At 51.3% G+C, this 103,405-nt stretch overlaps 1 protein-coding gene and 1 pseudogene across 2 annotated transcripts; one reads left to right on the top strand and one right to left on the bottom strand.

The window, feature by feature from the left end:
• Window positions 1-28,165: 28,165 nt before the first annotated feature.
• FBLN1 (fibulin 1) lies at window positions 28,166-101,714 on the top strand. Of its 2 annotated transcripts, XM_053582562.1 has the most exons (17): window positions 28,166-28,361; window positions 40,754-40,859; window positions 46,934-47,069; window positions 49,409-49,580; window positions 51,432-51,494; window positions 51,625-51,726; window positions 52,286-52,423; window positions 53,603-53,740; window positions 58,606-58,749; window positions 59,573-59,701; window positions 60,426-60,551; window positions 62,440-62,559; window positions 63,349-63,480; window positions 65,252-65,375; window positions 78,560-78,702; window positions 80,552-80,683; window positions 100,901-101,714. In XM_053582562.1, the coding sequence occupies exons 1-17, from the start codon at window positions 28,283-28,285 to the stop codon at window positions 101,038-101,040; spliced, it is 2,124 nt and encodes a 707-aa protein (XP_053438537.1). In that variant the 5' UTR covers window positions 28,166-28,282; the 3' UTR covers window positions 101,041-101,714. The 2 variants fall into 2 exon arrangements, with proteins under 2 accessions (XP_053438537.1, XP_053438538.1); XM_053582563.1 differs by lacking the exons at window positions 78,560-78,702; window positions 80,552-80,683; window positions 100,901-101,714 and adding an exon at window positions 70,648-71,093.
• LOC128582960 (uncharacterized) lies at window positions 42,440-42,534 on the bottom strand (annotated as a pseudogene).
• Window positions 101,715-103,405: the final 1,691 nt, after the last annotated feature.

The following is a 103,405-nucleotide window of genomic DNA, read 5'->3' as shown; positions in this document are numbered from 1 at the left end:
GCCCAGTTACCCAAAATGACCATGGATGACCGTGGATGGTAAGACAGTAGAGGAGGCAGTGCAAACCTCAAGCTGCTTCTGGCTTGGGCATCTGGCTGGATTGGGGGATCTTTCATAGAAGCAGGAAACATGGAGATAAGCCAAGTTTGGGGAGAAAGCATGTGTTTTAGTGTCTTTTTTTTTTTTTTTTGTAGAGACAGAGTCTCACTTTATGGCCCTGGGTAGAGTGCCATGGCCTCACACAGCTCACAGCAACCTCCAACTCCTGGGCTTAAGCGATTCTCTTGCCTCAGCCTCCCGAGTAGCTGGGACTACAAGCGCCCGCCACAACGCCCGGCTATTTTTTGGTTGCAATTTGGCCGGGGCCGGGTTTGAACCCACCACCCTCGGTATATGGGGCCGGCGCCCTACCGACTGAGCCACAGGCGCCGCCCATGTTTTAGTGTCTTAAGGCTGCCACAGGCTGGATGGTGGGGCAGAGATTTACTTCCTCACAGTTCTGGAGGCTGGAAGTCCAAGTCCAAGATCAGGGTGCCGGCTAGCCTAGTTTCTTCTGAGCTCTCCCTCTGTAGCTTGTAGATACCTGTCTGCCCCCCGTGTCCTCACATGGTCATCCTTCTGTGTGTGTGTCTGTGCCCTAATCTCACCTTCTTATAAGAACACCAGTAATACTAGAATAGGCCCCTTCCTAATAACGTCATTTTACCTTAATGACCCCTTTAAAGACCCGTCTCCAAGTCCTGGTGATTAGGACTTCAATAAATGGACTTTGTAGGGACATGATTCATGCAGTTTTGAACAGCCCGAGTTCTGAGAACCCCTGAGATGTTCAAGAGGAGATGTTGGATGCATGCGTCTGGGTTCAGAGGGAGGGTGTGGTGGACTGTGAATTGGGTGTAACAGCCAGAGGTGGTGACGCACGAACAAAAGACAGCGGAAGAAGAGCTGAGCCAGGATCTGGACTGCAGGGACAGGAGGCACCAGAACCACGCGTGCCAGAACCCAACATGGAAAGGCTGGGCAGAAGCAGTGGACGGTGGGCAGGGGTAGACCCAGGGGAGGTGGCATCACAGCAAGGACCCGAGGAAGGCCTCCATGGGGGGTGGGCCTCTTTCTGTCCCGCACTCATTCCATTTCATGTCTTCCAAAGAGAGCAAGCAGTCTGGGGCAGGAGCTTGGTTTTATCCAAGTCCCCAGCACTCATGCCAGGGGCTTGGTTCAGGAATGGAATAAAAATTGAAATGTGAAAATATTCATTTCCAGTGTTACTTAAACAAATGTGAATTTCTGGTTTTGTGAGATCAGTCTACTTTGCGGGAGTTACAGATGGGTAAATGTATCCCTTGACCACAAGATGCTCATGCCCTACCCAGCAAATGATTCTGAGCTGAAGTGAAACTGAGACAGGCTGTTCTACTTGGAAAGTGAAAGAGAAAAAGAGAGGGAGGAAAAGAGGGAGAGAGGGAGGGAGGGAGGAGGGAGAAAGCAAGCAAGCACAACCCAGAGTCTGCTTACTGTGGCTTTGTTTGGCCTTCAAACATTGATTGTTTGAAGTCAATGATGTTTTCCAGATGCTTCCATCTCCTTTAGCCTAGAGTCCGGCTGGATCCCAACCCCCTCGAACCTCTCTGCATCTAGCCTCCTGCACAGCCAGACGGCCCCCCCCCTCCCCCGCCTCATCCAGCTGTGTGGCTGTCGCCTCCCTTCCTGCCGTAAAGGAGGGCCCTGCAGATGGCCCCCAGACACTTGTGACTCTAATACACCACAGCTGTGTGCCTCCTGGGCTCAGGAGGGCCTCAGAATCAAAGTCAGGCATTTGAGGACCCCCAGGGGGTTAGCAGTCACGATGCCTTTTATTTGAAAAGTGCTTCATAATCCTCAGAGACTCCTGTGCACATATCTGCCCCCAGTTGCCCACCTCCTGAGCACTGCTGGTGCCATTTGTGGTCCCACCACCTTGATGAATCCACTCCTGATGGTGGGGGGCCCCTACTCTTCCCCTGACCTGCTATCCTGGAACTGCCCCCCACCCCGACATTCATCACGCACTGATTTGAATCGATGGGTAGCTTTCTTCCCTTAGAATAAATATTCTGATACGTGAACGAATTTGTGAGTCACTAATATTAGAATTTCTTTTTAACTTTTTATTTTAAAATAATTATACATTCATAGGCAGTTTCAAAAAATAACACAGTGAGACTTCTGTTTCTAGGAACGTAGACTATTCCCTAGTCCTCCCTCTAAGTACAACTAAAAACCCTGGACAATTATAAAACAAATCGAAAAAGACTCTGAAAGCAAGTCAACTAGGGACCTCAGGACCCAGGGAACAACACATGATAGGTGGCCTGGGTTTTCCTTTTGCTTCCTGTATGATTGACTTGGAGCTGGAGAAGAATCTGGGAACACCAACAGGCACAGACAAAAAAAGTTCCCACAAAATTCTGCTCTCTCTAAGCAAAGGACTAGGACGTGGGCAGCCTACTGAGACAGAAAACTTTTAGACAATAACTGCTCTAGCTAACCACCACAGAAAAAAAAAGTGGTCCCACCCACACCTGCGTCAGGCTGTAATGAGGTGCCACCACATCCTCAGTGGACTGGTATTAAAGAAGGTCAAGTAGGGAGCCAGGACTTTCACCCCACCAGCTGATAACCAGGTCCCTCTCCCAGGATGTCAGTGGAGGCACATGAGGAATCTGGACTTCAACCTTCACTTGGCTGTAATAAGGCACCTCTCGTCCTCCCCACTGGGGTGGTACCAAAGGAGTCCTAGTAGAGAGTAAGGACTTGCACTGCAGCCCACTGGGAACAAGGCCACCTCTCCCCTTCATCTTGTGGCTCCAGATGGGGAGAAATAACAAGGCATTTCTATCCCTTCCAACGGGTGGAGGCTGAGTGGAGAGATGGAACTACCACCCCTACCCGGCAGTAATAAGGAGCACCCCCTGCCTCTGCAGTCCTGGGACTCCCCACCCCCTTATTGGCACTCTGACTTCATTGATAGCTTTCTTCTCTTCAAGGCTCAGTGGGAAACTCGGACTTACCTCCACCTGGCAGTAACAAGCAGTGTCTCCCACTTTCCCTGTCTGAGTGGCGCCAGAGGACGCCAGCTAAAACAGGAGGTTTAAATAACATCCAGAATCTCATATGTAATATGAGAATATCCAAGTTCCAAATGAAAATTGCTCATTATGCCAAGAACCAGAAAGATCTCAAACTGAATTTAAAAAAACAATAGCTATCAATTGCAAAATGACAGAAATATCAGATCATCCAGCAAAGACTTCAAAGCAGCTATGATCAAAATATGTCAACAGCAATTATGAATCTCCTCAAAAACAAAAGAAAAAAGAAAGTCTCAACAAAGAAATAGAAGTTATAAAAAAGGAAACAGCCTGTAGCAGGAAGATAGAACAACAGAAATTATCTAATATGGACAATAGGGAGATACCCTTTAAAAAAGGTGAGGACAGCCTCACAGATCTGTGAGACTGTAATTAAGGATCTAATATTTGTCGGAATTCAAGGAGAGGAGAAAGATGGAGAGCCGAAATAGCTGAAAGCTTCCCAAATTTGGCAAGAGACACATTAAAAATCTTGACAGCTGTGAAAGAAATGACACCTTACCTATAGAAGAAACAATTTGATTCACAGAACATTTTTTTTTTTTTTTTTTGTGGTTTTTGACCGGGGCTGGGTTTGAACCTGCCACCTCCGGCATATGGGACCGGCGCCCCACTCCTTGAGCCACAGGTGCCACCGAACATTTTTTATCAAAATATGGAACTCAGAAAAAAGTGTCACAACATTTACAGAATGGAAAGAAAAAATGTCAGGATCCTATACCCAGAGAAAACGTTCCTTAGAAATAAAGGAAAACCAGCCTGAGCAACAGTAAGACCCCTATCTCTACCAAAAATAGAAAAATCAGCCAGGCATTGTGGTGGGCACCTAAAGTTCCAGCTACTCAGGAGGCTGAGGCAGGAAGATCACTTGAGCCCAGGAATTTGAGATTGCTGTGAGCTATGATGATGCCACTACATTCTACCCAGGGTAACAGAGCAAGACTCTGTCCCTGTCCCCCAAAAAACTTAGTGTCATGGGTTGAATCATTTCCCCTGATTGGCTCTATCAAATGGTTGTATTAATTTCTAGAGGCTGACTCTCAGTTCCTCTACTTGCTGGATGTGGTGGCAGGCATCGCTAGTCTCAGGGACTCAGGAGGCTAAGGCAGGAAGATTGCAGCTTGAACCCAGGAGTCTGAGGTTGCTGTGAGCTAGGCTGAGGCCATGGCACTCTAGCCTGGGCAACACAGTGAGACTTTCTCCAAAGGAAGGAAGGAAGGACCAATACATGATCAGATGAATGAAAACCAATACAAGGATCAGATGAATGAAAACCAAAATAACTTATTGCCAATAGACCTATCCTAAAAGAATTGGCTAAAACACTGTCTGATGTGGCTATAAATATTACAAGAAAATATTTAAGACATTTATATTATAAGTGGGAAAAGGTAAAAGAACATAAAGGGAGATAAGGTTTCTGTACTTCACTCTAACTGGTAAATGACAACACTAACAGACAGTGATAAAATGTGTGTATATAGGGCGGCGCCTGTGGCTCAGTGAGTAGGGTGCCGGCCCCATACGCTGAGGGTGGTGGGTTCAAACCCAGCCCTGGCCAAACTGCAAAAAAAAAAATAGCCAGGCGTTGTGGCGGGCCCCTGTAGTCCCAGCTGCTCGGGAGGCTGAGGCAAGAGAATCGCTTAAGCCCAGGAGCTGGAGGTTTCTGTGAGCCGTGTGACGCCACGGCACTCTACCGAGGGCAGTAAGTGAGACTCTGTCTCTACAAAAAAAAAAAATGTGTGTATATAATGAAAGTAACTGCTAAAATTGCTACACAAGGTAATGCATTTGAAAACACTATAGATAAAAAAAAAGAAAACACTATATATGAATGAAAATTAAATTCTAAAAAATGTAATCCACAAGATGACAGGAAAAAGAAAACAAAAAAAAATAGAACATACAAAACAAAAACAAAAATGGCAAACTTAAGCTATAGTGCCGATAATTACATTAACTATAAATGGCCTAAATATGCCAATTAAAAGACATAGATTGGCAGAGTGGATTTCAAAAACATGACCAAAATATGCTATTTATAAGAAACTCACAATGATATAGGCATGTTAAAGTCAGAAAAATGTAGATCATGCAAATATTAATAAACAAAATCTGATGTCTATGTTACATGTAATACCAGATAAAGTGAAATTCAGAGCAAAGAAAATTACCAGAGAGGACATTATGTAATGATAAAAGAGCCAATCTACCAAGAAGACATTGGAGGCCCAGTGCAGTAGCTCACACCTATAATCCTAGCACTCTGGAAGACTGAGGTGGGAGGATCCCTTCAGCTCAGGAGTTTGAGACTAGCCTGAGCAAGAGCAAGACTTCATCCCTACTAAAAATAGAAAAATTAGCAGGGCATTGTGGTGGGCACCTGTAGTCCCCGCTACTTAGGAGGATGAGGCAGGAGGATTGCTTGAGCCCAGAAGTTTGAAGTTGCAGCAAGCTACAATGACACCAGTGCACTCTAGCCAGGGTGACAGAGTAAGATTCTGTCTCAAAAAAGAAAAAAAATCTGGAAAAAAGAAAAAAAATAAATCCCAAACTAGCAGAAGGATGGAAAAGCAAAAGTAAGGAAATAATGAAGAGCAAAAATCAATGCAATTGAAAATCCATGAAACAAAGAGCTGGTCTTTTTATCTTTCTTACTTTTTTTTTTTCCAGACAGAATCTGGGCACCTATAGTCCCAGCTACTTGGGAGGCTGAGGCAAGAGCATCACTTAGCCCAAGCGTCTGAGGTTGGTGTGAACTACATCATGCCATGGCACTCTACTGAGGGTGGTAAAGTAAGACTCTGTCTCAGGAAGAAAAAAAGGGGATAAAAAGACAAACTACAGAGGAAAAGAAAATATTTGTAAACTGCTGTCCACCACAGAACTAGTACCTAGACTGTAAAAAGAACTCTCAAAACTCAGCAGGAAGAAAAAAACAAAAAAAAACAAAAAAAACACAACAATCCAATTAGGGAGTGGACTAAAGACATGAAGAGACATTTCACCAAAAAGAATATACAGAAGACAAATAATCACACACAAGGATTTTGGCCATTAAGGAAATTCAGATTATAACCACAGTGGGTCGGTTCACTGCACATCTATCAGAATGGCTAAAATAAAAAATAGTGTCAATGCTAAATGCTGATAAAGATGTGGAGAAACTGCATTGCTGTTGGGAATATGAAATGGCACAGCCACTCTAGAAAATGAAGTGGCAGTTTCTTTTAAAAACGAAATGTTCAGCTACAACATGCCCCAGCCATTGTCCTCCTTGGCATTATCCCAGAGAAATGAAGACTTGGGTTCACACAAAAGCCTGCATGCCAGCCATGCCAGTGTTCAGTGGCATGACTTACTCTTTCTTAATGGCCCCAAACTGGAAGGAGCCCAGCTGTTCAATGAGCCTGTTCACTGTCAGATTATGTGGATGACATTTGGCAGGTTCGAAAATTTTTTTTTTTTCATTCTTAGTTTGCTGAGACTTTTTACCACTAATGGATTTTTAATTTTGTTGAAGTCTTTTTCTGTATACTGAAATGATTATATGATTTATGTCAACATGGTAAATTATACTGACTGATTGTCAAATGTTGAACCTGCCTTGAATTTCTGTGATAACTGCCACTGAGCCATAACATATTGCCCTTTTCAGATATTGCTGAATGTGACTGGATAATATCTCATTAAGCACTTTTGTGCCTATATTCATGTGAGTATTGAACTGCAATTTCCTTTTCTTATAGAGTCCTTATTTGGTTTTGATAAGAAACTGGCCTTATAAAGTGGTGTGGAAAGTATTTCTTCTTCCTCTATTTTCTGAAAGAGTTTGTGTAAAATCATTTTTTTTCCCTTTAAATGTTTGAGATAGTTCACTTGTGAATCTTTTTTCTTTTCTTTTCTTTTCTTTTCACTATATCACCCTCAGTAGAGTGCTATGGCGTCACAGCTCACAGCAACCTCAAACTCTTGGGCTAAAGCTATTCTCTTGCCTCTGCCTCCCAAGTAGTTGGGACTGCAGGCATCTGCCACAATGCCTGGCTATTTTTTTGTTGTTGCAGTTGTCATTGTTGTTTAGCAGCCGGGACTGGGTTCGAACCCGCCACCCTCAGTGCATGTGACCAGCACCATAACCACTGTGCTATGGGCGCCACGCCTTTCTTGTGAATCTTTAAATTGTCCTTCTAACTCTCAATCCCTCTCCCATCACAATTTGGTACTACACATTGGTGGAATGAAATGAGTCTGTGGTCTGGACCAACAGTTACAAATTTCTTTCTTTTTCTTTTCTTTTTTTTTCTGTTGCCCAGGCTCGAGTGCCCTGACATCAGCCTCGCTCACAGCAACCTCAAAATCCTGGGCTCAGTGATCCTCCTGCCTCAGACTCCAGAGTAGCTGAGACTACAGAAGCCTCACTACAAAGCCTTGCTAGTTTTTTCTATTTGTAGTAAAGACAGGGTCTCACTCTTGCTCAGGCTGGTCTTGAACTCCTGAGCTGGTCTTAAACTCCTGAGCTAAACAGATTCTCCCACCTTGTCCTCCCAGAGTGCGAGGATTATAGGTGCGAGCTACATTGTCAGCAACAGCTGTGAATTTCAATGGCTTTGAAGCTGGGCCAGTCACATATATAGGTGGAACAGCTGAGTCTGAAAATAAGAAATGGTGAAGCTTGTGGCTAGAAAGCAAAGCAAATTTCAAGCTTTTACAAATGTATTTGTGAATCTCACCCGCAGATCTCTGGTGTGCAACTTCTATAAAAATTCTAATTCTGTATTTGTTTGCATCAGGGAGGAGCTGATAGAGGGTGTTTTATGAATCTTACCACGTTTAGAAACTAAAACTCTTTATATGCATCTCGGCTGCCGCTCTCCTTGCACTGATTCACTCTCTGTCCTTGTGTCACTTCTCTTTCTCCTCTGTCCTTCTTATTGCCCTGGGTTGTGTGCTCCCACTAAAGCGTTAGCATGTTTTAAAGGGGGAAGTTATCCAAAGGCACAGGCAGGTGGGAGATGGCTAGTGCTGCTATTCTGGCTGGTCTAGGCCCAGCTGGGCTTCTACAAAGGCTTCGGGCAGCAGTTCCTGGCTCCCAGGCCCGAAATGTGCACAAGCTGGAGTTTTCTTGCAGTGTTGTCTTTGCAGTTGTCATTGTTGTTTAGCAGGCCAGGACTGGGTTTGAACCTGCCATCCTCGGTGCATGGTCTGCACTCATAGCCCCGAGTGTGCGGGGTGCAGACCCACCGAGAAGATGAGACAAAAACAGAAATAAAGCCCTTGCAGCCCTTCATCGTAGATGGCTGGAGCCACTCTCCTATCTCTTTACCCTCTGAGTTTCACTGATACAAATAAGTCCATCAACAAACCTTTTCTACACGTCATTCCTGGTGGGGCCTGAGCTGGTGCTGAGGGATGAACAAAAATAGTTCTTCCCTCGAAGACTCAAACAACTGCCTACTGCCAACATAAGGAACAGAAACCATCAAAGGGGGAGGAAAAAGCACTGAAACAATCTCATACTCTGTTTCTAAAGGCAAGGACATCTCTACATTTTGGAAATCTTTTCATTTGAAATTATCAAAGTGAAAAAACAAAGGCTTGTCACTAGTAGGAATAAGCTTCAATAATGCGGAAAAGTCACTCATGGTGACCCAGCATTTTCCAGACATGCTTGACCAAGGAGTGGTGTCTGTGTGGAGCTGTCCCTTTTGCTACAGAACAAGGGACCCAGGTGGTCCAGCACTGTGTTTTAAGTCACAGTGGTGTTTCGAAGTGTTTGAAAACAATTCTTTTTGGATCCTTTCTAAAGTATTGTGGATTTTGTGTAATAATGAACAGATTTTTTAATTTTTTTTGAGACAGTCTCAAGCTATCACCCTGGGTAGAGTACTGTGGCATCACAGCTTGCAGCAACCTCCAACTCCCGGGCTCAAGCGATTCTCCTGCCTCTGCCTCCCAAGTAGCTGGGACTACAGGTGCCCGCTACAACGCCCAGCTATTTTTTGGTTGCAGCCGTCTTTGCAGCCGGGCTGGATTTGAACCCTCCAGCTCAGGTGTATGTGGCTGGCACCTTAGCCGCTTGAGCCACAGGCGCCAAGCCAATGAACAGATTTTTATGTGAGTCTCAAGTCGTCTCCTATCTTTAATGGTCTGTTTCATTTTCCATTAATGCTTAATATATTTTGAATTTTCCCAGGCATCAGAATGAAGTTATAAGACCTCAGAATATCCAACAAATGGCCTCTTTTTAGAATGTGGGTGTGTGGAGAGTTTTATTAAAATGATGTTCGTGCACAGAAAGATTTCACGCAGAGAGTCTGACGTGGAAAGCACACACTCTCTGGGGAACGCCTCGGTTTTGATTTCAGGCTCACTTTTAGCTAGAGAATGACAGCCCTCAACAGATGCACTTTTCTTTTCTTTTCCAGTCTGGGCTTGTTTTTTGTTTGTTTGGCCTAAGTTCCCATTATGACTCTAACTTGCCAAAACTTACACCTGGAAAACTGGCATTTGAGATTACGCGTAAAATGAGGAGATTATATATACCTCCAGATTATTTCATCCTTGTTGGCTAGTCTTGGTTCCAATGTTCTTTTAAACCAATAATGAACGTGTGCTGAGCCTCACTGCAGGTTGTTACAAGTACTTGCCAAACATACTTCTAACACTAACTCTATTAGGGGAGAAAAGAAACAGCATTACAACACATTGGCTCCAAAGCAGTTTACCCAAAGGCTGGTCCTCAAATGTTTCTCATTAAGAATCTTCCTCCCCCCAGGGCAGGCCTGGGATTCATTTGTCCTTAACTTTCAGCCTCTACTCAGTGCCCAGCTTTGTGAGATTCTTAATTGATATCAGCTAAATGGATTATTTGACCGTGTTTGCCCCTGAGAGACATGTTAAATGAATGGATCCCCAGAAGTAAGATTTATGCTTCAAGGCAAAGAATGTTCTACTTTCCAAAATGAACTTTTGAAACTGAGCAAACACTGCCTTGAAATCCAAGAAGCTGCTTGGCTTGGAGGGAGAGATTTCTGCCAGGAGAGGAAGAGACCTTTGACACTGCAGAGGTCCTGGGTAGGGCCTGTGACCTGCTCGCCACTCTTCCCTGAGAACAGTTGGGCCCACACCACAGGGAGGTGAGGACTGTGGGGCAGGAGCTGGTGCAGAGAGGACCTGCCAGTGACTTCTGGAACTTCCTTCTCTTTTCCCTTGGTGATTTTCCCTTGTTCTTGAGGACTCTGGTCAGATAGTCCCTCTCTCTGAAGACAATCTTGAGGCCTGGTCTGGGTTACCGTCTCCTCTTACAGGCTTTCCTTGTCCCCCTGTGCCTTGCCCAATGAATCAGATGGTGCCGCAGCCTTCTGTTTCCATCCTAGCCTGTCGGCTCCTTTGGAGTGAAACGTGCGTGGTGATCTCTGTGTTTGTGACAGCAAAGGATGCTCTTGCACTCCCCACCCCAATTTACCAACACTCTTTTGAAGGTGATGCGTCTTCCTCTCCCCTCCCACCCCCATCTCCAGCTGCTTTTTCTTTGTGTTTGGTTGTCAGCAGCTTGGTGGTTTTCTTTGTGTTGTATCCTGTTTGGACTAAGTTGAGCTTTGGGGGTTTTGTTTTGTTTTCATTTTGAGACAGAGTCTCACTCTGTGCCTTGGATAGAGTGTCATGGCATCTTTGAATTTTCCCAGGCATCAGAATGAAGTCATAAGACCTCAGAATATCCAACAAATGGCCTCTTTTTAGAATGCGGGTGTGTGGAGAAATAACCTCAGAGCAACCTCAAACTCTTGGGCTCAAGAGATTCCCTTCCAAGTAGCTGGGACTACAGGTGTCTGTCATAATGCCGGGCTAGTTTTTCTATTTTTAGTAGAGATGGGGTCTCACTCTTGCTCAGCCTGGTCTCGAACTCAGGCACTCAGCCTCCCAGAGTGCTAGGATTATAGGCGTGAGGTACCTCACCTTGCAGTTGAGCTTTTATTATTTCGCGGCAATGCTTGGCTACAGTCTGAGTGTTACTGCTGTCCCTCTCTCTCTGCTCTTTTTCTGGGGCTACAATTACAATGCACAAATGTTAGACCTTTAACCATGTCCCACAGGTCTTTTTATCCTCTGTTCTGTTTTTTCCACTCTTTTCTCTATGCTTCAATTTATGCATTTTCCACTGACTTGTCTTTGAGTTCACTTTTCTTGCGTCTGTCATATCTAACATGTAGTTAAGCTCTTCCATGAAGTTCTTAATTTTTTAGTTGTAGAATGTTCATTTTGTACTTTCTCACCAAAGATTCCAATTTCCTGTTGAAAATCTACCTTTTAGGCCGGGTGTGGTGGCTTGCACCTGTAATCCCAGCACTCTGGGAGGCCAAGGTAGACAAATTGCCTGAGCTCACGAGTTTAAGAACAGCCGGAGCAAAAGTGAGACCTCATCTCTAAAATTAGCCCTGCATTGTGGCAGGTGCCTATAGTCCAGCTACTTAGGAGGCAAGAGAATTGCTTGAGCCCAAGAGTCTGAAGTTGCTGTGAGCTATGACATTGTGACTCTCTACTCAGGGCGACAAAGTGAGACTCTGCCTCAAAAAAATAAATAAATAAGTTGACCTTTTATTATTTCTATTATTTTTGTCTACATTTTCCTCCATTTTGTTTGACATGTTAATCATTTTTCTTTTGAAAGCCTTATACTCTTAACTTCTATCTGCAACAAGTCTGGTGCTGCGCCTTTGGCCTGTCTTTCTGTGACTTGTCATATTTTCTTGGATCTTGTCATGTCTAGTAATTTTAATGGAATGTTGGACATTGTGCATAAAAAGCAGGAAGGTTCTAGATGATGTCATTCTCTCCAGGGCTGGTTCCTCCTCATTTCCTAAAAATATTCATGCTTACGTGAAAAAAAGCTAAATACAAAATTATTCCTGATGGATAAACGGTATGAGAGGCCTGTCACCTCAATCCAATCAGAAATTAAGCAGGAAAGCGGCTGGATCGCAGTGTTAGTCATACTCAGCCTGTCCCTGAGGTGTCCTTGGCAGCTCGTGCTCTGATACACTTTTTATTGAGATCTTGGTGGGACTCTGACTCCTCAGCCCTGAAGGACTGCGAGGCAGCAGCTCTGTCTTTCAGAAATTCCAGCCTGGCTCTCCCATCTGTGCCCAAACATCTGGAAAGGGGACACGGGCCGTGTGTTTGACACAGGTCTCCTTCGAAACTGACCTTTTGCTCCCTGCACCCGCTTCTGCCCTTTGGAAGATTTCACCCCAGGTCCCAGCCCCCTGCACAGCCTGGGAGCTCAGCAAATGTACCACCAGGGAGACAGGTTGTGCCTCTGAGCACCCTCAAGTCCCCCTGGCTCACTCTCCCATGAGACCACTCAAACATCTCTCTCTTGGCAAAGGCTCTCTGCCAGGAGAAGCCCAAATTTCAGCCCTCAGACAGAAAGAGTGGCTGGGGATTGTCAGTTCACCTCAGGGTCTCCCACACTAGAATTTAATTTAATTGAAGCTCCACTGCTTCCAAAGCTCTTTAATGCCTTTCTTTCTTTCTTTTTTATTTTTTGAGACAGAATCTCACTATGTCACCCTCGGTGGAGTCATGGCATCACAGTTCAGAGTTATTTTCTTTGTTGTTGTTGTTTTCTTCTTTCTTTCTTTCTTGCTTGCTTGCTTTTTTTTTTTTTCTTTTTTTTGAGACAGAGTCTTACTATGTCGCCCTTGGTAGAGTACTGTGGCATCACAGCTCACAGCAACCTCAAATTCTTGAGCTTAAGCGATTCTCTTGCCTCAGCCTCCCGAGTAGCTGGGACTACAGGCACACGCCACAACTCCCAGCTATTTTTTGATTGTCGTTGACATTGTTGTTTGGCAGGTCCAGGCTGGGTTTAAACCCACAGGCTCTGATGTATGTGGCTGGTGCCCTAGCCGCTGAGCTACAGACAGCGAGCCTGTTGTTGTTGTCATTATTGTTTGGCAGACCTGGGCCGGGTTCAAACCTGCTAGCCCCGGTGTAGGTGGCCGGTGCCCTAACCACTGAGCACAGGCGCTGAGCCTCTTTAATGCCTTTCAAATGTATTTTTGTAATTTATACAGCTTTTTTCCTAATTCTTACAGTGAGAATATTTTTCTGTTTCTGTTTAATTTAAAAAGTAGAAAAAGAATGTTTCTTAGTAGCTTAACCACATATTTGCTTTAAAAAAAAAATCATGTTTAAGTGAAAACACAGAATCTACACAGTTGCCTCTAACCTGTAATTACAAGTGCAGAGTCCTGGTGCCGGTGAACTCGAACTAAAGAGCAACATGGGAAACTACGCCAGATAGGTTGGGATGGTGGGATTGTGGGCTGGATTTTCTCTGTGCATTCCATTTACTTTAATATTATTTAAATGTGGTTTATGGAATTTTCCATAGTGTCATTTTGGAAATCCAGGCTGGGCTCTATGGTTCCACCTTCTCATCCTGAGTCCTTGTAAATGAGCCAGTGCCCGTCACTGTACCTGTTCTGAGTCGCCCAGGTGATTCCCCGCACTTCTGAAGAATCCCCACGTCTCCTCTGGGCCCCTGTCTTCCTCTTCATCAAGGATCTGACCAGGGTTAAGGTTGGGGGGAGTTAACCACATCGATCCATTTAAGTCTCCTGTCTAGTCTCTGGTGCGTTAGTAGATCGAGCTCTGCACCTACAACCAAAAGTGCTGTGGAGAGGAGAGCAGTGGGCTCGGCCTCTCATGGGCCAAATGACGACTGGGAAGCCACCGGCCTCTGCCAGCTCCAGTCTCTCCATCTGTGGAATGGGCATGATACACCAACCTCTCAGGGCTGCTGGGAGACTTGGGGCGATGCTACATGTGGCTCACCAGGTCTTGCCTTTGTGCTGAGGTGTCCAGCAGAGGGGCTGTCTTCCATGGCTGTCCGAGTAACCACGTGTCAGCTGCAGAGGCTCCAGGCCCCTAGAGAAGGACCCAGGCACAGCCCAGGGGGCCTGGGATGATCAGATTAGGCACGTTCATATATTGGGCCCTTCCGTGCTTGCCTGGAGTACTAAATATGGGAGAACACAAAACAAATGTGTGCTTTCTTTGCATGAACCTTTGCTGGGGACCCTGAGATGAACAAAGGCGCTCTGCCCAGTGGTGAGAGAGAAGAGCAAACTGTCCAGGGCTGAATTTGGTGCCCCCACACACTGTCAATGCCAGTATGGGAGGGCGCGTGCTGAGACCTAGAGAGGAAGGACTTGAGGACGCAGATGAGGGCCCAGAGGAGAGGAAGCCTGCATCCCACATGCCCCCACAGACCATCCCACTTGCCCTGGCCCCCGTCTGTGCACTGGTGCATGTCACACCACCAAACCCTAAAATCCCAGCGGGAGTCAAAGGCATTTGGTGGTCTGAAATACGAGAGCACAGAAAATATGGTCATAAATACAGTCAGCCTTGTAAACTGAAATCCAAGACATAGGCTGACTTTGTCCTGTTTCAGAGTAAACACTGCAGATTTTACATTAAGAAGAAAGCTAAGACCAGAGGAAGCCGGAGCCCCATTCTATGGTGAGGTCCACAGGCAAGGGTGCCTCTCAGATCTCGAAGCTGCTGGTTGTGAAGGGGGTGGGGTGTGATGCTGAGATAGCCCACACTCCTAAAGAGTTGTGAGCATGGGTTTGCTAGGAGTTGAAGGACGTTTCCTGTCTTGAGTGGAAACTCTGTCCTCCGCTTCACAGAAGCAGAATTACTGTCATTCAGTTCACTTGTGCATGTAGGAGGGTGCCAGGCGCACAGCAGTGCTCAACAAAGTACTTGATGAGTGAGCGAGTGAACCAGTGAGTGAAGGCACTGTTCCCTGGGCGTGCAGAGAGGAGAGGCCGAAGGGCACAGTGAAGAAAACAGGGCAGAGTGTCCCAGGATCTTTCGTGGCTGTCTGAGGCCTGGGGGTGGCCCTGCAGACCCTGGGAGTCAGCCTGGTTGCAGCCAGAGTGTTCAGCGCTATGGGATGAAGGGGCAGGTGTGGGGACAGCTGGACCTTGGGCAGGGTTGAAACTACAGCCCCAAACATGCCAGCCTTCTGGGACAGCCCAGGGCCTTGGTGCAGAGTCTTACTGCAAAGTGTGTGATGCCTCCAAGACTTCTCCTGGCCCCACAGGAGACAAACAGGAGCACAGTGCAGTGGCCAGCAGGGGGTGAGGAGCCAGGGAAGCAGAAGCCACGCCCAGCAGATGAGGTTTGACTTCAGGAGGAAGCCACTGTACCACCCTGGGCAGAACATGCACCTGGGCACAGGGTCACAGATTCACTGGGTGATGCTGAGGAGAAAGGGAACCCCCAGCGCTTCCCTCTGTCGAGCGGCACTGATCTCCAGTCCTCAGTGAGCTGACAGTGATCACTGTGGGGCCTGGCCCTGGGTTGGGGCTCCCTAAAGACATACCATATTCAGCTGGAAGCCAGGATGGACCACCTTGTCCACTTGAAGAGGCCAAGACAGTGGAGGTGGCCGCCAACGTTATCCCTGGTGCTCGGTGCCTACGAGGGGTGTCCTGGCCCTTCTCCTTTGTTTTGTATGCTTGTTTCCACCCAAGAGACCAGGAGCTGAGTCTCCTTGGAGCCAGGACCATGCCCCAGCTGCCCACACACGCCACACCCTCTTGTCTCATGTTCCCAGCCCCCACCCATACTGTTTCTCTCTTCTTTCCTGAACCTGGCAAACTTGTGCTCAGTTTCAAGCAAACACGAGCTCCTCCAAGGGCCCTCCCTGCTTCTTGCAAGCCACCTGTTCTGAGTCCCCACGTTCTTCCTGGCATTGAAATGGCTGGTGTAGAAGTCTATTTCCCCTAGACTGTGGGCTCATGGTGGGGGCGGGCCCTGGCTCCTCCGGGACCCAGCACAGAACCTGGCCAGCTTTGTGTTCAGTGTTGTTGAATAAATGAACTCACTCCAATGTGGACTGATTCTGAAGTGGACGTGGATGGAGTTAGGGGGGCTAGCCCGAGTATGAGTTTTGCATAACACCTGTCTGGTGTCAGATAAATCCCTTCATCCATTTGAGCCTCATCTGTAGAATGGGGACCACTTGAAGTGAATAGAGACTGAAGCATTTCATATGCTGAGTTGCTACATAGTTGGGGGGTGATATGACCGAGGTCCTCACGGCTAGGGTCCAGGAAAGTCCTTTGGGGCCTGTCCTTGCTAAGCAAAGCAGGCACTTTTTAAATTTTTTTTTTTTTTGAGATAGAGTCTCACTTTCTTACCCTTGGTATTATGCCATGGTGTCACAGCTCACAGCAACCTCAAACTCTTGGGCTCAAACTATTCTTTTGCCTCAGCCTCCCAAGTAGCTGGGACTATAGGAGCCCACCACAATGCCTGGCTATTATTTATGTATTATTTATTTATTTATTTGTTTGTTTGTTTTGAGACAGAGTCTCAAGCTGTCGCCCTGGGTAGAGTGCTGTGATGTCATAACTCACAGCAACCTCCAACTCAGGCTCAAGTGATCCTCTTGCCTCAGTATTTCTATTTTTAGTAGAGACAGGGTCTCACTTTGCTCAGGCTGGTCTCAAACTCCTGAGCTCAAGCAATCCATCTGCCTCGGCCTCCCAGAGTACTAGGATTACTGCGGGGCCTCAAAGCAGGCACATTTAAAGGTTCACATTTTGCTAAGACACAACTCAATACAAAAGATTGTTGGGGTCCTTTGTCCACATGTCTTTGGAGACTCCCAGCACCAGCAATTTAGCTTGGTGAGTTTGCCCGGGGGCTGCCCCCATACCTGCAGCTGGAACCATGAAGAAACTTGGACCATTAATTAGAACCATTTGTCCTTCCAGCGAACAGCAGGTGACTGGGCCAGTTTAGACAGAGATGCTCATTAGAGCAGCATGCATGCTTTGACCCCTCTGTGTAATTTCTGGGAATCTGTCCTAAAGAAATAATCCCAAATAGGGAAAAGCTTATGAACAAATAAATGGTGTTTGCAGCATTTCTTATAACAGCAGAGAACCTGGAATCGACCCAAATGTCTAGTGGGGGAAGGTGTTGATGATGTTGCCCCAACTTGGGGGCAGTTTATTGCCTACCAAAACGGAGTGGCCAGGCAGGCTTTCCAGACACATATGGTATGTTTATGATGGAATGTTAGTGAAAGAAATCAGGTTACACAACTGTGTACTCTGAGCTAAACTATGAAAACTATAAAGTATTAGAAGCGAATACACCATAATTCTAGTTGTGTCGAGAGGATGGGGTTGACAAGAATTTGAAGTTGCTGTGAGCTATGACACTACAGCACTCTACCCAGGGCAACAGAGTGAGACTCTGTCTTAAAAAAAAAATAAAAATGAAGTTGAAGGTAATTTTTTTCTCCATTTTTCCAATTTTCTGCTCTGTAGTTATGGTTAAAAATTTAGTTTATGTTTAAGAAAATCAAAAGCAAAGAAGGAAAGGAACAGATTAGTTTTCGTGGAACAGGTATAGAACTTCTGACTTGAAGTAAATGTAAGTTCTACAGAATCACTGGACTGTTTTCTTTAATAAAAACACAATACATATACAGCATAAAAATATTCAGTGAGAAAGATGCACTAACCCAGTCTATCTGTCGTTGTGTATTTTTTTTAACAAAGCCTTGTATATATATAATTTTAAGTTCTGCTTTTTATTTTATTTAAAAACAAGCACCTTAGGCTGGGCACGGGGGCTTATGCCTGTCATCCTAGCACTCTGGGAGGCCAAGGCAGGTGGATTGCCTGAGCTCATGAATTTGAGACCAGCCTGAGCCAGAGTGAGATCCCTTCTCTAAAAATAGCCAGGCGTTGTGGCAGGGGCCTGTAGTCCCAGCTACTCAGGAGGCTGAGACAAGAGAATTGCTTGAGCCCAAGAGTTGGAGGTTACTGTGAGCTGTGATGCCACAGCACTCTACCGAGGGTGACAAAGTGAGACTCTGTCTCAAAAAACAAACAAACAAACAAAAAAAACCCCAAGCATATTGGTTGGCATAGTTCTCATATTTACCAATTTAAAGAGTTACATGGTATTCCACAGTGGAGACATCTCGGTGTCCCCCACCTTTGGGGGTATCCATTCCTCCTTTAATTTTGTAACAATCCCTGAGTCTGTTGGGACTCTTCAGTTGCAAGCAATGGAAACCCACTCTGGCTGATATAAACAGGAAGAATTTATTGAAACGATATTTGTCTGTTCCTAAAATCATTAGTAATACTACAGACTGACCTAGAAGTTGGTCTTAAACACAGACTTCTTCAGCACAGCTGGGCAAAGCCAGTCAAGCGATGACAGAGCCACAATCTGGCCATGCTACCACAGGGCCACTGAATGAAGCTCTGCAGTGGGGAATTCTCTTTTTTTTTTTTTTTTCTTTTTTTGTAGAGACAGAGTCTCACTGTACCGCCCTCGGGTAGAGTGCCGTGGCATCACACGGCTCACAGCAACCTCTAAATCTTGGGCTTACGCGATTCTCTTGCCTCAGCCTCCCGAGCAGCTGGGACTACAGGCGCCTGCCACAACGCCCGGTTTTGGTTGCAGTTTGGCCGGGGCTGGGTTTGAACCCGCCACCCTCGGCATATGGGGCCGGCGCCCTACCGACTGAGCCATAGGCGCCGCCCCTCTTTTTTTTTTTTTTTTTTTAAACAGAGTTTCACTATGTCACCTTTCACAGTAGAGTACTGTGGCATCACAGCCCACAGCAACCTCAAACTCTTAGGCTTAAGTGATTCTCTTGCCTCAGCCTCCCAAGTAGCTGGGACTACAGGCACCTGCCACAATGCCCAGCTATTTTTTTGTTGTAGTTGTCATAGTTGTTTGGCAGGCCCAGGCTGGGTTCGAACCCACCAGCCCTGGTATATGTGGCTGGCACCCTAGCCACTGAGCTACAGGTGCCAAACCTAGCGGGGAATTCTTCAAACCTAGTGAAGTAAGTTAGACTGTTAACTTAGTATTTTTATTATTATGTATTATTAGAGAGTCAGACTCTCTAATAATTGAGTCACACTCAATTGTGGTTTATTAAGCCAAGATTTTAAGGATATGCCCAGGAAAACCATAGCCCACAAAGTGTCCCAGACTGGGCTCTCCTTGGAACAGGTTGAGGATTTCCAATTTAAAGGAGAAAAGGGGTGCACAGGAAAAATGGAGGCGGAGGGTGAAGGAGGTAAGCAATGTGGCAAGAAATGGTATTATTATGAGGTTGTATTTGGTGCCCAGTAAATCTGCATAAGATAAGATGAACATTCAAAAAGGGAGTGGAGGGCGGCGCCTGTGGCTCAGTCGGTAAGGCACCAGCCCCATATACCGAGGGTGGCGGGTTCAAACCCCGCCCCGGCCAAACTGCAACCAAAGAATAGCCGGGCGTTGTGGCGGGCGCCTGTAGTCCCAGCTACTTGGGAGGCTGAGGCAAGAGAATCGCTGAAGCCCAGGAGTTGGAGGTTGCTGTGAGCTGTGTGAGGCCACGGCACTCTACCGAGGGCCATAAAGTGAGACTCTGTCTCTACAAAAAAAAAAAAAAAAGGGAGTGGAGGAAGCAGTCAGTGTTGTGAATTTTCTCAGGGTTGGCAGAAGAGAGATCACATCTCTTCCCTGGTTTGCATCTGTGGAAATAAACTTGTAATTGACATTTAAGAGTTTATTTGGGCAACAGTCCTAAGGTTGTCACCAAAGTGCTCTCATTTTGTAGGGGCTGCTTATCTTGAAGGAAAATAAGGGTTGAAGGGAAGTAAATATTTTAATTCAAAACACATTTCTTTGTCATATTTTGAGATGGCTGTGGGCAAACAGCTGTAGGGCTGTCTAGATGAGGAGCCTGGGGGAGAGATCTGCTTGTGTACAGAATCCCTTAATGCACCCAGGCCTGCCTGTTCCATCAGGGATAAGTCCGCAGAGCATGCACCTTTAAAGGTCAGAATAAAACCATTTCCCTGAGGGCTGTTATCCTGAGGCTTATCTGCATGAAAAGACCACCAAGTCCTCCGGGATCCACTCTCCCTCCCACAAATTAAAAGAGGACCCTGCACCTCACTGGAGGAGGGTGGCCTGTTGGTGTGACTCAGCTCCCAGGCTCAGTTCTCCCTTTGGGCATCATGAGTTGGGGGTGGGGGGATATCCTGGGATTTTTATTTTTGCTTTTTCTTTGCGATTCCAGTTGTGATCCCACTTCACTGTTCTGCAAACTTGACTGCAGGAAATTTAAAGAACCCCATTCCTTGGCAATAAGTATAGTAAGGCGGAAGGAATGCAAATTTGTCCTAAAACAAAGAAAGCCCAAACAAAAGGACTGTCCCCAGCTCCACTGCCTCCTCAGGGTATGAGGTGGAAGTTTACAGAACTCTCTTGGATAGAGTTCCCTCATTTTGTCAAAATGAGAGACAAAGGGACATTTCCTTCAGTCACAAAATGGTTTTTTTTTTTTGTATTCACTATGCAAATACCAATCCTTTAATCATTTTGACATTCTTTTTTTCTAGTTCCACTGACCACTGTTAAAAGAGCTTAAATATCATGTACACCACCACCACTACCCCCCACCCCCACCCCCACTGGGCTGTCATCTTCTTGGCTTTGCTCCTGTGGCATCCTATGGCATAGAGGCTTCCATCTTCAAACCTCAGGAACTGTGCCCTTTTTTCATCTTCAAACCTCAGGAACTGTGCCCTTTTTTTTTTTTTTTTGAGACAGAGTCTCAATCTGTTGCCAAGGCTAGAGTGCCATGGCATCATAGCTCAGAGCAACCTCAAACTCCAGGGCTCAAGAAATCCTCTTGCCTCAGCTTCCTAAGTAATGGGGACCACAGGCACCTGCCACAACACCCTGCTAATTTTTCTATGTTTAGTAGAGATGGAGTTTTGCTCTTACTCAGGCTGGTCTCAGACTCCTGATCTCAGGCGATCCACCTGCCTTGGCCTCCTAGAGTGTAAGGATTACAGGTGTGAGCCAACTTGCCCAACCACTTTTTTTTTTAAAGTCAAGAGTTTATTAGCTGGGCATTGTGGTGGGAACCTGTAGTCCCAGCTACTTGGGAGGCTGAAGCAAAAGAATCGCTTAAGCCCAAGAGTTTGAGGTTGTTGTAAGCTGTGACGCCATGGCCTTCTACTAAGGGTGACAAAAATGAGATTCTGTCTCAAAAAAAACAGAAAAAGGAGTTTATTTGGGCCACGTTTGAGGACTGCAATCTGGGAGCACAGGTTCAAGTTGCCTTGAATATGCTCCCAGGAAGTAGCTTAACATAAAAGTGAATGATGGTCATTTTATTTGAAGTTGCCTGATCCATAGTGTGACCCAGGACAGCTCAGTTTCTTGAATGTCCTAGAATGTTGTGCTCTCCGTCTCCAGATTTTGCTGGTCCCAACACCAATTCATTGACCTGGGAACTCCCCTCCGTCACCTCCTTTCCCGATGCAGCGCTTTGCTCAGGCCGACATGACTGAGGACACAGACTGTGGGGTGACGGCTGGTTCTTAACCGCCAACCCCCAGGAGGGACAACTGATAGAGCAATTCGCAAGCCACAAACCCACAAGTGACGCAAGCTGCCTTTGATTGCAAAGCAAAAGTATGTCCCAGGTAAGGGACAGGTCAGTTTCCTAGAGTGGAGTGGACCTGTGAAATACAAGGTTTTGTTGCAGGAAGACAAGGCCCAATGGAGAGAAAGAGCACCCAAACACCATATTTAAGAGGAAAAAGGCTTTAATTTGCAGGCAGAGCTAACAGCATAGAAGAATTCCAAATGGCCTTGCTCCCTGACTGGCTTGGTCTTTCCCTTTTTGTCTCCAGTCAGAAACTTCCAACCCACAGGTACCTTTCTCATTGGTCAGTTTGAATCAAGCGGGAGATGCTGTTCCAGCCCCCACAGAACTACAGGATTTCACAGAAGCGGAAATTTCCAGGTTCCAGGAAGTTAAGCCTACAAATTCCCAAGAGCTGAGTCACACTGGAGAAGACTCTGCAAGTATATCCTTGTGGTCTCCTTGAGAGGACCTCTGTTCTCCTAGACCTCACCCTTCCCTGGTATCCTGTCTCAGTTTGTTCTTTTTATTTCCCAGTGGATGGGAGGGTTGTAGCTTTAGCTTTTCCATAATCTCCTCAGGAAACTTGCTAGGGAGGAGGATGAAGTCGTGATGTAAATGAGGTTGCAATGATATGACTCTTGGTAAGTGGGTAAGTGTAATAAAGGGGGCAGGTGGGTACAGAGCAGAGATCATCAAGGCCTAGGGACCTTGGTCAGCAGGATGGGCAGGAGAGGCTTTCTACAGAGGGAGCATCTTGGCTGAAATCTGAAGGACAGGAAAGAGCTTGCTGAGTAAAGAAGCAGAGAAGGGAGGCAAGGGCTTGGGTACTCTGGGAGGGCCAGGGGCTGTTGCAGATGAGTTAGGGGTGTGAGCTGGAGATGTGAGCAGGGGCCAGGCCATGTGCTGCTCTCAGAAGACCCTCAGGGAGGGAACGGGTGGGGAGTAGCACCAGCTCCAGCGCCAAATTCCAGGGAGGCGTGTGCTGCAGAGGCTGGGCAGTGCCAAAGCCATTTGTTTCCTAACTTGGGGAAAAACAGTCCACATTGTGCCAACAGTGATCTTTCAAACAAATGAAGAGCTATTTGTTATCAGGGGAGAGTGACCTGTTGTTCGGCTTCTCCAAAATGGGAAAAAGCTGGATGGTCACAGGGCACATAATGAATGACTTCCCGCCTGGAGCCCATTCCCCCTGGTGCGTATCATCTCACCCACAATCTGGGAATCGAGGATGGGAGATCTTTCCAGCTCCTAATTCCCCAAATGGAACCTTTCCAAAGACCAGTCTCATTTTTTTTCAGACTACAAAAAAATGTGCTGCTCATAAAGTTTCTTGACTCTTACATAAAGACGCAGAAGAAAAATGGTTAGAATTTAGTGCCAGAAACAACTGTGTCTCGCCCGATAAAATGGTGCAATTTCTTTAGTCAGAAACAGGAACAATTAAGTGATCGCAATTTGAATTTTGTTCTGGTTGTTAAGAAATTCAAGGTCAAGTTGAGGTGCATTTTTTGGGCACAATTATTACCCCCTGCCTTGTTTCCTAAAATAAAAAAACAATACCAACAAAAGGTTTTTTTTTTTTTTTTGTAGAGACAGAGTCTCACTGTACCACCCTCGGGTAGAGTGCCATGAGGTCACACGGCTCACAGCAACCTCTAACTCTTGGGCTTACGCCATTCTCCTGCCTCAGCCTCCCGAGCAGCTGGGACTACAGGCGCCCGCCACAACACCCGGCCATTTTTTTGTTGCAGTTTGGCTGGGGCTGGGTTTGAACCCGCCACCCTCTGCATATGGGGCCGGCGCCCCACTCACTGAGCCACAGGTGCCGTCCCCAACAAAGTTTTACCAGCCAAACACACCATCCACTTTTTGTTAGTTTCCTTTTTATTTTTTGCCACATAAATAAAGCTTTTACATAACCGCAATGGCACTCTCACACTCACTTTTGTTTTATATTTTTCTCATAATATTAGTTCTCAAATCTGTATTTCTTATTTATGTATCTATTCCACCTTTTCAACAATGGTATGATAGTCCATTGAATCACTAAATGTCAATATAGGAGAATCTAATTGTACATATGGAACATTGCATCTTTTTTCCAGATTTTCATTGTTATAAGTAATTCTGCTATTGCAAAAATAAATGAGTAAAGGTTATCAAAGAAATCACCAAGAGAGAAATATAAAGGGCTGAGAAGTGCATGAAAAGTGTTCAGCTTCTCTAATGATTAAAAACATACACAGGAGGTGAGGGGTTGGGGGAGGGGAGGGAGGCTGCGGGGCCTGTGGCTCAAGGGAGTAGGGCGCTGGCTCCATATGCAGGAGGTGGCGGGTTCAAGCCCAGACCCAGCCAAAAACTGCAAAAAAGAAAAAAGAAAAACATACATGGGGCTCGGCGCCTGTAGCTCAGTGAGTAAGGCGCCAGGCACGTGCACTGAAGGTGGCGGATTTCGAGCCCAGCCCGGGCCTGCTAAACAACAACGACAACTGCAACCAAAAAAAAAAAAAAAAAAATTAGCCGGGCATTGTGGCCGGTGCCTGTAGTCCCAGCTATTTGGGAGGCTGAGATAAGAGAATCGCTTAAGCCCAAGAGTTTGAGGTTGCTATGAGCTGTGATATCACAGCACTCTATGGAAGGTGACAGTGAGACTCTGTCTTAAAAAAAAAAAAAAATACACAGAAACAAGACAGTTGCTTCTTTTCCCTGTGAAAATTGCTCAGAATGAACAACAAAGTTACTCCATGCTGGCCGCGAGGTGGGGAGACCCACAGCTGAGTCTCTTTCAGAATATGAATTTGTCCATGTCTGGGGGCAGCAATTGCTTTTCTAGAAGATACACGCCTGGAGTGACAGAGACAGCTGAGCCTGGAGCACACAGGTTTTACTGCAGCATGACGGCCAAATGTAAATGGCCAAAATGTCCCATAACAGGAGTAAACGTTTATACAACTTTCATACTACCCATTTGCTAGATGTGTAATGAAGATTTCTAATAAGACAGGGCGGGGTGGTGCTTGTGGCTCAAGGAGTAGGGTGTGGACTCCATATGCTGAAGGTGACGGGTTCAAACCCAGCTCTGGCCAAAACAAAACAAAAAACTGCAAAGACAGGGAAATGTTCATGCTATAATAACATAAGTGAAAAGCAGAACCCTACATGAAAAATTGCTTTCAGACAAGGGAGTCAGATGACCTTGATTAAAGGGATGTGCTGCCAATGTCTAGTCAGAGATTTCTGGGTCAGAGACAAGGGACTTTGTACCAGTGGTAACACAGCAGCCAGAGCTGTGGCATGGTGCTAGCAGGAGCTCCCTGTGTCCTCCAAGCTCTGGTGGGGCAAGACCCACATGCACAATGGGCTGCATTATACAGAACACTGAACTTGGGGAATTCACTGCATTTACGGGAAACTTATCTGTAGAGAGAGGTTACTACATCCTTCCAGGTTGATTCCTGCAAATACAACCCTGAGACATGGATACAGAGTGGCTAGGGCTTTGTCATTTTGGGCATACTCAGGGACACCCAGGCCCATGGTGACTGCCTCTCCCAACACCTGTGTGTAGCTCACTTGGGCTGCAAATATCTCAGGACTGCCACGTTTCATTGTGTCTCTGTAAGGTGGGGCCTGCTCAGAACTGGAGAGGACTTCAAATTCAGCTGAGGTTCGGGGTTTGGAGTATCCCTGGAAGCAGCCTGTCCCACCCCCTTCATTTTATCATTGGGAAACTGAGGCCCAGAAAGGGTCTTGGCCAAGGCCGGGGGTTAAGGGGAGTGAGTAGGAGGTCAGGACTGGTGTTTCCTGGCTCTGTCCTGAAGGCACATCACTATCACCCCCACCCAAGCAGTTGACAGTACCACTCCATAGCTGTCAGCATCTCCTTCGATTCTCAGGACTGCATGAAGTCCTATCATTGTCCCATGTGACAGTGAGGAAATACACTATCAAAGAGGTTCGGTAACTTGCTCAAGGCCACAGAGCCAGGGAGTGGCAGAGCCTGGATTAGAACCCAGGTGGTCTGGCCTCAGAGCCTGGCTTCTCTCCCCATGCTCAGTCACGACTTCCTGCTGGTCCTGGAGATTTTCACAATGGTGCCTGTTTTCCTGATAGCTGGTAGCTGACTTTCCAAGTCACTAGCCACAGGGACAAGAAGATCTGGAGAGGCTGTGAAGGACAGCCCTAGGACCAGGACCAGGGTGAGTGCCTAAATGGTAGGATGGGCCTTGGAACCGGAGTCAAGCTGGTGAAGCTGCAGGAAAGGCTGGAGCAGGATAGGTCTCCCTGTCCTGCTGCTGCAGGCCTGGCTCAAGCCTTCCTCTCCCAGTGAAACCCTCTACATGCCCAGGGTACCACCTTCCCCAACTGGCCCTGCTTCCTCATTCCCAGCAGGGCTTCTCAGTCCTGGCCTCATTGACCTCTGAGCCATCCCAGGCAGAACCACGATTTAACCCCTTCTTGGATATTACCTTCTTTTGGTTTCCTCCCACACCTCTGCCTGTTTTTTCCAGTCTCTTTCTGGATCCCCCCCAGTTCCTCCTTCCCCAGGTCACCTTCTCTTGTTCCTGTCAACTCCAATTCACCCTGTTTCTCCCATGGCTTAAACAAGTCACATTAATACTCCAGTAGTAATGTCTCCAACCTGTCCCCAGCTCAGAGCTCCCCACCACCACCTACTTGGCTGTCTGCTGTGCTTCCAGCACCCTACACTATCCCTAGTCACAGGGGACCAGATCCAGCCAACTCAAGCCCATAATCTTAGCACTCTGGGAAGCTGAAGTGGGAGGATTACTTGATCTCAGGAATTTGAGACCAGCCTAAGAGCAAGACCCTGTCTCTACTAAAAATAGAAAAAATTGCCAGATGTTGTGGCATGTGCCTGAAGCCCCAGCTATGTAGGAGGCTAAGGCAGGAGAATCGCTTGAGCCCAGGAGTTTGAGGTTGCTGTGACTAGGCTGAGGCCATGGCACTGTAACCCAGGCAACAGAGTAAGACTGTCTCCAAAAATAAATAAATAAATAAAATAAACAATGGACCAGATCCTTTCCCTGAGCTGCCTTTATAAGCCTTTGCAGAGGCTGTTCCCCCGCTCAGGAAACCTTTCTCACTTTTCTCTTCAACTCTCAACAGCCAGGCCAGTCACATGGAACTCCTCTGGGACACCTCCAGAGCCTGGAGGCCGTTAGCACACAGGCCCTTTCATGAACTTTGGGTTCTCTGCAAACCTCTAACTTGTAAGCCATTCTATGGAAACATGAGTTTTTTGCCTTTTTGCGTTTGCTTTTTGAATTTAATATGCATTCAGAAGAGGGCACTTAATAAGTGAACAGCTTGATAAATTTTCACAGAGCCCAACCTCATAACCAATACCCATATTAGGAAAACTGATCCTATTGATCTCAGGAATCCCAGAAAGCTCCTCAGGCCGGTTCCTGCCACAAACCCACCCAGGATCATGTCTGACTTCTGACCCATCTCTGCCTTTTACATAATAAGCCTTCGTCTGAGGCCGGCTCTGCTGTTCTGCTGTGTCTGTGAGTCAGCCGCTTTTCAGAGTTTGTGGATTCCCACGCGTGAACACTCCGCAATGGACCATCCTGCTGTGGAAGCTATCAAGAATACTGCTGCTACGAACATTCTAGCACATATGTGTGTTTTGGGGGGCACATGTGTACGCGTTTCCTCTGGGCATGAACTGGGATAAACCGGAGCTCTGCGGGCTCAGGGACCCATACACGCTCCCGTTCCTCCACATCTTCATCTATGCTAGCTTTTTCTTTTTTCTTCTTTTAAAAATAAATCTCTTTGTGGCTGCAACATACAAACTCATCCCCCTCAGTGTCCCCTGACCGGCTGCAGCCATGAATTCCTACGCCAAGATGTGGCTGCGGCCTGCCCGGCGCAGAGGCCGCCTCTCTTCTTCCTCCGCACTTCGGGGTTCCCGCTCACCGGGGTGCCCTAGCAGTGCTAGGAAGTTGGTTCAGTCTGTCGGCTGCCCGACTGGCAGTCCCCGAGGGTAGAGCCGAGTTCCAGCCTGGGGGTGGTCCCAGCCTGGGGAGGTCCCAGCCTGGGGTCAGCACGCGACCCCAGGCCGGCGGGAAGCGGCAGGCGGCGGGTGCGGGCTGTGCCGCGGGGACTCCCGAGCGTGTCCCGTCCTCACGCCCCTCCAGGGGGCCTCCGACTTGCAGCGCTGCCCCGGGCCGGGTCACCGCTTCTTTCCGCCGAGCCCCGCGGGACTGACTTTTGGTCTCGAGCTCGCGGCCTGCAGGCGGCGCGGAGGTGGGGGGCATCCGGTTTCAAGGGCGCTGGGAGCGGGTAGACTTGGGGATGCGTCCGGCCGGAAGGCGCCCCCCTTCTGTGGCCCCCTCCAGGGAAGTCGGGGGTCCAAGTCCCCACCTTCAGCCGTGGGCGCGCGGTCGGGTGCCGGAGAGGGAGGGGTCTCGGATGGCCCCGGCTGGGGGCGGCCAGGGGAGGGAGGACGGACGGCCCCGGCCCCGCCTCCGCCGCGCCCTCCTCCCGGGCGGGATAATTGAACCGCGCGGCCGGGGCCCAGCGTTGGCTGCGGAGGCTCGGCCGGAGCGTGTAGCCCGCGCTGCTCGCCGCGCTGCCGGGCTGAGCAGGGATCCGCGCCTCCGCCTTTGTCCGCCGCCCGCCCGCTGGCCCCATGGAGCACGCCGCCCCGTCGCGCCGGGTCCCGCTGCCGCTGCTGCTGCTTGGTGGCCTCGCGCTGCTGGCGGCCCGAGGTAGGGGCGCCCTGAGCCCACGGGCCCCGATTTAAGTCCCTACCCCCTCTGGCCCGCGCTCCTCGGCGGTTTTTGGTCTGAGGGTACTCTGAGCCCATGCGCTGCCCTGCGCCGCGCCCCCGGGGCAGTCATCGCGCGGTCCCTGAGCTGCGTGGCCTCCGAGGCCCAGGCGACATCTGCGCCCCTCCCCCGCTGTTGGCTCGCCACCTTCCTCGTTTGAGGGACTTGTTTTAAAGACGGGATCCCCCCACCGCCCTCCTCTCTGGCTGGCCCTCTCACATCCAACCTCCTAACCCAGTCCTGGCAAATCGTGCCGTCCCTTAGGTCCCACTCGGGGCCGTGGGGGTTGGGGAGCATGGACCGGAATGATTGGGAGTTACTGACCCCACTCCGGGTCGTGCACTTTGCACCCGAAGCACCTTTGGTGTATCTCTTCTGGCTGCCCTTGCCACCACCTCTAGATCGCAGCTGTTGTACCCTACCCAGCTTGCTGGTGAGGAAACTCAGCCTGGAGGGTGGAGAACAGTAATTTATCCAGTAGACACAACGGGGGTGGGGGTGGGGGCATGGGGCTGGGCAGGAAGAAATTGGAAGGTAAGGAAGCAGCCTGAAAGTTTTCAGGGCCTTAGCTGGGGGCGGGGAGGGAGGGGCCCCTTTTGGGACTCCAGAGGGCCCAAGGCAGTGGTTCTGACAGGCTCCATACTCAGTTGGGACTGGGGACAGGCCACTTCCAAACCACCTCCCCCTATGGCAAAGGGGATGCAGTCTCCAAAAGCAGATGACCCAGAACTGCTGGCCTCCAGTGGTGGGACTGATAACAGGACAGGGGCCACCCAGACTCTCTCTGTTTCTCTTCCCTAATCCTCTGGGCCTGACTCCTGAGGATCAGAGCAGCTATAGGGCAGCAGAGCCATGACCTCTGACCTCTCTGCTGACCCCCCCATGGCTTCTCAGAGCCATTAGTCAGGCCTGGCCCTACTGGAGTCTTTGTTCTGCCAGCAGCCCAGGTTCAGAGGAGTGTCCCAGACCACCCTTGCAGCCTCAGATTCTTTATCCCCGGTTTCTTTTAAACTGTGATAACCATCCTCCTCCTTGTCAAAAGGTCACTAGTCCCAGCTAATGCTTGTCGAGGGATGGAAGGAGAGGAAGGGTTGTTGGGGGCTCACTGTAGGGGTTTCTGGGCTTGCTTGCTGCACAGACCTCTGTGGAGTTCTGGTTGTTTCAGGCACTGGGCATGGCCTGGGTCACTTTTCGGGGTTGGAGACAGCATGGGGAGGTGTGGGTCTCAGTGTTGGCACCAAGAGCCATCCTGGCCCCTGGGGGCTTCTGGAGGCTTCCTGGAGGAGATGGTGTTTGGGTGGGAGGGAGCCGCAAGCTGGAGAAAGGGCATTTCAGGCAGCGGGAGGCACAGGCACTGTGAGGGAAAACCCCCTGTGGGGCAAGGAGGTGGGGAGACCTTGGAGTCAGGATGGGAAATGTAAGGGACATCAGAGACCCCGCATTTTACAGATGAAGAAGGGGAGGACCAGAGAGAAGGCATAGTTCATTCAGCTTTCACGAGCTAGGGTCTCCAAGTCCTCCATCACTGTTCTTTCCTGCCTACTGTTTGAGAAAAATTTCTCCCTTGTTTAACTTTGCATGAGCACCCCAGGACTTGCTGGCTCAGGGTGGCTCACAGCTCCACGGTTTTTCTCCAAAGAGAAGTTTTTAACTTGGAGGGTATAAAAAGCCTTTTCACTGCACACGTTGATGAGAACAGCTGGGTTGTCCTGTGAGCCTTTTGTTTCTTCAGGGGAAAACCCTTTTTGCGTTTTCAACAACTTTAGTTTGGTGCAGTTTGGGGAGAGGAGGTTAGAAGACTGCCTGGCTCCTTTCTGCAGCAATGAGGCTCTCTGCAGCCCTGTGGGGAACATGGCTCTTGCTCTTGGAGAGCTGTGGAGCCACCAGGAAACATGCAGTTCAAAAGGGATCTTGGAAAAGGCATTCAGATGGTGAGCCCTTTAACCAATTGGCTGAAAATCCTTTGGTGACCAGGACGTCTGGCTGCTTAAGCTTAAATGCAGAAGGGCACTAATCTTTCTTGCCAAAGGCAGAGACAGAACCGCCTGTCTGTCCTGGGTCTGGCTGTCCCATTGGGCCTTAATGAAAGCTGGGGTGGTGGAGAGAGAGGGGAGGAGGGTGTTGGGAAAAGCGATTATGTTTTCTCCAAAGCTTTCTGGGCCTCTGGCTGCAGCGTTTCCAACTGATTAAGAGTCCAGTTGGGAGGGAGAACAAAGGCCAGAGAGGACTTGGCTTAAAAACATGTGGTCTTTGCCGCTGCTGGAACTTTCTCAGTCAGGAAGTGGGGGATTGGGTGCTGAACGCAGAAGGATGAGACTTGGAGTGCTGTGGGTGGTAGTACTAGCACCTCACTTCTGGTACTGCCTGAGTGTGGGGTGGGACCCTGAGCTTACTCATCCTTATGCCCCAGGGTGGCATGGGATGGTAACTCTCACGGCTGCCAAAGCCCTGCTGGTAAAGGTCCATTCCAAGTTGCATGCTTAGGCATTCAGGATTGTCTGGGGGCTATGACAGGGGCCCTTACCCCCATGTGGCCCATATTCCCAGAGGATGGAGAAAAATGAAGTCAGCTCTACTGGCAGAGTAGGAGAAGACTTCCTAGAGGAAGCAGCATGCAGCCCTCAACCTCCAGGAGAAGCATATGGGGTGGAGGGTTTCCCACCAAAAGGAATGGCCTGGGCAGAGGCCCAGAAAAGAAGAGAAAACATGAGCTGTCAGGGGAGCTCTCGGGAGTTCTTCACCTTCTCAGGATTAGGGGACCACACTGTCTAGTCATTACTCCAGCAGTGCCCCCACCCTGCCTGTGACTTTTAAAGCTGGGCTCTGTGAGCAGTGGGCACATGGGTAGACCAGCTTGGTGTGTTCAGTCTTATGAAAACAGCTCTAACAGGGCACGTAATTATTTTGCCAGTATATTTTATTTTCCTTTTGAAAACCATCAAATCATAATAATTAAATTAATACAGGGTGGACATAAAGTTCATGTGCAATTTAAAATAGTTTAACATAGTAAATTGCACATGAATTTTATGTCTACCCTGCTGTATATGCTCTTGTAGGTCAGTATAGTTCGGTTTCCTTGCAATGATTTCAAATGTGTCCATATACTTCCTTGGGATCAGAGACCCCTCGCTGCCCCAGCCACTAGGTCACAGCAGGCAGAGGGGCCTGAGTCTGGGCTACCTCCTTTAACCCCCAGGCTGGGTTGGTAGGGAGTGGGGTGCCTGTCCCTCCAGCTGCCCAGAGTCCTCGGGGTGAGGATGGTGTGCAGGGGTCCCAATCCTGAAAGTCCCCTGAGAGATCTTGACAGACATCATAATCTCCTGCATCCATTTCCTCTGAGATGAGAGCATGCTTTGCTCTAGGTAATTACTAAAACTAAAATGTTTTCCATTTAGTAATGTAATCCTCTCGATGATTCTACAAAGAATGGTGATCCAGTATTTTTCTTGAGCCTATTTTTCCTTTTGGACCCTGTCACCTGCTATAGTAAAAAATGTGCTGTACCTTTTGCGCCCTGTGTGGGAAGTCTCGCTTCCCATTTACCTGGCTCTTTTCTGCGGACCCAGTCAATGACACTCCTGAGAGTCACTGGTGGGAACCTGGCACCTGTCCTCACAGCCTGGCTTGCCCCACCTGTGCCTACTTGGCCTGTGTTACCTGGCTGCACCCTCGTCCCAATCCCACAAAGGAAGTGCTGTCATGATCCTGCTCCTATAAGGAGGACAGGGAGGATGGCAGGGCACAGGGAGAGTTTATGCCGTCACACAGCTACTCAGTGTCAGCTCAGCTCGTGCGTTTTCCTAACCAGGCCCCTCGACGGCCTCCCTCATCTTTCGAAGATGTGATTTTTTAAGCCCAGCTTCAGGAGGAAGCTGCTGTTTCCTTCAGGGCTGTGCAGTGGGATGTGAGCTTTAGAGTCACAGCCGGTTTGAAGGCCGCCCTGCACTGGCAACTCGCTGAATGACCCCCACCCCCACCCTGTTTGGCAGTGTTGCTAGGCTCACACGAGATCCTTTGTTTCTGCAGACTTTTACTGAGTGACTGCTTGGGGCAGGGTGCATAATGAGGCAGAGCCTGGCCCAGCCCCCCTAGTACTAAGTGAGGGCGCTTTCGGGGAACAACAGATCATGCAAGAGAGGAAACAGATGTGTCCCAAGTGCTCACGTGTATGTGCTTGTGTGTGAGTTCGGGTGGTTAGGGAGGACTAACCAAAGGAAGGACCTATGAGCTGGAGTAGTGTGAATGTGCTGGCCTGGCAAGAGGAAGGGACCCAGGACCAGCAGCCTGCGGAGCTCCAGCTTCCAAAGGCAGGGTGCAGAGGCTGTGTGACCGGTGGCCAGAGAGGTGAGAGAAAAACTAAGGGAGGCCAGGAGGGCCCTGGAGCTTGGTGGGATGCTGCAGAGATTGGTGGGAGAGGTGAGGGTGGCCTTCATGTGCACTGGGCTAGAAGTGCTAAGCTGCTGCCTAGAGGGAGCACAGGGAAGTGTCCCTGCTTTCCTGGAGACCCTGTGATGGATGCTGGGGATGTGCTCAGATCCGGCATGTGAGGGCTGTGGACATAGGCACCTCTTGCACTAGGGACTGGGCCTGCAGCCCTAAGAGCAGACTCCAGCATGCCCCACTTCCTCTAGGTAGCCTTAAAGAGGGAATATGGGTCTGTCCTCATCCTGGACCTGTAAGGGGTGCAGAGACACTAGGACAACCTAGCTGGACCCCTTCTGGCTTCCTTGGCTCACGAGGGCCAGGGCGCTGGAGTGGGTAACTTTAGTCTTGCCTGGTTCTGTTTGGCTGGAATTTTCCATCAGAGTCTCCATGGCTGACATCTTGACATCTTGCCGCCTAGTTACTCAGTCCTGGACACAGTTGGGTCCCCCTGCAACTCTCTGCTGCAGCTTTAGATAGTGCTTTGGGGGAGAAGGACCAGACCCTTGAAGGGGGTGAGTCCAGGAGGTACACAGGATTCTATCCATGTCCTGAAACCCTGAAACCCTCGCCTGCCTCTAGGGTTCTGAGCCTGAGCAGAAGAAGAGAATTGAAGCTGGCTCCTGATCACATCCCTTCCCAAACCCCCACCTATTCATGGAGCTTGGCCAACTTTTTATTTTGCCCCGTGAGGATATTAAAATAGAAACTTGAACCCAGACAACCGCCATCTTGTATGGTTACCATTTCATAGTTGTAGAAGACATTTTAATGACTCCAAATTTTGGAAGGATGAAAGAAAGCACTTTATTATATTTAATTGTTTTGAGACAGAGCTGTGCTTTGTTGCCCTCAGTAGAGTACGTGGCGTCATAGCTCACAGCAACCTCAAACCCTTGGGCTCAAGAGATCCTCTTATCTCAGCCTCCCGAGTAGCTGGGACTATAGGCACCCACCACAATGCCTGGCTAGTTTTTTGTATTTTTAGCAGAGACCCATCTCGCTCTTGCTCAAACTGGTCTCTTGCTCAGGTGCTCAGGCTGGTCTGGAATTCCTGAGCTTGAGTAATCTACCCGCTTTGGCCTCCCAGAATGCTGGGATTACAGGTGTGAGCCACTGTGGCTGCTGAAAGAAAGCACTTTTCAGTGGAGTCAGGCTGGCTTTGTGGAGCTCCTGCGGTTCTCCTCCTTTCGTGCGAACCAGCAGAATTTTGTCAGAGCAGTACCCATGTGAAGTGGGGTTTGGAATATGCCCTTGACCACAGGCCAAATCCTCCACTTAGTTTACAGACAAAGAAACTGAGGCCTAGCCTTGCTCCAGGTAGAAAACACATCAACTGTGGAATTAGAACCAGACTCTCGGCCTCTGGGGTCCCTGCCCTGTGTCTCCCCACTATGACACTGCACAGTGGGACCTAAGTATTAGACCACAGGCCTCTGGGGAATGGGATCAGGCATTGTCCACAGTTCCTGCAATGTTTATAGCTAGTAGGCTGACATTTTGGAAGGTTCCACCTGAGACGTGGTACAGAATCCCTGGGACCACCTGCCTAGCATCTGTAGTCTTGGGAAAAAAGTGTGGCTGTATCCTTAGAAAGTGTCAAGGGCACAGGTCCCATGGGCCACGTTGCCTGTGTTCCTTAAACCGTGAGTCTCTTTGTGCCTGGAAACATGTAGTGTGATGTTTGCTTCCCTGTAATTAACACAATTCATAGTTTGCACCATAATCTTTACAAAGGTTTAATTTACCTGGAAGAAATTTGGTTTTTGCAGCTGTCTCAGGTAACAAATGGTATCTGATGCCTGGGAGCTAAGCTGTGTCTCTCTCCACTTGTACACTGATTCCTTGGGGCAGGTGTGTCTCTTTCTCAAGAGAGGTGATGGATATGGTGGGGTGTGGTCAACTAGGCAGCATGTCAGCCTTGAGGGTGAAAAAGAATGGTCTCTGGGTCCTGGCCTTTCCACTTGTTTAATGTTGAAGATTCTGGGTTTTCTCTGTGGCTTGGGTGCTGATGTCAGCACTCTTCCTGGTTTTGTTGGTCTTCCCAATATTATATAGTAGGCTCTGTTACCAGCCCATTTTACAGAGGAAGAAACTGAGGCTCAGTGAGTTGTAGCAAGAGTGGGAGCCGGTTCGAGGGTGAGCAGCTTTGTCCACCACGTTGGGTTCCCTTGGAATGTCTGAGTTGAAGGTTAAGGAGATTTTTGCGAGAGGGTTCCTTCTTGGTTTATATTTAGTATTAAGGCTTTGTGGATCTAATGCACATAGTCAGATGACAGGAGTCAGATTAAAACTGTAGTTGGTTGAACTTTCTTCTCAGAAGAAGAAAAAGAAATTATCTGTGAACAAAGATTCCAGATTGGCCGAGGCCCCACATCTCTCTTGAGGGTACACATAAGCCTGGCAATGGGGCTCTGAGAGACCAGTGAGTGTATGGTGGGCTTGGGTGGGCGTCAGTGTGGGTTGACGGAGGTAATTTCTGGATTTGGGAGCCACTCACAGCTGTCTGTGGTTGGGGAGATGGAAGAAGCAGCGACGGCTTCCTTTACTCCAAGTTGCTTTCCCAACTGGTCAGGACTGCTCAGATGCGGTGGGGTTTGTGTGTGAGTTGCTTTGATTTTATGCCCTCCTGAAGGTGTTGCCAGTGGGTGGGTCACTCACCAGGGTGTTGGCCATATGCTGTCGACCCTTGTGAAACTCTTGGCCCCAGCCTGGCACCACAGGCCAGGGTTGGGGTGTGGCTTAAAGAAGCAGGTGCAGGAAGGTAGGGGGGTGAGAGGCAGCTCTGTGGGCACAGGCAGCTCTGTGCCCCCAGCATGTGAGGGGACAGTGAGGTGCAAGATGCTGGTTTTAAATGACCAAAAGGTGATCCCACCAGGCAGCAAGTGGGGTACCCGAGGTGGGGTAGGAGGCCACAGCCAGGGCTGACCTTGGGCCCTCCTGCACCCCTATCTTCCTGTCCTCTCTAGACTCTCTAGGGAGTTACTATCCCCAGGGTGATTTTTGTTTTTGTTTTTTAAGTTAAAATCATCTTTATTTTGGTTGCTTTGTTACTGAACATTTTAACTGGTCCCGTTCCCAGTCTCATAGTTTGCCATGGAAACCATTAGCTCCACCGTCACACAATCTAAACTACAATTTATTAATGCAATCCTCTGTGCGTTATTCAGATTAGTGCATTAAAACAACATGGATTGAAAGAGGCATGTAAGTTTATGGGCAAAACATTCAATTCCTTTCCTAATGATGTTACAAAATGGCCCACAAACACTAATTATTTTGTGTAAAAAAAATGTATTTTTTTACTGTGGAAAATTATGCATCGCATACGACTTGGCCATTTTGACCATTTTAGAGGTATAGTCAATGGCATCACACACACATTCACGTCGCTGTGTAGCCGTCACACCCATTAAACGCAGACACCCTCCCCCCGCTCCATCACCCGGCCCCAGCACCCACTAGGGTATCATCTGTCTGAATTTGACCTCTGTAGGGACACCATGGGTACTCTTACCCTGGGCCACAATACCTGCCCGGTTGACCTTATTTGATTTTCCTGACTTGAGTAAAGTTCGTTTCTTTAAAAGGAGACCAAGGCAGGGTATTTCCCTTTCTAACTGAAATGTTCTTGGAAGAGATGTGTATGGGGGGGTGGACTGTGGACAGCGCTGGCTTTTGTGCTTTGGACCTCCTGGTCCTGCCCTGTCTGAAGGAGATGCTGGGAGGGAAGTAGGTGGCTTTACTTATGTTTGAACACAAGTAATAACAGACCTTTCTTGTGTGGGATACCTGCATCTTTTAAAGACCAGCCTGCCAGGGATTGTATCTCTGTTGGCATCTGGAGCTGTGACACCCTGGGCAGTTCTTAGGCTGTCCCCCTCTGTCTAGGAGACCCTCCTCTCCCCTGAAGCTCAGTTGTCCTCCATGGGTTGGGGGCAGCCAGTGCTGAGCCTGCCAGGGAAACTTAGGCCCAGCTCCAAGGCTAAGAGAACGGCAATTCGTGTCACTGGGATAACCCCCAACCCATCTCTGTTTTTTGCCAGAATTCTAATGAGCCCTGCGCTTTTCTGTGGTCAGCTCTAGTCCAGGGATTTTCCCTTGGGTCACTCCTTCCACCCCTGGGATGACCGAGGAAGAGGCCTGTTTTCGAGATAGGACGTGAACTAAATAGCTCCTGAGCCTCAGTGTTTGTGTGGGGCATGGGCAGGTGCTGTGGGCACAGTGAGAGGGGGGAAGATACTGTGTCTGTCCCCAAAGGAGGCTTTCATTCAGGGCAGGCAGAAAGAGCAGCTCAGGAGGTTGTGAGAGCCAAGCCTGACTCTGGAGCCCAGGGCTGAGGAGCGGCAGGTGAGAGCAGGGGCCAGCATGCCCCGCACGGAGCTGGACACGCACCCGGACACGCACCCGTGGCCCAGGTAGGAGCCAGGACACCTTAACATTTGTGTTCACGTCATTGGTGACTTGACTCCATTCAGCTTCCTCTGCTGTCCACGTGAAGTCTGATCCCAGTCACTGCTATGACAGTGGATGGTGGGGCACCTCAGGCTCACCTCCAGGCACCCATAATAACCCTGTGACTGGTAGTCGGAGCCCCAATTCCCACAGCAGTGAGTTTGCCTGGCAGTGGGACGGCAGGGCTCAAACCCAGTTTGGCCTGCACTGAAGCTTCCTTCCCTCTCCTGGCTCCTGTGTTCCTGAGCAGCCACAGCCTTTTCAGAGGAGTGTGGTACCTGCCATGCTGTGGCTTCCCTTGTGTGCAGGGCCCCCCAGCAAGTCCTCGGGAAAATATCTCAGCCCTGACCTGGAGCCGGGGAGCTCTGGCTGGTCAGCTGGTCTCCAGGGCTGTAGATCGGCCCCAGGCCCTCCCTGGAAACCCCAGTGTTTGTGCTTCACTACCAGAGCAGAGGGGCTGCAGCCCCCAGCAAGCAGCTGGAGTCCTGAAATATTTCTGCCTTGGACCTGGTTCTTCTTCTGTGGCTTCAGGCCTAGCAAATAATCATGGATTTAGGAATAAAGATTTATGAATCAAGATGTTCCACCCAGAGCTGTTTGTTCCCTCCTGATGGTGAAAAAATGGAAATGACAGGAGAAATATGTTAGGAGACAGGGCTGCTTCTAGGCACCAGTGTGATGGCCACAGTTCACACCATGTCCTGGCCACGGTGATGACAGGATGAACCTAAGGGGCTGAGGGATGACAGCTGGGCCCTCAAGGGTTGGGGCGCGAGGCCCCTGGCTCTCCACGCAGTCCCAGACAACCCCACTCTGCAGAACTCCCAGTACATTCCGAGTATCCAGGCTGACCAAAGGACTGGCTGATGGTCCTGCTGAGAGTAAGGTTCAAGGGGCCCAGTCTCCCCCCACAGGGGTCACTTTCAGACTTCTCAGCTCTGGGTGTGACGTTCCACCCTGCTGGGGACCCGGAGCCCTGCCCTTCACCTGTGTTTGCCTTTCTGGGGGGCAGGGGCGGCTGCTCTCTGGGGAACTGGCACACCGAGACTGGGCTGCGTGTCCCCCATTTCTCATGAGCCTCAGTGGTCAGTCCCTTTGATCATTTGACGTTCTTCAATCCTCTGTTTCCGAGCTTGCTCTGTGCTCAGAACTTTCTGGCTTTCCATCTTAGCAGCGCCTCTGCAGCCCCACTTCAGCAAAGCTGTGGCTCAGAGAGGTGCAAGTTGCCTGCTAGAAGACAGAGCAAGAGAGTGCAAGTCAGCGCTGTGGCTGCCTCGTACTGGCCTTTCTACCAGTAAGGAAGATAAGAGGCACATCCATTCTCAAGATGCTTGTGGTTGGGAGGGGGAGGTGGACAGAGGGAGCATGGGAGACGGGAGGACACGTGCCCTGTGTAGGGTGGTGCTGTGGGAGCAGAGGGGCACCCAAGCTGGGTGGGTGGCTGGCAGGCTGCTGTGAGGAGGTGACAGACAGGGTGGGGGCCGCCAACCAGGACAGATACTGCAAGAAGGCAGGAGGGGTGAGACTGCAGGCAGGGGCCCTGGGAGCAGAGGTGGGAGTCAGGGTGGCTGCATGGAGGGGAACCTTGGTGTCAGGTTGTGAGGCTGAGGAGGGAACCATGGCCATATCTTATCTGTAACAGATAAAGTCCTATGTTCTGTGAATGTTTTACTGAAGGATGAATGAATGGGAGCATTCAAGGTTGTCCCTATAAAAACTTATGATGCACCTTGTGCTGTTCATGTAACTCCAGATAACTTTATGTGAGCTCCAAACATCATGGTTGGGGACTATGGAGAGGGGGCAGCAGAGGTAGGGCCCGAGGGGGAGTTGGTGAGAATAGGAATGGCCAGTACACCTTTCACTGCAGAAAGCAGCTCAGAGTTCCCCTGAAGGTGTCACTGGGGGACCTAGTTCTCAAGAAGTCCTCCACCTCATCCCCAGGCCAGGTGAAATGCCTGGCCAAGCCCCAGCTCATCTAGGTGCTGGACATGCCCATCTGGCATGTTTTTGGAAGTTTCTCTGCTGAGGGGGGACAGGTTATCCAAGGGCTACGTGTTCAAAATTACATTTGACTGTGGGGACATTTGTGGGTGGCAGCAGATAGCCCAAGTGGGTGGTTTAGGAAGCCTCGGTGGTTTAGGAAGGGCCCAGCCTTGGAAGAATAATGAGCTTGAGCATAGCACCCCTTGACTCTCTGAGAAACACTGCCACGCCAGGTGGGTTTGCCCCACTGGATTCTGGAAAGCCATTCACAAGAAAAGGTGGTGTTCCTTAAAGCCCAGGTGTATAATGTCCTGCTGAGAGGTGACCTCCCGCCTGGTAGCTGAGGCTCTTGGTACTAATACTTTTTGCAAGTAAGTCCCTTAAGCTGAGAGCCAGGTACATGGGCACCTTGGTATCTGATTGCTCCTTGCTTGGGTTCTAGCAGGGTCTTCTTCCCATTAGCTGAGGGCAGCAGCTTTGGCTGGGGCCCGAGGGCCTGGTTTGTCCAGCCGTGAGGGCATGGTCTGGCCGCTTGGTACCCTGTTTTCCCGAAAATAAGACATCCTCCGAAAATAAGACCTTACAGGAAAGATAAGACGTCCCCTGAAAATAAGACCTAGCGCATCTTTGGGAGCACACCTTAAAATAAGACACTGTCTTATTTTCGGGGAAACAGGGTACGTGTGAGCCTTTTCTCTGCCCTTGGTGTGAGTGGGAGCTAACAAGGCCAGGCAGCAACTGCACTGAACCAGGGCTCTCCGCCCTCCCAGCCCCACCCTCATCAAACCACTCACAGCTCTCTGCTTCTGTAGAAAGTAGGGCCTGTGGCAAACCAAGGTCAGAAAGCAGCACTAGCCTTGATGCCCTCATCTGTACCATGAGGACTGTTGAATCCATACAGATTGCTACAGGGGAGATTAAGGGAGAGAATGTGCATGTGGTCACAGAGATGGCCCAGAAATGATGGCGCCTTCCTTCCTACCTGACTGTGCTTGTTGCATTTTGAGTCTCCCCCCACCTCCATTTCCACTTTCTCCTCTGGAGAGAGTCACATCCGTTGTGCCCTGGACAGCTGGTGCTGTTTTCCTTGCCAGCTGGACTGTGAAGGCAGGGCCCACTGGGCACGGGCCGCATGTGCATGTCCAGCATGTGGCCAGAGCAGGGATTCTGCCCGTGGGTGCTTGGGCTATGGCATCCGGTTGACGGTGTCTGAATCCTTCCAGATTGGATTCCGAAGGTAACAAGGAGTTGAGGACTCAGGCCTTTCTAGTAAGAGTGGGGCGCGAGCTCCCAGTTGGAACCCTGTGGAGCTTTTGTACGGGTTTGCAGAGTGATTAAAGGATGTGCTGTGGGTGCCTCTGTGCTGTCAGAGCCAGCCTGACGCTCTGTCCTGGTGTGGCAGCTGGCTGGGCACCCTGTGGGGTGAGTGGTGAGCAGCCCCTCAGCCTGTTCTCTTCCCTGCACAGTGGGCACTGACATCCCCATGGAGGCTTGCTGTGCAGACGGACATCGAATGGCCACTCAGCAGAGGGACTGTTCACTGCCGTATGCTTCGGAATCCAAAGAATGCAGGTATGTTTGCCAGTGGCCCCGTTTTTACCTAGAACAATGTTCTTTTAGAGGAAAACGGAGGAGGAAGTGGCAGTATGTGCCAGACCCCCAGGGAGAGGCAGGGTGGGGGGCTGGATCCACTTGGCCGTCGGTGGTGTGTCGGGCCACACTGCCTCCCTCTGAGCTGCGCTGTCCTCTGTGTGTTTATGGGCCTTGGCTCACCCGTCTGTCCACGGTGTGGTTGTCAGGGCGTCTGTCCATTTCACTGGGCTGGAAACAAGGAGAACTGGGTTTGTAAGCCTGGCTGCCACAGCTGCACAGCCATGAGCAAGTCAGTTTCCCTACGAGGAGGGGGCAGTCTGGGGAGCAGGCGAGAGTGTGTAAATCTGTGCAAATGGAAACGTGACCTGCCTGCAGGCCCAGGGGAAGGGTTCCCCCCGCCAGTCACTCACCTCATGCAGCAGCCAGCATCTGGATTGACTATTTTTACTCTTCTCTTCCTACATTGACACAAGATGCCTCAAAATTACAATACATAGTGAACAAGGGTAATGCTGATTATCATCCTAGAGTAATAGCATCTTTCTGGAGCGCCTACTTGGTGCTGAGTGTTTGAGGCATGTTAACTCATTTCACCTTGTTACTGCTGCCCAGGTGCCTGGCTGGTAACAGTGACATGAGGATTTGAACCCTGAACATGTGTCTGGGAGTCGAGGATGTGAAAGCTCCTAGCAATTGACGTGCGTTTGTTTTCTCTGCCTCTAATTCAAGTGTGAGCAGCCGTGACGCGTGGAGCTGTGGGGTGTGGGGCAGAGGGCTCTGGTGGAAGGAACCCGCGGGAGTCTCATTGCCTCCCTCTGGAGCATTGCGATTGTGTCGGTGCTGAGTACAGGCCGCTGCCTGCCAGAGGTGAGGGAGCATGTCAATCCTGATTGAGGAAGTTCTTCTTTTTTTTTTTTTTTTTCCTGATTGAGGAAGTTCTTGAAAGGTCTGAAGCGTTATAGACCAAACAGAGGAAGAGAAAACAGGAAACTGACACGGTTTGAATTGCCTAGAAGACCCAGGGGTTGGGATTTACAGGGCATCTGCTGACTGTGCCAGTGACTCTGGCTCTTGGCGTGGCCTGGAAGCATGGCGGGGAGGCCGCTGGCAGTCCTGCAGTGAGGCTGGGCGGTAGGCGCTGGCGAGAGCTGGACTGACTGGGGTGGGCTTTCCTGCTGGGTGACCTGAGCCTCAGTTTCCCCAAATGTAAAACGGGGACATGATAATTCCTTTTCTGAGTTGTTATAATGATCAGAGATGACATGTGAAACCAGCGCCACATAGCCAGACAGCTTGCTCGGCTACAGTGACAAAGCACAAAGGCTGAGCAGCACTAATGGCAGAGGCTCATTTCCTCACCGCTCTGGAGGCTGGAAGGTCAAGGTGTCAGCAGGGCTGGCTTTCTCTGAGGCCTCTCCTTGGCCAGGAGGTGTTGTCCTCCCTGTGTCCTCACATGGTTTTCCCTCTGTCTGGGTCTATCTTTTCTTCCTCTGAGGACACCAATCCTACTGGATAATGGCCCATCTGATGATCTTATCTTACCCGAAGTCCCTCATTTTATTCTGTGTGCCAACATTGTAACAAGGTTTGAGGAAGGCGCATCTTACACGTGAGCTGAACACACCAGCATCACGCTTACACACCACCAAAGGGTCTAATCACCCCTTCAAAAGCCCTATCTCTCATGGGGCAAACGTACTATGACTTCAATAGATGACTTTTTTTTTTTGTAGAGACAGAGTCTCACTTTATGGCCCTCCGTAGAGTGCCGTGGCCTCACACAGCTCACAGCAACCTCCAACTCCTGGGCTTAAGCGATTCCCTTGCCTCAGCCTCCCGAGTAGCTGGGACTACAGGCGCCCGCCACAATGCCCGGCTATTTTTTGGCTGCGGTTCAGCCGGGGCCGGGTTTGAACCCACCACCCTCGGTATATGGAGACGGTGCCTTACCGACTGAGCCACAGGTGCCGCCCAATAGATGACTTTTTTTGAGACAGAGTCCCACTCTGTCACCCTGGGTAGAGTGCTGTGGCATCATAGCTCACAGCAACCTCAAACTCTTGTGCTCAAGCAGTTCTCTTGCTCTAGCCTCCCAGCTAGCTGGGACTGTAGGCGCCCGCCACAAGGCCAGGCTAGTTTTAAAGATGGGGTCTTGCTTTTGCTCAGGCTGGTCTCCAACACCTGAGTTCAAGCAATCCACCCATCTTGGCCTCCCAGAGTCCCAGAGTCAGCTGTGTCTCTGCCCTAGGTGTAGGTGTGAGCCGCTGTGCTGGGCCCATGAACTTGGATTTTAGTCTCTACTGAATTTATTACTGACTTCTACTGACCAATGTCTTTGATAAGTTTTGGAGTTATCTATAATCCTCAGTGGCTCTCAGAGTCCAAAGAAAATACCCACTTGTGAAGTGGGTATTTGTTTTATACATCTTGGTCTGGGTACATTTAAAACATGTGTTAAGAGATTGCCTGAAATGTAAGAACTGTCATCTGAATGGCTGAAAGGGAATTTCTTCCCTCTTTATGGGAAGGATGGGAGCAAGTCCAGCCTCCCGGGACCCTTGACTTGTTTCTGGTGGTTCATCACATGGGGCCTCAGGAAATTCAGGTTAGATATGGGGACTTTTGATATTACAGTGTCCCCAAAACCTCTTATCGAATGCCAGGACACCACTCAAGGTGATGATTCACACATTGAATGACTAGCCCTTTGTTTCGCTGAGGCTCTGGGAGGTGAGTTGAGTTATCCTGGTGAGCTCACAGGTCAAGGGTCACATATCTGTCTGAGACCACTTAGTGAGCTGGCCCCTTAGCTGCCTGGCTCCAGCTGTGTCTCTGCCCTAGAGCACCAGCTGCTGTCCGCTGCCCTCCAACTCCTCCACTGCATACCTCCCCTCTGCCCCATTGATGGTGATCAGGGGTCCTGGTAGGATGGAGCTCATCCAGGAATCACCTGAGCATTCAGCAAGAGGCATTGAGTGCTGCCATGAGGGCTGTGAGGAGTCTTGCTCTCCCAGGTGGCTCTGGCCAGGCAAACACTGCTCTTTCCAGGGTGTGGCCAGCAATGCAGCAATGCCTAGAAGTGGGGATTGCCAACAGATTCAGTCCGTATTATCATTTTAATGAAGGCAGGGAAAGGAGAGCAGATCAGAAATCAAATTCAATGTATGAGGCTCTCCTTACAACTAATAATTAAAAAGGAGTGTCAGTTTTCTCTTTTGATGTGGCATTCTGGGAGACTCACAGTTGAAGTAAAATTCTCTGTTTTCATTCATTCAGTAAATTGTTGCTGATTCCTGAAACTTGGGCAGCTCCGAGGGTCTTTGGGGCCCCAAGGAGGTAGGGCTGGCCCCAGTGAATGGCTGGGGGAGGAGCTGACCCCTCTGCAGCCATCGGACCAGTTGGCCTGCAGCCTTAGCAGGGACACATTGGGGTGGGCAGAAGCCGGTGATTCTGATGTTTCCCAAGGCCCTACCCTCCTTAGGATCCAGATCCAAATTTGCCTAAAATGTTGGGTTAGATTAAACCCATGAGTCCATTAATATCCTTTGGAGAAATCTGGAAATATACCAAGTCACACCTCAAGCAGGTCCCAATCTATTTTTCAGTCTTAAATCTCTCTGAACCCTTCACTTACTTATTTCACAAGTATTGTTGAGGGCCTGCTAGGTGTCAGGCACTGTTCTGAGTGTTCAGGGTAAACCAGGCGACAAAATAGGTAAAGTCCCCTGGCCTTGTCGAGGTGACACTCTACAGGGGCCAATGTTCTCCATACTATTATGAAACCAATATATAATCACCTACACATTCATACGCATAATAAAACACAACTATAGTCCAGAAAGAAGGAGGGAAGAGGAGGGAGGGGCGGGGAGAGGGTGGGAGGAAGGAGGGTATTTGGTGGGACCTCACCTATTGTGCACAATGCAATGGTACATTTCAAATCTATTAAGAGTAGAGTATAAATGTCTGACCACAACAAAAAATAGGTGATGGTTATGTTAATTCATTCCACCTTGTATATCAAATCAGCACACTGTACCCCATAAATGTACACAGTTATGATTTAATTAAAAAAATAAGCAAAACAAGAAGTAAGCCTTACAGTTTGTAAGGAGCCAGGATGTGCCGGGGGGAAGGGGGAACCCACGGGGAAGGGGCTTCTGGTCAGGGTGGGGTTACAATGTCAGACAGAGCTGTTGGGCCTCAGTGAGAAAAGGGGCGTCTGATCCAGGACCTGACGGAGGCGGGAGAATGAGCCTTGTGGAGCACAGGAAGGGCGTCCCAGACAGGGAACAGCCAGTGCGGAGGCCCAGAGGAGTGGCTGTGCAGGCATTGTGGGGCGGCATGCAGGGGCCGCGGGGCTGGGGCAGAGTGAGCAAGGGCCCCAGCGGGTAACCAAGATGGCTGAAGGGGCTGTGGGGCCATTTTAGAGACTGGGGCCCAGAGTGACAGGAGAACCCCTGGGGGGTTTGTTTGAGTGGACGAGGCAGGGAGGCCAGTGGTTTGGAGCTGGAGGTGGCAGGGGAGGTGGCTGAGTGTGAGCTGATTGTGGGCTGATGGGGGACATGACTTAAGGGAGGGTGCCAGGTCTTATTATCTGTACACAGAGTGGGACTGAGAGGAGGAGGCAGAGGTGGCCCCAGGGACTGCCCTGGGCTTGCCTGGACAGGAAGAGGCAGCCATGGGAGAGAGGGCTGCAAGTGAGGGGAGAGTGGAGTTGGGTTCCAAGTGCCCCCTTAGACGCCCACCTGAGTGGGTGGCTGGGGACCCGGGTCAGGGGTGCAGAGGAGAGAGGGGAATGTGCTAGGAGGGAAATGGGGAGGTATTGGTGTGGATGCAACATTTAAGGCTGGGAGCTGGGGCAGCCAACAGAGGCTGAGTATGAGCGAGAGTGCAGGTGGGGTGGGCTGGGCACCCTGGGGCTGCTTGGGACAGTTGGGTGCTGTCATCTTTCAGCTCTTGTGACAGTTCTGTGAACACAGGTGTGCAGCTGTGTCTTTGAGATCCTGCTTTGAGTTTTTCGGGACGTATACCTAGAAGTGGACTTGCCTTATGTGACGATTCGGTTTTCAATTTTCTGAGAAGCCATTTTCAATTTTCTGAGAAGCCGTTTTCCACAGCACCCGCACCATTTCCCCTCCCAGCAGCAATGCGCAGGTCCCATGTCCCCCCAGCACTCTCTTTTCTGCTCTGCAGAGCTGTTTCAATGCATGGATGTGCATGGGCCTTGCTGCTCTCTGGCAGTTTGGTAGGTGCCTGTTGTTTGCAGAACTGCTGAAAAGTGGGGTGACGTGTGGAACAGCACAGTACAGATGGGTCCTTCTGGGGCCTTGGGGCACTTCTGGGGACACAGGGAAGCTGGCAGCTGCTACCCACACACAGAGGTGGCCTGGGAGGCACAGGGAGGCTGGACCCACTTTCTTTCCTGGAGGCATAGGCTGGCTCTTCCTGCCCATGCTGGCTTTGGCTGAAGCTGGGGTTATTTTTGTTCTGGTCTGGAGCCACCAGTGACACACCACTGCCCACCATCTCATAGCCTGTGTGTCCAGCTAGAGCTGGCCTCTGAGCACCACAGCCCTCCTGCCACTGACACCTCTGGCTTCCGAGGACCTTCCCTGGAGCCCTGGCATGGCTGGGAGATGTGGGCCCACAGCCAGGTGCCTCCTGGTCACCATCCCTCACTCCTGCATCTCTGCAACTACCTCATGAAACTCTCTGAGCTATCTGCTCTGAACTCGGAGATGGGGATGAGCGTTGAGATGATTCCGACCTGAAGAAAGGAGTGAGCCTGGCCCTGCTCAGCTCTGCTTCTCAGATGGGTGGGAGCATTCTGTGGGTGAGGCCCCGAGCTCACAGAGACCAAGCAGCCTCTCTGGTGGCACAGCTGGGGCTCCAACTCTGACGCGAGGCACTGCTCTGCATTCAGTCCTTCTCACTGAACACCTTTGGTGTGCCAGGCTGTGTGTGTGTGTGTCTGTGGGAGCAGGGGACGGGAGGTCCAGAGATGGCAGTGGCCCCTTCCCTGAGGGCCCTGCCTGCCCTGCCGCTCGCAGGATGGTCCAGGAGCAGTGCTGCCACAACCAGCTGGAGGAGCTGCACTGTGCCACAGGCATCAACCTGGCCAACGAGCAGGACAGCTGTGCCACGCCCCATGGTGACAATGCCAGCCTGGAGGCGACGTTCGTGAAGGTGGGGACCTGGGGACCACACGGACCCACTGCCCATCCCCTGCTAGCCAGCAGACCTGGGCCCCCTCCCGGCTGAGTAGCGCTGTCCAACAGCCCCAATCTGCCTTTCGTTGTGAGCAGAAGTGGGTGCCTCGCCCAGGAGGACCACTGAGGTGTCCCTCCTCCTCCAGTCTAGCCAATAAACCTGGAGGGGACCCCCAAGGGCCCTACACTGGGAAGTCAGGAGTGACGTGAGCTGGCCTTGCCCCGAGGGCTCCCCATCCCCAGGCTTTAGGCAGAATACAGAGGTCAAAGCAGGGGTCATCTGGGGTCTTCAGAATCCTCCTCTTAGTTCAGGCTAGGCACCTTCCCACCTCACCCAAGAGGCCCTCACACTCCTCTGCCCCCAGCCTTGTCAGGGCCCCGGGCTAAGAATGGGTCCTCAATAAGGCCTTTGATAACACCTGACTTGCACAAGCACCTAAAGCAGCGGTTCTCAACCTGTGGGTCGCAACCCCACAGGAACTGTATTAAAGGGCTGTGGCATTAGGAAGGTTGAGAACCACTGACCTAGAGGAAGAAACTGAGGTTCAGAGAGGCCCACACTCCAAAAGGGCCTCAGCAGTCCTGCCAGGGCCCCAGAGGAGATCCTGCAGTGAAGGGAAGCTAGGAGTAAAGGGCATAAACCCCTTCCCTGAGCAATGGACCCCAAGTCCAGGCAGGTCATTCAGGCCCCCATGGCCTCAGCTATCCAGTGACTGCCCCCAGGCAGGGCTGGGGTCCTGCAGATGGGGCTATCCACACCTGTCACAAAGAGCCCAGTTCCCAAAGTCACCTGAGTCCATGTGTACTCAGCCCTGAGTCCCCTCCCCTCTGCCTGGCAGATAGGACTTGAGAGAAAGGGAGGTGCAGAAAAAGCATGGGGCATTCTAGCAGGAGCGGGAGCAGATCACTCTGGCAGATGAGTGATTTGTGTTTCTTGTCTTTTTTGTTTTGGATTTTTTTTTTGTTTTTTGGAGGCAGAGTCTCATTATGTCACCCTGGGTAGAGTGCCATGGCGACACAGCTCACAGCAACCTCCAACTCTTAGGCTTAAGTGATTCTCTTGCCTCAGCCTCCCAAGTAGCTGGGACTACAGGCGCCCGCCACAACACCCGGCTATTTTTTTGTTGCAGTTGTCATTGTTGTTTAGCCGGCCCGGGCCAGGTTCAAACCTGCCACCCTCAGTGTATGTGGCTGGCACCGAACCGCTGTGCAATGGGTGCCGAGCCTTTTTTTTTTTTGAGACAGGGTCTTACTTTGTCACCCTCGGTAAAGTGCTGCGGCAGAGTACCGTGGTGTCATAGTTCACAACAACCTCAAACTCTTGGGTTCAAGCAATTCACTTGCCTCAGCCTCCCAAGTAGCTAGGACTACAGGTGCCTGCCACAATGCCCAGCTGTTTTTTCAGAGATGGGGTCTTGCTCTGGCTCAGGCTGGTCTTGAGTGAGCTAAGGTGATCCACCTGCCTCGGCCTCCCAGGGTGCTAGGATTATAGGCGTGAGCCACCTGGCGGGGCCTGGTTTACGCTTCTGAGGAGGATTACTCATCCCGGAAGGTGGACATTTCACACTCTCTGGTAGCAGAGGTGGGGAATGAGTAGCCTGGAGGACTCATCAGCCTCCACAGAAAGAGGGCAAAAGCACTTCCCACCCCGGCTCCTGCTGGGGATTCCAGAAAGTTCTGTGCCCTCCATAAGATAACCACCTACTAAGGACTAAACTGGTGCTTTTCATGTACGGGGTAAATGTCACCCTCAGGACTCAGGGGTGAGTACACAGGGACTCTGATGACTTTGGGAACTGGGCTCTCTGTGACAGGTGTGGGCAGCCTCGTCCCTAGCCCTGGCTTCATGACATGTCTTGTGTTCTTATGCTTTTGAAGTACACAGCACAGCCCCTGCTGCCCAATCCCCCTACCTCAAGGTGGGAAAGAGGAGGTGGTATCCAATCCTCTGGGCAGAGCAGAGAACAGGCTCTTTGGAGCTCTGCGTAGCCCTCTTCCCAGGGTTGTATGAGCAGAGCCAGGAGGCCACTGGACAGGGTAGGGATGTTGGGGGCAGTCATATATGGGTGGAGCTCATGCTGGGGGCAAAGCCTTATAAGATCCTTTCAAAACTGAGATCTAGATTTGGGGAGCAGGGGACCCTGGTTGCTTTTGCTATTTACTGCCCACATTTAGAAGTGGTACCTAAGTCAGATATGAGTCATTGCTGTCCAGGGTGGTGGACCAGGGGATCGGAGAGGCCCCAAGCCCCCTTGCGGGCCCCAGCCAGGCCATCCTGTTCCACTTCTTCATCTGAAGCCCCTCGTGTGTTCACAGAGGTGTTGCCATTGCTGTCTGTTGGGGAGAGTGGCTCAGGCCCAGGGCCAGAGCTGCGAGTACAGCCTCATGGCTGGCTACCAGTGTGGGCTGGTCTTCAGGGCGTGCTGCGTGAAGGGCCTGGAGACCGCAGACTTCACCCCCGGGGATGTCGGGGACCTTCAGGAAGCAGGTACTTTGCCTCTCCCTTCGGTCCTGGGCAGCGTATTTTAGTCAGGGTTCTCCAGGATGTGAACAGATAGAGGGCATTGCTTGTTAAGAGCAGCTGTGCTGGCTTGGCACCTATAGCTCAGGTGGCTAGGGCACTGGCCACATGCACCAGAGCTGGTGGGTTTGAATCCAGCTCGGGCCAAAAAATACCTGGGCTTTGTAGCGGGCTCCTGTAGTCCCAGCTGCTTGGGAGGCTGAGGCAAGAGAATTGCTTAGGCCCAGGAGTTTGAGGTTGCTGTGAGCTGTGACACTACAGCACTCCACCCAGGGCGACAGCTTAAGACTCTGTCTCAGAAAATACATAAATAAATAAAAGAGCAGCTATGCACTTTCAAATAAGGGCGTGTGATCCCAAGAGCAGCCTCCAGAAAGCTCCTAGCTGTGTGTCCACCACTTCTGCTTCCCTGGCCTCCATCCGTCTGAGCCTTGGGGAGCAGCTCAGTTACACGGCTGTCCAGTAATCTCTTTTAATTACGCAGTGGTTTCTTATGGAAAATAACCCTGGAAAAATGAGCCTGCCCTGCCCGAGCTTGCTGTGCGGCCTTGGGCCTGTTAGAAAAGAGGAAGGTACAGGAAGGAGTTAAAAGGGAAGGGCTCACAGACCTTCTGGCCGTCTTCAAGACCCACTTATTTCTCTGGCTTTGAGGTCCTGCGTCATATGGACCCATCTTTCACTTTTTGTTCTTGATTTTTAAGTCCTCCAAGGCCCCTTGGATGCCATTGGTCTGATTTCAGATGTCACAGTCATAAAGGGGGATTGGGACCACATTCCAGCTCCTTCCTCAGCTTTTGAAATCAGAGACGATATTTTCATATTAAACAAACCCAAACTTTTCATCCTGGTAGAGGATTTCTGCAGTGTCTCTGGGGAGGATTTTTGTTGATTTATGTCTGTAGCATTAGCAGTCCGGGGCTGGGGTTGGGGGTGGTTTTTTGTCTCCAGATGTTTTATCTCTCCTGTGTCTCCAGATGTTTCATCTCTCCTGTCTTTTATCTGCTTCAGCCCCTGCCCCAGACTTCCCCTCCAGTGCTCCCTCCTCTGGGAGGGTGTCTCCGCCTCTCTTCCTCCCTGACCAGTGCTGGCTGGGGCAAGTAGAGAAACTGAGAGTCAGCCTTTAGAAATGAAATCAACCATTTGATAAGAGCCAATCAGGGGATGCAATTCAACCCATACCACTAAGCTTTTCTGGGAGGAGAAACAGAGTCTCACGCTGTCACCCTGGGTAGAATGTAGTGGCATCATCATAGCTCACAGCAACTTCAAATTCCTGGGCTCAAGCAATCCTCCTGCCCCAGCCTCCTGAGTAGCTAGGGCTACGGGTGCCCAGTACAATGCCTGGCTAATTTTTCTATTTTTAGTAGAGACCAGATCTCTCGCTCTTGCTCAGGCTGGTCTCTTGAGCTCAAGCCATCCATCCGCCTCAGCCTCCCGGAGTGCTGGGATTACAGGTGTGAGCTACTGAGCCTGGCTAACTCTAAACCTTTACTCTGAGCCTGGCTTTAGGCTCGGAGGTGCATCTTGTGTGATAGTGAGGTGTTTGCTGAGATGCCTGAGTATCTCGGACTGCGTAACGGTGCAGTGTGACGTCAGTGACTCCAGGCCTTGCGCCTGTGTTCTTTCTCTATCATTGATCTTGTAGAGATTTAACCTACATTTATAAGTGTAATCCTATTTTAAGAAGGACAAAATCAATACTTACTAAGATTTACTAATGGGCATTACTGCCTGATATTGACAAGAAGAGAAAGTATTTGGGGCTTCTTCTAAGATATGAATATGTTGGGTAAACGTCTTAGTCCCTTTCCCCCTTAGGTAATAAGATCTCTGCCATCCAGGAGGAACAGGAGGACCCGTACCTGAACGACCGCTGCCGAGGTGAGACGCTTTGCTTCCTGTGAGCCATTTGGTGGTTAATTAAACCTGAAAGGGACTCAGGGATGATGTCATTGGAAGTTTGAGCCTCATTTGCTTTGGGTCACCCAGCTCACACCTGCTCTGATTCCAGGAGGTGGGCCCTGCAAGCAGCAGTGCCGAGACACGGGAGATGGGGTGGTCTGCTCCTGCTTTGTGGGCTACCAGCTGCTGCCCGATGGTGTCTCCTGTGAAGGTAAGTGTCTCCTGCCCACGGGCTGGCAGGACTGGTGTGTTGCTGGTGCTCAGGAGCCCGTGCTGGAGGTCTGAGCAGGGCCTGAACGGGGCGCCTCAGGGCTTGGGGCACATAACCAACAGGGCTGGGAAAGAGGATCAGACCAGATTTGGGGTCTAGAGGACTCTGGATTCAGGATCTGCCAAGTCACCCTGGGCACCCTCTTAGCCTCTCTACCCCCTCCTCTGTGAGGTGGGGCCATGGGGAAGATGCTGCCCCCCCCACAAGGTTTGGGGGACCACATGATCACAGTCCAGACCCGGCACCTAGGAAGAGCAATAGGGCTGAAGCTTAGCAGGGCCGTGAGGTCACTGCTGCGGACTTGGCGGCAGGTCCCCGCAACTGTGCTCCAGTGCGCAGCCTGGGTGAGCGTGCAGCAGGACTCAGCCTGGTTTGAGCAGGAGAAGAGATGGGTGCAGGGAAGCACTTCCATGGTGTCTTCGGGCATGCTCCTTCTGAGAAAGTGCGAGAATTGCCTGTGCTTTCTGGTCACTCCCTGTGTCACCTTGGCCTCTCCTAGATATCAACGAATGCATCACAGGCAGCCACAACTGCCGGCTTGGAGAGTCCTGCATCAATACCGCGGGCTCTTTCCGCTGCCAGCGAGACAGCAGCTGCGGCACTGGCTATGAGCTCACGGAGGACAATAACTGCAAAGGTAAACTCCTCCCCCCCGTGTGGGCATGGCGTGGTGGGAGAGGCTGGGGTGTGGGCTCCCAGGTGCTGTGTGGCTGCCGGCCGCGACCCGCTCCTCTGCAGGGGGAGGTGGTTAGACCCATGTAAACGTGTCCTAGGCCAATGGGCTGGAAAGTAAAAGTGTGGCAGTGATGCTCAAAGCATTTAAAAAGTTGACAGTAGTGCACTGGTACCAAAGTCACCTTCTGATGGGGCTGAGCTTGTGATAGCAAATTTGGATTTCTAAAAAAACCTCAGTACACCATCATTTAAAAGCAGGCCTAAATTTCAGGTACTCACATGTGCTTTATACAATAAATAAATAAATAAACCAGAAGGAATCCACAACTATTTTTGCGCAACAGCTGCCTTCCATCTGATTCCAGGCTTCCTTGAAGTTCAAAGCACGTCCCCTTCCACCACATGAAAACATGACATTTCTGGCTGGCAGCCTTTCCCACTAAGCCAGAGATGTTATTTGGCAGATAAGCCTCTGATGAGGATCTTTTAGAACATGTTTTTTTTAAAAGCCTATCAGAAGAAAAAAGCCACTTGTATAAAAATGTTGATTATTGAGTTATGAGGGTGACTCAAAAGCAAGGCACACCCTCCTAACATCTAAGGGCCCTTGAGCAAGCTCAGCCCACGCCACCCCTGTGCACTGGCTGGGTGGTTTGGACCCAGACTAGACATTTGCACACTTGACAGGCATGAACTTTAAGGGAAGGGCAGCCCTGTGTATCCTATCATGACAGAAATCATTGTTCATATTTGCCATATTGTGAAGACTTTCAGAATGAAAATGTTTATAATAGAGACTGCTTTATTACCACTGAGATAATGGCTTTATGAGCTAAACTAAACATACACTTAGCCTGAATGAATAATAATATGTATATCTGCCAGGAAAATGCCTGGGTTATTTATTCTATAATAGAAAGTTTGTCTCTGAAGAGCCTTGGGGAAAAAATGTTAGCATTTTCTGTCTTTAGCAGCTGGGGCACTGTCCAGCTCGCCTTTGTGCATGACCCCTCTGTTGGAATGTTTTGGGTGATAGCCTGAGTAATGAGCATTAGAAAGAACTTTCTTGTGATTTTAAAGTGTTGTACAATGCTTCTGGCAGGACTCTTGCTAACCATTTCCTTTTTTTATGATGTACCAGATATTGACGAGTGTGAGAGTGGTATTCATAACTGCCTCCCCGATTTTATCTGTCAGAATACTCTGGGATCCTTCCGTTGCAGACCCAAGCTACAGTGCAAGAGCGGCTTTATACAAGATGCTCTAGGCAACTGTATTGGTAAGACGTACTGCAGCCAGTGTTAGCAGGGTGCTCCGGGTGGGCCATGATCCAGCAGTGGGCCAGGCTTCTAGGACCCCAAGGGCAGCATCATGTATAGAATAGGGCTGGTATAAAGGGCTGGACAGCAAATATTTTAGGCATTGTGGGCCATGTGGTGGAAGGCAGCCACAGTCCACGTGCAAACAACTGGGCGTGGCTGTGTTTTAATAAAACTTTATTTACAGAAACAGAAAGCAGGTTGTGTTTGGCCCAAGGGCTATAAGTTTACTAACTTTAGAAGAAAGAAGGAAAAAAAAAAAAAAAGAAGAAAGAGTTGGATTTTAGAGTCAGAGACACCTAGTTTCAAATTGATTGACTTAAGAAAATTATTTCCTCTGAGCCTCAATTGCCTCTCCTATAAAATGGGAATAATCATACTATTTGACTGATAGGGTTGAGGATGAAGGGAGCACTTCTGAAGCACCTGTTGCTTGAGAACTACTCAATAAATGGCAGTTCCCTGCCATTTTAACTTATTTAAAAATACCCTGTGTGAGGCCGGGCACAGAGGCTCATTCCTGTAATCCTAGCTCTCTGGAAGGCCAAGGTGGGTGGATCCCTTGAGCTTAGGGGTTTAAGACCAGCTTGAGCATGAGTGAGACCCCATCTCCACTAAAAATAGAAAAAGCCAAGTGTGGTGGCAGGTGCCTATAATCCCAGCTACTTGGGAGGCTGAGGCAGGAGGATCTCTAGAGCCCAGGAGTTTGAGGTTGCTGTGAGCTGTGATGCCAGGTACTCTACAAGGGCAAAAGAGTGAGACTCTGTCTCAAAAAATAAGTAAATAAATAAAGCCCTGTTACATATATTTTACCAGAATAAAAAAACATACTCTGTGTCGGTTTAGAGAAAGACAACATGAAAGGAGAGAAAATCACATGTGACCCTAGTATGAGGATGGGAGAGCTGGGTGAAGTTGCTGGGGCTGGAGGTGGGTCACCTGTTCTGGAAGACAGGAGATGGGCTCTGCTTTCCCCTGGGGCGGCTCAGCTCCACTACCTGGCTCAGTTCCTGCTGTCAGCGTCTGAGTCCAGGTCTACAGCCTTTCCTCCTCCTCTGCCAGACAGAGGCTCCCAGGTCCTGCCTTTAAGGTCAGAGAGATTTTTTCCAGAGAAAAGATGAGAAATCTGAGCTGCAGATGCCACTAGTCAGAACCCCCCTCCCGACCTTCGATGCCTGTATCACCCTGCTGTGAGCATAAGACTGCAATTTTCTGTCTTATTTCTATTTCAACTCTTCCTCCGCTGTCTCTGTATTGATCATGTATTTGAAATGGTTTGGATTGAAAGTTTCCCCACATCCCATTTTTTTTTAACCACTTTGAGGTATTTAAAGACAAATGGAACAGTGATCCCTTAGGACAACACCTGGCCTTCCCCTCTCGCAGTGTCCCTTTCATCCTGCTGGGGAGGCTTCTGAGCTGGGGGAGCCTCAGGTTGGCTGCCAGTTGGCTCCTGGCCAATCTCGAGAGGCCACCACTCTCCTGGGCCCGGGAGGGAGAAGGACCCTGCTCAGACTTGCGGCCTGCTCAGCCAGGCTGTGGAGGGGGGTTCACATCTGCTGCGATGGAAACCGACTCAGGGCAAAATCAGCCCCAATTTCCACAAAGAGCCATTTGCAGGTCTCAACAGGGCCCTGATTTTCACCTCTTCCGGGTGCAGCGCTATGCAGGGCTGAGGTGCAGGAGCAGTGGGAAGGAGGGACTGTCCCCCTCACTATCCTCCCTTAAACTGGGGGCGGGCGGTGAGCTAGCTGCCCACGGAAGCCCAAGGCTGGCGGGAGGACATTGGCTGGAGCCCAGCTTGGTGGGTCTTCAGTGACAGTGTCAAAATCCCAGCATTCAACTCTCAGAGAGTCCCCAGGGTTGGTGTGTGTACTCTCTACCTTTGCGACTAAGTTCAGGAGTCATTCTTTTAATGAACGTTATTTAGAAATAAGCAGACAAAACCTACACCCTTCTGGGAGGATCCTGTCCTCTTTTTTCTGGCATCTGTTCCCACGTGGCTTTTTATTTTTTATGATGATGGGGCTGGACTTTTCTGCCACAGACTTCTGCCACTTGATGATGTATTTAGAAACCATTTTATGTCAGCAAGATAGGAGTCAGGTCATCTGGGAAAGGGCTGGAGGGAAGTGCTGACCCCACAGTAGCTAGAACCCATCTCCCCACAGCTCCAGGGACCATTCCTGGGGCCGCCACACCTGTCCCTCCACCATGCAGCAGACCACCTATAGCAGAGGATCCCTGACTACTGGGCTGGCACAAAGGACAGGTTAGGGTATTGGAAATTGTACAGTGGAGAATTTCCCAGGACCTTGACATTGAGTCACTGAGGGCCTTGAGCCTATCACGCCATCTTCAGGTTTTTTTCTTCTTTCCCCCCAAATCTCTCCTTCCTTCCCACTGTCTTCCTTTCTGCTTTGGTGGGGAGGAGGGAACGGGCCAGAGCAGGACTATCCACGCACTTGTTCACCTGTGCCTGGGCATGTCCACAGGTCCTGGGGCAGTAAGGGGTTCCACAGTGAGGGGGCAGTGAGGGGGCCCAGGGGGCACTGAGTGAAACCAGGAAACAGGGACCTTGACTGCAGGGCTCACCCAAGCTTTCCCATGGGAGTCCCTGTGAGGGAGAGACTACTACTGCTCTCAAACTTATTGGGACTTTCTTTTTTTTCTTTATCTTTTTTTTTTTTTTTGAGACAGAGCCTCAAGCTGTTGCCTTGGGTAGAGTGCCGTGGCATCATAGCTCACAGCAACCTCAAACTCCTGGGCTCAAGCGAGTCTCCTGTCTCCGCCTCCCAAGTAGCTGGGACTACAAGCGCCGGCCACAACTCCTGGCTATTTTTTGGTTGCAGCCGTCATTGTTGTTTGGCGGGCCCGGGCTGGATTTGAACCCACCAGCTCAGGTGTACGTGGCTGGTGCCTTAGCCACTTGAGCCACAGGCGCCGAGCCTTATTGGGACTTTCATACCAATTTGTTCTTTGTTTATTCACTCTTCCGTTTATTTGTTTATTCATCTATCACACCTGATCCTTCCAGAGGAGTCCCAGGGGACCTTATTGTTGCACAGAGCAGAGTCTGGGAGATACAGCCTGAGAGAGGAGAGTAGAAGGCTTTGGGCGGGGGCAGCAATCACTCTGCTAAATGCCCTATTTATTCTTTCTTTCTTTCTTCTTTTTTTGGGGGACAGAGTCTCCAGCTGTCACCCTGGGTAGAGTGCCATGGCATCATATCTCACATCAACCTCCAACTCTTGGGCTCAAGTGATCCTCTTGCCTTAGTTTTTCTATTTCTAATAGAGACAGGGTCTCGCTTTTGCTCAAGCTGGTCTTGAACTCATGAGCTCGAGCAATCCACCCGCCTCAGTCTCCCAGAGTGCTAGGATTACAGGCATGAGCCATGAGTCCTGCATCCCATTTATTCTTGATACAAGGCAGGGGCCACCCAGCTGTTCCTGTAAAAAGGCGAAATTGCACATCGCAACTTTTCAAGCCATCAAGTGTCTGTGACAACCACTCTCTTCTGCTGTTTCAGGCTGAATGCAGCTGCAGGCTGTACATGACAGAGCTGGCCTGGCCTTGTGCTAGGAAAATTTAATTTACAGAAGCAGGAGATGGGCTGGATTTGACCTAAGGGCTGTAGTTTGCGAACCACTGATTTAAGAGACCTTGAACTGGCTGGAAGGCAGGAGACCCTGGTTCTAGACCTGGGCCCTTGTTGACCCCTGACTCCAGCTATGAGGCCAGAGAGTTACTTAATCTCTCTGGGCCTTGGTGTTGTGTTTATAAAGCACAGATAATAACAATATTATCTTGCTTAAAGGCCCTTAGATGCCAAGAGGCTGTCCCTGCCTTGTAGGCTAGCTATGGTGTTTGAGAGCAATTGTGGATGTAAAAGTTTTTGCAAACTATAAAGTGCTACATGGTTGATTTGAAAGCCAGCCCCAGGGGAGAGGAGTCAGGGCTGATTCAGCTGATGCTCCTTCTCCTGACTTACACTCAGGGGCCCCCACTGTCACTTCCTTCCCTTGGTTCTTCTTCCCCAGATGCTTACAAGGTGATTTTTTAAAATGTAGGTCCTGTTCAAAGACTATGTCTCGTAGGAAGTTCAGTCTGTGTGTTTTGAACTCTGAATTTGATCAGAATGAACTAATTTGATATTAATGAACTAATATGTAGACCAGTCCTCCTGGGTTGTTCACTGGGTCCATCTGGCTTGTAGTGTGTTCATCAGACCCCTCCCACCCCCACCCCCACCACGTCAGAGACATGTCCATTTGAGGAAGGGGATGGCTGTGCAGTGAGCTTGAGGAGCCACGGCACTTCCCATCCTGGCCAAGCCAGAGCAAGTCAGCACAGCCCTGTGCCAGCTCCCGGGCAGATGTGAGGGCCTGAGTGGCCCATCCAGGGGTAGTGGGTGTGTTGTTAGGGCCTGAATGTCGAGGGCTGCAGGAGAGGTTTGGCCAGTCACCTGAAGTGCCCAGAGCCTCACTGGGGGCTAGGGTGCTGCTGCAGAGTGGACTGTGGCTGTCTCCTTCGCACTGTGCCCAGGGAAGGGTTCCATCTACCCATGTGGAGCACATGAATGCAGAGAAAGCCTGGCAGGCAGGGGTGGGAGGAAAGACCAGAGCGGTGGTGTCTGAGGTGACAGGCAGGGATGGCATTTGGGCACCAGTTGGGAGACTGCTGTGTGGTCTGGGGTGAAGGGGCCAGAGCGCCTCCATCTGTGGTCTTGCAAAGATGAGGGAAGGGGGGTTTCTTTGGAGATCCGCTCTCCAGATTCTGGCCTCCATGTTTATCTGCGCTGTCTCCATCTCTCCTTCTGTAGATATCAATGAGTGTTTGAGTATTGGCGCCCCGTGCCCTGCCGGGCAGACGTGCATCAACACAGAGGGCTCCTATACCTGCCAGAAAAACGTGCCCACCTGTGGCCGTGGCTACCACCTCAACGAAGAGGGGGCTCGCTGTGTTGGTTGGTATTAAAAAAGAAAACACCCTTCATCCACTTGGGGGTATACAAAAACAAAAAGAAAACAACTTTTCTGTCTGCTTCTAGCAATACCCCCCCTTCTCTGGCTGAGGAGAGTTGATCCCTAATGCAGAGCTTTTTCTGCCTGTCCATCCATCCCGTCACTAGTCCCCCGGCAAAGGCCTCTGGAGTTGTGCCTGGACTGGTGCAGTAGACCACCCGCCCATCCACTGCGTCAGCCTCACCTCCTCAGTCTGTCAGTTTGTCCTGAGCCCAAAGCTCTCGCACCCCTCTGTTCCCAGCTCTACTGCAGCTCCCCATTGGTGACAAAGGACAGATGTCGCTGCTTACAGATCAGTCCTCCTGAGCTGGCTAGACTTTATACACCTTATAATTCAAATGAAATAGGTCTCGCCACTCCCCGAACACCGCGCTTTCCTCTCTGTGTGTTCTTTTCCTCTCACATCGTTCCTTTTGTGCACCTTTTCCTCTGTGCCTTCAGACCCAGGGTACCCAGCCTGCCTGGATTCCTGCCAGGGAAGGGGCTCCTTTAATGACTCCCACTTTTTCATTGTCTCCCCAGCTCACTGGGCATTTCCCCTTAATGAGGGTCATTGCTGGCCAGCCAGAGCAGGTCTTCCTGCATCTGTCTCCCTGGCGCGGGGCCTGACGCTCAGTGGTGCTCTGTGAAGTCAGGCTGAGGACAGGGCGATGCTGCTTGTCCACGCGCATCCTCATCTGCTCCTTCTTGGCTTCCTTTCTGATCATCTGGGGGTGTGGGGAGCATGCTAAAGGTTTCTAACATGCCTTTCTCTCTCCTTTCAAGATGTGGATGAGTGCTCGCCGCCAGCCGAGCCCTGTGGGCCGGGGCACCGCTGTGTGAACACCCCTGGCAGTTTCCGCTGCGAGTGCAAGGCTGGTTACTATTTTGACGGCATCAGCAGGATGTGTGTGGGTACGTGAATGTCCCTGCAGGCCTTGGGGTGCCTGGCCAGGTGGCATCAGAGTGACCATGGTCTGATCCTCATCTCAGAAACACCCAAGTGCAGGCAAACCCTAGAGAGGACCCCGAGTTGGGAGACCTCATTCTAGCTCCAGCTCTGCTGCTGCCCTGGGGGCAGCCCCTGGCAAGGCCTTCCAGGGTGTGAGTCTCTACCCAACCTGCCAGACAGGTGTTCTGCTTGGCCCAGACATCCAGTGTTTATGAGACAGGTCTACAAATGCTAGAAGTGTTAGTGATTACCCAGAGAGTCACACCTGCCGGGCCACAGGGGCCAGAGGTGCCATTAGCTCAGGGCCCCAGTAGGGACCACACCACCAGGAGTAAAGCCAGACCCTGCCCCAGGGCTAGCCATCGCCAGGTGCTCTGGGGAGTCTGGTGGCTTCCCCTCCACCCCCATAGCCCCTATGCGGGGGACCCTGCGTGTGGGCACTGAGTGAGAGTGCTGGCAGGAGGGGACTTGTCCACATGAGCCACCGTGGAAAGGTTAAGGGGAGAGACAGGCACCTGAGGGTAGTCCCAGCTCTGCTGCTGACCTGCCCTGTGCTTGGGACAGTCACTTTGCCAATCTTATCTGAGAAATGAGGCTGAAGGAGGTGGGGGAGAAGGGTGTGAGCTGTTGCGGTTGGCAGGAGGGTGAATGGACATTGCCCTGAGCTGCCCTGTCCCCTGGTTTCAGATGTCAATGAGTGCCAGCGCTATCCAGGACGCCTGTGTGGCCACAAGTGTGAGAACACACCAGGTTCCTACCTCTGCAGCTGCTCTGTGGGGTTCCGGCTTTCTGTGGACGGCCGGTCATGTGAAGGTGAGGGGCCCGTCCACTCCCTCCCCAGCTGTCCTCCTGGGGGCCTCCTCCTCCTGCAGACCCGTTTGCAGCTGCTTTGCGTTCACTTTCCAGCATGTGTTAAACAATGTGTTAGCGGGGAAATACCCATAAAAAACTTCTTGACAGAGAGGACCGTCCCCCACCCTGCATGGCCATGTGGGGACTAACAGCTGGTGAGAAGGATGAGTGGGATTTGGCCATGTGCGTGGGATTTGGGGGCGTGAGACCCGCCAATTATGTGACACTGGGGAGTCACACAATTGTGATTGACCTCACCCTGCCTCTGTGTCCTCATGGGAGAAATGGGTTGATGTGTCAAAGAGAAATAAAAACTGAACGCTAAAGAGAAATAAAAACTGAACGCTATGTGAACACCGGTGACAGATTTTACTCCAACTACACTGTAGGGGTGAGAGACTCCAGTGGGCATTGACCCCGAGCCCCCAAACAACAGGAGGGAGGCTTTGTAACTCCTGGAGCTCCAGGAAGGAAGTGCTGAAGGCTGTGGTCACCAGGATTCAGCCACCTGTGTCTGCTGACCGGCCCTCCCTCAGAGGCCAGGAGACAGCCCCACACACAACACACCAGCCTTTCTAGGGTGACATTTCAAAGGAACTGGCTCCTGGGCCTTTGAGAAGGACACTCCTGAGAGTGTTAGAGACAAAGGGACAGAGAAAGGATTCATACTAGCAAATTTTTCTAAAGTAGGTGCTTCTAAGAAAGAGGGAGGTCAGCCCTGTGGTCAGGTTTGGGCTGGAACCGAGAGTAAATTATTTTGGCAGCATCGAGCCTCCTCAAGCACAAAAGCAGCCAGAGAACCACGTGAAAGGATGAGTAGGGCTGTATTCCAATAAAACTTTATTTAAAAAAACAAGTGGCAGGCTGGATTTGGTCCATGGGGTGCAGTTGGAGACCCCTGCGCTAGGCCAAGGAAGCAGATTAGGGATAGTCCCGAGCTGCTGAGAGCCCAGTGAGTTCAGCATACGGGGTGTTGGTGTTCGGGCCCAGTCACCAAGGGCCTTTCTCACTTGAGATCATCTGTGTAGGACAGTATTTTTCAACCTTTTTATCTCATGGTACACTTGAACCTACAGTTAGACTTCCACGGCACACTGACATTATGTTGATTAAAAAAAGAGTGAAAACTGTGGCTCAGTAAGTAGGGCGCTGGCCCCATATACAGAGGGTGGTGGATTCAAACCCAGCCCCGGCTGAACTGCAACCAAAAAATAGCCGGGCGTTGTGGCGGGCGCCTGTAGTCCCAGCTACTCGGGAGGCTGAGGCAGGAGAATCGTGGAAGCCCAAGAGCTGGAGGTTGCTGTGAGTCCTGTGACATCATGGCACTCTACCGAAGGCGGTAAAGTGAGACTCTGTCTCTACAGAAAAAAGAAAAAGAGTGAAAACAAGAATACACTTACTGTGCTTCAAACTTCTTTTGAAAATGATTGAATGAACGATCTTTAAAATTTTTTGTGGCACACCTAAGATCCTCTCATGGCACAGCATTGGTGCAGGACACCACTGGGGAGGTGAAGGCGAGAGGAGCAGATCAGATTTCCATAGAATGGACTCTGACGGCCTGGTGGGGGCAGGATTGGAGGGGCCAAGGCTGCAGGCTATTGTGTCATCTTGGGGGGAGATGGTGTGGCCTGAAGTGGGCAGGGGCCAGGGATGGAGAGATAACAGCCTCCAGCCCCATGCCCTGGGACCTCCTTTCCATGTATGTTAAATGGAGGGAAATGGCTGGGCGGGTGGTGGTGGTGTTCTCTTTGCTATCCCTGTTGCCACGGGCCTGAGGGCTGCTGTGGAGCCAGGAGGGGCACGTGGTGTGGCTCTGAGTGGTGACCCAGGAACCTCTTTCTTTTAGACGTCAATGAGTGCAGCAGCAGCCCCTGCAGCCAGGAGTGTGCCAACGTCTACGGCTCCTTCCAGTGTTACTGCCGGCGGGGCTACCAGCTCAGTGACGTGGACGGGGTCACCTGCGAAGGTGAGCGTGCCCTCGCTGGCCCTGATGCCACAGCCTCTGGCCCTGCATTTCAGAGCCCATAGGGAGGGGCCTGCCGGGGCTTCCCCCTGCAGAACCTACCGTAATGCCCTAGCTGCTGTGCTGAGCCCTGTTTGAACACACTCTGCCCATCCTTGGGAGTTAGGTTAGGACAGGAGCAGACCTCTTCCGGGATTGCTCTTTAATAACCGTGCCACGGTGGTGATCGCTATGTGCACTAAGACCTCAGGCCGCACATGTTGGGTATTGGTGACCACCTGTGGCTTAAAGGTGAGGAAGGGGCTTGGGGACCATCCCCATCCCTGACTCACAGCTCTGCATCCTCCTCTGTGACATGTGGGTTCACCTGAGCCTCACCTCATTATTCAAGGATTGAACCAGATGCCTTGAAAACACGTCTTACAGTGTCTGGCACACAGTAGGTGCTTTAAAGGGCAACTCATTGTTTCTGTTTTCATGTAGGGTGTGTTTTTATTAGTGAATTGCTGCCTACCGCCCCCCCCCCCAACACACACACATGTATACTGCACACCATGAACTTGCCATGTGAACCTCGCCTAGTCCCATCTCCCCTCTGGGCCTCGGTTTCCCCTTCTCATATGATGGCCTCTGAAGCTGCCCCAGCCCCAGCACTCTGAGGCCTCCTGTGTCCAGCTCACCACATGGTGCTGCCCTCCTAGACCCTAGCCCAGCCCCTTATGGGACAGAGGGTGGCAGGTGGCATGGCCATGTGGGAGACTCAGGATGCTGAGTTGAGCTTTGCCATTGCAGACATCGATGAGTGTGCACTGCCCACCGGGGGCCACATCTGCTCCTACCGCTGCCTCAACATCCCTGGAAGCTTCCAGTGCAGCTGCCCCTCCTCTGGCTACAGGCTGGCACCCAATGGCCGCAACTGTCAAGGTTAGTGGGCAGAATTCCCCAGGGTCACTTGGGCTGTGCTGTGGCTCTGCAGTGTTGGACTGAGACTAGGCTGGGGATGTGCTTTCCTGACCAGTCGCCACCCCACAGATGGGGCACATTTGGGGAAAAGAGGCCTCATCATCCAAGGCATGTCCTGGGTGTCCACACACAGCCCAGTCTGTCATCTCTGGGTCCCAGCATACCTGTCTTTGGGGTCATCATTGCCCTAAGAAGGCTTTGTCAGGCAGAAACACCTGAGCCCTCCCATCCCACCTTTGGCAGCCCTAAGAAGGCTGAAACAGGGGCTGACACCCTCTAGGAAGGTACCCGCCTAGGAGGAAAAGGGAGTTAGTGCCTGGGAGACCCTGTCCTCAGCAGGGCGCTTGTTCGCTCAGTCTTGGATTCTGTCTTTCAACAGACTCTTGCTGTGGGTGGGGCCTTTGTCCCCTTTGTCCCCAGGTGCTGATCCCTGTCCAGGCAAGGAGCTGGTTGTGGTCTGGTTGGGGATAGCCCCTGGACAATATGACAGTGGGGTCACCTCCTGCATGGGTCATGTGACGGGGGCCAGCACGTCCATCTGTGCTCAGCCTCCATTTCTAAGGACACTCTGGGGGCACTGTGTCCTGCGACCATCTACTTGATCACTGGCAGGGGCACTTAGTAGGCATCTGTGAGCCTGAGTGTACATCCTGGGAGCTGAGTGTCTGGGACATCCGTGCAGCCCCTTCCTCATGAGCCCACATGTTGATCTGGAGGCTCTGGGCTTTGCAGATGGAGCTCTGCTTATGAGGAGAGCTTGTAAGAGCTGCGGTGTTTTTGTGTGGAGGTTCTCTGGACGGGCGTCCCCATGTTTTCACATTTCTGACGGAGCAAATGACTTTCCTCCTCCTGGCCAGGCTCCCTTGCCACAGCTTGGGGTCCTGCCCAGATACAGCAAAACACATTCCTGAGCTATAGCCTTTGGGATCGGGAATGTTGTTTTTGTCACCAAAGATCAGGCCCTTGGCACCTCTTAAGGGGTGCCTCCCAAGCTTGGTGAGCCCCACCATTTGGCTGACCTGGAGCATCATTGAGAAAGGAAGTGGCTTCCGATTTCCAGGCCTCTCGTTATGATGCCCTGAGCCCCAGAGCAGGGGTCTCAGGCCTGGTTCTGGTCCAGTCTAAATAGCCACCAGCCCCAGGATGGAGGGCAGGGCGTGTAATCCCTTTAAGCCTGGCTTCCTCATTGTGCAATGAAGCTAGTAGCCTCTTCCCCTTCCTGCCTAGGATGTGACAAGCCTAGGAAAGGATGACCTGTTTTGGGAATGTGGAGAGGAGCGGGGTGATTAGTACAGGGACTCTGGTGCCAGCCTGGCTGGGTTCAAAGCTCTGTTCTGTCACTTATAAAATGTGTGACCTAGGCCAGGTCCCTTAAGCTCTGTGAGCTCCTCCCTGAAATGAGGATTATAACAGTATTAGCTTCATTGGCTCTAGGAGGACTGAGTGAGTCATCTGCTGAGTGCTCCTGGGGCCCCTTATACCGTGTTTGCTCTTATAATTGCTACACTCATTTCAATGATAGTGAATAGTAAGTTATTACCCTATAGATGTAAATATCCCATAAATAAAAGAGCTGGAATAGAGCGTGGCTCCAGAGACCAGCCAGTGGAGGGCAAGGATGGCCCAATCCCGCCCTCTCCCAAGTTGGTGTGGGCCTGGGCGCCTCTGTCTACAGATGGGGTCAACTGCTACGGCCTTAGTCTTCACTGTACTGCTTTGGGGTCTCTCGCAGATATTGATGAATGTGTGACTGGTATCCACAACTGCTCCATCAATGAGACCTGCTTCAACATCCAGGGCGGCTTCCGCTGCCTGGCCTTCGAGTGCCCTGAGAACTACCGCCGTTCTGCAGACACGTAAGTCCCTCAGGCCCTGCCATCATCTGTCTGTGTCAGCTGTCCCAGTGGCCTGGCTCCAGGCCTGGACAGGTAGTTGACATGCTGTGACCTCAGTGCCCTCCCATGAATGACTTGGGCATTCAAGGATTTCCTGGTCCTTGGTTCCCGGGCCCTATACATCAGTGACACTGGTCTCAGAAAGCTAATGGCATGACTGGAAATGAGCCTGGGCTCTGTGGTCCTGCTCCTAGCCCAAGCTTGTGCACAGAGCCAGGTGGAGACGGAAACCACAGGCCTCTTGTTGCCTATGTGGAAGCTTGGGCAAGCTCTCTGCACCTCAGTTTCCTCATCCGTATCATGCGGATGTCAGGAAATGCAGTGACTTGGGTGAGCAGGTAACGATGTCTCTGTGCTGGCCAAAAGCCAGGGAGCCAGTGTGACTTAGGGAGGCGTTGTCAGGGAACCCACCTGAAAGCCAGATTCTGGAGCCGGTGATGTGCGGCCGGGTGCCTGTGGGAATACCAACAAAGACTCCACCCTCAAAACATAGGGCTGTGTGGCCCTGTGTCATAGTGAGCTGGCTGGCTTACTCCTGGGCCACTGGAGTTTGGGTATTCAGGGAGCACCTTCCTTGGGGAGTGGTGAGGACCCCAGGCCACCGTTCTTCCCTCACACCACCCTCACCCCTAATTTTACCCAGTGGGTCTCACTTAGTGCCCCTGCCAGGTGTTTCAGGAGCCTTCCCCATAGCACTGGAATTGCTCAGAGCAGGTGCCCCGCTGAGCTGCCTGTGTTTCCCAGGCTCAGCCTCTTGATCTGGAGCCTGTCTTGGGCTCTTGGCAGCTGGTGCCCCCACCTGACTGTCAGCATCTTCCTTTGATGGTGTAGTGGACACCTGTGTTCACTGCTCAGCTCCGGGTGGTGTCCTGGCTCATGGTTGAGGTGCTGCTTCCTGCTGGCTGAGCAGCTCTGGCCTCCCGGCAGCCCTCTTGCTCTTCCCAGCACTGGGGCTGCCTGGTCTTGGGCCTGGCCATTTTCCCTAATCTGCTGTGTTTCTTGGTGTGCTTTTGTCTGCTTGAAAACCCAAAACCTTGTTCCTTCCTAAGCTTGGGTTAGGAAGAAGCCACTACTCCAGGACTGGACCTGCAAGTCTATAGCATCCCAAAGAGCTTGTGGGTTATGATCAGCCTGGCAGGCAGGGATGGTGCCTCTCCAAACCATGCCCTTGATTTGAAGCTGTGTCATCATCAAGTTCACTCGCTCCCAGGCATCTGTTGGCACCTGGGTTTGAGGATTCCAGAAGGCTGGCTGTGGTTGCAACCTCAATTTCTAACTTGTACACAGCCATGAAAGCAAAAGAAGAAGAGGCTGACCTGCACAGTGGTCTTGGTGCCTCAAAGCCCAAGGGTGGGCTGGTTGGCCTTGCACGGGGAGGTCATGGCTGAAATGGGCAGACTGTGTTTGTTGTCACAGCCTCTGCCACCCTCCCAATGCTGGAGATGATCATTTCTTACTGGACCAAGTAAGTGCAGGTGCTTGGGTAGACAGGGAGCCCACAAAGGCCCTGACCCTGCACCGGCCTCTAGAAACATGTCCAACAGCGGTGAGCAGAGCATGCGTTGGGTACTGAGAGGGAGGAGGGGTTCACTGGCTTGGGGTGACGGTGAGCAGCGGGAGGCCGTGCGGACATACGGGCAGTGTTCTGCACGGAGACTGGGCCCTGCACTGCACTGAATGAGGCATTGACTAGCCAGGTGCATGGGTCCATCGGCCTGTTCCTGGTTGCTCCATTCTGGTTGGGAAGCTACTTTGGAGCCATGGGAGCTGCAGTGATAAGTCACTAACAAGGAGGATCATTGCTTTGCCAACCCAGGGTAAACCAGCACAGGTGGGACTCAGGCCAGGGGTAGTCTCAGCTACTTGGGAGGCTGAGGTGGGAGGATGGCTTAAACCCAGGAGTTTGATGTTGCTGTGAGATAGGCTGATGCCACAGCACTCTAGCCTGGGTGACAGAGTGAGACTGTCTCAAAAAAGAAAAAAAAAAGTTAAAGAAAAATCCAAGGCTCTTAAGGAATTTATTATCTGACTTTAGAAAGTAATTTTTAAAACCTAAAAGAGTTGCTTTAAGAAAGAGCCCAGGGGCCAGAGCTTCTGTGGTTAGCACTCAGTAAGAGCAGCTCACTCCCGGGACAGGCAAGATTTAAGAGTCTGCTTCTGTGCCTTCCTGCCTCTCTCTGGGCCTCGCCCTCTCCTCACACAGCTCTGTCTGGGGAGTGTCCATGGCGGCCAAGAGCTGGTAACTAGAGCATGACCCAGCAAGCTGGGCCGCAAACCGCAGGCCTCAGCCTTGTGGACAAGACCAGGCTGTTAGAGTCCTGCCCACACACCCTGCCTTCCCAAGGGAGGAAGTGTTCAAAGCTGTCCCAGAGCCTTTGATGGGACCAGAAACATCCCTTTATCCCCTCAGTGGGGCCAGCCCCTGATGGCTGATGGTCTTAAAAGCTGGATCAAAGCTGGGTGGCCTCGGTTGCCACTTCACAGGGAGGGGGTGCAGGTGAACAGCTCTGGGGCCAAGGGTGTAATCAAGTGGGTGGGGTAGAGCCCTCAATGGCCCCTCTGCGGTTGGCTGGTCCCTGGGGCTTGTCTCCAGAATGATAAGCATATGAAAGTCAGGGAAATGCCAGCAGAGGGGTCACAGCATGAGACAGTCTGGGGGTGTCCCTTCTCCTAGGAGAAGGGAGAGGGCCTCGAGGGCCCTTGTGGCTTTGGATAATTTCACAGACTTGGGATATTATGATCAAACCTGTTGAACTGGAAATTTGGGGCACATTAGTCTCTAACGCATAACATGACCCAGGGGACATGTCTGTGGAAACCAGAGCCTGTGGTCTTGGGAGCCTGGACCTCCATGCCAGTGCAGGGTCCCCTGCACCCTCTCGGTGATAGTCAGTGCCAACACCTGTCCCTGACCCGGACATACTGACAAAAGAAAGATTTTAGTGCTGTTTCCAGGCTGACAGGTGTTTTGTTAGATATGGTAGTTATATTTGCAGGTCGTAAGTTTGGGTAGGGCAGGATAGATAACTGACCAGGACAATGAAGGGTGTGTTGATTTGCGCAGCGATCATCTGCTAAGCATGTTGTAGGTGTCCGGCCCTGTGCTGGGGCTAGAGAGCCCCACATTTTAAAAGCTGAAGAGCCACCCCTAGGAAATGAGTGGTCAGGAAGGAGCTGGCCCAGAGACTCTGAGTGTGAGGCAGGGCTGAGGGGAGGCGCAGCCAGCTCACCGATGTGGCACAGTCGTGGGTCGCGGGTGCTGCAGAGCGTCACACACACTGCACGCTCCTCGCCTTCCACACCTTCCACGCCTCCGCCTGGCAAACCACAGTGCAGGGCACACAGGGGGACTCTGGCGCCACCTGCTGACCAGGCCAATCCTGCTGCTGCAGAGGGCATGTGTGTGTATGCAGGTGCCTGTGTGTGTGTGCAGCTGTGCATGTGTGTGTGGGTGTGCCCGTGTGTGCAGGTATGCATGTGTGTGCAGGTGTGCTCCTGTGCATGTGTGAAGGCTAAAGTGAGACAGTTTGACTTTGAAACACAAACCCGCCACTTATTACAGACTGTGGATTCATGGACCAGGTTCATGTCCTCACTGAGTTTGTCTTCCTGTCAGAGCGGGGAGAGTAATGACCCAGCAGGAGGAAACCCCAATGTCCACAGCATGCTGCTGTGTACTCTGGAGAAGCACAGATCAGGGACCCCAGTCACCACCACCTCCCAGTTCTCCATGGCCTCCTAGCTTCCCTGGAGTCCCTCTCTGCAGGAGAGATCTCTCAGATCATGTGGAACCCTCTCCCAGGTGGCCTGAATCTGGGTGTCCCTGGGGTGGGCTGCTGCAGCAGCAGTTGGGCTCCTCCCATGCAGGACAGTTGTCCTCAGGGCTCCAGATCCTCACAGACCTTTGGTGCCCTAGGGTGTTCCCAGGGCTGTCCTTTCTGAGAGCTCAGGATAGCCGAGTAAAGGAAAGGCTTCCTGTCAGTTCTGATAAACAGTCTGGAGGGAAAAGAGACCTCACTTGCCATAATGCTGAATGTAAAATAAATCTAAGTGACCCAACATAAGACATGGCAACTCAAAAATCTGAAAGGGAGATGTGGTGGCATCCCAGGATGGAGGATGCTTCTGACTAGAGAATCCAGACACAGTCAGATGGCAAGTCTCCCAGGGACCTGCTCAGCCAGGTCCTGTCGGGCTCTGCACTGGCCTGCTTCACAAGGCAGCTGCCTTCAGAGTGTGATGGGCTTGGAGTTCAGGACTTGGAAGATAGCCCCTGTCCCTACCCTGTCATAAGATCTGTCCCCATCCTATCCCAGGAAGATGGGACCTGTCCCAGCCCTGTCATAAGAACTTAGAACCTGTCCTCATCTCTACTATAGGAAGTCAGGGCCTGTCCCCAGCTCCACCCCAGAAAGCTAGGACCTGTCCTCATCTCCAGTAGGGGAATTGGGACCTGTCCCTGTCACCATCATGGAAAGTTATAATTTGTCTCTATCCTGTCACAGGAAGTTAGGATTTATCCCCATCTCTACCACAGGAAGTGGGGACCTCTCCCCATCTCTAGTCCCAGTCCTGAGCTGGCCCTATGTACATAGACAGGGAACTGGGCCTGGAGCACAGGCTTACTGATGGGGAACAGGGAGCTATCTCACTGCCTGAGGACAGATCCAGTTCCCTCCCTCTGTGACCTTGAGAAGTGGGAGGGCCACTCTCTGACCCTCAGCTTTCTCATCTGACAGTGGCACTCCAGCCACCGTCAGTGGAGTTGCCATGATGACATTAGAGAATATGTGACGAGGGATAGGCCAGCACTCGGGAAAAGCCAGCAGACCTGGATTGCTGGTGATGGAGAATGCCACTCCAGGGAGGTCACCTCAACCCACTCAAGAGCTCTTATAGCCCTTGCCACGGTCTGGGCAAGGGACGGCACCCAGAGAGCAGGGTGTGTCCCAGGCAGGGCTCTGCCATTGAGAAGGGGACTCATTCCACTCTGGACATAGCCATTGACCCCAACACCCCAGTGGGTGTTGGAGGAGGCTAGAGCCTGAGTTGGCTCCCGGAGGTCTACGGCACCTCCCTTAGGTGAGTGAGGGGTGCTCTTGGCATTGACCGAGGGGCAGCAGGAGGCCCCATCCCATGAGCCCCTGCTTCCCCTTCCCCGCGCTCTGCCGTTTCTCTGCTTGCTGAGTTGGGCCTAACCCTCTTCTTGTCTCTCTGTCCACTTTTCTTGCAGCCGCTGTGAGCGCTTGCCTTGCCATGAGAATCGGGAGTGCTCCAAGCTGCCTCTGAGAATAACCTACTACCACCTCTCTTTCCCCACCAACATCCAAGTGCCCGCGGTGGTTTTCCGCATGGGCCCCTCCAGTGCCGTCCCCGGGGATAGCATGCAGCTGGCCATCACCGGCGGCAATGAGGAGGGCTTTTTCACCACCCGGAAGGTGAGCCACCACAGTGGGGTGGTGGCCCTCACCAAGCCTGTCCCTGAGCCCAGGGACTTGCTCCTGACCGTCAAGATGGATCTTTACCGCCACGGCACCGTCAGCTCCTTTGTGGCCAAGCTTTTCATCTTTGTGTCCGCAGAGCTCTGAGCACGCGCTTCGGGCCGCAGGGGCTCCCTCCTTGCTTTCCTGGCCTTCCCCTTGGGATGGTAATAAAGTCTTAGCAAGCCAGCCCACGCAGCGTGCGAGTGCTGTGCCTTCATTTGGCGTGGTGGGGAGTCTACTGCTCATCGGGGTGAAGCCGACCACTTGCCACCCCTGGGTGTCCCGAGGGGTGACTGGGGAGTATTTCTATCAGAGGGCGCTCGCCAAGGCTCCTGGCCAGTAGCTCCCTGGACACACTGCTAGGGAGGCCAGGCTTGTCCGTCACTTCAGCTAGTTGTTTCCTCTTCTTTTGTGTTGAACCCAAAAGATAAAGGTGACAGTCAAGAGGGTGCCCGGAGATTACTGAGCTCAGTCTACCCCCATTTCACAAATATGGAAACTGAGGCTCAGAGAGAGGGGAAGGACCCCAGCAAGGTTACATGGCCTGTTGTGGCCATGCCACGCTGGGAACCAGGTCTTCTGGCCCCTGTTGGTTCCTTGCTGAGTCACTTAGAGCTGAGCATTTAACTGAGTTAACAGCTCCACCCTGAGATCCAATCCTCCCATTCTGCTTATCTTGATAAGAAGCCCAAACCTGTGGTGGACAAACTCTGAACACAGTTGTACCATCCTGGACTCAGCTCTTGCCTAAACGAGGTTCGTTGCCACATCTAGGACCCAGCCCTGTGCAGGAGGTGAAGGCCCGCACTGTAAATGTCGTGCTCACGGGAGTCTCTGCAGGCGTTCCTGCCGGTCTTGCCAGGCAGGGGTGTCAACCCCATGGGGACTCAGAGGGCAAATGACAACGTCACATAGCTATCAGCACTTCTACCATGGGCCTTACCCACTTGCCTCTCTCCCTCTCCTCTGCCTTGGTTTCTCTGCCTCTACTGGTCTCCCAGCATCCTTCCAACTCACCCTGCTGCTCATCCTTTGCTCAGCTGGAATGATCTTTTAGCCTCTGCATAAACCCATCCTGGCTTCCTTTGCACTTACGTTGAGCTTTTCAAATCCTCATCGTGCCTTTTGAGGCTGTGCACAGTTTAGTTCTTGCTGCACAATCTCCAGCCTGACTTCCACTCCTCCCCTTGCTCCTTCCCTCGAGCCTCAGAGTGGAGCTCCTCGCTGCCTCAGGCCCTTTGCATGTGCTTTGTGCCCTTGGCCTGAATGTTGCTTAACCTTCTACTTAAATGTGCCTTCCTCAGAGAATCCCTCCCTGAGCCTTCAGCCGATGCTTTTCCTGTCAGTTTTTTCCTGAAACACTTCCTTCAGGATGCTTAGAACACGCCGCGGTTATCATCCCTGTGTTTCACATTTGCCTTCCCACCTTCTGGAGGCTCTGTGAAGGCAGGGACCAGGTCACCCATTCAGTGTGACGTCCTCAGCTCCTGGAGAGGAGCCTGACAAGCAATAGGTGCTCTGTCCACATCTATTGAGGGAACAGATGACTCTCTGCCAACCCTGGCGTATGTCTCAAGGGTTTCTGTGGCTGTGACTTCTGACACTGTTTCCAAACAGAAACCTGAGGGTGGAAGGCAGAACGCCACAACAGAATCGAGTAAAGAATACTGCAGGGTCCTAAGGTCCTCCAACAATTCCATGTAAGTGGGGGTGGGGGTGCCTCACCTTGCTGCCAGTGGGGAAGACAGACACATACTTAATGCCACGCCTTGTGCAGAGGCAGCCGTTACCAGGCCTCGGGAGTAGGAGCCCATTTAGCCTGCATCTCCAGGCCTCCACCCTGTCTCCCAGACCTCTCTCTAGTCTACATCAGCTTCCGTTCTCCATCTTCCAGTGCATTCTCCAAGGTGCAGCCAGGGCACCTCTCTGAAGGGCCAGTCTGACCATGACTAATCTAATCCTCCTTAGAAGCACCTCTGCTTCTCTTTCATTAGCAGATTAGAATGCCTTAGAATGGCATTTGTGGCCCTGCCTGGTCTGGCCTCCACCCCGTACTTGTGTTCTGACCCTGAGAAGGGTGGGGTGCCCTTCCCGGAATGTGCTTTCAGCACGTGCCAAGCTGTCCTTCCGCAAACTGCCATTCTCCTTGTAGACCTTGGCTCAGAAGTCATCTCCTCAGTGAAGCCTTCCTTGGCCTGAGCTCCCCTGGCTCCTAGGCATCTGCTGTCAGAGCATCCACCCCATTGTCTGGTGGCTGTTACTTGTTTGTTGTCCTCACTGGACTGGGGGGTTCTTTGGGTCTGGTTGATTTCTGCTTTTTCTGCACCTTCGGAATATTTGGCCTAAAGAAGGAGCTCAGCAAACATCTGAATAAACATATGGATGGATGGATCAACAGATGAACGGATGGATGGATGGATGGGTGGATGGACAGATGTATGGATAGATGGATGGATGGATGGGTAGATGGATGGATGGATAGCATTTTCAAAATTTAGGTCAAATATCTCCTCTGTGAAGCTAGCAGGGCACAGTGAGGATTCAGTTGTTGTGTTCAATCATTCATTCATTGTGGTCTGGATTATTCCAGCCAGGAGGAGCAATTTTGCCTCTGTGTCCTTAGAAGTGCTAAGAGGTGGAGACAAACCTCTCAGGGGCTATAAATCCCCCCAGTTACCTTCTGCAGTTGAGCAGAATCCCACCCAGTGACTATCCAGCTGGGCCTGGGCTCTCCCTTGTTGTGGAGCTCCTGACCACCCAAAGTGGCCTGTTCTATTTTGGGATCCCTCTGAGGTTTCTGTGTGTGCCTAGAGTGCATGGGTAGGTGACATCTGAATGGCCTGAGAGCTCACCTTCTCTCTGTAGCTCCTTTGGTCTCTGTAGCTGTGCTCTGGACCATCCTGCTGACGGATCCAGTGGTGCCCCCCAAATCAAAACAGGAACAACCGTTCAAATCTCCTCCTTGTCATGATCAGTCCTGAGGCCTTGGATAAGTCATCTGCCTTTCAGAGCCTCGAGGCCCACCTCATGGATGATTGAGATTATACAAAATAACCCTTGAGGCAGTGTCTGGTATAGTAAGTAGTTGATAATTATAAATGCTGGTTTATTTATTGGAAGGTCACTGAGTAATCACGAGGTTGTTGATTTAACTGGGGAACGAAGATGCAGAGAGTTTGGACATACCCAAGGTTACTGATATGTCGAGCTGACATCATTTCTGATTCCTAAACTTGGGCTTTTCTTGCTATGTCACTGTAGTAAATCAAGTTTCCAGGGAGAAAAAATAATAACAGTGGTAATCAGGATAGTGATGCTAGTAACAGGGAGAAAAATACTAACAGTGGTAATCAGGTTAGTGATGCCAGTAATAGCAACTATAACAGTAACACAGCGGTGTCTACTGAGAGCCAGCCCAGCGAGTGTGGGGAGGCACAGAGAGGTCGAGGAACTTGCCCAAAGTTCCACAGGTGGTGGGCATTTTGCCAATGGCTAGTGTGTGCAGAGACCAAAGGGCCAGAGCAGCCTGGCCTTGCAAACTTTTGAAACGGAGCCAACATGGCTTCCTTTGAGGTCAGGGCCTCAGGCCAGGGAGAAACTTGTGGAAATGAAATAGAAAACTGAGTGGGAAAGAGAAAATAGAGAAGAGGCGGTCGGGTAGACACGGAGGAATAGCAGAATGTGAGCTGCTAAAAGAGACCAAGGGGAGAGATCTGGAAGTTGGGAAAACCACCGTGAAACATTTTGGGAAAACTGATTTCCCATGAAGATGATCAACCAAAAATCATCAAGGTCAAATTCCATTTATTAGTTTCTGTAACAAAATACCAGACACCGGGCAGCTTACCAACAGAAATGTATCATCTCATGGTTTTGGAGGCTGGCAGTCCAAGATCAGCAGGGCTGGGCTTGCTCTGAAACCCAGGGGCTATCTCTCTCCACACCTTTTCCTACCCAGTTCTCCTGGTGGCTTGTTGGCATATGGGGTGTCCTTGGCTTGCAGCTACATCACTTCAGCCTGCACCTTTGTCATCATGCGGCCTCTCCTGTGAGTCCTTATCCTCACATAGCTGCCTCCTTACAAGGACACAAGTTGTATGGGCTCAGGGACCCACCTTGCTCCTGTGGGAACCCATCTTAACTAAGTGTATCTATCTTCAAGCTCCCTACAATATGACAAATAAGGTCATATTCTGAGGTCCTGGGGGCTAGAACTTTGACATATCTTTTTTTGAAGGACACCGTTCGGCCCATAACACCCAAAATTTCTGTATTGAAGTTCTAACCCTCAATACCTCTCTGGGTGACTGTATTTAGAGATAGGACCTTTAAAGAGGTAATCAAGGTAAAAATGAGATCATAGGAGTAGGGCCCTAATCTTATACAATTACAGTCCTTATAGGAAGAGGACATGAGGACACTCTCAGGTAGACACATGAGGACACAGCAAGAAGGCAGATTTCTGCAAACCAAAAAGAGAGGCCCCAAGATAACAGATCTGCCAACACCTTGAGCTTGGACTTCCAGCCCCAGAGCTGTGGGACAATACGTCTTCTTAGGTTAAGCCACCAGTCTGTGGTGTGTGGTTTCATTAGCCCTAGCAAACTAATATGCAAAGTTATTATAAGAAAAAAAGAGAATAAAGAGACAGAATGATGGCCGTGCCCATAGCTCAGTGGGTAGGGCACTGGCCACATACACTGAGGTGGGTGGGTTAGAATCTAGCCTGGGCCAGCTAAAATAACAACTGCAACAAAAGAAATAGCTGGGCATTGTGGCAAGTGCCTATAGTCCCAGCTACTTGGGAGGCTGAGGCAGGAGACTCATTTAAGCCCAAGAGTTTGAAGTTGCTGTGAGCTATGATGACACAGCACTCTACTGAGGGTGACATAGTGAGAATCTGTCTCAAAATAAATAAGTAAATAATAAAAGAGACAGAATGGTATCCCTCTGGGTAAGAAGGCCCTCGAGGAAGGCCTGCTCACAGACTACCTCCAACATTCTGTCTCAAACCAACCAAAAGTGTTAAGAAAGTGATCCAATATGGAAGAAAAGAGAAGTCAGAATTAGAAGAAACTGAACAATGGGGTGAGAAACAATGAACATTTTTAAAAGTTCAGAAATAAAGACTAAACTAGAAGGAACACGAAAGGGAATAAACACGGGGGCGGCGCCTGTGGCTCAAAGAGTAGGGTGCCAGTCCCATATGCCGGAGGTGGCGGGTTCAAACCTAGCCCCGGCCAAAAAAATAAAAAAGTGAATAAACACTTTCTTAAGAGAAATAGCAGTTGAAAAGAACAACAAAAAAGAAAACAGAAAAGGAAATAACAATAAAGAAAGACTCAAAGGAAAAGTGACAGATAATCTGCTGAGTAGGGTGGCTCACACCTACACTGGGAGGCCGAGGTGGGGGGGGTCGCCTGAGCTTACAGGTTTGAGGCCACCCTGAGCAAGAGTGAGACCCCACCTCTAAAAATAGGCAGGCGTTGTGGTGGGCACCTATAGTTCCAGCTGCTCAGGAAGCTGAGGCAAGAGGATGGCTTGAGCCCGAGAGTTTGAGGTCGTTGTGAGCTAGGATGCCATAGCACTCTACTAAGGGTGACAAAGTAAGACTCTGTCTCAAACAAAAAACAAAACAAAACAAAAACGACGTGGTTCTTGTTTTGAATTAGAAGTACCAGTGTAAACTCATGGTGTATATTGTTTTTTGAATGTCCTCTGAAGAGGCCTGGAAGCAATGACTAACCCACAGGCACCGAAGGTCCCTAGAGTCTAAATTGTGGTCTTGAAATGCCATTTCCCAGTGAAAACAAAAACCACAACAACCAATCAACAAATTCAGACTTTTTGGAGAAATGGCTGATTCCAGGTCTCAGGTAGTAAAGACATGAGATGAAGCTGGACCATTTTGTCAAAATCAGACAATAATAAAGTTATGAAAGATGACTTGGGCCAGGTTAATAAAAGGACCCATAGCCAACTTCCTTTTCCCTCTGGCCAAAGATGCCAACATTTGAATTTCAACAAAGGACAATAATTGCAAAGGATCAAACCTTATCAAATTGGTTAACTCACAGTTCATAATGTTTTTTTTTTTTTTCCAAAAGATCCTTGGGAGAATGACAACCAGTTCATTCTCCTCAGAATTGGAAAGAATCAAGTACTGGTCTAGCTTTTCCTCTGTGAACTCTATTTCCTGGTAAGCAGACGTTAATGGCAGTAGCACATAAAGGAAGCATCCCTCTGCAGAAGATTCCAACTGATAAATGAACACGAAGCAATAGACCCAGACTATCAGCAATTTGCCATCCCCAATGACTCAGTGAGCCTCAGCCCTGAGCATCGGTACAGCTGTTGGCAGCATAGAACATCAGGCAATCGCGGTGCCCCTGACGGAAGTCACTCCACCACCAGTCATCCTGCCAGAGGGACTGGGCCCACCTGTGGGGGCCTCTGGATCTGAATCTTCTACAGAGAGATGCTGCCCCTTACGAGTCTCCCCTGGTGCAGGGAGTCCAGGGGACGAGGAACATCCTGAGTGGTGCCGTGAGGATATAGTGGGCCCAGTCCAGACGGGAGGGAACTACGGTTCACTGGCCTTGGGTTTTTTCAAACAGGGAAATTGTATGATAAATAAAAGGACAGGGAAGAAACTTGTAGATTACAAAGGCCTTAAGGCAGAACAAAAACTTGTTCATGGACAGGTATACATGATTGTGTCTAGAGATGCACACTTATGTGATAAAACTACAAAGAAACCCAACAGGGGAAGGCTGGGGCTTACTTTGGGCTGCCGGAGGGTGGCCTGGTATGGCTCGCGTTTGGGGCCTCAGGTGGCTGGCCATGTTCTCCTTCTTGACTGGGTGCCAGTTATAAAGGCGTTTGCCTTATGATAACTCTTTAAACTATACCTTCGCTTTTGTGAGGCTTTTGTATGTGTGGTTTATTTTATGATAAGGAGGTTTTAAGAGTTCTGTCTGGCACAGAGCCTGGAACGCGGACTTCTGACAAACTTTAGCCTCTCCTCCTGCCTCCCCGTCACATGATGATGCGGGTTGGACCTCCTTGTGCTGGGCACTGGGCTCTGCACTACACATGTACCCCTCATTATTTACCCTGCTACCTGCCCGACTGTGCACTCTGAGAAGCCAGGACCAGGTCTCCCCTGCTCGCTTTGGTGTCCCCAGCACCTGGTGCCCTGCAGGCGTTCAGATCATATTTTTGGGTGAGAGAATCAGTGAGTGTGTTTGGCAGTTGTAGGTGCTGGCTCCTGGCCGGTATAGCTGGCCAGCTCAAAGCTGAGCTTATCGACAGCCAGGGCAGATGGAAACCAGTCTCTGGGTGGCGCCTGTGGCTCAAGGAGTAGGGTGCCGGTCCCATATGCCGGAGTTGGTGGGTTCAAACCCAGCCCCAGCCAAAAAAATCACAAAAAAAAAAAAAAAAAGGAAACCAGTCTCTGGTATGTGGGTCTGGTCTAGGTGCTGAAAGGGCCATGAGGCATCCCTGCAGACCAGCCAGGCTGTGAAGGCCATTGCAGTCCTCTGGCCTCTGGGACAGGTGTCCCCCAGCCTGGCCACCTGCTGCTCCTCCCTGGATCTCAGTTCCTGTGGGAGCTGTGTCCTCAACTTTGCCATCAGCCTTGTGTGCTGTGGTTCCCCTCAGGCTCCAGCAAGAGAAGACAGACACGGTCCGTTGTATCAAGTCCTGCCGCCCCAATGACGTCACTTGTGTGTTCCACCCTGTGCACACCATCTCCCACACCGTGGTCTCGCTGCCAACCTTCCGCGAGTTCACCCGCCCTGAAGGTGAGTAGATCCGTGTGGAGTCCCAGAGTCCCCAGGGGCCTCCTTCTGCTTGAGCTGGGAGCTTGGGCTGCAAGAGCCGTTCCTTGGAGGGTGTGGTTGGGGTTGGACATGCAGAGCTTTCCCAAACTCTGAATCTCCCCGTGCACCCAGACCACACCACGGCAGCCCCGTCCCAGGAGTCTCCTCTCGGTGCTCATTATCTGCCAGGCGAGGCGAGTCGGGGAGGGGCTCCTATATGAAGTGACTTCCACACTGGCGCCTGAGTGGTGAATAGGAGGTGACAGAGAGAGAAGGAAAAGGGGAGAGGAGGGTGCTGAGGGGAACAGGATCCACCTGGGAAGGTCTGCAGGTTAGGGGACAGTGTGCACCTTTGAGGAGCAGAGCCACATTTTCTGGCTGGAGGAGTAAGTTTTCTGGGAGGTTGAGCAAGAGCCTGACCTTGGAGTTGAAGCTTCCACCCCAAGGCTTTGGGGAGCCTGGAGGGTTGCAACTGATGAGATTTGCATGTAGAGAAACATTATCCTGGTGACCCAGGGGCAGATGAACTGGAGGGGCTAGACTGGAAGCAGGGAGCCCAGGGGTGACCCAGTCACTGTTCCCACTCCCGGGCCTGGCTCTCCAGGGAGCTCCTGGCTTGCCGTGTAGACCTGCTGTGTAAACCTATGGTCACTGCACCATTTCCCAGGAGCAAGGCTTGGACAGAGCACTGTCCCTTACACTGCACTTCCAGGCTATGTCGCCTGTGTGCCAGGCTGCTGTGCTCCTCAGACACCCATCCCCGGCCTTCAGAGGAGCTCGCTATTACCAGTTCATTCCCCCTCTGTGTCAGGCTCAGGCTCAGGCCCTGGGGACACGGTTAGAAAAAGAGTCCTCTGACCCTTTGGGGGAAGACAACTGAACCTGCCATGACAACACCCTGTGTTTATGCTATGACACAGTCATGCAGGATAACTGTGACTGTATCATAGTGGGAGGGGAGGACAGCAGAAATCCCCCCACAACGCAGTTGCCCAAAGAAGCAGCCCCTGGCCTCACCGCCCTGCCCGCACTGCCCTGCCTGCCTGCTCTCTCCTCTGGAGAAGGGAAGACCCAGAATTTTCACAGGGTGGCACAGACTTGGAGAAAATCACAAACTGGTCTTTGCCTTGTGCAAAATGATGGGGTTTCACCAAACCACACACAAATTTTCCCAAACCCCTAAGGGCTGGTCTTGTGGCCTCTCTGGCCAGGGTTAAGCTTTGAGTTGGCTCGGCAGGGAGCTGGGTGTGGCTAGAGACACCTGCTAGCATCTTGGGCCCAGGAAGTTCAGACCCTGACCTTTAGTGGCCAGAGGACCTGTAGTGGGTACCAGCTGGCCTCCTCGTTCACCTTACAGGTGAGGATACTGAGGCCTAGAGAGACAGATCCCCCAGGATTGCTCAGAGCCTGGGGATAGGGTGAGCCCCAGGGCTCCCGGGCCAGGGTAGTTTGCCCAGCTTCACTGTCAGGGGCTCTGGGAGGTTGACACAGCTTCTGGACTGCCCAGCCCACCCTGAGGGGTAGACTTTCTGGCCCTCAGTGCTCTGGTGGCCTCTCTGTCCTCTCTTCCTTTGTCCCTTCTCCTTGCCCAGCCTCATGACTATTCATGACTATTAATCACTCCTCAGTGCTGCCACTGCCACTGATGAGCTCCACGACCTCAGGGAAGATCCCAAATCTCTCCAGATCTGTTTCCCCATTGATCACACAGGGATAAGCTGTGTATGATGCAGGCAGCTCAGCAGCCCTCCTCATTTCCCAAGGGTGTGTTCCTGGGGTGGGCCAGGGCCTGGAACTGAGCCCTTTCCCATGCGGTGACTTCTTGCTGCAGAGATCATCTTTCTCCGGGCCATCACACCTCCACATCCTGCCAACCAGGCCAACATCATCTTCGACATAACAGAAGGGAACCTGCGGGATTCCTTCGACATCATCAAGCGCCACATGGACGGCATGACCGTGGGTAAGTGGCTGGAGACACCAGGCCTGTCCAGGCCCTCCCTCACTCATTCTGGACCAGCACAGCTCCCATCTGAGTCTCCTTCCAAAATCCAGGTCCACCTGTCCTTCATGGCCCAGCGCCGAACCCCACATGCCCCTGTCATTGTCAGCCAGAGAAGCAGCCTGGGATCCGACCCCCAGGCGGCCCCTCTGGACCTCAGTCTTCCCATCTATAAAATGGATGAGTTAAAGAGATTTCTCTGGCTCACAACTTTGAACTTCAATTACATATGCAGAGCGCTGCTCAGCACAGTTCCATGGTCAGTAGGAGCTGATAGGATCTTCATTCTCATGGAGCAGTGGAAGGGACAGCACAGTAGGGGACCTGTGCTCTCAACTGACTTGACTTTTGTGTGGCCTTGAGGAAGTTACCGTCCCCTCCATGAGGTCCAGCCATTGCTCACAGCAGCTCTGGATGTGGCTCTGGCTGCTCAACCTCCCTGGAGATTCGTTGTCTTGGGAAAATGAAGGTGGTCTGGGCAGAGGGTTGGCGAAAGGTGATTCATGGCATTAGTGCCTGAGTGGAGGACTTGGCGAAGAGGAAGGGGAAGGGCTGACCAGGCAGAGTGGGCTTGGGATGCTGCTTGTAGCAGGCTGGCGGGAGTATGTAGCTGCGTAGGCTGGCAGAATGGGCCCTGGCTGGGACTTGCTTTAATGACCTCCTGCACGTCTGAGGGGACATTCAGACACACTGCATTTTGCAAGCCTGTTCCCATCATTTATAGAACCTCTCCCAGAAATGCCCGTGCGTCACATCTTAAAGGATTCATGGAGATGAGAATGGTTACATCTGCCATTTTGTATTTAAATGTATACTCCAGACATTTCCAAAGCAGTTGAACGATGGAAGGGCAGTCCCTGCCATCACCTGGGCCTCAGTTTCCCCACTGTGAATTGGGGGAAGCTGGCTTCACAGTCTCTCAGGCCCTGCCTGAATCAGCCAGTGTCCAGGGTCCCCACCATGTGCTTCGGGCAGCATGCTTTGCAACCTGGTCTCCAGGTGGCGCTGTTGGACCTCAGAACCTCATCCCTCCGCCCAAACCCGGCGGTTGTGAACTGGCCCCTGGAGGAAGGGAATCGTTATTCTGCCCTTGCCAAAGAGCCATTTATAGCAACTTTACAAGCTCTTAAATGGGTTTGCATGTTGTAAACATGACTGAGTCACTCAAGGGCTCCCCCACAGCCGCCTTCTCCCTAGTTGGCAGCAGGAATAATTAGTTAATTACAATGGACCCAAGGGAAGGGAGGCAGTTCCATTGTCAGCAGCCATAAAACGGCTACTTGTCCTGAGTTGCTGCCCACGCTGGGCCCCATTTTACCCCGTTGTAAATGCGAGTTTAGATGAAGAGACCCTTACAGGCACTTGTCAGTGGACAGGAGGGGGTAGGGCAAGGCTTTGTCCTGCCCCACTGGGTGGGTGGGCACTGAGCACCCTGATTCTGGACCACGGAAGCCCTGTGGTTGACGCTTATCTGCAGGTGTGGTTGTGACATGGCCTGGCCCTGAGTGATTCCCAGCTCTTGAAACCATAGGAGTCTAGAATCATAGAAACTTCCAATTCACTCTTCATTCTTTCAGTGTCTGAAGGCTTCTGGAGCCCCTATCTGTACTGGACTATCCAAGCTGGCCTTGCAGAGACAGAGATAGGTACATAGAATGTGGCCCTTGCCCTTGGGGCTTTGCATCCCAGCAGAGAAGCAAGGCCACCCCAAGAACAGATCATGGAAGGTGCGGAAACAGGCGTGCAGGGATAGATGGGGACAAGCCTCCTGCTTGCAGGGACGCTTGCTGGGGCAGCTTCCATGCAGTTTTTCATCTTCAGTTCTCAGCTAAATCCTTTCTGGGTGACCTGAGCCAGAAAGTCAGACAATCGTCAGCCCTAGAACCAGCGCCCACCTGCACCTTTCTCTGGCCTCATCTGTACTCCAGAAAGAACCACGTGGGAGTTTCTGTCTCTCAGCTTCCCATCCACTGGGGCAGAAAATCCCAGAGCCTGGAGACTCCTAGAGACCGTATCTTCCAACCCCTTTTTCTGGAGAAGAGGAAACTGAGGCCCAGGGAGGCCAGGAGGCTTCTCACAGTGATTTAGGGCACAGTGGGTAATGGAACAGAGGCCCAGGGGAGTGAGAGGTTACCACAGATGCTGTTCCCAGCAGTGGGCTTCCTGGGAACGGAATGTGGATATGGCTGCAAGGACCAAGTGGCTTCCCCTCAGCATGCTTAGTCACGGGTGCCCTGGTCTGTGGAATTCCAGGCTGGGGCTGCATAGGGGAAGGGCCTGGCCTGGCCCTCAGAGCTCATCCTGCCTGAAGCCCCTTCTGCAGGCAGGCCCAGCCCCTGCCATGCCTCAGCGTGTTTACAGGACGTCCCATCTGGCTGGGTCCCCAAAGTATACCTGGTGCCAGTGTCACCTCTCAGTGGAGCACTGAGAACCGGGGCAAAGTGCTGCCAGTCTGGGCTTCTACCTGTGCCCTTATCTCTTTCCCACTGGCCACTGACCTAGTTGCTCTGCCTGAGGTCTCTCCCCTGGGCTTCCTTACCACCTGCTTCCTTCCCACATCTCTTCTGTCCACCCTGGGGGCTTCCTGGCCTTGGGCGGCAGCCACCGCCACAGCTCTGGGCCTGCGCACACGGCAGGGATCATCCTGCCGCTGGGCTCGAGCCCAGGTGTGAAGCAGCCTTGGGGAGGTGGGGTCCTGACTCCTTACCCCACTGGCCCCTTGGCATCACCAAGCACTTTTCCTGCATTCCTCTTTGGTGCTAACAGATACCACTAGCACCGGCCATGACTGTCTCCTACAGACAAAGGACAAAGTTAAATGACCATGTCAGACTGTGCAGCTGGACAACTGCAGAGCCTGGGTGTTCTCAAACTTGTTTTAGCAGCATGGTACTCATGTCAGCAGCATGTCAGATAGAAACTTTATGTTGGCAGAGAGGGAGAAGGCTTCCAGAGCCACTCAGACTGCCATCTGCTGCTCCCTGCCGGGTGTGGGAGGCTCTGTAGCCACTCGAGAGCCAGCAGGCTCTTCGTGCTGCCTGCTCACAGGTGCTCACTGCACACCTGCCCGCCCCAGACCATGCCCTGCGTGGACACGAGCACCAGGATTGGGGCAGCCTCCCAGAAGAGCCAAGGCCTGAGCTAAGTCTCATTACCTGTGAAGGAACAGCGCTTAACGAGCTCCTGTGATGACCAGAAGCTGACATGTGGGAATTGTCCCCTCTAGTGAATGAGTGTGACTGGGACGGTCAGGGTAAGAGACTTGCCCAAGTCCACTTGGCACTGGGGGTCAGAGTGGGCCTACAGCCCATGATGGCTGGTGCTGACCTGGGCAAACTTGCCAAGAGTTTGGGTGGCCCAGAGTAATAGCCAGCAGACAAGCCGCCAGGCCCCAGCGGCCATCGCGTTTGGTCCTCCTGAAGTAACAGAAGAAGAGGAGAAAATGCCTAGAGTGGGCTGAAAACCTGAAAGGGCCAGGTCCTCCTCTAATGCAGCCTCTGAGGCCCAGTGCTTAGCGGGGATCAGGGAGTCTCCGCAGTGGGGCTGGCTGTTGTCTCTGCAAATCCTGCCTGCATTCCTCTCTCACCAGCTGTCAGTGAAAAATGAAGAATGCATCTCCAACCTGGGCAGAAGTGCTCCATTAATGCCGGAGGTATTCTCAGGCCACTGCAAAACCTTCCTGGTCAGCTCTGGATTCATTCTTAGCTCTGAGGGGTACAGGCTGTAATGGGGGATACTCCAGGAAAAGGCCATATATCACCAGCCCGCAGAAGGGGACAGAAAGGCAGCCCGGGCCCACCCAGGCTTCCTGGGCTGCTGGCTATAGCTGGCATCTGAGCCGTGGGCCTTCCCCTGCACACTCCTGACCACTTCTTAGCTCCTTATTTTTCTAGGGAGGGAAAAAGCTGTCTATTGTAAGTCTGCTTGGCCAGAATTTCTGTTAAAACCTCACCAAAGCCAGGAGGAGCTAGAGAGCACACAGGCTAAGGGAGTTCTTGGCTGCTGCCTAGTTTCACATGTGGCCCCCGATCCTTGGGCCTGCAGTGTTGTGATGACCTCCAGAATTGACTGAGTTGCTTTCTGCAAGCCAGCCCCTCCTGTGTTGCAGACATGATGGGGGAGCAGTCGCGGGAGGCTTCTCTGAAGAAGTAACACTAATGTTGACAGTGGGTGTCGGCCGAATAGGAATGAGTCAGACAAAGAGGCATTGCTGCCCAGGGCCGGCATGGAGAGCCAGGGAAGCCACACCAAGGAATCGGTGCTGGCAGCGTTCAGGATGCACAGAAGGGACGTGGGGAGAGCCAGAGGAAGGTAGGACCAGGCCTTGATGAACGGTCTCCTGGGGGCCTGGGATGCTCCTTAGGAGGCTGATGCTATCCACAGTACTCCTAGATCCAGCTGCTTTATTTAACCCACCTCCTGGGCTTGAGGTGGAGTTTATACCCACTTAGCAGATAAGAAGACTGAGGCCTGAGGAACTAAGTTGCAATGCCAGCTGGGGGTGTACAAGGACCAGGGTTAGGCTGGGGGCTGCCCAGCTCCAGGGCTTCCCACCCCTATGGTCTGCATGAAGCCCAGTTTTCTCTAGCCTACACCAGCTGGTGTCTACATTAGCTGGCATCTGTCAGCAGCAGTTGGATCTGGGTCTCAGCCGGAGAAGAACTGTAGTAAAGCATCTCCTTTTAAATAGCCACACCACTCCTGGCTTTGGGGTCTTGGGTCCTGGGCCACCCCTTTATGAGTAAAGACCTCCCTTCACGTCATGTGGTCAAAAGGTGAGGTTCAAATGCCACCGCACTGAGGGAGGGACGGGGTACTGGAGCAGCACTCTCGGACTCTTCATCCGCCAAGTGCAGGCAACTGCACGAAGGTGCTGCCCAGGACCTCGGGCTTGCTTGCTCCCCATTTGCTGGGGGGAAAAGGGGGTGGGCGCAGGGCCTCCAGGGACCAGTGGAGCTCAGTGTTTCCTTGGTGATACCCACCCCTTCGGGCAGATGCCGGGAGTGGCTGCCATTTAGGGAGGTTGTTTATGGGCCAGAGTAGGACCCTCCCTGGCTGAGAACGGACTGTAATTACAACCTGCACATCTAAAAGGGCTTCAGAGCCGCTGCACTTTCGAGCTTGCTTTGCGTGCGCCCTCTGATATGGTCAGGGTGAGTGTGCCCTGGGTGTGGGGCGGGCGAGCATATGTGTGTGTGAGTACGTGCATACACAGTGTGTGATTTCTGAGGTAATTTAGACTTCCGGGGTTGGAGAAAGGATGACCCTGCAGAATCAAGGTCAGCGCCCATGTCCCCAGCCTGAGGACACCCTGGGCCCAGGGACAGTATCTGGAGACTTTGCTGACAGCTTTGCTTTGGAGTCACCTGACACTTCCCTGTGCTCAGAACCCCTTCAGGGACACCTGCAGTTCATTCTTGAGGGATGGCCACCATGGCTGGCATCACCACTTACATAAGAAAAATGTAAGCGCTGGCCCAGGCCCCACAGCTAGTGAGTTGGAGTTGCAGTTCCCAAGGAGGCCCTTACATGAGCTCCGTGTTGCCCCCATGTCCCTCTGCCTCCCAGAAAGTTGCAGGGGCCCAGCTGCCGCAGGGTTGAAGCTGAAGGGTTTGTGTCCTCAGCTCCCAGCAGGGGTAAGGTGGACCAAGCACCACGGCAGCCAGTAAAGTCTGAGTGCACGAGGGATTGAATGACTGGCTGCTCACCTTACAGTTAGTTACCTATATTACGTTCAGAAAGGAAACCCCCAATTACAACTTCCCATGGAAGTACTTTGATGAAAAGATTTACATGAAAGCACCTAGCAGTGCCTGTCACACACAGTAGGTGTGCAGAAAGTAAAGACTAATGGAAACACAAATGTTTTGTAAATGTCAATTCTTTCTTTAAAAAAAATTTTTTTTTTTTAAATTTTTAGAGACAGTCTCTCTGTGTCACCCAGGCTAGAATATAGTGGCATGATCATAGTTCACTGTAGCCTCATACTCTTGGGCTCACTTGATTCTCTCACCTCAGCCTCCGAAGTAGCTGGGACTATAGGCTTGTGCCAGTACACCCAGCCAACTTGTAAAGTTTTTGTAGAGACGGGGATCTGTCTATGTTGCCCAGGTTGGCCTCAAACTCTTGGCGTCAAGGGATCCTCCCACCCCAGCCTCCAAAGTGCTGGAATTACAGGAGTGAGTCACCGTGTGTGGCCTATTCCTTCTAATTTGGTCTTGTATAAATTCTAGCCGGGTGAGACACAGAGGAGGCAGCTGGCAGAACACACGGAACGGCGCAGCAGCTCTTTACTCACAGACTGAGGGGAGAGGGCCAGCAGGAGGGAGGAGCCATCGGGACACACCATGGGGAGCACACACGAGGGGGCCTGTGAGATTAAAGCCTTTATTAGCATCCTGGGCGAAAGACAGGCACATCTCCTCTGAAGAGTTCTAATTGCTGGGTTTGGAGCCAGCAGGCCTGAGCTCTGTGGGGTCATCCTGGGACTGAGAGGAGGTCACTGTGGCATGTCTGGGCAGTATGTGCAAGATGTGGGGGTCCTTAGGGTGAATCAGTTGGGCTCTGTCTGGCTGTCCCTTGTGGTGGGTCTCCAGGAGTCAGTAGTGAGAGGCAGATTTCTGGATGGACCTCACTAAGGAGCTGGAAGGAGGTGAAAAATGGAAACATGTGTCCAGGGTGACCCAGCCCTGAATCTGTTATGAGAAAGTCCAGCGTGTATTCAAAACGGATGTGGAGGCAACGTAAAACGAAACAAATAGGCTGCCCCAAAGCCCCTCCATTAACATGAACTTGACTGGTCTCTTCCCTGCATTACCTGTGCCAAGGCAAGTTACGGGCACCTCTGAACTTGGCCACTGCCACTGTAGGAGCACCGACACTCTCCTACAACCCCCGCCCCCGAAAGGTAGCCACAGCATTTTACATTCTTAAATCGTGTTTCTAATTTCATCTTTTAGTATCTAAGGATTATTACCCTATTTTAAATTTACTGTTTGAAAAGCAGTAATGGTTGAGGTGGCCCTTTAGGGCAAAGTGCGATTGGGTTTCAGGGGTCAGCTCTTCTGACCTTGTTGCTTTGTCCTATTTCCAGCTGTGTTAAGGCAGCTTAACTGACCCATCCAAACCTCTGTTTTCTTAGAAAAATGGCCATAATAATATTTGCCTTGGGTAGTTACAAGGACCAGGGTAATGTACGTTAACGTAAGCTAAGAGTTGTCCAGCGCAGAGATTGTTAGGAAGATAAAGGAGTGGCTGGAAGGGAGCAGTTTGGAGCTGGAGGGTAGGTGGCAGCCAGAGCCCTCTTAGGAAACAGCAGGCCAGAGCCAGGTACCAGGTCAGTGCCCAGAGTGTTCAGCCAGAAGCAGCTCCCCCTGCCTTGGGAGCTCAGCAGGTGTGTCTCAGCCTGAGCTGGTAGGTCTGGCCTGGCTGGAAGCAGGTAGTGCCTCCAAGTCCTGTCATCCTTGAATTATCTTATTCATTCAGCTGCTCTATGCCAGGCCTGCCCTGGGTGCTGAGGAACACATTTACGTAGAAGCTACAGAGCCTGCTATTAACAAGCTGCCTAGCAGCGTCCCTAACATCCTGCTATGTGAGTTCCCACAGCTAAACGGGCTATTTTTCTAGGGGTTGGTTTTGTCCTTGTTGATGTCCCAGAGGGAGAGAGAAGTGGTGTGTGGCAGGGCTGCCATGCACCGCTGGATGTGTTGTGCACTGCAAAACCCTAGGGGTACAATTCACAGCTTAGTAGGGCCCAGCCTCCTTAGTGCAGTGCACAACCTACTCAGCTGTACACAGAGGCCGTGATAGGAGGGTTTGTGAGTGGAGACACCAACCTAGTTGCACTACCTCTCTTCCTGGCCAGGCAAGGCCTCAGTCAAAGCTTGAGACAATCCGACATCCCAGCGAACAAGGCTCAGATCACGTCTTTAAAATCATTACCTGTTAAGGGGTTAAATATGCACTGTTGACCCCAACCTGCAGCCCTGTTTGAAAAGTTTGGCCCAGGATCAGTACACATTACAAATGAGATTCAGAAATTCCACCTAAAAACAACAGCACAGCCGTCCCTGCCTGACAATGAGTGATTGGCCCTGTCCCGGCTTTCACGGCAAATCCTGGGGATTAGGCACTTTCTCTTCTCCGGGAGGCACAGTCCTGTCACCCGGGGGGCTACGCCCTGGCCAGCAGCCAAGTGGTTTCCCAGGGCGATGGGCCCAGCCTCCTGCAGGCCTGGGATGCCTACGGCCTAACTCCACCTCTAGGCTGGGGCTGTTGGGAGGTAGAAGGCAGGGCAGGAGGGTCTCGGAGGGGATGAGGCAGAGGGACAGAAAGGAATGAACACCTTGTGCTCCCTGGGGGCCCCACATGAAACCCTGTGGAGCAGAGGTGTCGCAGGTCTTCAGCCCAGTGCTACGCCGACCGTAGCTGCTCACCCAGCAGCTGTCGTCCCTCCAAAGTGCTTCCAGGAGGATTAGCAGCCCTTGGTTTCACAGATGTAGAAACTCTCAGAGTCACCCCTGGCCACGTGGCTGGGAGCCCCCTTGGCACCCCAAGGCTCAGGCCAGTCTCCCATGGGTTGGGGGGTATCACAGGGCACAGTCTCTGCTTTGAGCCCACCTGAGGGGCACACAGGGACTACAGTCCCAGAAACCTTCCTGCTGCCACTAGGGGCAGCCCTGGACAGCCAGGGCTGGACCTGCAGTGGCACAGATGGCATCCACTCAGGGCCAGGCCTCAGCCAGAAGGTAGCTGTCCATGTTACCCAGACTACCTTTCTGGACCAAACTCCACACCCCAGACTACCTTTCTGGACCAAACCTCAAGGTGTAGCCCAGGACCCGGCCAGGTGGGGTCAGCGGGGAGAGGCCTGCTCTGCAGCCCTGCAGCCCCTGTAGTAGCTGCCCCTAAAGGAAACAGTGGCGGGGGGAGGCAACCCTGCCCTGCTGAGCCCCAGGACGTCAGCTGCACCCCTCTCCACAGGCCTTGTTAATGGGGCTCAGATGAAATGATGTGACTAAGAGTTTGGGAGGTTACACTGCTATCCGTGGTGTCCCACAGATGGGCTGTCATAGCCACGCTCAAGACACGCTCCCATTCATGGGAGATAGCGCTCACTAAGGTTTGGGCTGGGAGCCTTACTGCCTGGCAGGCATCTGAAAACTTCCATCTTTTATGCCTACTTGGTCCCCATGGACTCATGTCTGAGTCACCAGGGACTGTGAATCCTAGCTGCATAAAGACACAGATACGTGACTTGCTGAGCGGGGTCATGAACAGGTGTAGCATTGGGACAGGTGGGAAAGTGCATCTGATCACTCTGCTCACAGCCAGGATCCCAGGATGCCGGTGGGTGGGGGAAGTTAGGTCACCCGACAGCTGGCAGGTGGGGTTGGGGCCAGGCCATGTGGGCAGAGTCTAGGGACAAGAGGCTCTCTTGTGGCCTCTTAATAAAGATAGCCGTGGGTCCTGGGACCCTGGCATGCTGCCATTCTCATGAGCTGTCTGGGAACTCAGCCCCTACCTGCACCGTCCCCCGCGCACCCAACGCGGGGGGCTTCTCAGACATGCAGGTCCCTGCCTCCCAGACAGTCTCACCTGGCCAAGCCTATCCAACATCTCTCTCAGCAACCTGGTGTCATGGTAAAATGTGCTCAGCCAGTCAGTTCCTAAAGCCAGAAGCCAGACACCCACTCAGCTGCTGCCCTCCTCATCACCCACAGCCAGCGTTGCTATGGTGTTTTAAGCCCCACCTTCCATGTCCATCAGGCCAGAGAGGCGCCCTCAGTCCAGCCTTGCCCATCTCTGTCCTCCGCTTCTACCCTCTGGAATAAAAAGTGTACGTGGTAGGGATTCACGTCTGTTTGTCCATTATGGTCACTGCTGCACCCCTTAGAGCAGGCCCTGACCCTGGGGGCCCAGCATTAGGGATCGCCTGGGCTCCAGGCAGAGGTGACGCCCTCCAGATCGGCTTCTCTCATCTTACCCCTCCTCTGCCCGCTGTTGTGCTCAAGCCCCACCAGCCTGTGCCCCAGACTTTGAACCTCCATGGTCTCTTTTTTTGCTCCTAGACTTCAACTGTCTCCTTTTGGTAAATCCCTATTCATCCCTCAAAGCCCAGATCAGCTGTCGCCTCCTCTCAGATGCCTTCCAGGCCCCCCACAGGCCGCATGTGTGGCTTCTTCCTTTGTGGGCTCCTTTAAGGGTGGTCAAGTGGGCTCTCCTCATACTCAAGTCTTTCAACAAATAAAGTGTGTACCTGGGTGCAGGCCCTGCTCAAAGGGATGCAGCAGTGACCAGGACAGATGTGAATCCTTGCCCTGCGCACTTGTTATTCCAGGGATAGGAGCAGACAGGAAACAAGCGTAACAGATACACTGTCAGATGGTGGCGAGTGCTGCGTGGAGCAGCGGGGGATGACCAGGGGCAGGGTGTGAGGTGGCAATCCAATACGACTTTAAATCTGGTGGTTGGTGACATTTGTCAAAGATCTAGGAGCTGAGGAAGTGACCCCCATGGAGATCTGGAGGAAGAGAACTCCAGGGAGCTGGAACAGCACATGCAAAGTCCCTAAGGAAGGTGTGGGCCTGCTGTGTGCCCAGGACAGAGGAGGCCCGAGGAACCTGTCAAGTCAGAGGTCCAAGGATTCACCAAACAAGGCTGTTTTAGTGGGGCGGATGGAAGGAAGACACTTGGCCACTTACGGGAACCTCCTTCTAGAAAGTCTGCTATGAACAGAAGGAGGGAAGTGCTGGTGCTGTGGGGAGAACACAGTAAGAGGGAAACACCAGGAGTCAGGGGTTTGGGAGGCTGGTGCTCGACTTTCACTTGTACCACACTGAATTCCTAGAGGGATGTGCCTCTGAGGGAGGGGCCCATTTGTACAAGGCACCCCTCTGTCACCCTGTTTGTCCTGCTTCTTGAGCACACAGAGCAGACACACCCAGTAGGAGGAAATCCAGGCCCTGGCAGGTCCCCACACAGCTGCTAACTCTGAGGCTCACCACGGGGTTAAAACAAGCTGAGAGCCCCTTAGCATTTCCTGAGCTTCCCAAAGGAGTGATTTGTGACCCTCTTTGCTGCTGGCCTGCACCTTCTAAAAAGCTATTGATATCTTTGGCATATTCATAAATTATTCTCTTTTTAAAAAATGAAATGTTTTAGCCAAACAGCAGTACAGGCATGTTGTACAAAATAAGAAAGAAAAAGAGCCTGGCAATCTGAATCCTTTGCCAGCCTCACTGACTACCCTTAGATATGTTAAAGGACCTCAAGGCCCACTAGCTCTGGCCAGCACAGAGGCCATCTCCTGCAGTCTCCACATGCAGGGGAAGATGTAGGGTGTTTCCAGATGGACTCACTGGCCAAGGCTGAGAGCCTGAAGCATCACAGTTCTCAGATAACCTGCAAACTCTACATGGCCCTTGCCATGGGCCAGGCATTCTTCCAAGCATGCTATATATACGTTTTATGTCACTTGTTCCTCATAGCAACCCCATAGGTGATTGTCCAGCTGCAGAAACTGAGGCACAAAGCAGATTCCAGGCTCAGGTGATGTGACTTAAGAATGTACACAGCATGCTGGGACTTGAGGCCGACCTTCCTGGTGACATCAAGCAGGGCACAGTTCCAATCTTTGAGGCCCCGCCCAGTCCTGAAGTCTCAAAGTTGTCACCTCTGGGTCCCTGACAACTGTGAACAGGGTCCCCTGCTCAGAAGAGTAGGCGTATAATCTATGTGCAGTAGCCACGGGTCAGATCTCCCTGAGGACTCCCTGAGCCCCTCCAGTGCTGGAAGAGGCCTGCATCCTTCAGTGATGGGGATGACGGGGCATAGAAAACGTGCTCCAGCATGGAGGCTTCTGTGCTGGGCTCTGCCTGCAGGAAGCCCCTTTCTGCCATGTCATGGCTCACTCCTGGCACCTGTTGGGAAGGAAAGGAGAAGCAAGTGATGGGGCTTAACAAACCACAGGTGCCTCATCCTTACCAAAATCCAGCCATGACTCCCCCCAGCTCCAAGAGGGGGATCGCAGCCTGGCCTGGTTCCTGCTTGCCTCCTCAGCCTCTCTCCTCACCCATCTCTCTTTTATTTTTGTCCTGCCCTGTGTTCTCAATGCACAAAAACCTTCCCTGGCCTGCTTCCTGCCAGGCCCTGCATCCTTCAAGTCCAGCTTGAGGCTAATTAACTTCTCCATGAGCACCCAGTGTCTGGTCCTGGAGGACTCCAGCAGGTGGGTAGGGGGCTGACGTCAGGGCGGGAAGCACATGGAGGTAGGGGAAGTGACATCTTATTCTTCCCGACAAAGTCAGATTGGTAAAGTAGGTGCAACAGATGACATATCCTTCTGGAACACAGTCCAGACCTTCTCTTCCTTTGGGAAGGCCACTCAGCTTGGTGGAAGGGGCAGGGGCCCAGGATGTGGGATCGAGGCCTGGTTTGCTGTTTACTGGCTGTGGGATTGGTAGCAGCTCCCTTAACCTCGCTGAGCCTCGTTTCCTCCTCCCTGAACCTGTAAAGGTAGTGATGGCCGACAGTGGTGGTGAAGAGGAGGAGGAAGGAAGCAGGCCATGCGAGGGAGCTTTATGATGACCAAGTGCATGGGTAAGGCAGATGCTGGGGACGTTTTCTTTCGTTCAGCTGCCTACAGCTGTCCCCTCCAACCCACCTACTTTAGCTCCCAGAGACCAGTGAAAGGAGTACATTCATCTCATGTCATAACCAAGAAATACGGATGATGAGTTTCTCTGAGACATGTTGAGTGACATTGGTATTCTAAGCATGCAGCCCAGACACCTGTCCTCCTGGCTTCCTGGCCTTCACAGGGTTTCCCAGGGCAAGCAGAGAAGAGTTTCAGGAACTCAGTCCCTTCAGTGCAGCACCAGTTCCTGATGTGATGACTCCAGAACTCCTAATTCCTTTCCGCCACCCTTGCCATGTATTGATGACTCAGTGAAGGGCAGTACGCTCCTCAAGATTCCTGTACATCACTTTACATAGTGGGGGCAGGAGATGCCGAGGGATGGGAAGAGCTGGGCTTTGGGCTCAGTCCCAGCTTGAATGGGACCCACAGTCCTGTCAGCTCTACCATCTGGGACAGGCCACTTGCACGGTCTCATCCTACCCCCACCCCCCAGGAAAGAAAGGTGCTAATCTCTCCCCACACGGCACTGTGAGGGGGACTGAACAACATAGTGGGCACATGGGGTCATTGGTCCCCACTCCCCTTCCCATCCAGCCACTCTTCCTGGCTCTTCCATACTCCAGTTCGGTGCTTTGCAAGTACAACAGAATTTCTTCCCGAACTTGAGGTTTCGTCTTTGCCTTTGGTCTATGCTGGACATCCTGTCCTGCAGGGACTGTGCTCACTATCCAGGGAAATCCACAGAGATCCGGATGGCTGTCTGCTTCTTTCCAGTTGCCCATTATGCTGGTGGTGGCCAAGCTCACGTGGCTCTCTCCTGAGCTCCCGGCCTCCCTGCTCCAGCGTCTTGCCCACGCAGGCCCACACTTCACCCCCCTCCCTTCTGCTCAGGGCTGGCTCCACGTGGTGGCCCCTGAGGCCAGACAGGGAGGCCTGGCTCTCATTTGTTGCCCTTCGCCTTCCTCATGGTTGACATCTGAAATCTCAGTGACCTTTGGCTACTATCCGTTCTTTCCCAATACTTTGATTTGTGGCTGATAACTTTCAGCTTTACAAACTGCTTAACACTTTAATCTTGGTTCACCCATTCATTCAACAGCCATTTATTGAGTGCCTGTAATGTGTCGGATGCAAAGTAGGACCAAGGACCTACTATGCTCCAAGAATCATGGATTCAACAGTGGCCAAGACAGTGCCCTTCCCTGCGGCCTTCCCTGATAGTAGGGAAGCATGACAGCCCAGGAAACAAATCACTGTGTACTCTGACTTCAATTAGGGACATCTTCTTATTCTTCAAATGATGTTGACACAGTGCTTTCAAAGTCTTACCTCTGCTTTTACCAACTCGCATTGCTGTCTCTTAAAAAAATGCAGTGAATTTCCATTGGTATGAGCTTTTATACAGGCCTGGTTCATCATCCTGTTTGTTAAAATACTCTTTGACAACTTCATTCACTCCATTACCCTTTGTCAGTTAAAATCACAAGATTCGAGTTGGAAGCCGAACTTCAGAGTGGAAGATGACTTGCACAAGGTCACACAGCTGGCCTGTGCAGAGCCACGAGGAACCCAAAGCCCTAGGACTCTTTAGAGATGGTGTCTGGAGTCAGAGACATAAGACTCATTCAGAGTGCCACCCCCACCCCCCAGGGCTGATTTTCATCAACTGATGGCCAGTGAAATGCAACTTCAAATAGCAGAAGCAGGGAGTGGCTTCTGTGGCCAAGAACGTGACCCTCAGAGCCTGAGAGCCAGTGATGCTCTCCCCACCGGACCGCGTGCTTGGTGTTCAGGACCTGGGGTCCCCTGCACATCAGCTGCATTTGCAAAGCAGAGTCAAGACATGAAAGTGAAGTGCCTAAGGGGACCTACATTTTTCAACAGGGGAAAAAAGGCTTAATTATATCTTTAAGAGGCACAGGCACGCCAAGGAATACCAGCGGTGTCTGAGACCCGAAGCAGAAATGCCAAGGACGAGGATTTGGGAGATTAACACAATTGAACTCACCACCATGGCCTTTTTTTCTTTCTGGGGCTTTGGAGAGGCGGGGAGGTAAACACCTAGCAAGTAAGACGGACAAGCCAGGCGTGGTGGAAACACGCCTCCCTCTGTCCCGTGTTTTGCTGCGAGAGCCGTTACTCCAGACGAAAGCTCTCTCGCTCAGAGCCTGCACTCACCCCTCTTTCCTTCGGGACAAAGTGTTGTCTTCCTTCCTAGATTGTGGGGCTTCGAGGGCTGATTTCTGTTCTTTCCTCTTTCCTTCCTTCTTTCTCCTCCCTCTGCCTTCAGCTCACTCAGCAGTTGTGGCAGAGAACCTGCTGTGTGCCTGCCCGGGCGCTGTCTTGGGGGCAGTGGAGCAGAGATGAGCCTGATGCATGCCCTGCCCCCGCTGGGGGGTGGGGCGGGGCCGACTGCAGATGCCCCTGCAATGGGCGGATGATGCAGTGTCACAGTGGCCAAGTGACACTCGGGGTACCAGGGAGGACTTCAGGAAAGAGGACCTAAGCGGGGATCCCAGTGTTGGGCACGTGGCAGATGCCAAGTGAACGTCCCTAGACTCAATCAGGCCCCTGGCAGAGGCTTTGTGATGCCCCCTGTGGGCAGCGAGTGTTCTCTGCTTCCTTTCCCTCCTCTCTCTCACCTCCCTGCAAGAGGGAAGTTGTCGGTGGCTCTGAAAGAACAGTGGTGGGGAGGAACCCAGGAGACACCGTCCTGGTCCCCATCCACCGGCACAATTGACACTGTTCGCAGAACTGGCCTGAAGCTTCCCACGTTTGGGCTTTGCACATCTCCTTTCTGCTTCCTCGGCTTCTACTTGTACTTTAAAACCCGATCAAATTGTCAGCTCCTCTGCACAGGAGCTTAAAGCTTCCTCCTTAAAACTCCTCATTCAGAGCAGCCATGAGTGGATGGATGAATGGTAGAGTATCAGTCTGCTTGTGTTTCTATGAAGGACTATCTAAAGCTGGATGATTTATAGAGAAAAGAGGTTTATTTGGCTCACAGTTCTTCAGGCTGTACAAGGAGTACGGCTCCAGAATCTGCTTCTGGTGAGAGCCTCAGGGAGCTTCCGCTCCTGGCAGAAGGGGAAATAGGAGGCAGAGAGGAAGGAAGGGAAGGAGGGAGAGGGAGAGAGAGAAGAACCAGGCTCTTTAAAACAATCAGTGCTTCCTGAACTAATAGAGTAAGAACTGCTTGCCTCTGAAAGGGCCAACTTATTCATGTGGGATCAGCCCCTAGGACCCAAACCCTGCCAGGCCCCACCTCCAACACTGGGGATCAAATTTCAACATGAGATTTGGAGGGGACAAACTTCCAGACTGCATCAGATGGGTTGATGGGTGGGTGACTGTAGGTGGGAAGCTATGAAGAGAGAAGTAGTATCAGACTCAACCACTTGGCTCTACAGACATTTCTTGGGCAGCTGTTAAGTGCCAGGCACTGGACACCACTGGACTTCTCAGGTCCTCTTCTGTGAAGCTTTCCCTGACCCCTGGTCTGGGTGTGGTCAAGGTGAGGAGATGGAAGACAGGGCTGGACTAGCTGGGGATGAAGTAAACATGTCCCCCCAACCCTGAGCTTCAGAGAAATGTGGCTAGTAGGCTGGAGCAGGGGGGGCAGCCCTTGGAAAGGGTGGGGTTTGGGAACGGGAGCCCTAGACCGAGTGGGGCTGTGGTCAGTGGGAGATGCAACATGGACTTCAGGTTGGAGGGGAGGCGTAGGGAAGCCAATTCTGGAATGGCTTCAGATGTGCCCTGATAGGGCATATTCAGGTACAAACACTTTCTTCACATTTGGGGCTTTCCTTCCCGTGAAGTTAAAAGTCAGTCTGAGAGAAACATCTCACACTTGCTGTGTGCTGCTAATGCACGGGGTTCAGCACACTCTGACTGGGAGTCAGACCACGTTTAAACCATGGGGTGCTTTTCCGTAGCCAGCCATCATTTCTGCAGGGAAGTGGGGAGGGGAGAAAAAAGCTGGCCTCAAGTTCCTTTCCTTTCTGACTTTGAAGGTTGCTAATTTTAATCCCTGTACAGAAGAGGAAATGGAAACTCGGAAAGGTTAAAGAACTCACCTGGGGTCAGCCCCAGGTTGGTTAGTGCCCTGCAGGTCTCAGAGTCCATTTGGAATGACCGTGGCAGGTCCCTGTCCCCACACCAAGTTCACTGTTCACACTTCTCTTTCCTTCTCAGTCCCCAGACTGACCCCCAGAGGAGACCCTTGATTTTTCTACATTCTCATTTAGCCAGGGCTTGGCACACAGAGCATGCCAGCTGTCACTGCTGTTAAAAAATGCTTATTTAGGCTTGGCGCCCGGAGCGCAATGGTTACGGCACCAGACACCTACACTGAGGCTGGTGGGTTCAAGCCTGGCCCGGGCCTGCTAACAACAATGACAACTGCAACAAAAAATAGCTGGGCATTGTGGTGGGCACCTGTAGTCCCAGCTACTTGGGAGGCTAAGGCAAGAGAATTGCTTAAGCCCAGGAGTTCAAGGTTGCTGTGAGCTATGACGCTATGGCAGTCTACAAAGGGCGACATAGTGAGACTCTATCTCAAAAAAAAATGCTTATTTAACTAAGGATATATAAAATAGACTATAAACAATGGTATACTAACTATATATTTTATCATGTTTATATTTTATATATAAATTTTATAGCAATTAACATATAGTAATATATAAACTATAAATATAAATATATCTTATACAAATAATATATCAGCTATGTATTATTTGCATATAATTATATTTACACATAATTATATATAAACTTATAAAACATATCGAAATATAATACATATTTTATCTGTAATAAAATTCACATATAAATTATTTTTTATATTTTAATATATGTACATATGTTTATAATATATGGTTAAATTTATAATAATTATATAGTATTATATAAAAAATTTTATGGCTTACAGAAATACAAGAGTAATAGAAATAAAGTCCTGTCTGCTGTAGCTGGTAGAGGGGTCCCCACCCCTCCCTCTCTGGGCCTTTCCCAGGCTCACCCAGGCTTTCTTGCTTTTCTTCTTTGAGCCCCAAACCCCTGAGTGCTGGGACCTTCTCTGCACCCAGGATAAGTGAAGGCAGCAGGCAGCCCAGGCCTCTGTGGCTGGGGGGTGCCATCATTAGCCTCAGGCCTGGGGAGAGGAAAAGGCAACATACAGGTGTTGGGGGGTCATGGGAACATGTGTGGGTTCATCTGTGAGCCCACACTGACCCCGACAGGCAGACCCAGCCCAGGGAAGGGTCGGCAGCAGTGACCCCGTCCTCAGTGTAAACTGAGGGTAGTGATACTCCCACATCTTTTGCTGGGAGCTGAAGATGTTCATGGGCCTTCAAACAGGACAAAGCTGCAGTGTCATCGCCAGGCAGCAGGCAGAGAAAGGGTGCTGACAGCCTGCAGAAGCCTGTGTTTATCTCTCCATCAGAGCTAAAGCCCATGTTTGCTTAGGGAATAGCATGGAATTCCACTCTGGCTGCTGGGCATTTCACTTTTGAAACTTAAGCCCAGACTGAAAGGGGGGACATGACACCCAAATTTGAGCATGAACTTGATGTTCTTGACTTGAGAATTCTCTGCTGATGCAGAAGGCCTTCGAGACCCTTCAGTTTTCCCGAGCCTTTGCTGCATGCCAGGCACCAAGGGCCCAGACAGGTTGTCCTGTGCGTTCCTAAGCCCGCAGAGGCTCTGTCTGCTGAAACTGGCCTGGAATCCACGGTCTGTAGCAATCGGTACTGGTTCTCACCATGTGGTTGTGAAGCTACAGGCTCCATGTTTGCTTTTCACAGACCATCTGAGCAGCGGGTGTGCCAGAGCCAGCTCACACACGTTCACACTAGCTCACACTGGCTCTGGAAAGCTTCTTGTACACTTGTGTCCCCAACTTCACTTTCACTGATACATTGATACCTTGAAATTGGCTGTGGTAATTGGTCTACGGTATAGTCAGAGAGCTGGTCGTTAAGCCATTACCAGCCCAACCCTGCAGTCACAATCCTAATGCCAGAGCTTGTGGAATGGAGAAGGGACCTGGGAGGTCAGTCATTCATAAATGTCAACATCAATTGTCCTGTGCCTGCTCTGCCCTAGGCCCTAGGTTCAGCCTATAGGCTTGGCTCATGCAGCTTCCTCTGCCGGAGGGGCACTTCCTCCCAGAGGCCTGTCCTGACTCCCCCCACCTGCCTCACCTCCATCTTGCCACTGCTGGGCAATGCTCAGGCTTCTATCAGAGCACAGCACTTACCTGTTTGTAACTCCCCCAGCTTTGCACCCAGGATTTTGGTGGTTATTCTGTTGCCCAGTGCCTGTTGAGCAATGCCTGTGCCCATGGGAAGGCGAACTGCTAGGCCCCCTGGTCTGGCAGAGATGTCTATGCTCACACCTGGACTGATGCCTGGACATGTGGTGCTGGATATCTGGATCGTGCAGTGCAGATGTGCAGGCAGATGTGTCCTGTTTGCTCATCAGGTGCAAAAGCTCAGGAAGACTTGGTATCCTTTGCTTGCTGAGGAATCTGAGGCTTGGAAAGGGCCGCAGTCTTTCCACAGTCCAGTGAGGATGACAGCACTCTCTCTAGTCCCATCCCAGACTGCGGGAGAGTTCTCTGTGAGCCTTTGGGTGCCCTGCAGAGGCAAGCGGGTGCCACCAGGGCCTGGCCCAGAGACATGGAGATGGCCAGGCCCAGGGTAGAAGAGAGCTGCTCCCCTGAAAACTGTAGTGCCTGGGGTTGCTTCCTCCGCTGAGCTTTGTCTGTGCTCTGTCCTCTGAGCTCAACAGAGTAGGCCACTGGTCATATGGCCTTTGTCTGGTTCCTTCCCTAGTCCACACAGAACTCCCTGCCACCCCCTGCAATGCCCGGGAACTGATACCTGTCTCCTCCACACCTGTCCTCCTAACTTTCCTGGTCATCCTGCTGCAGCTCTGAGCCTCTGTCTCCTGAGCTACCTCTTGATTTCATTACCTCAAACACTGAACAATGAGCTTGGGTGTCACCCTCCACTGTGGCATGGACAGCAAGGGGTCCAGGGGCATGTGCCATGGACAGTGGGAACTGTTCTGCTTGGAGAAGGGAGACCCAGGACTCCACTGAGGTCCTAACATCATAAGGAAGAGGGTATACCCTCTTCATTTCTTCCTAGGAGGAAGAGGAGGTGGACAGGTGTCTACCAGGCAGGATCTTTTCTAGGTGATTTCAAATCATGTCAGGTAGATGGTGGTAGAGCAGGAAGCCTGGGCTCTGAGAGGGCAGGAGCTGACATTGACTCCAGAGCCACCCACTGCATAGCCCACGTTTATGGCGGCCTTTACAGTCTGAGCTGTGCATGAAGTAATGAGTCCCTACAGGTGAAAGCGCAGCCCACTTGGAGGGGGTGTCACTCAGTTGAGCATCTGGCTCAGAATGGGACTCTGAAGTCTAAGGCCCGTCTAGCTCTGAATTTCCTTAAGGGAAATCGTTTCTCAGATCTCCAGCTTGCTATGGTCCCTGCTAACTTCCGGCACACCTTCTGCTCTCTCCCCAGGTGTTGTGCGCCAAGTGCGGCCCATCGTGGGCCCATTTCATGCAGTCCTGAAGCTGGAGATGAACTACGTGGTTGGGGGTGTGGTCTCCCACCGAAATGTTGTCAATGTCCACATCTTCATCTCTGAGTACTGGTTCTGAAGACTGGTCTGTGGCACAGACAAGGGTGCACCTCCAGGCCAAGTCATTGCTGCCATCAACTATGCAGCAATAGCCATTGTTTGCACCCCTCAGACATTTCTTAATGTTATGTATTTGTAGTGTTAGCTCAACATGTATTAAGCTGAGCCAGATGAATAAGTCCATCTGATGTATTTTGGCATTTAAATAATGAATCCAATTGCTCAACTATTTGGTTGAAAACTTGCTCATTTTTTAATGCAAAGGTTAAATTTTGCTCCCTCTCTCTGTGGGCTGGGCCTTGCTAAGGACCAAGGAAAGAAAGACATTTTTCAGGGGCAGCCAGTCCAAATGCCAAAAGAAGGCAAGTTCTTGCCCTGTTTGTATGAAATTTGATATTTTGGTACTTTTTTTGCCAATTAGGTATATGTTCTAAGGACACGGCTCCTATAGAATAGCACACATAAGTGTATAATAAATTCTCCCCAGAAACATCATGACAGAATGCCTCGGGGAGCACTTAGAAGGTAAATTGCAGTTCTGTTGAAACAGGAAAATCCCTTGGTAAAGACACAGCCTGTTAGGTTTGTGTGTGGCCCCAGTATGTTCACCAGGGGAATGGCTGGGTTTTCTCTGTGCCCTGCATCTGTCTTTTCTTATGGGTGGGAAAATAAACAACTTTGTGATCTTCCTGATGGCCTGTACATGAGTCTTTCAAGAATAGGGATCCCAGCTAGCACAGGAGTCCTTCACCAGCAAAGGGACTGACAATCTGTCCTCTTCCCCAGACTCTCAAGACTCCTCCTGCTCCACAAGGTTCTGGGATGTGGGCCCAGCTTGTGAATTAGAAAAGCTTCCCACCCATGTCATTTTCAATACCAGGCCCGCTGAGAAACATGCTCATGGGCATGAATGTTTCATGCCCACATTCAGACCTGCTAGGCAGGTCACAGGCTGTGGTGTCTTTGAGACTTGCTTCCAATAGCAGATCTCCTGTGTGAACATTCAGATCCTCTCCAGAAATCACTGGGGTGAGATAATGAAGACTCTCTTCAGCATGGAGGAGAAAGGACTAGTGGTCACTGAGTCCCCAGACACTGGGCATGTGGAGCTTCATTTATTCTTTCTGGCAAACTGGTGAGGTGGATGTGACCATGACCATGCCCAGTGAGCATGAGACGGTCAGACTGGGCTCAGGGAGAGGGACACAGTTGCCAAAATCCACACACCATTTTAAAGACAGAGAATCCAGGGATTCAAATTCAGTTTATCTCACTCCAAATCCCCTCTAGAACCCTGTGTCAGAACAGACATGGGCAGACTGAATTTCCAGGATGAACCAACACCACCCTTAGGTGGTGGGGCCAGGACCACCCAATGCCCAAGGCCCACTTGGACCCACAGGCACTCAGCATCCAGGCTCTCTGCATATATGCCTCTCCTCCCAATGCACCCCTGGGTCAATCCCATCTTCTTAGGCAGGAATCTCACACATGGCTCACAGCCTACTGCTCCCCAAACTATCTCAGTAGCCTAGACCCAGCAATGACATCTCAGCCCCACACCTGAGCCAGTGCCCCTCTAACTCTCAGGAACATGGTCTCTACCACCATTAGGGACTTCTAGTATTTCCAGGGGCCTGTTCCATCAAAGCCAGGCCTGAGTCAGCAGGCACAGTGCCTTCTGGAACCTTGGAAGCTGATGAGAAGAAGGCCCAGGGGGTTTGGACAGTCCACGGAGCCCTGTCCAGAAACAAAACGAGCCTGGGGGCCAGCAGGCAGCTCTTCTTGCCAGAAAATTGGGGTGGCCACGTCGAAGCCTGCCAGGAAGTGAGGTGCGAGAATGAAAGCCTAAAGGCCAGAGGCAGGAAACCAGGTGGTCCATGGGGTCCTGTCTGCCCACTTGCAGCCTGGGGGGCAAATCTGCAGAAGCTGGGCAGTTTTGGTCTGCACTCAGCATGAGTTTCTGGAAGCCTCCTTCAGGAGGGCTGGGAAGACAGAAACACCAGCTGCTTCTGGGAAAGGGGCTTCCAGTACCCTTAAAGGTTAATGTGGGAGTTGCAATTGGTGGGCAGAGCCAAGGACCCGTTGCTGACTGGCTCTCCCTAGAGCACGTGACCCACCCTGTTCAATCAGAGTTCTTTCCAGGGTGTGGCCGAAAGGCAGCAACAAGGTGGGGAGGGCTGAGAGCTCCCAGGTTGAGGAGCCGGAAGACCCGGAGTCAAGTGCCAGCCCTGCCTGATTCAGAATCAGAGACCGGGGCCACACCTCGCCCTGGCAGAGTCTAGCAGGGCAAGTCACTGCCATCCTCTGAGCTTCAGTTTCTGCATCTGCAAAGTTGGAGGTCAGGCACGCAAGATGATGCTGGTAAAGGTCGCAATGTCAGT

Source organism: Nycticebus coucang, chromosome 3 (genome assembly GCF_027406575.1).
Source record: "Nycticebus coucang isolate mNycCou1 chromosome 3, mNycCou1.pri, whole genome shotgun sequence".
NCBI classification, from domain to species: Eukaryota; Metazoa; Chordata; class Mammalia; order Primates; family Lorisidae; genus Nycticebus; species Nycticebus coucang.
Note: the sequence above shows the minus strand (reverse complement) of the source record. Positions and strands in the feature narration are given on the sequence as shown.

Bases quoted from the DNA above. Each gene is read 5' to 3' on its own strand.
- FBLN1 (XM_053582562.1), top strand. From the start codon at position 28,283: ATGGAGCACGCCGCCCCGTCGCGCCGGGTCCCGCTGCCGCTGCTGCTG. The intron at 52,424-53,602 runs GTAAACTCCTCC...ATGATGTACCAG, and splicing joins GGAGGACAATAACTGCAAAG to ATATTGACGAGTGTGAGAGT. The intron at 53,741-58,605 runs GTAAGACGTACT...CTCCTTCTGTAG, and splicing joins TGCTCTAGGCAACTGTATTG to ATATCAATGAGTGTTTGAGT.